Here is a 142,547-nt window from a genome sequence, read left to right on the forward strand (position 1 = left end):
ACATCCGTACAGTGCAGCGCAGCATCGTGCCATGTGGCCTTAGGAGATAAAGCCTCTATGTGTTTAGGGTTTCTGTGGTATGCTGTATTTTGCCATGCAGACATAGCCTGCCTTTCTTCAGGTCTAGTAGAACTCCCGTATCTTACCCTCATATATCACAGCGTATTACCATTTGGGCAGCATTTTAAACTGTGTTTCCTAAAGCACTTTGCAAACAAGGGTGTGTCAGAGTTCCTACAACGCAGATGGAGGAGCAGAAGTCAAAAGATTTACCCAAGCTCACCCAGCAGGCTGGTGGCAGAGACTAAAAGACTGCTTAGCACCCCTGACCCTCAGCACAGCACCCTGTTCAGTAGGCCAGACTGATTATGAATGCACCTTGCACTTAATTTGCAGGTAATTGCTTCACAAATTGTAATGCTTGAATCCAGATAATATCAGATTCCTTCTTCCCATATACTCCAGAGCTCTTTCTGTAAATGCCCTCAACTTGTAAAGCCAGAAATTCCTTGGCCAGTTAAAGTATGTATTTATTGTCACAGTAATTTTTGGCAATCATTTTCTTTCTATTTATGAAATGAGAAGCCTGTGGCACCTTTGTCCTTGGCTTAAGTTCACATAGACAAGAGTGCTGCCCTGAGTGACCTCATCTAACCTTAAAGTTAGCCCTGCTATGAACAAGAGGTTGGACTAGAGAATTCAAGAGGTCCCTTCTTCCCCATTTATTTGAATTCTTTATTTTTATTGTTGTTGTTGTTGGTTGTGGTGGTGTTGTTGCTGTTGTTATTATTATTTTCCCTCTGGACGTTTACAAGAACACAGACTGAGACATAGCCAGCAACAGTCCAGCAGGTTCATTTTGTATTTTGGGGCTCTCCAGCCCTTACTTAATACACGTTTTTTCATTCCAGTTTAGGGAACAAGTGAGAGTGCAATGAACACTTCATTCCACTAAACTTCCAGTGCTCTCTAGTGTTGTTTCTTTACAACTGCAAGTATGTGGCACTTTTTTTTTTTTTTTTTTTTTCCCAAGGAGGCAGAAATACAGTTGTGAATAAATTATTATTGAGTATAAAATTTTAAGATTCAAAGGCTAATTCTTTCAGTTACAGCTCTGTAGAGCATCCTGGGACCAGCTTACAAGAAGCCAAAGGTTTCATTCACAGCTTCTGTTTGAGTAATTCTGCGGAAACTAGACACTATGCTTTAGTCTTTCCAGATTTTTTATATAAGGACTAGCTAGGAATCCATTAAGAAGACCATTCCTGTAATATTTTTCATAATATACTGTAGAAGTTTTAATCAAATATATTTTTATCCAACAGAAGGAAACAGATCTAAATCCAGAATAGAGTTGGTGATCAAAATACCTCAAAGAAGAGGAATAAAATATATGACCTTACCTCCTGCAATACTAGGTAGTGGTCCAGTTATCAGTCTAAAAGGGAGTCAATGTTAGCAAAATCATAGCACACTGCGTGGGATGGCACAGGACAGAGAGGAGAAGCTGAGCTCAGCCCGTGGAGAAGCTTCAGCAGTAAAGCCTGGATCTTGGTTGGTTTTCTACACAAGGCCAACTCCCTACAAAAGCACCATGTAAAGCTTTGCAGAGAAACAAACCTTGCAAGCTAACAGGCTAGCAGTTCACTATGAACGAGAAGGCTGACTGAGTGGTTTCTAGAGCTAGAAACTGATGACCAGAGTTAAAGCATGTGATTTTTTTCCACAGGTAAGTGCAACTCATAGTGACTACCTAGAGAATCAGAACTCCTTAGCCTGCTTTCATGGTTTCAGCATAAAACTGTAGTGGTCAGAGGGATCTCCAGTTACCTCACATGTATGAGAAATCTGTTTTGTATTCTTTTGGTTTACTTAGCACCCCAAATGGATGGCATTTCTGTTTAAAAAGCTGTGAGTGTAATTTGATCAAAAGCCTATAATAGGAATAAAACAGATCCTGCTTGGATAATCTTTCATTTCTCAGTTGTTTAGCTTATTTTGCATCTTTTATAGTAATACTTGGTTGGCTATATTGAATTTTCTTTTATTAAGCAATGTAGTATTACCTTCTGGTTGCAGCATACTCATTCAGCATGTTTCATTGTACATCTGTGTGCCTACTGGATTCCAGAGAAATTTACACAGCAGTTAAAGCACGTAGCCTACTAAGCTATCCAGGCTTGGCTGGATATCCAAATACAACTATTTTTCACTTTGCAAGTATGCTAGCTGGATGACATCTAACTTACAGAAACTGATGCATTTCTATTTCACAGAAAAACTTGAATGATGTTCAAAAGGTTAAAGCACTCAATGTAGAAATAGCAAAATAACCATTCAGGTGAATAAATGGCAGTATACAATTCTCTATGTGTTGTTGGGATTGATATCCACATAATATTCAGAGTATATCCACAGGAAATGACCGTTCACTGTTCTGCAGAAAGTCAGTGAGATAACATGGAAAATAACAATAAGACAGCCTTATAACTTAGTAAATGTGATTTTCCCATTACTAGTAAAAAGTGATAGGCTTCTCTCTAATCTCGCAGGATTTGTCTGTACTTGCCTTGGCCAGAGCTGACTTTAGCTTGTTTTAGAAGTGACAGCAGTTGTCTAGCAGTCAGATTGCCTAACAGTAGCCTAATTGTTTTGAGTTAACTCTGTGAACATCGCATATAGAATCAGAGATTATCCTGAGTTGGAAGGGTCCCACAAGGATTGAGCCCAACTCCACACAGGAATACCCAAAAATCAAAGCATATGTTTGACCATGTTGTCCAAATGCTTCCTGAACTCCACCAGGCTTGATGTCATGGCCAATTCCCTAGGGAGCCTGTTCTAGTGTAGAAGACCTTCACTGGTATTGAGTAACAATATTAACCTCACAGACTGGAGTTAAGCCAGTCTGTAGATGGCAGTCTCCAGTGATCACACAACACCATGAATGCAGTTAATGCGTGACCCTGTGGTCCTGGCAAATATCTTGCTTATACTCCAGCCCATTTTATAAGAACTGTAGGAGCCGGGGAATGGGATTACTCAAGCTCTCACAACCCGTTTTTATAAAACCACCTCAGATGTTGGCAAAGAGTTTGCAAAATGTAAAGCATTAATACCCAAACCTTCCTGTAAAGAGATCACATGAGCCAGCATATAGGCAATGCGGTCAGTGACACATAGGCTAAATCAGGAAATTCAGGCTTTAAAGGCAAAAGCAAGAAACTAAAATCTGAATTAGGAGCCTGTTCAGTTAAAACACGGAACGTAAAACTAGAGAAGGGCTGAATCTTAAAAACAACTTAGAATAAAGACTGGTTATGAGTGAAGATCATGGAATTAAAAGAAAAACTAAATATAAGTACAAAATGTGAACTCTAGAAAAAATACAAGCCCTTAAAAGAGAAGGGTGAGGGCCTCTAAGCCTGTGAGGCTCTTACCAAACATCCTGTCATGATGAAGCTGATTTTGGTCCAGAAAGTGATCCTTCCCCAAAGCAGTGTAAGGCTAAAAGTCCACGTCCCTGATGCTAAGGTACTGCCAGTATTCAAAGTGAATCAATGTGAATCAAAGTTGTATTGTGCCAGTTGTTTTAGCTGGTTTTGCTTTCTTTTTGGTGTTGCTTATGTATATATGAAAGGAAAAAGGCATAATACTCTTTTTGTTTTAAATCAATTCCCATGAAGTTAAAAACAACAACAACAACAACAACAACAACAAAAAACACAAATCAATTACAGGTGTTCCCATCTCTAATCAGGAGAAAACCCATTTTTCTCAGTGAAGATAGACATGCCTCTCATTCATAATAGTGATCATGGTCTTTCCAGGTCTCTCACCCTGGGCTGTTCTATGACTAAGATTCTATGTTTGCACATGTAACATATATATACATAGATGTGCTGGTGTGTACTTGTAAAACTCAAAATGTTGAGTGCTATATAAAACAAATCTTAATCAATTATAGAAGTGTTAGAAGTATATAAGTGTAAGAAGTGTATAAGTATACAAGAAGTATATAAGTGTTATAGAAATGTAGAAATGTTGTCAGGGCCTGCAGGGATGTGACAAGGAAGGCTAAAGCCCAGCTAGAGATGAGGCTTGCAAAAGAGATAAAGGATAATAAGAAGGGTTTTTTTTAAGTATGTAAACAGTAAAAGGAAGACAAGGGATAATGTGGGTCCCTTGCTGAATGAGGAGGGTGTCTTGGTAACAGGAGACACTGAGAAGGTGGAGATACTGAATGCTTTCTCTGCTTCAGTCTTTGCTTCAAGGACTCCCCCCCGGGACTCCTCAACCCTGGAGGGATGAGAAAGAGTCTGGGAAGTGTAGATCTCCCCCCTTGTTGACAAGAGCATCTGAGAGGGCTCAACGCACACAGATCCATGGGTCCTGATGGGGTGCTTCCACGTGTGCTAAGGGAGTTGGCAGAGGTGATTGCTGAACCACTCTCTATCATCTTTGAAAGGTCCTGGAGAACAGGAGAGGTGCCTGAAGACTGGAGGATAGCCAATGTCACTCCAGTCTTCAAGAAGGGCAAGGAGGATCCAGGAAACTACAGGACAGTCAGTCTCACCTCTGTCCCTGGAAAGGTGTTGGAACAGCTTGTTCTGGATGCCATCTCCAAGCAATTGGAAGAGAAGAAGGTTATGAGGAGTAGTCAGCATGGATTCACCAAGGGGAAGTCGTTCTCGACCAACCTCATTGCCTTCTATGATGGCATCACCAGCTGGGTAGATGAGGGGAGAGCAGTGAATATCATCTACCTTGACTTTAACAAGGCTTTTGATACTGTCTCCCATGATATCCTGATAGCAAAGCTGAGAAAGTATGGGATAGAGGAGTGGACAGTAAGGTGGGTTGAGAACTGGCTGACTGGCCAAGCTCAGAGGGTGGTGATCAGCGGCACAGAGTCCGGCTGGAGACCTGTGACTAGTGGTGTTTCCCAGGGGTCAGTGCTAGGTCTGGCCTCGTTCAACATCTTCATCGATGACCTTGATGAGGGAATCATCAAGGGCAGATGATCAACAAGTACATGCTGCCCTCAGCAAGTATGCTGATGACACAAAGCTGGGAGGAGTGGCTGACATGCCAGAAGGCTGTGCTGCCATTCAGTGAGACTTGGACAGGCTGGAGAGGTGGGTAGGAATGTTAAACCAAATGAGGTTTAACAAGAACAAGTGTAGAGTCCTGCACCTGGGCAGGAACAACCGCATGTATCAGTACAGGCTGGAGGACGACCTGCTGGAGAGGAGCTCTGAGGAGAAGGACCTGGGGGTGCTGGTGGACGACAGGTTGACCATGAGCCAGCACTGTGCCCTGATGGCCAAGAAGGCCAATGGGATCCTGCCGTGCATTAAAAGGAGTTTGGCCAGCAGGTCAAGGGAGGTGATCCTCCCCCTCTACTCTGCCCTGGTCAGGCCTCACCTGGAGTACTCTGTCCAGTTCTGGGCTCCCCGGTACAAAAAAGACAGGGATCTCCTGGAAAGCGTCCAGCGGAGGGCCACAAAGATGATACGGGGTCTGGAGCATCTTCCTATGAGGAAAGGCTGAGACATCTGGGTCTGTTCATCCTGGAGAAAAGCAGACTGAGAGGGGATCTCATCAGTGTGTATAAATACCAGAGGTGTGGGAGACAGAGGGATTTGGCCAACCTCTTTTCAGTGGTTTGCGGGGACAGGACAAGGAGTAATGGTTACAAGACAGAGCACAGGAAGTTCTGCACCACCATGTGAAAGAACTTCTTCAGGGTGAGGGTGACAGAGCACTGGAACAGGCTGCCCAGGGAGGTTGTGGAGTCTCCTCTGGAAATATTCAAGGCCTGTCTGGACGCCTACCTGGGCAGCCAGCTCTAAGAAACCTGCTTTGGCAGGGGGGCTGGACCTGATGATCTTTCGAGATCCCTTCCAATCCCTTCAGTTCTGTGATTCTGTGATTCTGTGATTCTGTGAATTACATTTAGAAATAGTAATAATATTAATAATATTGCTGACCATATGTGTCTTTGTGGCCAAGAAGGACAATGGTAGGTGTCCTGGGGTGCACTTGGAAGAGTGTTGCCAGCAGGTCAAGGGAGATGATCCTCCCCCTCTACTCAAGTCTTGGTTAGGCCACACTTGGAGTACTGTGTCCAGTTCTGGGCTCCCCATTACAGGAGGGACATGGAGGTACTGCCGTGAGTTCAGTGTAGGGCTACTAAGATGATGAGGAGACTGGAGCATCTCTCCTATTAGGAAAGCCTGAGGGAGCTGGGCCTATTTAGCTTGGAGAATAGAAGGCTGAGAGGAGATCTTATCAACGTGTATAAATATCTGAAGGGAGGGTGCCAAAAGGATGGAGACAGACTCTCTTCAGTGGTGCTCAGTGACAGGACGAGGCAAATGGGCACAAAGTGAAACACAGGAAGTACCATCTGAATGTGTAAAAACATTACTTTACTGTGAGGGTGACAGAGCACTGGAACAGGCTGCCCAGAGAGACCATGCAGTCTCCTCTGGAGACACTCAAAACCTGTCCAGATGTGACCCTGTGCAATGTGCTCTAGGTGACCCTGCTTGGCAGGGGGGTTGGACTAGATGATCTTCAGAGGTCCCTTCCAACATCGGCCATTCTGTGATTCTGTAATAATTATAAAATACATTTTAAAAAGAATGCATGTTATTAAGTATACATTTGCAACACTGGGAATGGGAAGATTGCTAATTTGTGAAGTGTTATATAATGTCAGAGATAAAAGACATATATGTAAAAGCGTATGCTTCTGGGCTGGATAGAAAACCGGTCATAGTGGTAACCAAGAGTTCCTCTATTACAGAGATTTCAAAAAACTAAGTGAGTAGTATACTACCATGTTCCAATATTACAAATAAGTTTTTTTGTTGTTGTTGTGAAGGAGTTAGCCAGATAGTTTCAGGTATGTATAACAATATTGTGTACAGCACGTGTACACAAATTGTTGTATATAATCTGTGTATAATTTATCTGATAATAGATGTGTATGTAAAGTAACACCGGTAAAGGATGTGGTTTTATTTACATCATACCCACAGAAGAAATACCCAGCTCACAGAAATCATTGCAATTGTATGCTGTTAGGCTCAATACATTTAGGCATTGCTAAGCAATTTTCAACGATTTTCAAATAATTGCCAGAAATGTTACAGAATCCTACTCTTACACCTAAAGCCTGACATGTTGCTCAAAAGCCATAAAGGGAGAGGTTACTGGATATTTAGTAAACAACCAAAGAACCCACATTGCTACTGGAATCCAAAATGCAGCATTGCTGGTGGAAGAGCCTCTTAGAGTGATCTCCCACAACTACAGCAATTTGGAACTTGGCTTTACATGTTAGAGTCATCATTTTAATCATTACACTGATTTCTCCTGGCTACTAAACTGCTTAGTATGTTATACTAACAATGAAGAACTACAGGTTACTCTCAGACCTGTACAAGTTATCTTAAGGTTAGAGCAGAGAGAAAAGAGCAAATTTCTCTGAGATCCACTGCCCCATCATGATCAGTAGCCTTGAGATGTAGGAGGGTTGCAAAATTAAACAAACAAACAAACAAAAATCTGATTTGTAAAAATTGTCTGTCAGTGGACTATCAATAGATTACAGCCCTGTAGCCCCATAAATGTGATTTTGCCATTTCTAGTGCACTAGTAGAACAAAGACAGACAACTGAATCTCACATCCAAATTCAAGAGGTATTTATGGTATTTTTAAGTTTCAAATTCTGCAGCACTGAATGAAGTACATGAAACCATTTTTTTGAAAATATACAAGATTTTGGCTTGCTCTTTCACAGAGTCATGCTGACTTCCTATGTTGGTCCTCCAGAGGTAAGATATGCAGGCACATTTAAGTGCATAGTACTAATTATAATCTCTTCATCTAAAATAAGAAGCAGTAGCAACTTTGGGTCTGCTGTATGATCTATTTGCCAGGCTGGTACAAAACCCTCATTTTACCTATGGTTTATACAACTCTTAGTCTTCTTAAACTCCTTAAACTTAAAGTTGGTAGGCTACTTGTTTTTGTAGCTCTAAGGGGCCATGCATCAGTGTGCACAAAGACATAGATTTTATACCTTCATCTGGAAAAGAAGAGAGAAACAAGCCTGAAATCTTCCTGGATTTTAATCACAAATAGAATAACAGAATTCAGGTCAATAATTTCCCCTTAATTTTACATCAGATATCCTACCCACTGTAAAATGCTATAAATCTTAAAAGAACCTACTCTCTCACTTTAAAACATCTTAGACCTGCAGAAACACTGCATTCTTTCTGCAAATCCACCTGTATAGGGAGTGGCAGTTATCAGCATGCATTTTTGTCAGCTTATAGGCAGCACATTTTTCTTCTTTCTTCCTTCCTTTTATTGTAAAACTGCAAGAACAAAACAAAAAACAGACATAAGTATCTCGGAATTTGTGTTATGGGAAAAAAAAAAAGAATAGATAAATAGTGAAACCACAAAGACTGGATTTTTGTTGTTGTTTTTATGCTGTCATTCTTTTGATTCTCTGACAAAGCAGACAGGTTTTGCTTGTTTAATAAGCTTCATCCTTTCTGTTTCCCTACTTGAAATATAGCTGGAAGAAAAAAGCTTATGCAGCATTCTCACCTCCTAATAAATTCAGTTTCTTTTCTGAAATCTGCCAACAAATTTCGCTTTTCATCTGCATGTTTTGATCAGAATTCTGTATAGAGAAAAATCAGGATAGGCTGAGATGCCTGACTGGAGCATGGCACCTGACATCATTTTCTTACTTTTTTCTGACATCATATTCTCACTTTCTCATGGTAATGGCTGAATAGCTTCAGCATAGCAAGTAGAAAATACATTGTAAAGACAACACTGATTGATTCCAGAATGAACCTACCTGTGCCCTAGATGTTTGGGATCATTGAGCCATAACCATTTTCCTTCGTCTTCATTGAAACTTAATCCAGTCCAGACAAAGCCAATGTCTTTATCCTTCAGTTTATTTAAGAAATCCTGAAGAAATGTATATGCCTTTGAATTCTCATAATAATGGCACTTCACAAAACTCCAGCACCAGTAACATACAGTGATAACTAACATTTTAAAAACAGCAAGGGTTGCATGCCCAAAAACTCCAGAGAATGTTTCCAAGAAATTGAAGGAAAAACAGCATATAAATTAGTTCAGATTCTCAATTATACCCTTGTGCTGTGGCTAAGTGGAGCAACCAAGGAGCTAATTTTGGCTCCTTGCCTGGGTTCATTCCATAAGCACATTTTAGATGAGAATCAGGCTGATCTGAAATATAGCAGCTGAAGGTACCTGTTTTTTTCTCCTTACAGGGAAGGAAGTGATCATTTTGCCAGCTCAGCCTAATATTGACATTTTAAAATGTATAAAGTACAGAGGAATAGATCCATTCCCAGAAGAAAGGCAACAGCCTTTGTATCAACTTAGCTCTGAACGGGTTTGATTTGGAATATAACATGCAAGAATCCTTCAATTAAATTCCATCTGATTCTTGCTGGAGATAAAGTATAAGCATATCATTGCATCTATTTAAATGAAATCTGGACTACTGGTCTTTTTGACACAAACATTTCTTAACATGCAGAGATCAATCATCAGTGCATTTACCACTGACAATGCCTTTTATGAGCATGTATGGATTAGACATGTCTTCTAATTATACACGGAAAGCTTTGCTGTGATATTTGGATTCTCAAGGTATAAGTAAAAATAGTATTTGAACCACAGATTGCCTTACAAGCTTACCATTTCAGTCTCATTTTCTATAATCAGGAGCTCAGATTTTCTTCCTAGGCAATACTTTCTACTATTCTCCCAGGTGTCACTTCTTTCTGAGTAGTAATAACATCTCCCATAATGCAGCTTCCAACCAATGGGGCAGAGCTCACATCTGGAGTCTGTGAAGAGTTTGGGGTGAATGGATTTTGACACTTTCTTATTTACAACTGATACTAGTAATATTGACTCACACTTTTCTGAGGCTTCTGAATATGAAATTAAAGAAGCTTTAAGGCAGGAGTGGGGCAGAAACTGTGATGGTACACTTCATTTTAAGAAAGCACATTGTTTCTGCTTTACAGTGGCAATAAGGATAGTCATTAGGGATCACTGTGCATTTAAATATTTCAGAACTCTAGATAATTGTGCTAAATAGTTTACATAAAAACTGGGATAGAAGCCACAGATAAAATTTCCATTCTGCTGAAATCCCTGGGAGTAGTACAATTGGTTTCCATGGAACCCACAGAGAAGTCACAAAGACCTTCAGTATCACTACTCCACTTGAATTTCTTTCTTAAACTAACATTTCCAAGAATGGAACTCTGAAGTAGATCACTTTATACATCTTTAACAATATAAACATTATCATTCTGTAATCTGAAGGTCGGTTACTTCATCAGGTGTTTATTTTTTATATTAATCTTTTCTAGAGATTCAAACCATTTATGGTACTATGAACGAGATTTTATTTCCTTACCATTTGTATTCATGCATAAACTCTCCTTTAATGCAGTCAGTAAGTTGTTTTCATGGAGATCTTCCCCTGAGATATTGCCACTTTCAGAAATATTTTCTCTGGACTTCCACACATTACTTGATGGCAAGTCACCTGGACAAGAATCTTCAACATTTTAATGAACTGTAAAGAACTTCCATAGACAGCACAGATTGTGTCATCAACTTGTTTTTAAAAACATGGTATATAACAACCTAATAACATGGCTGTGCCATTGATTTTCTAGTGCCTGAACTCTGTATTCAGCTAATTTCAGAAAAGAATGGGTTGATGTGTGAGTGCAGGCCTCAAATCCAGAGAAAGGGAGAATGGCTGCCATTAACAATGTAGTCATATCCAGAAGTGCTTCTGAATTTTTATTTTCTCCCAGATTCTCAGGTGATTTTGATGTGCAAAGTGATTTTTATGTCCGGAAGCAGGCTGGACATTGGGGTTATCAGGCTGAGATTTTCTGAAGGAGAAAACTAAAATTAGACTCCTTGGTAAGTATTTAGATGCTTGTTGATGACCACCTTGTTCAACTTGCTTTTCCAGGGCAACTGCAGCCACTTCTTTCTGATGCCAAAGTTTAAATGTCCAGGGATAATGGCATACATTTGTGCTAGATTTTTAAGCTCTGCGATCAGTACTGGCAGTGAGCCAGTGCTTAAGCACACATTTTGTGGACAGTGGAAAGACCACATTTATACATTTATAGGCACACATTTTTATTTCTGTTTAAAGCAGTATATTTCATCTACATGTAACATCTTCCAGCTTCCTATCTCAACCATCCCTGAAGTACAGCTCACATTTCCTGTTGTGCAGGTCTGGTAGGAGTGGCTGAAACTTAAGGCACACAAAGATGGGCATCAGGAGGTGAAGACTGGCTGTGAGGATGAGAGGAAGAGGAGGTAGCAGGGGTTCCAGTTACACCACATATCCAGACTGAACTCTGTTTCCTTAATAAAAGTGCTTTTACAAACTGAAAAATTAATTCTTTGGCTAGAAATCTGGGTTATTTGTTCAGTTTTGGAAAAGAAAAGAGGGACTGTCAGGCTGAGGGACTGAAAAATGAGAGACTCCAGATCTGTTCATAAACTCCAAACATGCAACTGCCCTCCGAAAGCCACTGATCTTCTGCAGATCCACAGCCTCAAAATACCAATAACTCCCTCTAACCTTCATTAGAAACCCAGTAGTAGAAAGCATTGAGTGATCTTGTCACCATATCAAAACAGTCTGTTTGGAAAAATTGTTTAAATCGAAGATTAACACCTGCCAATTGCACAGGAATTAAAGCAAAATATTTCACCTGGTCACTCACATTGCTGAAATAATGCAATCACAGCTCCCAGAAATATAAGATTCAGAAATCCTGAGAGTGCAGCAAGATACCGCAAGGCTGAAGAATTGGAGGAAAATTCTGCAAGAAATAAGATGGTTTTATAAACATGGCATATGATATTACCCAGGACATAAATCTGTGTTTCTCTAGACATCATTCAGACGGAATATCCTTCACTGTCACATTGCTATGTGCTTTGTGATTGTTCTCTTTTCCCTTCTGGTTGCCTCATGCATATCAAGTGGTTATTGTTTCTAACAAATTCATTTATGAAAAGTTTTTTTGGGTTTGAATTTGTTGAATCTGTTTTCACTGTTTACCCATCCATTTGAGGTTATAAGTGGAACAGCTACCGCTTTCTGCTTCTTCATATCAGGGGGATATCACTCTGGCAAGTAACATGACTGTTACATGTTACAGCAAGCATTTAACAAACATTACTAAACAAAACCTCACAAACAGTAAAAAGATATAAGGAAGAATTGAAGTTCCTAACAGTTGCAAAGAAAAAGACAAATATGTAATGTGCAAATAAAAAAGAAGTTCTCGGGCTATGAATACCCACACTGTCAATCAACAAAGGACCAGTAGACCTTTGGGCTAAATTCTTTAGCACCAGGACTCACTAATTAATCACCTGTACACTGGATGCCAAGTCAAAGGCCTTTAGAAAAGTCTGTGTTATAATTTGGAGATTTTTTTCATGGAAACATAGAATATCCTGAGTTGGAAAGGACCCACAAAGACCAGCTCCGGGCTCCACACAGGGCCATCCAAAAATCAGACCAGATGTCTGAGATCATTGACCAAACACTTACTGAACTCTGACTGGCTTGGTGCCATGAACTTCCCTGGGGGCCCTCTTCCAGAGTACAACCACCCCCTCACTGAAGAACCTTTTCCTAATGTCCAGCTGAATCTCCCCAGCCCCTGCCCCATGCCGTTCCCTCGGGTCCTGTTGCTGTCCCCAGAGAGCAGAGCTCAGCGCCTGCCCCTCTGCTCCCCTCATGAGGGAGCTGCAGGCCGCCATGAGGCCTCCTCTCAGTCTCCTCTTCTCTAGGATGAACAAACCAGGTAACCAGCCACTCCTCACATGTCTTGCCTCTAGATCCTTTCACCGTCTTCATAGCCCTCCTTTGCATGCTCTCTAGCGGTTTTATGTCCTTATATTGTGGGGCCCCAAACTGCACATGGTATTCAAGGTGAGGCTGCACCAGCACAGGGTAGAGTGGGACAGTCACTTTCGTCAACTGGCTAGCAATGCCATGCCTGATGAACTCAAGGATACAGTTCAACCTTCTGGCTGCCAGGGCACACTGTTGAATTTGCCCTTCCATTTGCCATCAAGCCCCAGATCCCTTTCCGTGGGGCTGATCTCTAGCCTCTTGTCCCCCAGTCTGTATGTATAACCAGGGTTACCCCATCCCAGGTGCTGAATCTGGCACTTCCTTTTGTTCAGCTTCATGCAGTTGGTGATTGCCCAGCCCTCTGTTTTGTCAAGATCTCTACGCCATGCCTCTCTACCCTAGAGAGAGTCAACAGTTCCTCCCAATTTAGTGTCATCTGCAAACTTAATAGACCCTCAAGTCCTGCATCCAAGTCATTTATGAAAACATTAAAGAGAACTGGCCCTAATACTGAGCCCCAGGGAATCCTACTAGTGACCGGCTACCAGCCTGATGTAACCCCATTTATTGTAATACTTTGAGCCTAACCCATCAGCCAATTGCTTGCCCATCACATTATGTATTCATCTACCTGTATGCTGGTAATTTTGTTCAGAAAGATATGGTGAGAAACACTGTTTCAGCTTTGCTTACATACAAAAAGATTACATCAACTTCTTCCTTTGGTCAACTAGGTGGGTGACCTTGTCATGAAAAGAAATTAAATTTGTTAAGCAGGACCTTCACCTCATCAGCCCAAGCTGGCTCTTACCAATGACCACATTGTCCTTCAGCTGAATTTCAGTAATTCCCAGAATAATTTTCTCCATAATTTTACCAGGCACTGAACTGAGACTGACAGGCCTGTAATTTCCAGGGCCTTTTTTCTTGCCCTTCTTGAAAGCAGTAACTTTTGCCAGCTTCCAGTCAAACAGGACCTCTCCAGATTCCCAAGACCATTGAAAAGTAAGGGAGAGAGGTCTTGTGATGACATCAGTCAGCTCTTTGAATACCCTGGGAAGAATCCTTTCACATTCCATAGACTTATATGCATCCAGGTGGAGCAGCAAATCCTCCACAAGCTCAGGGTTGGCTGGAAGTTCATGGTTACTGCAGTCATGTCCCTCCAACTCAGAGCCCACCATCGGTGTTGAAGACAGAGGCGAAGAAGGCATTAAGCATCTTTGCTTTGTCTACGTCCCTATTTGTGAGCTGACCATCCTCATCAAGTAATGGACCAATGTTTTCTCTGGTCCTCCTTTTGCTGTTAGCATATTTTTTAAAGCCCTTTAAAAGAGCCCCCACAATACTGGCCAACTTCAACTCTAATTGAGGCCACACAAATTTTCTCCCTACAATAGTGAACGGCATCTCTATGGTCCTCCCATATCACCCAAGCTCACTTCCAGTGGACACACACTTTCTTTTTCTGCCAAAGGTCTACAAGACTCTGCTCAGCCAAGCCAACCTTCTGTCCTGCTTGCTTGACTTCCAACATTTTGGAATTTCCTGTTCCTGTGCTCATAAGAGGTGGTACTTAAAACTGAGTAGCACTGATGGGCACCAATGTCTTCAGAAAAATGTCTTCCAAAAAAAAAGATCCTGGGGGACTTTGCTCATCAGTTCCCTGAGCAGCTCCATATGGAAATCTGCTTGCTTTCCCCATATACAGGGTTGAAGTTCTGGTGGCAGTTCTCCTCACCGAAAATTTTACATTTGATTCCTTATTTCACAGCCAAGATGACCACCAATCGCCACTCCACCCATGAGATCATCTCTATTCACAAGAAACAGATCTAGGAGGGCACCTTTCCTAGCCAGCTCCCTTAGTACCTGTACTTAAATCTTGAAGTTATCATCAAGATTTTTTAGGAATCTCCTGGACCTGTTTGCATCAGCAGTGGGGTATTCCCAGTTCACATCTGGCAAGCTGAAGTCACCAAAAAGTACAAGGGTGGCTGATCTAGGGTATCTCTTCGCTCCTTAAAGAACAATTCATAGGTGTCATCATCTTGGCTGGGTGGCCTATAGTAGACTCCCACAATGACATCTGTTAATTTGTTTGTCCCTTAATCCTTACTCAGAGGCTCTCTACCATGTCATCACCAACTACAAGCTCCATGTAGTCCAGCCCCTCCATTACATACAGTGCCAGTCCTTACTCTCATTTGCCCTGAGTTGGGGTCATGGAATAAAGTCAAAGAACAACAGAAGAATGACTTTCCATTTCATGGAAATTAACCTTCTCAGAAGAGAAAATGGTGTAGGAAAATATTTTACCTCATGAAGATCTTGTTTTGCATCTAGTAAATTACATCAGTAAGTATCTTTTGTAAATATCCTTTAATAACTATTACATTTCAAATACTGGTGATCTAAATCAGATGTGAATCAGCTGTTTGAAAAGTTCTATGCTGCAACACTATTATTTCAAAAATGTAATGCATGGAGCTGCATTTCAGATCATGAAAAGACTGTTGAACTTTATGCAACATGATAAATTCATTTTCTCTAACACTTCCACTTCATGACTGGTTTCTAGCTGTCATTTTTGCACAGAGGTCAAACATTTTTTTCCTCATTTGTCCGTGCAATCATACTTACTTCGGAAATTCTGTATATGTGACTAGTTGTCTTTAAATATTCAAATTAATCCCCACTGTTTTTATATTCCTACCCTATTTAGACAGCACATATTCTGTAAATAGAATACAGTTCTTTTCACTGACTATGCAACATATATTATGGTTATGCATGTGTGTGCATTCTCCTTCCTTGGGTACTGTGTAGTGATTTTGACAACAAAAAGGCAACTAGGTTATCTAATCTTATCTCTGCCATGATTTGCACAATGGCTGGACTGCAGGCAAAACAGTAACAAGTGACTTGTGTAAATACTCAGATTATTGCACAAATACCCAGAATGAGCTCTGGTAGTGGTGATATCACAGTGCTGACAGTGAAGCACAAGCTAACAGCTCAGTGTTTGCCCAGCTTCTCAGGACACCTCTGCAGCTTTCACCACTGGCAAGATCGGATGTGACTGCAGGAAGGAAGGGGAGCTCTGCATTGTGGTCTTTCTTCTGTGCTACAAGAACTGGTGTCAATATTGCATTGGATTATGCCAACAGGGCATTGCAACCACTACTAACCACTCCAGCAAATTCACCTCCGAGATAAAACCATGCTACAGTGACTAGTCTGTGTCTAGTCTAAATCTAGCTCACACACTGTATATTGAGTTTATGTGGCAGTATTTTGGCAGGAGGGGAACTGCAAGGGTGGGGTGTGTGAGAAAAGCCCAGAAGCTATAACAAGTCAGATAAGAGCCAGTAGGCAATGCCGGTTGCACCTCTGTGTGTATTTAAGAAAGGGGGAAGAAATCTGTGGTACAACAGCAGCTGGGAGAGCAGACTTAGAAAATGTACAGAGAAACAGCCCTGCAGACACAGGTCAGTGAAGAAGGAAGTGGAGGTGCTTCTGCTCCAGAAGTGGAGTAGAAGCACAAGTGGAGGAACTTCTGCTCCAGACACCAGAGTGGAAGTTCCCCTGCAGCCCATGAAGGAGCCCACAGTGGAGCAGGTGGATGTGGCCTGAAGGACGCTTAAAGGAACAACGGTTCCTGTAAGCTGCTTGCCTGAAGTCTTCCTGTTCTGCCTGTTTGCTCCTGCAGTGGTCTTTTGGGACCCAGTCATGGAGGGAGATGATGAGCATTTTAAAACTGACTTAGTCAATACATACTCTGTGTGTTTATGGTCACATACTATTATGTACATTTGGTCACATACGCTTTGCCTAACTCTCTGCTTCTTTTAAATGAAAATGTTCAACCTACTCCATTACAGCAACATATTTTTGCATTTTGGTAAGTTTGACAACTTAAAATTCTTAGTTAAATAAATATTAGGTTTTATTATCAGCTTTCCATTTATTTTTCTCTCACTTTTGCTGGTTTTGTACTTTTATTAACTTTCAGTATAAGTTTTAATAATAGCAAAACTGGCATAATTGATGTTAATAAAGTTGCACAAAATTAGTCCTACTATGCTGAGTAACTTAAGTTGGCTTTCACTTTTTCACTGATAAAAATTCTTGTTATGTAAGAGTACAGCCAGAATTTCTCAGGAACCTATCATCATAGCTAATTAACTGTTTGGAACCTGGAAGTCTAATTGCTCTGAGAACTTAATATTCGTGGTCTGAGTTCTCCCGTGCATCACATTATAGAAGTAGATATTAGCAAAAGTAACCTTGAAAGCCTTCTAGCATTTATCTTTGTATTTTCTCCCCTGCTGCTCCTGACAAAGCCCTCCAAAAGTTGTTGAAAAAGCTTATTGGACAGTAAGTTACTGTCTTACGGTTTTCATTTAAATTATTCTTAAATTCTCCTTGGATGATTTTTGGAGGGAAAAAAAAAAATTACCGGACAAAACATAAATAGCTGATGAGCTGAGACAACTGCAAACTTGCTGACAATTACTGCTTCATGCTTTCCTCCCATACCTCCATTTTCTAATCTCCATCCTGTACTGGGACTGTCAACACACACTCCAAGCCTGGTGGTATTTTTACCTACTGTTCATCATGTTTCTCAATATATAGCCATATACCATTTGCTTTTTAGCAACACCAACTAAAATTTTGGCAGATTTGTGGTGGTTTTTGTTTGTTTGTTTGTTTAATTGTTTTATGGTAACTCAAATATGTCTGAATATAGAAGGAGAAATGTGTATGCTTATATGCTTACCTGCATTGGAGTTTTTCTTCCTTGCTTTGAAATTCAGTTCTGCGTAACCCTCTTCATTCTCCATCTCAAGGTCACTTCTTCCTATTGATTGCAAATGATGGTTAGTGTCAAACTCAGTTACGGAAAATGTTTCAAACAAGTGTTATAAACAGGAAGGGGACAGTGGATGGTCATTTGTGCTTTTAACTGAAGTCATGAAGTCACGGGACCATGAAAAGGAATGTAACAGTTAAAAGAGAATAACTGAATTAACAAGTGAACTTTTTTTCTTTTATTTTTTTTGCAGTTCTCCATCTATCTCTGAAAACTTTAGAACCTTCTCAGATATTTCTAACCTGCCCACCCACTGGGATCTCCTGCACTCAGGACCCTACATCAGACTCTGGAGCCATCAGCCCCTGCCCCAACGAAACTCCAGCAGGGCCATCTCCCCACCACCATGCTCTACCCAACCAGGCCAACCCATGGGCCCATAAACAGGCCTTACCCTGGCCCCATCCCAGGAATGTGCCTGATGTCAAGGCTGGGGCTGTCCTGGTGCCTCCAGGTGCCTTCTCCTGGTGGGGCAGATGGACAGGCCCTGTCTGACAAGCCTTGCTCTGATGCTCCTGGCCCCTTGCCCCTTTGTAGCACCTTGACGCAAAGGATATTCTGCTGGCAACAGCTTTTTATTTTGAAGGGTCATACTTGTTCATCATTGTGTTGGGAGTAGGTGTCAAGGCATGTGTAACAGGGGGGCTGCAGAGGTGGCCTCTTTGGGAAGAGGCCAGGGATTGCGCGGTGCCAGACAAAGCCAGCTCCAATGGAAGCACTGCAAGACACAGCAAAGTCCATCAGCCAAGCTGGTGGTTACCTTGGGAAAACACATTTAAAGAAGTTTAAAATCCATTCATGGCAGTGTGAGGAGTGAGGGGTTAAAAGCCCTGTGAAGACCAATGTGAGAGCATGAGCGGGAGGTGCTCCAGGCAGTAGAGCACAGATTCCCTAGCAGCCTGAGGAGAAGACCCACCATGGAGCAGGGGAAGAGTGTGAGGAGGAAGGAGTGGCAGAGAGGAGCTGTCATTGGCTGGCCAGAATCCCCCATCCTCAACCTTCCTTGCATCTCTTTGGGGGTGGGTGCAGGGGATATTGGAATTGGGAATGAAGGTGTGAAGTTGAGCCTGGGAAAAGAGAGCGGGAGGAAGGTGTTTTAATATTTTTGTTTCTCACTATACAACTTTATTTTAATTTACAGTAAATTAAATTAATTTTCCCCAACTTGAGTCTGTCTTGCTTGTGAAAGTAACTAATAAGTGCTTTCTCTGTCTTTACCTTAAATCCATGAGTCTTTTCACCTTATTTTCTCACCTATCCTGTAGAGTAGTGGGAGTGAGAGAGTGAAGAAGTGTCTGGGTGGGCATCTGACATCTGGCTAAGCTCAGCCTACCACAATCATCTTACAATAGTCTGTATAATTTTTCTTTTTTTCTTTCCCCCCCCCCCCCCCCCCTTTTTTTTTTCTAAGCTATACAAACTTCTAGTAAATCAAAATGAGTAGATGGATAAATCTTGGAGTTGTCTCAAAAAGCTCTTAAAAAGATTAAGAAAAGACCACCTGTGGGAATAATGTCAGAAATGGATTCTTAGGTGGATTCTCCTCCTGCATAGGAACAGACCAGTTTTTAAAACTCATGTGTCTGATAAATACATTGCTCAAATACTACAGTCTCTCATTTCATTTGTACTAAATCCCCTTTACACTCTTAGACCAGTTTTGAAAAGTGGAAGTGAGAGTATGTTCCTGTATCTACATATAAAGTTTGAAGAAAACCCACCCAATTAAAGGGCAAACAGTCTTCCAGACTTAGAAGAATTACCACGCTGCCAAAAATTAACCAAGCCATTGATGCATACAAGCAGTACACATACAATAAGGATACAGTCAACTAACATGTATGTCAAATCCCATGTAGCAGCAAAACATCAACCTTTCAGCAGCCTTACTTGTTACAGAGTTTTCAGGGATCTGGGTTTTTTACATCATTCTGCCAAAGATGGCATTATTATTATTATTTCTCTACTGCAGTAAAGCAGTTCTGGAACAGAGTGAGTACAGAATGAATACTGTACAATGTATGACAACTTGGTGAGTCTACCCTGTCAAACCTTATCAGCTACTTCTCTAAAAATAAATAAATAAACAATAAAATTAAAAAAAAATATGCCAAATAGGTGGATACAGTAAGAAAATGGAGGAGCACATGGACAAAAGAAAGGTAAACCACTGATGCTGTGAATGATGGGTGCTGATCTCATAGCAGCATATGCTAATCTATTACTGAGGTGTTAGTTATATACTAGCAGAGGATAACTTTGGGAAAATACCAAAGGAAAGTCAAGGAGTAAGACATTTATAGGTAGTGTCTTCCAGCTGTGGCATAGGCTGGGTTAAAAAACACAGAATTGTTTATTAAATAAGTTAGCAAGTTAAATTAAGCTCAAGGTTGCTCTCAGGTTGGCAGTAGAACCAACCAAAGTTGCAGGGAGGTAAGTGACAGTCAAGAGCCTTGAAAATATAGATCACCTTCTCAACAGAGGGATGGAGCATGCAACTTGGTTCCAAACATCAAGACAGAAGAACAATACAGGAAAATGTAGGCATGCAGACATTTCAATGAGAGTGTCTCCATGGCATTCTTTAAGTGTGTGCTTAGACTTGATGTGCATAGTATTTTATATCACAACCTAGTTCTTATTTTTGCATGCTCAGAAAACTGGCTTTTTATTTTTATATATATATTTTTTCTATTCTGGTTCTTGTTTCTCAAACAGACTTTGCATTTCACATTTTATTTCAGCAGAAAGAAAACTTCAAAGCTGCAAAAATATGCTATATAATTTTATTTTATTATGTGAAGTCCAACATGTGCAGTGGATGTGTTACATGTGTTTGCTACAGAGGAACTTGGTGAGGTTTCTGTACTTAAATTTTCTTCACAGGACACATATGTGAGGGTGTGCCTCAGTTCAGAAGGTCAATGTTACAGGTTATTCAATAAACAGGAAAATTAATACACCCAAAGGGACACGGTCAGATGCTATCCATCCAAGACGTGTAAAGAAACCCAGCAAGCAGACAACCAAGCCACTAATACTGCTATACAACTTGCTTAGAAATATCCATGTCAGAAAACTGGAAAGTGGCTCTAATTTTTAAGGGTCTCAAATGAGATCTAGAGAACTATCATTTAGATTTAGAGGGAAATCATGCCTCACCCATTGTGGCAGTATACTACCCTTGCCTGTCCCCCAGCCTGACTCTTCACCCGTAACCCTGCTTGAGTGATAACCATCAGTGGCAACTGTGAAAAATGTATCTGTATCCACCTGAACTGGATTCAGTGTGGACTCAGGAGACACATATCCAAGGAATTTCTTGCACAGGTATTCTGAAATCCAAAAGTTCAATCTCTTTCTCTCAGCAAAGGAAAATTTCCATAGCATGAGTTTTTATTCTTTCAATTATCTAAAATAGCTTCACTATTGAAACGGACAGTAAATCAACTTTCAGTTTTCTTTTTTATTCTCTCCATTAGCAAAAATTTCAGACAAACACTGCATACCCAGTCTTCTAAAATGAGAAGCTGTAGACCTAGAAGTTGTAGACTGTAAAAGTATTTTAGCTTGCATCTGGAAAATGGTAAAAGAATCTCCCAGTCTGGACCTTTGGAGTGACAATTATGGTTTTTGTCCTGATCTATTTTGGTTTTCATGTATGTTATCAAAGGTATTGTTTTTCTGTATGGTGTCCATAAGCCCACCACGCTTTAATACAAGAACTTTCCCTAATGAAAGCAAACAATTATTATTTAAACATTGTCCATGTTCCTTTTTCCCTAACCTCCAATACTTGCAAAAAATAATCTGATTTTAAAACCCTCCTCTTATGAGGGGAAATTACACATTAAAACTTGAACTGAATACCATTTGTCAGGGCACATTATTTATTTGAGTTATCTTTCTAAATAAAGAGTTGATTAAATCAGTTTGCATGACATTAAAGCTGTCTAATTACATTACAATAATTATATTAATCATATCAATTATGCTAATTAGAATCAACAGCAGATGGTGTAGCAGTTCCATCTTGTTCCATTTATCACACAGTGATTGTTTTTTTAATCAAGAAAAAATTATGGTAAAACGTGCAGCTGTGGCAAGAGCTCTGATTTTTTTGCTCAAATTATCTGCAGTCATAGGACCTTCAGAAAGACCAATAGCTGACTGACAATTTGGGTGACGACTCTGAAACTGGAGAGATAAAGACTAAAAATCGGAAATGATCAGAAAGTAAATATTAACTAGGTTTTAATGCTTAGGATCAGAGAAACTCACAGTTTCTACTTACTATGACCGATAGAGTATTTCTGTGTTATAAGCCAATGGTTGGTTGCACCTCTGTTAAATCATATTTAAGAAAAACTGATGTGCAACAGCAGCTGGGAGAGAGGAGTGAGAAAATGTATGGAGAGAACCAGCCCTGCAGCCCCCAAGGTCAGTGCTGAAGGAGGGCAGGAGATGCTCCAGGAACAGAGCACAAATTCCCCTGCAGCCTGTGGAGACATCCCTGGTGGAGCAGGTGTAGTGGGTTTATAATGGCAAGGTTTTGGTAGCAGGGGGCCATAGGGGTGGCTTCGGTGAGAAGAATCTAGAAGCTGCCCCATGTAAGGTAAGGGCCTCACTGCTGGCCAGAGCCAAGCCAATAAGTGATGATGTTTGCACCTCTTTGAAACCATATTTAGGAAAGGGAAAAACAAACAAACAAATAAACAAACAAAGACTCCGCCACAGAGCAGCTGGGAGAGTGAGAGGAGTGAGGAACAGCCTTGCAGGATGCACCAAGGTCAGTGAAGAAGAAGAGGGAAAGGTGCTCCAGGAACCGGAGCAGAAGTCCCCTGCGGCCTGTGGTGAGGACCATGGTGAAGCAGGCTGTCCCCCTGCAGCCCATGGAGTACCACGGTGGAGCAGGGTTCCACGCTGCAGCCCGTGGAGGAGACCACGGTGGAGCAGGTGGACCTGCATCGATGGAGGCTGCAGCCTGTGGAGGACCCCTGCCGGAGCAGATTCCAGGCCAGACCTGTAGCCCGTGGAGAGGAGCCCATGCAGGAGCAGGTGACCTGGCAGGAGCTGCTGCCTGTGGGGCACCCCAGGCTGGAGGAGTTTGCTCCTGATGGATGGACCCTGTGGTATGGACCCATATCTGGAGCAGTTCTGGAAGAGCTGCAGCCTGTGGGAAGCCCATGCTGGATCAGTTCATCAAGGACGGCATCCCGTGGGTGGGACCCCACAGCACAGGGGATGAGAGTGGCTGAAGAGAGGCGGAGAAGAAGCGCTAAAGACTGATCACAACCCCCATTCCCCTGTTCCCCTGCACCGCTCGGGCGGAGGAGGTAGAAGAAGGTGGATGGGGAGAAGGTGCTTTTGGTTTCTTTACTTTGTTTCTCACTTCTCTAGCTTGTTAGTAATAGGCAATAAATCTTATTGTCTCCCTATGCTGAGTCTGTTTTGCCTGTCACGATAATTGTTGAATGATTTCCCTGTTCTTATCTCAACCCTTGAGTCCTTTCCATTGTATTTTCTCCCCCTTTCCCTCTGAAGAAGGGGAGTGAGAGAGTGGTTTTGGTGGAGCTTGGCCACCCATCTGAGTAAAACCACCACCGCAGGCTGTCCCCCTGCAGCCCATGGGTCCCACATGGAGCAGATCTTCATGCTGCAGCCCGTGGAGGAGCTCCCAGTGGAGCAGGTGGATTTGGCCTGGAGGAGGCTGCGGCCCATGGAGAGTCCCCGCAGGAGCTGGCCCCGGGCTGGAGCTGCAGCCTGTGGAGACCCCAGAGTGAAGCAAGAGGTCTGGCAGGAGCTGCTGCCTATGGGGGACCCATGCTGGAGCAGTTTGCTTCTGAACGATGGGCCCTGTGTTACAGACCAATGTGGGAGCAGTTCTTTAAGAACTGCAGCCTGTGGGAAGCCCACGCAGGATCAGTTCAGGAAGAACTGCATCCCATGGGAGGGACCCCATTCTGGAGCAGGGGCAGAGAGAAAAGATGAAGGAGCAGCAGAGATGAAGTGTTATGGACAAACTGAAAACCCCATTTCCCATCTCCCTGTGCCACTTGGGAAAGGGGAAGGGGTAGAGTCAGGAGTCAGAAGTGAAGTTGAGCTTAAAAAGAAGAGAAGATAGGGGTAGTGCACTTTCAGGTTTTGTGGTGTTTTTTTTTTTGTTGTTTTTTTTTTTGTTTGTTTGTTTGTTTTGTTTGTTTGTTTTTGGTTTTTTTTTTTTGGTTCTCACTGCCTTACTCTGTTATTAATTGCCAATAAATTATATTAATCTTCCCTAAGTCAAGTCTGTTTTGTCTGAGATGGTAATTGGTGAAAAATCTCAATCCCCTATCTTTATCTCAACCCATGATTTTTTTCATTCTATTTTCTCCCCCTGTCCTGTTAAGGAGGGAAGTGAGAGAGATGCTTGGTGGGGACCTGGTGGCCAGCCAAGTCAACCCACCACCAGTGATCATTCATTTGTTAAAAAAAAATTATCACTAATGGCAAAATAGAAATGCTTATGTTCAATCAATTATATTTTATCACACACTGAAATGTTGCTATTACATATTGACAGTTCACGGAAAAAAGAATCTTCCCAGCACAAAAATTCTCAGCACACCTAAGGTTGCTGCTAAACAAGTTTGCTGCATGACACACTTAGCATACAATACAAAAGTATTCATAAATATGGCTAATAGACCTGGCTGTGAAATAGATTTTTTATAAAGGGAGCTTTCCAGGAACATTTACAAAATTGCCTTTTTCCCTTCTAATTCAATTTGCTTTGGTAGTTAGATGAACTCTCAAACAAGTGTGTTGTCTTTTCATATTATTTCCACCACCATAAACACAAATAAGTTCCCCAGCTTGTGTGTTGATCTGGTTAACATGTAGAATAAAGCTTCACATAGGAAACCACAAATTGTCTGCTGAGATTTTTCAACCATTTTCCTTTATAAATGTAAAACGTGCTTTTGTTCATGGGCTTCTAATGTTTCCATCTAGTCTTTGAAATTCAGCAAGGTAAAATAAATACCTATTCTTTTACCTGAAGGCAGACTACTGAGTGCTTCTAGGTTTCACTGATTTGACTAAAGAAAATTTAAAATTAAAATTAAAATTAAAATTAAAATTAAAAGGATATTTTAAATAATAATTCTGTTTGTTTGTTTGTTTCCTTGTTTTTTTTTTTCTTCACAGCACTGCACTCTTGGTGGCATGCATAAGTTGCCAGTTCTCCAAACATACTGTGTGTACTATATTCATACCTCATTTTAATTGCTCTTGATGGACTCAAACTTGAGTCAGGCCTACTGTTAGACAAAGCCAGTCTCAGTATCACTGTTTTGAGGCCATTTTCTGACAATGCAGATTTCTTTGAAGAGTAAGATGTTTCTTCTGATTTTGGCAATATTTAAAGTAACATGAAAATGTGCTGTTCTTGTGTTTACAGAGGTCTGAAGCATCAGATCAGTGTCAAGACATGACTTCCCCTAAGCTATGTCCATTCCTCCCCTAGATACTGCATACTTTTAAACCTCTGTGTTTTTCTTTTTGTCAGCCAGGGAGCTGTCTCTCTGCTTTTGATGTATTTAAATGGAGGAATCCTTGCACATTGTGTGTATTTTGTACAGCTGAGCAGCCTACAGTGAGAAGAAGCCTTGGCTCTCAAATACAGCTTCTTCAGGTCTAGCTTTGGCCAAAACTCAGGCAAGATCATAGAATCACAGAATGGTTTAGGTTGGAAGGGGCCTCTGGACATCCTCTGCTCCAGTCCTTTAATCATAGAATCATTACAGAATCACAGAATCATCTAGGTTGGAAGAGACCTCCAAGATCACCGAGTCCAACCTCTGACCTGACACTAACAAGTCCTCCACTAAACCATATCACTAAGCTCTACATCTAAACATCTTTTAAAGACCTCCAGGGATGGTGACTGAACCACTTCCCTGGGCAGCCCATTCCAATGCCTAACAACCCTTTCAGTAAATAAGTTCTTCCTAATATCCAATGTAAATCTCCCCTGGCACAACTTTAGCCCATTCCCCCTCATCCTGTTACCAGGCATGTGGCAGAATAGACCAACCCCCACCTCACTACAGCCTCTTTTAAGTTACCTGTAGAGAGCGATAAGGTCACCCCAAGTCTCCTCCAGGCTGAACAATCCCAGCTCCCTCAGCTGCTCCTTGTAAGGCTTGTTCTCCAGACCCCTCACCATCTCTACCACTGTGCTCACAGTGGTGGCCTTCTCCAACTGTCACTCAGATCATTAGGAACCATAGATGTTTAGTAACATGGGGAAGAGCTAAGAAAAACTGATCACAAGATCCATTGTTTCTTTGAGTAAATTCTCCTGTCAGATTTCTAGATGCTGTAGAATTCTGTTCCTTCAGTGATGCCTCCCATAAACTATAAGAATGCTATATAAGTACTGAAATACAAGAATGCAGAGTTTCTGGTTACACAAGTGGTGAAGTTTTGCAGTGTTTGGGCGTTATGTCTGAGAAATCTCTTCACATGTCTGAAAACTACTTTTTCTAGCAGATCTAAGTAATCTGCTATCACTCAAATAAGCTGGGAAACTAAGCTCTTTTAACTCTGGAACTTAATGTATTTTTGTAAAGATTTTAATGATATTGTGAACATTTTTAGAGAAAAACTTGGAGCAAAATGAGGTTTCTCAAAAACATGTTTCATATAAACTAAGTTCAGAATTCCTGTAAGAGGCACTGACATTGTACAAAGAAGCAGGAAGCTACCTAGACATTTTATCATACAGATCAAAGGACAATATGGGTGCTTTAATAGAATGTAGATGTTCTTATACAATCAAAAGAAAAACAAAAGCAAACAAAGTTTTCAAATGTTTCAGATGACTAGTTTGATGACTAGATGAGCAGTTCTTATTGATTTACAGATGCTTCTGTGGCCTTGTGTCCACAAATCCAAAACCACTCTTGTCTGCTAGCACTATGATTACAAGCAGATCTCATTGTGTTATAAGCAGGAGGCTGACACCCTTTTTTTTTTCATAAAGGCCCTTACTCTTCTTATGTATTATGTCTGCAACTTGTATTGGTTGATAGCTGGTTAAATGTGATCCAGCAGTGTGCTCAGGTGGCCAAGAAAACCAACAGCATCCTGGCTTGTATCAGAAATAGTGTGGCCGCCAGAACTGGGGCCAAGTGATTGTCCCTCTGTACTTGTCTTTGGTGAGGCCGCACCTTGAGTACTGTGTTCAGTTTTGGGTCCCTCACTACAGAAGAAGGACATAGAGGTGCTCAAGCAAGTCCAGAGAAGGGCAATGAAGCTGGTGAGGGGTCTGGAGAACAAGTCTTACGAGGAACGGCTAAGGACATTGGGGTTATTTAGCCTAGAAAAAGGGTGGCTCAGGGGAGACCCTATTGCTCTCTACAACTATTTCAAAGGAGGCTGTATCTGGGCAGGGGTCAGTCTCTTCTCCCAGGGAATAAGCAACAGAACATGGGGAAAGGGCCTCAGGTTGCACCAGGGGAAGTTTAGGTTGGATATTAGCTACCAGCAGACTGTTGCAGTTCTCATGTCCCAGACTGCCAGTGCTACGTGCTCAGAGGATTTTTTTCTGCACTTTGTGTTCCAGAAATGTGCAGTAGGAAACATTTTATTAGCAGGATTTCCTCTGATAAGAAATGAACTTCCTCTTTCTGCAGTCACAGGAATTGTTTTCTACAGTTATGGCCACAGACTGTTCATAATGCAGAGTTAGTGTATTGGTTTATTTAAAAGGCAATAAGCAGAAAAATGCAATGCTCACAAGTTAGGACAGAAAATAAAAGGAGGTAAGAGGGTCAAAATGCTTGGGTCAGGGTGAGGCCAGAAGGTTGGCAGATGGGGAAATGGTGTACTAACATAGTGAGTAAGCACTGTAAAAACATCAGTTTTTGGAGAATGTGAATAGCCCCGATTTAGTGCTTCTGCAGCTGTGCCAGCTGGTTAGTATCTCTGGCTGGTGGGCATCCCCAAAACCATGAGCTGAGACAAAGAAGAACACTAAAGAGATCATTATGCAGCAGAAGACTATCAGGAATCCCACTGCACCTTCACCTTCAGCAGCCAGCACAAGTAGCACCCATTGTAGAGGATCTGCATAGGACCAAGAATATTCCTCTTCTGTCCTAGGACAGGAGAGCTGGTGTGTTATGGAGAGCACATTTCTGGAAGCTGGTGTGGAGCCTTCTTCTCTCTGATTTAGGCTTTCAGGTGGTACAAAAGTCTGTGGCCATGTCAGGACTGCCATTTATCCAAAGTGATTGTACAATAGACAAAAACATCTTAACTATCAAGATCCCAAGAAGATCTGAGTTATTACTTTAGGGATAATAGGTACAGATCCAGCGCCTGGGCAAAGAGCAAGCCGATGTAGAGACAGTGAAGGAGTGCAAGTAGGCACACTCAGAATGATTCTGTATCTGAAACCTGAAAAAATACAGGAAGGAAAAAGATTAATAAATAATTTGTTCTACTACAGAGCCAAATGTTTCAGCCTGCTGTAAAACAAACTTCCACTGAAGTAGTTTCCAGTTGACTTTTGTCCCCTGGGACATGCTAGTTTCAGCTGCTCAAAATAAGGTGAGCAACAAATCTTGTTAGAAAAGCCCATTCAGCTCATGCACTGCTGCATAAATCCCCATTTTTGTGAACAGACACCACACGGTAACAGGAGGAAAAACAAAAGACAGCTTATGATATCCACAGCCTATAATTACTGATGCCAAAAATGTTCAGGAGAAAAGGGTAGGGGGGAGCTTGTTAGGCCTGATGCAGAGCTGTTTTATCCCTCACATTTTCTAATATAAACAGTGGCAGAATCTGGGATGTCTGCAGCTTATGACAAATTCACAAAAGCCGTCTGATTTTCTTATGAAGATGCTTAATCCATCTGAAGATGATCTGAAGAACTTGAACTTCTGAACTTGACTAGAACTTGAACTTGACTAGGGATGAAAAAATGTCAAGAAGTTTTTCTTCAAGTACATAGTACAAAATCCCCAGATCTCTTTCCATATGGCTGATCTCCAGCCTATTGTCCCCCAGTCTGTAAATATAGCCAGCATTTCCTCTTCCCAAGTGTGGAGTCTGGCACTTGATAAACTTCATAGAGATGACGATTGCCCAGCTCTCTAATTTGTCAGAATCTCTCTGCAAGGCCTTTCTACCCTCAACACAGACAACAGCTCCTCCCAATTTAGTGTCATCCGCAAACTTACTTAATACAACTTTAAGTCCTGTATCGAAGTCATTTATGAAAACATTAAAGAGAACTGGCCCTGAAATGGAGCTCTGAAGAATCCCACTGGAGACTGGACACCAGCCTGAAATAACCTCATTTACTGTAATACTTTGAGCTTAACCCAACAGCCAATTGTTCACCCATCATATTATGTTTTTATTTAGATGTATCTTGGATATTTGGTTCAGAAGGATACTGTAAGTCATATTTTTAAATGCCCTTTAAAAGAGCCCCCACAATACTGGCCAACTTCATCCCTAATTGAGGCCACACAAATTTTCTCCCTACAATGGTGAACGGCATCTCTATGGTCCTCCCATATCACCCAAGCTCACTTCCAGTGGACACACACTTTCTTTTTCTGCCAAAGGTCTACAAGACTCTGCTCAGCCAAGCCAACCTTCTGTCCTGCTTGCTTGACTTCCAACATTTTGGAATTTCCTGTTCCTGTGCTCATAAGAGGTGGTTCTTAAAACTGAGTAGCACTGATGGGCACCAATGTCTTCAGAAAAATGTCTTCCAAAAAAAAAGATCCTGGGGGACTTTGCTCATCAGTTCCCTGAGCAGCTCCATACGGATATCTGCTTGCTTTCCCCATATACAGGGTTGAAGTTCTGGTGGCAGTTCTCCTCCTCTCACCGAAAATTTTACATTTGATTCCTTATTTCACAGTCACTATGGCCAAAATGCCCACCAATCTCCACTTCACCCATGAGATCCTCTCTATTCACAAGTAATAGATCTAGGAGGGCACCTTTCCTAGCTGGTTCCTCTAGTACCTGTACCTAGAATTAGTACCTCCCTTAGTACTTGTAATTTCCATGGTCTTCTTTCTTGCCTTTCTTAAAAACTGAAAAAATATTTGCCAGCTTCCTGTCAACTGGGACCTCCCTATGATATCCTTATCCCTAAATTGGAGGGACATGGATTTGAGGGATGGACCACTTGGTGGGGAAGGAATTGATTGGATGGTTGCACTCAAAGAGTTGTGGTCACTTACTGAATGTTCAGGTGGAGGCAAGTGATGAGTGGTATATCTCAGGGCAGGTATTGGGACTGGTATTAATTAACATCTTTGTTGGTGACATGGACTGTGGGATTGAGTGCACCCTCAGCAAGTTTGCCAGTGACACGAAGCTGTGTGGTGCAGTTGACATGCTGTAGGGAAGTGATGCCATTGAGAGGGACCCAGAGTGGTGGGCACATGCAAACCTATGAAGTTCAAAAAAGCCAAGCACAAGGTCCTGCCTCTGGTCTGGGGCAATCCTAAGCACAAATACAGGCTGGATGGGGAATGGATTGAGAACAGCTCTGAGGAGAAGGGCCTGGAGGTGTTGGTGGTTAAAAACTCAACATGAGTTGGCAATGTGCGTTTGCAGTGCAGAAAGCCAACAGTATCCAGGGCTGTATCAAAAGAAGTGTGGCCAGCAGGTTGAGGGAGGTGATTCTCCCCCTATATTCTGCTCTCATGAACCCCCACTTGGTGTACTCCATTTAGCTCTGGGCCCCCCCACACGAGAAAGACATAGACCTGTTGGATAGGGTCCAGAGGAGAGCAACGAAGATGATCAGAGGGCTGGAGCGCTCCCCCTATGAAGACAGGCTGAGAGAGATGGAGTTGTTCAGCCTGCAGAAGAGAAGACTCCAGGGAAACTTTATAGTGGCCTTCCATTATCTAAAGGAAGTCTACAGAAAAGATGGTGAGGGACTCAGTATTGAGGGACTCAATACTGATAGAACAAGGCGTAATGGCTTTAAACTAAAAAACGGTAGATTTAGATTAGATATTAGGAAGAAACTCTTTCCTATGACGGTGGTGAAGAACCGGAACAGGTTGCCCATAGAAGCAGTGGATGCCCCCTGTTAAGTGTTCAAGGCCAGGTTGGATGGGGTTTTGAGCAGACTGGTCTAGTGGGAGGTGTTCTTGCCCATGGCAGGGGAGTTGGAAGTAAATGATCTTTAAGGTCCCTTCCAAACCAAACCATTCTATGATTCTATGATTCCTTCCTACCTGTCACTTCATTCTCTCTGATTCCTAAAAAAAAAAAATAATGTGAGTGTAACAGGTGACCTGCTAAAACTACCGATATACAGACAATATATCTGAAGAAATCATACTGGGACCTGTACTGAATAAGAAAACCTTGACAGTGGTGATGATGGGTCTGGCCAAAGTCCCATCTCCCCTAAAATTTGGATTCCAACAATAGACAGAACAGTCTAGGCAAAAATAGAAGAACAGGTTAAACTGTTTACTGATGGCACTGAATAATGTCAATAATCTTGACAGGTATAAATTGAAAGTGAAAAAGTGACTCCCAGGAGAAATTCCAATCACAAGTATTTTTCTTCAAAATTCCTAAGAAAGGCAAGGTGCTAGGGAGGGTGGAAGTTTAGAAAAAGATGTCTGTGAGTTCATGGCACCTCCACCACTGTTTAAAAATACTCTCTGAAAAATGACAGCAATGTAAAGGAAATGAGAAACTGAGGGAAATAAATAACAACTAGTCTATGAAATATTTTTAGAACTGCACCAATAGAATTGGTCATAGGTTGGAATACTGCTGAGAAAGAAGGAAATGGTGATTGCAAATGAAACATCTTTAGAACACATCATGACAGATCATGCTTTGGTATGATGCAACAAAAAGTTATTTTAAATTATTTATAGATGGAAAAAATCTTGGCAGAGGTCTAAAAGAGAGCAAAGAGGCAAAGAGAGGGCTGCAGGAGACCTACAACAGCAAAAATTGTATCTGACAGAAGTTCAAGACAGTTGAAATAGATCCATTCAGACACAGGTTTAATTGCTATCTCCTGATAGCTAACAAAAATGAATGCCTCAACTACAACTACATAAGACAACACCATCATAAGCCATACTGAAACAGCTTTTGCTAGATATTGTGCATTTCAGGAAGATGAGAACAAAGGATCACACTAGAAACCAAGAACTTTAAAGATCTGGAAGCTGAAATGTCTACACTAGGTACTGAAAAACATATAGACATTAAAGTAAGTAGGGATGATCAATAACATCTTACTGTGCTGAGCTAACAAAACATCTTTTTTGAATCAGACTTCTCTCCATTCATTGGCACTTTTGGATTTAGATCAGTAATAACTGCAAAGAGTTTCTTTTCAAAGTCATGGTTGTAAGTCCCATCGGAAAAAAAAATGCTGACAGAAATTATATTGTGCTACAAACCCCAGTTCTTTATTTGCTTAAGCACTTGATGGTATTCTCAGTATGTTGGTATGTGTTATTCAATGACAAGGAACTTACAAGTTCATGTTCAAAGCAGTGCCGTTCTCCCAGTAGAAACGTTCACCTTTCTTGCACAATCCAATCCAAGATTCATCTATTTTCAATAGCTTAACTAAAGAATACTGAAAAAAAAAAAAAAGTATTTTATCAAAATGAGTTCTCACAACAAGAAGCAAATCCCTCCTGTGACTTCAGCGGATGACTAGTTCATCTTTCTGTCATCTAGAAGGTTTTCATTAAGTATTTCATTGACAGTTATGAATTTACTCTTTTTTTCTTGGCCCTAATTAAGCCTATGAATTGATTGTTTTAGTATCATAACCTTCAGTTAAACTATTCAATTCTATACCCCTAAGGGTTATTACCATTCACTGCACCCAAAAATACCTAAACACCAAGTATTGTTTATATACATGTATGCCTATATGTGTTTATCAATCTCCACATATGCAGCTTGGTATAAATGGGATGGAACAAACAGGTATGTTTAAACTGCAGTTCAAATGGGCATATGGGAGCTCCTCCCCTTCACAGTTCTTATTTAAAGCCTTGTGGGTATCTAGATAAAAAGAGTAAAAGACAGTTCACTATCTCATAAGTTTATAACAACCTATATCAAACACAGCAAAGGCTGATGGAAAACAGCAGAAGCAGTACTTGCAATAGGTTAATACTATAGAACTCCCTGCAACAAGCTGTCATTCGACTCAGTGAAATTAGAAATTATATGCATATTAACTGTCAGCATGGACTTAATAATTGACATGAAAATAATGTAGCCTTCTACTTCTCTACTCTTCCCTAGCAATTTCAGATCAATACTGTTCAGAAGAAACTGTCTTGATACGGTTCCAATGACATTTCTGCAGTTGTTGATGGACCTTCTTCTGGTGTGGCTAACGCTACCCAGTGATGGAGACCAGACACCTCATGACACAGAGCATGAGGCTGACCCAGTAGGCCCATGTCAGTGTACCTGTGCTTCACTTTTATAAGGTGTGTTCATAGTTTGTACGTATGAGGTTTTTAAGCAGTAGCTTAAATAACACCAGTTTCTACCTAGCCAATTATCAGCTGAACATCGCAAGCACTGAATTAAAAGTGGGACTTTCAGATAAGTAAGGAAGAGAAGCATTAACAAATCAGTCAAGTGATGTCCCACTCACAGAGCAACAATGCAGAAGGGGCTTGGAGAGGGGACAAGTTGGCAAATATGTTGACAAAGAAAGGAGTCTGATTATAGGATAAAATCAGAGACCACATCCAGCAAGGGACTCATACTGAAGTGAGAATTATGTTCTGCATCTTTGTCATTGTTGAAATACTTGTCACTGTGAAAATACTTATTAGCTCAAGACAAATTTAGATATGATTAAACCATGTAATTTCACTGAGGTTTCCTCTATTTCAAGAGCTGCTACACCACCAACATGTAGCAGCCAGCCAGAAAAGCAGACTTTTGACCTCTGTTTAAAAATCACAGTAACAAAGCTCAAATGTCAACTTATTTAAAAACTATCTTTCTGATGAAACTACTTTCTCATTGACATTACTCAATAGGCAGCAAGTCTGTAAAAGCAAATTGCAGTTTTAGTAACATGCAGTAAGTAGCAAGATGTCACTAACATTCAACTCAATGCAACTGGACCATAATATAGGCAAATTAAAGTGTCTTAACAAAATTATTAGAATGAGAAATGTCCAAACCAGCTTCCGTGGAAGTATATTCCCACCATTGATATAAGCATGAATCTCTAAGAGGCATTAAGGGATATCTAAAACCAGATACAAGTAGATAAAATGGATGATTTTCCATTATGCTGGTTTCAAAGGTTTGGTTTCTTTTAGAAAACAAAGGATATATTCATTTGTCTATACTGAGAGTTCAATAGATTCATACTTGCTTTGAAGATGAACATACATAGGTCAGAAAAGGAAAACTATGTAAACTATTTGATTCATTAAAAAAGAGCTTTTCAAAGTCCTTCAAGTCAAATCCAGGCACAAACGCAGTATGGGAAAGCTTTTAGTGCTGTTGCATCTGCTACCGTGAGACAGTTACTTAAATTGATCAAATAGGTACTTTTCACTATCTGAATTCACACAGCCTGTTTATTTTACAAAGATTTACAAGATAAGAAAAAGAGAGCTATGTAGATAACAGTCAAGAAAAGAGAGAGATACAGAAGTTGTATTAGTTTGTTTTATGTTCCATTACCATTTCATCCTTATTTTCAAAAACGGCAAGCAAAGACTCATTCTTAATGCAGAAGGCCTGACTAGATGTCCAGTTTTTTTCCTCTTCTGATATGAAGTAACATTTCTTTCTGTAACCTATCCACTCACTGGGACACTGCTCAGAATGAAGGTTCCCACGCTGACATATCTGAAGCACTAGAACTACAAAGGAAAAGGGAGAACAAAATTTCTACCTGGTAAAATCATAGCATTCATCAGCATAACAACCTAAAGTGCAGATTTTTTGAAAGCCAATGCCACACCAGATGCCAGAAGAGAAGCCAAAAGAAGGTCAATGGTCCTGACCTTCCATGACTTTCAGAAAATATCTTCAGCTGAGAAATGTGTGAGTTGAGGACAGCAGCCTGATTACTAAAATTAATATAAAATAAATAGGTCTGGAAAACATGTGTTTTAGAGAATTAGAGGCATTGACACATTTTTTAATCCAGTAATAGGGTAATAAACATAATATTATATGAATTTATCGATAATATTTACTTCAAGTAATGAAGTTGCTTCAATATCAAGACAATTTGCTTTGATTTTGTATCAAACCTTTTAAGTGTTTGAGAAACATGTGTGAAGGTAAGTAAATTAGATATTGATATGATGAGAATGAAATCTGTTAATGAAGAGGTAAAATTATCATTATTTGGAGATAATGGTCTGGAGAATGGTTGTTGAAAGTTATTCCCCAGCATGTTTTGATGTCCCCCTTCATCTTCTTTCTGTCACAGTAGCTCTATGAGGGTGAGAAGACTCACTGGTATATTTTGCTTTAGCACTTACTTTAATTTCTTGTGTTAAAGAGAATTCATGTGCATTTACTTCAGTTACTGAAAAGTTACAGTGACCTTTTGGGTGCAGCATTTTGTCTTTTTTAACAATTGCAGGTTCAACCTGCGTACAAAGTATATTTCCTGGGTTATTCTGCTGGGATTGAATCCAGACCTTCCTCACCCAAAGCACATTTATCCACTGTTTGTGCTTGGTGATGGCTATCCTTGAAGTGACAGTAACTGACCGTTATATGAGTATGGCAGCTTGCAGAAGGAGAACTGATTTCCCAAACTCTGCTGCCTGCTGTTGCCACACTTTGGTCTCTTTTTTCCTTTCCAGTCAGCTATTCCATTCACAATAACTGCAGGCCCTTTAGCAAGTTCCACTGAGCACTGCCCTCCATGCCTTCAAAAAACTGTGACTATTTCTATTGAAATAAAAGTCTAATAAAGGAAAGGAAAATTAACAGAGACAGATGTGACTATTGTCTTCCATTTGTTTCCATGCATGTGCAGAGGACATCAATAAAATATCACATGTTGTTACAAGGGGCAGAGAGAAGGCAGATTTAATCTAGGGGTTCAAGAGCTCCCTCTGCAGACTTGAGCAGCACAGCCTCCATTGAGACTCATGCATCCAGTGACTTGGGTACCTCAAATAATAAAGCAGGCAGCACAGCCTGTACTCCTATTGATGAGCTCTGCATCGGACAGCAGATGCACATCTCACTTCCCTTGTGGCAGTGCCAGGTAAGGCTGACTTTTTCTTAAAAATACAGCATGCAACACAAACTGGTTTAAAAAAAAAAAAAAAAGGCAGAATGACACATAAAGACCATTTGTAAGAAAGATAATCTAGCTGTATGATGTAGTTGTCTTCCAGATGTGATAATAAAAAAGCAATCAAAACCAGATATAGGAGCAGACAACAAGCTTGGAGTCTGTGCCTGGAGATGTGATGCTGAGAGAACACCAGCTGGTATAATCAGAAAGGTTACTGGTGTAAGCATCAACAGGACATCCATATGCCACATGAATGGCCAGGCAAGAGACTATGCTCTGAAGAGTAGCAAAGACTCAACAAACAAAAAAAGAAAAAAAAGCAATTTTACAGCTAAATCATCTGAATTTTATTCGTAGGGAAAATTCTCCCTCATTTTAAACGCTGCCTGGATGTTATTCAACCTTATACCAACATCAAAACTGAAATAGTGGCAGAAGTCCCAGGTGTTGTGACTCTGCAAGCAGTACCATGTTGATCTGTTTGATTGCTGTGATCCTGAAGCCCAGTAGTCAGAGGAAACATATCTCAAATGGAAAATCTTTCAAAGGCTTACCAACAAATAAAATGATCATCACCAGCAGAAATGCTGTACGTAGAAAGTTGCCTGTGAAAAAGAAGATCATTAATGGTGTTGTATATATGAGCACTTAGGATCAGACTGTAGTTGTGTATAAATGAAACAGCAGCAGAATAGCATTTAAGTTAAAGTTTAATAATGTAAATACAAAGCACTACTGAAGTCAAAAAAGGTAGTCTGAATTGATATGATTCTATGATATTTACGTAACTTGACAGCTTAACAAAATGGCAATCATTGTCTAATTGGCATTGTTTTGAACCATAAATATACAAAAGTTTTCAATAGATGTACAAATTGCAGTGTAGCAAATTTAAACCTTCCAGTCTCCTTCACCGTGTTTTAGAGACCTCTTAGTGCTAACCTCTGAAGTCTGAAAATCTGTAGGTCAACACTGACCAGTCAAACTACATGCAAGTTTGAGAATGCACACGGGAGAATGTTCTCACACAATTCAACCATTGAAGGACGAGGTTCGGATTCAGCATATGGCTGCAACCCTGAATCAGACCTATTTTCCCTTTTGTGAGAAACAAAATTTTGTTTTTGCAGTAGAACGTGTTTTTGCAGTGGGAAATCCCACTAACCTTGCATATTCAAAAGTGGTTGTGCAGGCATAACAGTGGGATAATGGTGGAGAGTAAGTTAAGCAGGTAAGGGGAAGGTCCCACTGTCCCAAAGTAAGGATAGCTAAGAAGAACAAGATGAGCAGTGCAAAATCAAAAAAAAAAAAAAAAAAAAAAAATCACAGGCTTTCTAGTCAGAAAAGAAGAAGAAGAAAAAAAAAGGAAAAGGAGAAATTAAAGGTTGGTCAAATGTAATTGCAAAAAATGGTATAGTAATAAGTGTCAAGTAGTTTGTGAACCTGTAGCACTCAGCCAATGAGGAAATGGGAGGAATCAAGCGTCGGGTTATAGGGAATACTTAATACTCTTCCACTGTGCGCTCCTCCTTGCAGGATGCCTGCCATTGCAATCACGAACAAAAATGCTGCTTCACTGAGATCCTCTCCTGAGCCTGTGTTATTGACAGTAGATTGTTTCTTACACTTTGCCACAAGCTCTTCTTTCACAGACATATTTCAACGCAGGTGAAAGGCAGGTGTTCATCTGTTGCAAAGGCACAGACTATTTTCTCTATTGAGGTTTGCCTTCACTTCCTACATATTAACCAACAGTATATCATACAGATAAGCTATCATATGGTAAAATGCTTGTTTTAACACATACACATATACACACACACAAAAACAAAACAAACACACACACACAAAAAAAAAAAAAAAAAAAAAAACACTTGGAGTAAAGACAAATAGGTATCTTAAATTGCGTATCTACAGCTTTGCCCCAAATTAAATTATCATCTCTTTATCTTGTCCAAGCCAAGCGACCCGGATTTCAAGCTAGACTTCAGACACCCTGCAGGAAGATGTCTTAAATAACAACATAAAAATCTTACATTTTGTGCAGCACTTTCTTCTCTGCGAACAAACCACTGACTCTTGTTCGACAACCTGTGAGGTGTTTGAAGGGCACATTGCATATAATACATGGAGTCTATGTCCTCAGCAATTGCTTCGTCAGTCTCTGCTCATCTTCAAGTCCCATCTACAGCTGGGAAAATAGCAAAGAAGCAATACTACGTTTATTCTAGGCTGCAAGACACCTGCAGATGAACTGCCAGGCTGTCCCGGGCCTTTTGCTGCTTCTTCCCTTCTTTTGCCCTTCCCCAACCTGCTTTAGGTGAACGCTCGGAATGCTGCTGAGGAGAGCTAACGGAAGGAAGCGCTCCAAGGAAGGAAAGCAATCAAGCCCATCGGAAGAGGGGGAGCCAGCACCGCGTCAGAAACTGAAAGGGGCTGCTCCAGCTACCGGCCCCTGCTTCACCTCTCCTGCTGGAGCACGGCGACGAGCGGCGGCGGCGGCGGCTCTTCCCAGACACTCGTCGTCCTTGCTTCCTACTCGCCCGGTGCCGGGAGAAGCATCCCCACGGCCACCCGGGTGCAGATGTGCCTGGAGACGGGACAGCCGACACGAGGAGCGTCGTGGGGTGAGACAGGGGAGGGGCCGGTGGCAGCCGTGCCCAGAGTCTGGAACAGACTTGTCTCTCTTCTGAGACCTCTCTTCTCTCTTCCCATGGGGAGTAAGCGCACGGGGAATGGTTTTCTGAAAGCATCTCTCTGGGATTTGGCGGCTTAATGCTTTTGGAAACCCGGTCTATAGTTAGAGGGGCTGAAGATGGGTAATATGCAGTCGTTCCAGTGGTGGTTGCAGGTGTTTGGTACTTTGAAAATCGTAATGAGCTTGAGTTCTTTGCATGTGTCCTGGTCTTTGACATGCATTGATTGATTTATTTATTTATTTATTTTCTCCTTAGGTGTGTGTTCTCATCTTTCTTTCTGGAAAAGAGTTGCTGGAATTGTCTTCTGTCTTGTTGTGATTTTCATCTTAATAGGGGTTATCTTATGTGAGTGCATTTATTAAAAAAACTAGCCTGGGAAAGAGAGATTCAGTATTTCTGCCTTTCATTTTGCTGTTTGTGCATTGCTGGTGGGTAAGAGGCATTTCCATTGGCATTCACTCCTCCCACTCACCATGGCTGCAGGAAAAGAAGGATTATCTGAAAAAAGAAACTAAATTGTTGCCTAGGTTGTCCATAATTGTTTCCTCTGGCATTGAACTGACTTTATTATTTAACATTCTGCAAGGTTTTATCAACTGCAGCTTAGCAAAATGCTGAGGAATGGCACTAGAGCCATAAGCAGAGTTAATAAGGCAATACTTGAATGCTTGATTTGACTTGTTTCTGACATGGAGAGGTGTTTTTGTTTGGTTGGTTGGTTTTTGTTGTTTTGTTTTGTTTTGTTTGTGATGAAGTGCCTTAAACCAGAACCTGTTTAAGTATAAATTTTGGCTGCTTCATGATAGATGTCGTATCTGCAGAGACAGTCTCTCTGTTCTATCCTGATGGTCTTATATATTGTGTCTCCAGTGCCAAGGGAGCACCTGCACATGCAGGATTCCATTGCTGACACATGCCTAGCCAATCAGGCATTCCTGAAAATACCACAGCTGATAGAACTGGAAGAACTAACACAGAACACTATAATTTTATTGTTTGCCTATGTCTTTCTTGATTCAGTGCAAGTCTCAGAGATTTTTAAGTTGGAGGACATGGGTCCAGAATTTGCAAATGTGTATACAACTCTATTTTTAAAAATGTAATGCTAAGCAAGTCATGTTCTCTTTATTTGAACAAAAGATTCACCTGCATTACTAGACCTGGAGCCATGCCCTGATGACTGGCTGTATTACAAGAGGAAATGTTACTATCATTCAGGATCTGTGGCAGACTGGAATTCTAGTCAGAAGTTCTGCTCTGACTTTGGAGCTTCCCTTGCAGTAATTGACCACCCCCAAGATCTGGTAAGGTTTCTGGTGGCTTGAGTTTACTGTTATGTCTGCTGCTGGAACGGTTTCTGTAACTCCGTCACTTGTTTCCTTGTATATCTGGAATTTGATAGAGACACAGTTTAGCTGGCATTCAAGGAATTGCAGTGACATAACAGTCAAGACAGTGCTGAGTCAGGCATTCTATGACACAGTGTATATATGCACAGTTTTTTTATAAAAAGCTATGAAATCATAATCATTTCTTAAAAATATAATCACACCCATACGTTCTTTTATTCTGTGTTTTGCCTAGGAATTTATAGTATATCGAATGCGCACTATAGACTTCTGGATTGGACTACAAAAGACAGAAAATAAATTCTTCTGGGTGAATGGAGAGTCACTTAACACAAACCTGTGAGCTTTCTTTCAAATACGCTATGCAAGAGGAGAATCCATAGCTTTTTTGTCCATGTGGAAAAGTTATTCTGTATTAGCTATTCCACTGTAGCTAAACTGCCACGTTTTCTCAAACGAGGGTTGTCATATGACTATAGAAGTGCCAATGCTGATCTAGTTTTGTCCCAGTAGAAGTGGAGAAGGGGCAAAGAATAAGCTGGAACTGTCATAGAGTCCCTTTATTCTTGTGCATTTGAATCCACACTCGAAGAAATGAGTAGTGTATAAAATGTGTATCACTGTGGGGAATATCTGTCCCTATACAAACTCCATGCTCAGATGGGAATTCTGCCAATATCTGTCGGAAAAAATAAAGCTGTCTTGCCAGGGAGTGATCTGTGCCTTTTATGTCCACATCATACTGTAAATTGTGAAGTACAAGCACACATGGTATGTCCCTGTGGAGATCAAAGCAACTTACATTAATAGAAGGCTCATCAGAGCATTACCACGGACAATGCATTTAGAATTCTTATCATCCCCATAAGAAAGAGATTCATTTTAAATTATTCTCTCTTTTTTTTTTTTTTTGGGGGGTGTGTTTGTTGTTTTGTTTGTTTGTTTGTTTCTCTCTGCAGTTTGTAGGAGCCAATTTTAGACAGAATAAGAAATAGATCTTGTAAATTTTGGCCAAAGTTCTGCTCTAATTCTTGTATTTCTCTTGGCTTTTTAGGTTTCATGTCAATATATCAGATGATGGAGATTGTGTCCACATAAATTCAGCATTTGTCTCTACCAAAAAGTGCTCTTCACAGAGGAACTGGCTTTGCACCCTTGGTCAGTTTGATCCAAAGACAATCTCTTAATAGGGAACAGCTGGCTGTGCAAATACAGAGACTCAGCAGGTTGCTGAGGTAGGCTCCAGAAGGGCCTTGAATATCTCCAGAGGAGACTCCACAACCTCCCTGGGCAGCCTGTTCCAGTGCTCTGTCACCCTCACCGTGAAGAAGTTCTTTCACATGGTGGTGCAGAACTTCCTGTGCTCTGTCTTGTAACCATTACTCCTTGTCCTGTCCCCGCAAACCACTGAAAAGAGGTTGGCCAAATCCCTCTGTCTCCCACACCTCTGGTATTTATACACACTGATGAGATCCCCTCTCAGTCTGCTTTTCTCCAGGATGAACAGACCCAGGTGTCTCAGCCTTTCCTCATAGGAAGATGCTCCAGACCCCGTGTCATCTTTGTGGCCCTCCGCTGGACTCTTTCCAGGAGATCCCTGTCTTTTTTGTACCGGGGAGCCCAGAACTGGACAGAGTACTCCAGGTGAGGCCTGACCAGGGCAGAGTAGAGGGGGAGGATCACTTCCCTTGACCTGCTGGCCAAGCTCCTTTTAATGCACGGCAGGATCCCATTGGCCTTCTTGGCCACCAGGGCACACTGCTGGCTCATGGTCGACCTGTCGTCCACCAGGACCCCCAGGTCCTTCTCCTCAGAGCTCCTCTCCAGCAGGTTGTCCCCCAGCCTGTACTGATACATGCGGTTGTTCCTTCCCAGGTGCAGGACTCTACACTTGTTCTTGTTAAACTTCATTTGGTTTCTTCCTACCCACCTCTCCAGCCTGTCCAAGTCTCACTGAATGGCAGCACAGCCTTCTGGCATCTCAGCCACTCCTCCCAGCTTTGTGTCATCAGCGTTCTTGCTGAAGGCAGACACTATTCCCTCATCAAGGTCGTTGATGAAGATGTTGAACAAGGCCAGACCTAGCACTGACCCCTGGGGAACACCATTAGTCACAGGTCTCCAGCTGGACTCTGTGCCGCCGATCACCACCCTCTGAGCTTGGCCAGTCAGCCAGTTCTCAACCCACCTTACTGTCCACTCCTCTATCCCATACTTTCTCAGCTTAGCTATCAGGATATCATGGGAGACAGTATCAAAAGCTGAAGTCAAGGTAGATGACATCCACTGCTCTCCCCTCATCTACCCAGCTGGTGATGCCACCACAAAAGGCAATGAGGTTGGTCGAGCACGATCTCCCCTTGGTGAGTCCATGCTGACTACTCCTCATAACCTTCTTCTCTTCCAATTGCTTGGAGATGGCATCCAGAACAAGCTGTTCCAACACCTTTCCAGGGACAGAGGTGAGACTGACTGTCCTGTAGTTTCCTGGATCCTCCTTCTTGAAGCAATAAAGTAAACTATAGTGACACTCCAAAATGATGTTATTGGTTAAAAGTTGGCAGGACCAACAAGAAAATGATGATAGAGTGTCTGTTACAAAGAAGAAAAGTTATTTCTTAGGAATGCAGTTTCATGACTAAAACTGCTGAAGGGCATTGCAATGGATATGTTCCTTGAGAACTCTGATGATAAGCTTCAGAACTGCAAGTCATGATTTTTTTTTTTTTGTGCAGCTGAAAACACTGTGGGACAGACATGAATGTCATACTGGAAATGCAACTCATAGTGACCCCAGTGATGTGACTCTTCCTGCTCTTTATGGAGTTCAGTAATTCTTTGACTACAAACTTTCAAATTGTCTGTCCAGAATGTAAGATACCATAAGGTATTTTGATTTCCTTCTTCTTTTTCCATGGGGTGTTCAAATCTGTCCTGGTTTAGGCTAGGATAGAGTTAATTTTCCTCCTAGTAGCTGGTATGGTGTTGTGTTTGGGATTTAGGATGAGAATAATGTTGATATCATGCTTATGTTTTAATTGTTGCAGAGCAGTGCTTACACCAAGCCAAGGACGTTTCAGCTTCTCCCTCTGTCCTGCCAGTGGGCAGGCTGGGGGTGCAGCAAGAGCTGGGAGGGGACAGACCCAGGACAGCTGACCCCAACTGGCCAAAGGGGTATTCCATACCATCTGACGTCATGCTGAACAATTAATATAGGGGGGCTGGCAGAGGTGGGGGGACCAGCTGGTCAGGGATAGGCTGGGCATCTGTCAGTGAGTGGTGAGCAATTGCAATGTGCATCACTTGTTTCATACTCACCATTATTAGTAGTACTATTATCATAATTATTAGTATTATTATTATTATTCTTTCTTTTCTGTCCTAATAAACTCTTTATCTCAACCCACAGGCTTCATTTTTTTTCTGATTCTCTCCCCCATACCAGAGAGGGAGGGGGGAGGGTGAGCAAACGGTTGTGTGGTGCTTAGCGGCCAGCTGGGTTAAGCTACAACAAAATGTGATTGGTATGTAATGTCCATTGAAGTAAATGGGACCTTGGTAAACCAGGAAGGTAGTTAGTGACTAGTAAAGTTGATTCAAGCTAGGAACATAGCAACAGAGTCATACAAAAAGTGATTTTGCAATTCATTGGAGCAGGTGAATTACTTAATGCAATTCAATTTTAAGTTTTCAAGCAGAGTAACAACCCACAAAAGCAGGCCGTTAAAAAGATACTTGGATAAATATAATTGCTGTGTAACTTTCCTGTATTTATCCACTGTGGTTAAAATTGAAATGGACTGGATGGGTACTTTAGTAATGCAGTTGGCTATAAGTAATACTACTGGTTGTTGTTGCTTTTTTGAAAAAAAAAATGAATCCTAAGAAGAAAAAACTGATATGAAAACCCCCATGAAAATCAGGTAGAGTAAGAAACTTTCTTAGCAGGATTTCCTCTGATAAGAAATGAAATTCCTCTTTCTGCAGTCACAGGAATTGTTTTCTACAGTTATGGCCACAGACTGTTCATAATGCAGAGTTAGTGTATTGGTTTATTTAAAAGGCAATAAGCAGAAAAAATGCAATGCACACAAGTTAGGACAGAAAATAAAAGGAGGTAAGAGGGTCAAAATGCTTGGGTCTGAGGGTGAGGCCAGAAGGTTGGTAGATGGGGAAATGGTGTACTAACACAGTGAGTAAGCACAACCCAGGGAAATTCAACAAAGAGCACAAGGCATTTCTGCAACGAGAGCACCCCTCTGTTGTGGGATTACAGCCTTGGTGGATAGTGAAAGAGCAACTCACATCATCTACCTGGACTTGTGGAAAGCATGACAGTGTCATGCTCCATAAGATGGAACTGCTACACCATCTGCAGTTGATTCAAATTAACATAATTAATACGATTAATATAATTATTATTGAACTTGCTCTGGGTGTTCCCTACAAATTCAGTTCATGTTCAGTGGAATAATCTGGGGTTTGGAGATCAGCCCCTGTTTGAGTCAAAGAGCACATTCACCTTTTAATATATGTATTTTTTCCTTCCCTGAAAGAGTATTTGCTCTGTGCAAAACTCCCTCCCACTACTGGAAAGGAAGCATGATATTTCCTGAACACAAAGTTCAGGAAAAAAGTCCTCTGAGCATGCAACACTGTCCGTTTGGGACATGAGAACTTCAACAGTCTGCTGGTATCTAATATCCAACCTAAACCTCCCTCAGTGCAACTTGAGGCCATTTCTCCATGGCCTCAATTGCTGGTGAAGACAGGCAAAAAAGTCATTGAATACCTCAGCCTTCTCCATATCCCATGTGAAAATGTGTCCCTCTTCTTTCCCGAGAGGGCCCACAGTTTTTCTGTCTTTCCTTTTATAATTGACATACCAGAGAAGCCTTTCTTGTTGACCTTGATGTCCCTGACCAATCTTAATACAAATAGGACTTTAGCTTTCCTAACCTTATCCCTGGCTGCTCAGACAATTTCCCTGTATTCTTAGCAGGCTATCTGTCCTTTCTTCCACTCTGTAGGCCTCCTTTTTCTGATTGAGTTTGTCATGGATTATCCATGCATACCTCCTGGCATTTTTGCCTAATTTCATCTTTGTTGGGATGCACTGCTCCTGAGTCAGAGGAGGTGATCCTTGAATATTAAACAATTTTCTTGGCCCTTCTTCCCTCCAGGGCTTTGTCCCATGGTATTCTACCAAGCAGATCCCCGAAGATGCCAAAGCCTGCTGCCCTGAAGTCTAGAGTCAGCTCATTCACATAGAGGGCAATGACCCTCCTCACCTCTCCTGCCTGTCCTTTCTGAAGAGCCTGTATCCTTCCATTCCAACACTCCAGTCATGGGAGCCATCCCACCACATCTCTGTCATGCCAATGAGGTCATAGCCCTGCAGGTGTGCATACATCTCTAACTCTTCCTGTTTATTCCCCCTGTTACATGTGTTAGCACAGAGACATTTGAGTTGGGCCCCTGATGAAGCTGCCTTACTGGCTGGAGAGGCTGGAATTTCTTTGTGCTGCTCTTCAGGTGCTCTCCTTCTGACTGTGACCCTTCTCCATGCTCTGGGCATCTATCACTGACACTGGCATCAACTGGGAGGAGTGGGATGGATTGAGGTTCCCCTCCCTCGGCAACACTAGCTTAAAGCCATCTTCACCAGCTTGGCAAGCCTCTGACTGCGGATGCTCTTACCCTTCTCTGACAGGTGGACCCCATCAGCCCCCAGCAGACCAGGTTTCTCAGATTGAGTTCCATGGTCTAAGTAGTCAAACTTCTGTCTGCGACACCAGTCCTATAACCATCTGTTGACTTGTCAGATTCTACTGACTCTTTCAGTCCCCTTCCCTTTGACCAGGAGGACTGATGAAAAAACTACCTGCACTCCTGAGATCCCTACTGCTGCTCCCAGGGCTCTGTAATCCTTCTTCATACTCCTCAGAATTCTCCTGGCTGTATCACTGGTGCCCATGTGAAACAACAGCAGTGGCTGTAATGAGGCTGGGTAGTCTCTGATGTATCATCCAGTACTCGTCATTCACTGTGAAAAGGGAAGGGACCATTGCATTTGGAAACTAGTGACCCTCAATAATCCTTCCATCTGTCTATGGCCACTCAGGCCAATGTCAGGCAATTCAAAGCTGGAGGTGCCATGGGCTGGTGGATACTCTGTCAGCAGTGGATACCCTGGTTGAATTGAAAACTCCTGAATATCCAGCAATTAATCTATGTGGATAAACTTGTAGAAGAGCTGCTCTGCTATTCTAGCTGGTGTTGGTCAGATTAGTATAGGGAGCATAACCCTTCTTCTGTCTCATTACTGTGCTGCCCTGACCATGAACCCATACACGTGGATCCTGACAGTCCCTTCATATGGTTCAACTAACCCTGTGCAGTTGCAGAAAGTTACACAGTATGACTTTGCCTGTCTGAAATCTGGACACTGATGACCAGCTATGGTTTGCATAGCATGTGCTGTGTGTGTCCTTGTCTCCTTTATCAGGAGATGAGGGTAACATAATGGGCTATCTAATACAGAAGGGCAAACTTGCTGTGTCCATTTTAACAGCTGAAGCAGAATAAAAGTATAATTCAGTCAGATGAAGCTGCCTGGCCTCTGTGACTTGGGCTCCTTAAAGAAAAGAAGTCAGAGGAAAGAAAGTGGTTGCTTGGTTGGTTCATTGCCTTTAACTTTCTATGCTCTTTTTTTTTTTTTTTTTCCAGACACCACAGGAAAATAACTGTATTGTCCAGCATTAGAAGAGGAATGAAATTATGTGGAAAGGTGGACTACCTGTCTTTCTCATCAAATTCACTTTTAGTGTTTTCTGGCATTTATGGAATACCTATTGTCCTTGTCTAAGTGCTTCTTTCTAAGCTATTTGAACAGTTCAGTATTTAGCTGATTGAAACAAAAAGACAGAACCCTCTGAAACAATTAGGGGTTGTATTCATTGCACAATTATAATTCATATCTTTTTAGTATCTAAATTTTTATATAACATGTGTTCCAAATTATACAATCAAAAATAAGTTATCCAACCTTGCAAATGATAGTTTAAATAAGCAGAGCAAAGGACGGATCTGAACTCAAAACTTAGGCTCTTTCAAACCTTTATTCAAAATAAGAGAGCACTTTTGAATAAGGTGAAGGATATCAGCAATAAATTGCTTTAAGAATAACACAATAGTAATAAAGCTTTCACTTTGCCTATTTAAAATAAAATTCATTTGTGTAAGGATTCTGTCTGAAGAGACATTGCTTCTAGTGGTGTTTCTCTACATTTCTGATATTTTTAGTGCATTATAAAACCTTTAAAATAAAAGTTGTTTTTTGTTTGTTTGTTTGTTTTTGGTTTCATTTTTTAAACATTATGTATAAAATACTTCATTGTTTTTGGCAGAAGACAGCAAATTACTAATTGCAACCCAGTCTCATGTCCTTGATGTTAGTACCTTTTAAGATATACACTTTGAGACACATACAGATTGCTCTACTGAGATTTACAAAGATCTTCAAATATTTTAGATCACGTCAACACAAGTAGTCTTGCCTGAAGTTTTCTGATAATTACAGAAGGAAGCAGTTTAGCGTCTCTAATCTCTCAAGCAGACTGGAACCCACTCATAAGATACTTCCCAAACCAGGGCTTTACTAAAAATCGACAGGAGTTGGTTAGGCACTAAATGGAGAAAGGTCCACATGCCAACACTTCCCTTGCCTCTGATTATTATAAGAATAATTACTTTTAGCTGAGCATATTGCAATCCAGAATCATACTTAGTCTAAGCCTTTTCAGTAAGTGTATGTGTGATACAAAAGTCAAACTGCAGACAGTTTAATATGTCTGATTTTCCAGCCACATGTTCTTCCATGGCTTAGCTGTGTCAGATGAGGAGAAAAAGGTTTAGCTATTCTTCATATTTTTATTAGTCTGTATGTTTCAGTGAAATCAAATATACAGGTACACATACAAATACTTTTGAATGCAGTCTTAAGAGATGCATTGGTCAGAAGTAATAATAAAAATATTTCCCTATACCCTATATAGGAATACACATAATTCTTATGGGAAATGGTGGCTATTTTTTTATGAAATATCAGGGCCTCCACCCCCTGAAGATGTAGGCTTTATTTCCCAGGAATGCTATCTACTACCTCACAGATGGCGGGAAGGGAAAGGAAGGGAAGGGAAGGGAAGGGAAGGGAAGGGAAGGGAAGGGAAGGGAAGGGAAGGGAAGGGAAGGGAAGGGAAGGGAAGGGAAGGGAAGGGAAGGGAAGGGAAGGGAAGGGAAGGGAAGGGAAGGGAAGGGAAGGGAAGGGAAGGGAAGGGAAGGGAAGGAAGGGAAGGGAAGGGAAGGGAAGGGAAGGGAAGGGAAGGGAAGGGAAGGGGAGGTTATGTTTTAATCATTGTCAGTGGCTGTTATTTTGCCTGTTCAGTTCCAGTCAGTTCATCAGCTTATGCTCAAAAGAAGACTTAAAGTGATACAATAGTTTATGCCCATGGATATTTATGTACATAAATCATTCACTTGTTTTGGATATAAATTATATGAATATATTCTTCACAGTGCAGAATATGAAATAGTGAAAAAAATTGTTTAAAAACATGAAATGAGGAGACTGTGAAAGGGCTTTCATAGGTAGTCCAGTCCCTGCTCTGCTCCCGTGCACTAATTATAGCCCTTCCGTTTAAGAAAGAAAGAGAGAGAAAGTAAGAAAGAGAGAAAGGAGAGGCAGAGAGGCAGAGAAAGAGAGAGAGAGAGAGAGAGAGAGAGAGAGAGAGAGAGAGAGAGAGAGAGAGAGAGAGAGAAAGAAAGAAAGAAAGAAAGAAAGAAAGAAAAGAAAGAAAGAAAGAAAGAAAGAAAGAAAAGAAAGAAGCATATAAGCATATAAAAATCTTAGTTTAGGTATAATTTGATACTTTTTATGGTGCAGGTGAGACATCTAGTGTCTATTTCATGTTATTAAAATACAAAGACCTCTTCCAAATCCTTTAAATGTCCTGTTAGTGACTTATACATCTTTACATCTGCTTCACAAATCCACTGACAAAATAATTTTGCCAGTTCTGTGCAACTAGTAATGCATGGTCTTGAAAACAAGGATCAAACGTCAGTGGCTTCTGTGTGTACAGAATCTTTTTTCTCCTTTCCCAGATATCTTCACAGGCCTTAGACTCGTCAATAAATAAATCCAGAAGAATGCTAGTAAAGCCAATCTAGGTTTACAACGTTGACACTAAGAGCACATTTTAGTGCCTAAGTACCAATCCAAATCTCTTCCTCCTGCTGTTCTTCTCATGTAAAGAATCTGCCTTGGAACATCTTGTCTGTGAAGTCAGGCAACAAGTGTTATCTTCAATTGAATCTTTCTTGCCAGAAACCACCTCTCTGCAGTGGAAGACTGTCCTGAAACACAAACATGAATTAGGCTGTTGTGATGGGCCAGAGCTACAAAAGATGCCCTTTGCAAAAGAGTTCCCCATTCCCTACAGGCTGTTCAAGCACAGCACAAGGTCAAACGCAAACTCATCTTCAACCCTGCTATTTCATGACCCAAATCTCACAACTGTCCTAGGCAGTGATGTGCTGTTGCATAGCCTGAGCAAGAGCAGATGCTACATTCTTGCTGTGAGTGTCAAGCAGAATTTGTGGGTTGTGCAGTGCCTGCATCCAGACAAGGAGCATGGCAGCACAGCAATGTCTGTGCATGGCATAGGTGAGTTGTTAGTGTGGTACATGCTGGAGAAGCCTCTGGATTACAAGTCACAGAGTGTAAACAGTTACACCAACTAATGCACAACGTCAGTACATCCAGGCCTATCCAGAGCAGCACTCCTGAATAGTGTAGAAGTGCCTGTAGAGCTGTGAACTATCTGGAAGCTTAGCCCAGAGGTGATGAATCTTTCTCTCACACAGCTGATAAAGACTTTATAAATTTAACTTTATGTTACCCTGGCTGTAAATAGCAACATGTGCTTAATGTACACATGTATTGAATAGTTTCTTAAAGATCCTTCAAACAAAAAGTAGCGGTATTGCTTCACAATTTTCTTCTAGCCTAGCACAGATGTGTCTCATTTAGGGATGTTCAAGTTACTTCTTCTTTTTTTTTTTTTTTCTTTGAAAAGGATATTTTTCTGATTCCCTTCCCTCTCCTCCCCTCCCCTCCCCTCCCCTCCCCTCCCCTCCCCTCCCCTCCCCTCCCCTCCCCTCCCTTCCCCTCCTCCTGGGAAATCTCTATGGTTATTGCTTTTTCCAGTTTCAACATGGCAGTTTTCAGTTAGTCTTCTAGTATGGCTGTGTAGTCTTACTTTCATGGCTGGTCCCAAGAGGGCAAAATAGTGAACTTCTTGACTTTCCACCATGATATCTCCCTTGACTTCATCTTGAACAAACACCTCTACTAAAGTGAGAAAACAAAGCAGTATGCCACCAGTCTTTAATGCAAATGTTTGGTGACCAACAGGGAGAACATTCACAGGTCAGACTCAGTCAGGATTTAATTCTGAGTTTAATGATGCCTCTGGGTTATAAATATTAGCAGGTAATCTAGATCTGGTTGAAGAACAGAAATTTCTCTGGGAGAAGAATTAAAAAAAAAAAGGCAACATACTAAGTTACAGTAAAAACAAACAAACAAACAAAAACAAAAACAAAACAAAACACAAATTTATCTGTGGAGGTAAATCTGAAGAAAAAAGTAGTTGGCCTAACAAGAGCACTTTGTTTCAAATCCAACTTCAAAAATTATTTTTTTTCATTATGGAATAAGGAAGAAAAAATCAATATACAACCCTCCCCTCTCCCCTCCCCCAATTCAAGAGTATTGAAATGAGATATTTTAGTGATGTTTCATACTTCCCCTATTCCTACCCTCATCATTGCTTTCTGATTTCAACCCTAAATTAACAAATTTTAGGGGGAGGTGATCTGACAGTCACAAACTGTTTTTGTTGTTGTTGTTGTTGCTGAAAAATATTTTAGTGTCCAGTTGCTTTGAACAGGATACGATCATACTCCTTTTTGGTAGGTCATGTTCCAGATGAAAACTATCAGTGTGCAAGGTGTGCATTTACTTTTTTTTACTTTTTTTTTAAAAAAAAAAAAAGAAAATAAAAAAGTATCTAGTTTCCTTCCGTTTTACAGACATCTGAACATTTCTTTTGACCTAACGTGGTGTGATAGGTGGGAGGAGGCCAGAAAGGATGTCATACAGGGTACTTACTCCTTCAATGAGTCCATTTTGATTGCAGATCTGAAGACGTTTCTTCAAAATGGCAAGTGAGGTGATTTATGCAGAGGTATCATCTGAGGAAAGAATGCGTTTTACTTCACAAAATTCAGACGCAGGTAACAAATGGTCATCTTAATATTATTTACTTTTTCTTTGTTCAGTGACACATTCTTAAATCTTTCATTTTTCTTTGAATGGAAACATTTGTAAGAAACTGAAGTCTTGTTAAAAGCATTTTTAAGAATATTAGTATCTATCTGTCTATTACATATCCATTCACTTGGAAACTTTTTTCTCATTAGTAGAAGAAAAGTTGAATTCTAGCAAAAGTAAAGACTGACCTCTAAAATCCCACTCTGGATTTCAATAGAATAGCTAAAAAGTGCTGTTTCTGAAATGCATTAACAATTAGAAATTCAAGATATTAATAGAAGTTATTGAAAACTCATTGGCAGTTACAGTGCAGTGATGACACTGACATTTTCTCTCCCGCAGTATATTTACATTTTATATTTTACATTGATTAATTTTGTTAGACACCAGAAATAATTTTAAATTGTAAAACAATAGGTCTTTCTTCCTCATTTTTGTTTCATTCTTTCTTTCTCTCTGTCTCTGTCTTTCTCTTCTGCAAGTTAGATGTTGAGAAAAACAGAAGTCAATAATCAATAGAAGTTTCTATAATTTTCAAAATTTAGTCATGTGTATGACCTATTGATGTCTGCTACTATAAAACTACATTACTTTAAAAATATATTTACAAGAAATAAAGTGCCAAAGATATCCATTAATGGACATAGCTCATGTTTTTAAAACAAAAATATCAAGCTTTGTTGTTGTTGTTGTTAATTTCTGATCAAAAAACAGATCTTTGCTGGTTAAAAGATAGTTAAGTATGGACACATTATTTAATATTATATTTAGAGATCATAGTACGAAAGGCAAATGTATACTGAATAAGCTAGCAAAGCAACTTCTATCCTATAAAAATAAGTTTTGTAGATTCACTTCTTGGTACACGGTTCTAAAAGCATCTGTATCAGTGTAACATCTTCATCTTTCATATGTTAACTCAGTTTGTCTCAGACTATATGGTCACAACCAGTTCACTGCAAAAGAGCTGAACTGCCAGGATAATTCCCAGTGCAGAATTACCCTATAAGTACTTATTGGAGATGTACTCACATATCCAGTACAACTATCTATACAAAACGTGTCAAAAATTGAGAGCATAAAAGTCTGTTACATCTTTTTTTTGTTTGTTTCATCATCTAATATTATCCTTTAAAATTCGTTATATTTTAGTTTTTATTATTGTTGTAATTTTACTGCTTTCACACAGTTTTTAATATACTTCAGAAAATATACTTTAAAATTGCTCTTTTATATATATCCTGAGAACCCTATAATGCAATAAAATAATTCTGAAATTTGCCAGTATTAGGTTATTGGACAGGCAGAACCTATTTTTTTTTTACCTAAAAGAAAAAAAAAAAAAGCCAATTATGAGACCAACTAAGTAATCAAATTTCAGGCAAAATGTTTTTGCCTACCCTTTAGAGTATGATGGCATGACATTTACCCTTTCATAATATTTTTGAAAAATCTTGCTGTTGTAACACCAATATCCTTGTTGCTTATGTGAATGTTGCATCCCTTTTGGTCTCCTAATAAATTATTTACTTTAATAACTTCCTAAAACAATTACTTCTACAGGCTGATTCTAATATCTTACCTTAAGAAATACTTTAAATCAGTCTTGAATTTGCCTCCTATTGTTAGTGTGTCCTAGTGCGACAAAGTGAAAAAAACCATCCAATCTGTTTAACTAAGATTTTTCTTTCGTGTTATAATGGGAATGTACATAACATACACACCCATTACACATTCTTCCCATTTTCCATCTATACATGTGCTCAATTGCTTTCACCAATTAGAACACCAGTGCAGGAAACTGTGGTCCTCATTTTGCCAGGTGCTGTGAGCTGTTCTGATTCTTTGTCTTTTGTGTGAGAAAGACGGTGAATTTAATACGAGAGGTATTTGATAATGCTTGGTACTAACATGCTTTAGATTCAATATTTTTCATAAGCCTAAGGCAGATCTGGCACACTGAGGAGGTTGTTTTTCTTTAGTCAAAAGTTTGGTATTTGCCATGCTACAGTGAGTTCAGAGCAGTTGAGTTCACTCTCAGCCACCTGCCTGACAATGTGCAAAGGAAGCAGCTGCTGTCCTACTCCATGCATATTTTACTTTAGATCATTAATACATCAAGACCTGGAAAAGGCCAAAGTTGTTCCTCCAAGACTGGAATGATAGTTTAGACCTGCAAAGAAAAGGGGTTTCATACTGCCCTGCCTCTGAGCATTTTTTGACTTACATACTTCACAGTTCATGCTGTCTTATCTGATTACAGAACTGTAAGTCCGGCCTACTTTCCTGTGGCCACTATGCACGTCTCCTGTGAGTCTGCACCCTTCTTCTCCTCTCCCTCCCCTCAGCCCCTTCATCACCTGCACTGCTGCCTTGAGTTTTTGCATGTGCTGGCAAGTGTTTTTAATCTTCACTTTGCTGGACTCGTCCTACATTTTGTCCTGCTTACATTTGAATTTGATCTTTTTCCCCATGGCACTTCAATGAAAAATCTGTTTGATTTCTCTCTTGAGAAAAAGATAAATAGATAAATTTCAGCAAGCATTGGACTTACAGAGCTCATGGGAAATAAGGCAAAAGATGCAAAGCAGGCAATCTACAAGGTGGTGTGTTGAAACAAACAAACAAAACAAAACAAAACAAAACAAAAAGAACAACAACAAAAAGCTCCTTCCTTCCTTCCTTCCTTCCTTCCTTCCTTCCTTCCTTCCTTCCTTCCTTCCTTCCTTCCTTCCTTCCTTCCTTCCTTCCTTCCTTCCTTCCTTCCTTCCTTCCTTCCTTCCTTCCTTCCTTCCTTCCACTGCCCCATCTACAGAAAACTGCTGGGGTCTACCAAGCATGTCCCACCACCCTCCATTTTCCCTCTCCCTCTTACTCTGATTTTACGGTCTTGCTTATTTGGGACAATGGGCCTGTGGAGACTTTGGGCAGTGAGATGTCTTCTGGGTGTTTCTCTAACAGCACTGTGAATATGATGCAGCTAGAGGACATGGCAGAAGTAGACATCAAGACTGCCTTGAGCAATGTCTAGCACCTGTCTCTGAATTTCTAATTGCTGAAGGATGCTCTGCTTTTACAGTGATAGTGGAAAAGATCTCTTCTGTTATGCAGATGCCAGCTTAAGCATCCATAGATAATTACAGTCAAGTGTAGATAAAGCATCCAAAGATAAGAAGAGCAATGATTTTTCTCTTGGTATTAAGGCACAGCAATCTGAGAAAATGACCTTCTTTCTTAGGAAAATGAATGTCTGCTGTTGAAAATCATGCCAAGTCCTTTTCCAGCCCAACTTGCATAATTGTTAGCAAATTTACCCAGGTTATCAAACATTCTTGATAATACAGCAGATGGGTATTTTTCACTGTTGAGGCTGAGAGGCCATAAATGAAAGAAGGGACTGTGCAGTTTGTCAGACAATCCCATGCCTTTGGATAAACCCACCCTGACAACATTTTATTAGTCCCATGGGTCTTAAAAATCTTGAAACACATTTTTTTAATTTTTGCTACCATGAGTGTCACAATCGTGCTAGTGGTTACCAGAGCAACTGAGGGTTTGCTACTGACTCACCACCAGATACAGAACAGGAAGACTTCCCTCCACCATGTCGTTTTTGAAAACCTAGCGTCACACAGTGCCATAGCAAATGCTGGAGTATTTACCACAGGATCCATGCATAACAAGAGGCAATCCTTCTGTGTATGGAAAAGATGTCTCTCAATAACAGAAAAGCCATGGCTTATTTTGCTCAAATGTTCTCTGTCTCGAGGCAGTTCTTTCGGTGCAGCCAATACCTCCAAGCAGTCTGGAGATGCTAAGTGGTTTTCAGAAGGAATGGGTGCATGCTCTGAGGCACAAGGACAAGAAAGACTTCTTCTTGATATGCAAACACAATCTGATCAAGTGGAAGGATGGAGGAGTTTTTTTACAAAATAATTCCTAAGAATAGATTTCTTAGAACAAGGATAGTCTGGGAAGTTCTTTATCTGATGATCAGCTGAGCAGATTAAAAAAAAATCATGGAGGAAAATCAGTTGTTCCCTGTGGTTTCTAAACTTCACTACAACAAATAAGACAAACATTCACAATGATAGAAAGACCTGTTCAATTGCCTTTGTTTGTGGAATGGTGACTTCTAAGCCAAGAGGAAGGGATGTCTCAACTAAGTGGAAACTGCCTGCAAAGTGAGTGGCCATGCCAGTTCTGCAGCAATTATGGAAAGCTTCCCTTGTAAGTAACTATTAGTCAAGAAAAGCAAATGCCAAGGGCACCTATGTAAGAGAAGAGAGGGCCTCCTCTCTTCTCAAGTGAGAATAGTCATAAATTAGCAAAGTAATAAAGATTCAGATAAGTCTATTGTTAATTCTTCTTCCTCAGGTTTCTGTCTGCTGTGACTAAGAAAGAGAGAAAGAGAGAAAGAAAGAGAGAAAGAGAGAAAGAGAGAGAGAAAGAGAGAAAGAGAGAAAGAGAGAGAGAGAGAGAGAGAGAAAGAAAGGAAGGAAGGAAGGAAGGAAGGAAGGAAGGAAGGAAGGAAGGAAGGAAGGAAGGAAGGAAGGAAGGAAGGAAGGAAGGAAGGAAGGAAGGAAGGAAGGAAAAGAAAAGAAAGTTAGTTGCTTTTGGACTATTCTGGATGAGAATTAACTGCAGCCAGGCTTCCCTTTCATGTTTTTGAAGAAAAAGTTGAATTCATGGTTTGTACTGAAAAATCTGTGCTCTGTCTGCCATGGTGCCTACCAGCAATTAATTAAAACCTCATTTAAATACTTGAAAGAATTAACCTGAGGAAGAAAAATCTGTGGATGAAAAAAAATAGTATAAAATAATAAGCTTATATTTTACATGATGAATTGTTAGAAATTATGTTTAATCCATAAGGGACTGTAAAATAGCTTGTCTCTATGCACATGCAGTACAGCACAGCTTTGTTTCCCTAGGAACTGTGCTTCTCTGTGTGAAAGAAGAAGCTGTAGAGAACGGGCATGCTTCATATCCATGTGCAAGATCTGAATTCACCAGGAAGAAGAAGTTTATTGAGAAATACAGAAAAGAATAATAATTTAGCCAAAAGGCAAACAAACAAAACCAAACAAACTTGCCTTTGATTAGTTTTTACTTAAAGACTGTCAGAAAGTATACATGTGTGGATAGCATATGGAATAAAAAGAAAAAAAAAAAAAAGAATTAATAATAGAGTACTTCAGCATGTGGTAACAGCTACTTCAGTTCCTTTTTAATTTTTCTGAAATTTAATAACTGAATAACATCTAGATTTTTTGGAAAACTGTACAACAGGACAATAAATTGCAATAGTTCTTCTGTTACTTTCTTTTTCACAAATTCATTCAGTGACACACACAAAAAGAATGAAAATAACCTCTAGTGTGTGCTTTTGCTCTTACCATTTTCTCCATGCAGGTCTAATGCCTGGGTGCTGGATCCAATGAGAACTGTGAGATCTGGCCTCAGGCAGTTCCCCTAAGTGCAGCACTTTTTTTTTTTTTTTTTGTATTTGCAGGTGATCAGATCACCTATGCTGAGGTGAAAGTGAAACGGAAATCTGACAACACCAACAGTACATCCAAGTCTACACATACAAGTATGGCAATACAGCAGGAAATTTAAATCTTTCTCATTAAATGGTATCCTCTTTGTATACTCTTTATTATTAATTATGTATTACAGGTAATGGAAGAGATACTTGGTGCTAGGTTTCCAGAGAGGTAGGTATGACTTAGGCAAATTTAAAAACTGTCAAAGATTTTCCCTGTTGCTGGTTACCACTGCCTGGAGGCTGCCTGTGAGTGTTTACAAAGTTAGCACGTGCAGCCACGGATTCCCATCCCAGGTTTTGTTTGGGCTAAGCTTCTTGTCACTCTGCCACAGCTAAGTCTATAAGGATTTATGGCACCCCTAACCCTTGCATTAGGGTGCCTCTGCGACTCAGTCCAGCAAATCTTTTTCTTGTATCAGTGCTTTACTGGGTGGATCACACCAGGGAGCAAGTGGTGGTCTGAGGGCATGGTAGTACAGACATATGTGTGTCCCTGCTGCTCACTGCAAGCAGCTGTGGAGCACACTGGCTGCATCTGCACAGCAGAATGCCTGGCCTCCTCTCTCCCTTAGGCCCCATGAGATCTTTTTTGTTGTGATGTTGGTGGATATGCCTGAATTTAAAAGTCTGTACTGCACATTGCCAAAGTATGTTGGTTTTGTTTTGTTTTGTTTTTCTGTTCTTTTTTTTTTTTTTTTTCCTGTGGTTAGGTGTATTTTGTTTTTTTTTTTTTATTTTTCAGGGGGAGGGGGGGAGCCTCTTGATTTTGTTGCTGTTGTTGTTTGTTGGGTTAGGTTGTTTTTTGTTTGTTTGTTTTACTGTAGGGCTCAGAACACATTTCAGCACGTTGCTGGGAACATAATGAAGGTTCTCACATAGACCATAACATCCGCTGGGGATTCTGCTAGAGATCAGTTCTGGGGAGAGGAAGTAAAGTTTGGCACTGTCCATGTCTGCACCATTGAATGTTCTGTGAAATATGCCCAGGTTTCTTCCAAGAAGGAAACAGTTTTTTTCATCCTAGGAGGATCCCAGAAGGAAATGTATATGTACCTTGCAGGCAAGGTGACCCACTGGAGGACGAGTATCTGATGCAGAATGGCTAGCAGAATAATTGCCTTCCCGTGCCTCTAGCAAGTAGATACACAAATAACATAGCAACTCCCCACCCTATCAGCAGACAAATAGCCCGCTTTTCCAGGGTATGGGACAGTATTACTTTCCATCTTTTCTGCAGATGATTTTAATCCTGAGGGGTTGCTCAGAACATGTGGTTAAAATTATTTTGCAATGGCAAGCTCTATGTTCTTATTAGCAACAATTTCTGTGTATGTTTTTTCATTTCCAAATGCATTTAGAGAGAATAAACAAGTCAGCAATATCATTTAAATTGGAGAAATTGAGTTATTTTTAGAAAGTGATAGCTAATTAGATCTTGAACAGTTATTTAATATGTTCAGATAACTTGTGTCTGATCTTTTCTGAAGTGAAAATTTTATGATACATTAAAATACTTTTTTTCAAGCAGTGTGACCAGCCCTAAAACAAAATTTGGCTTTGCAAAGCAAAATAATATAGGAGTTTTAAGTCACATGTATTTGTATGCGGTTTAAATAAATAAGAGAAGGAAAGAAAATATTGCATTCATGCAATGCAGAAGAACATTAAGATATTTATAGAAAAAATGTTAGCTGCAGAAAATGCTAAGTGAGAACAAATGTTTCCATTGCTGGTTTAATTTTGCCTTACCGCAGGGAAAAAGAAACTGACAGTTTTAGAAGGTGTTTCTGATTAACGGTTCCAGTCAGGCAGAAAAGAGAGTGGACCAAATGCAGATTCAGTCCTGCTGATACAAAGGCAAAACCAATTTACTGGCTTACTTTAAATTCCCTCTGATTTTTTTTTTTTTAATATTTATTTATTTATTTATTTGGTCACAGAAATTGGGATTGGATTGCAGCATTAAAAGTATTGTAAGTGATGCAGTGTATGGTTTTGATACATCATCATCTTCTGTTTGCTGACTGCCAGTCCTCGCTTTTTTTCTCCCCTTCTCTGATTCTGCCTAGTTTACCCATACTCCCAAGTTTGTACAATTTGGTTCTAGAACTATCAAAATCCAGGCAAAATGCTGTAGGTGACCTCTGTGCCTTCACATTTTTCACTGAAACCTCTTTAAAAGTCACAGAAATCAGGTGTTTCTTCTAATTCTCATTCTCATTCTCATTATTATTATTATTATTATTATTATTATTATTATTATTATTATAATACAGATTGGTCTGGGAAGAGGGAAGGGATAAGAAATGGAAGAACACAGGCACAGAGATCCTGGACAGGGTTACAGTGGTAGCAGAAAATAATGGATGGCAGGGATTTAACAACTAATTAAACATGTATTTCTTTGTAGTGCTTAAAAAGGATTATAAGAGCCTACCTGGAAAAAGCAGCCTGCAAATTTCCAAATTACCTGTGAAAACTTTTTCCAAAAGCTGCAATGGAATGTCATGATTTCCTTCTGGGTCTTCAGTTGTGTAACCTCAGAATAATAACCCCATGCTAATACTAACATTATGAGTCATTCTCCCAGGGAAACTCCGGGACAGAACATCCGGATATACTGCAGAGCAAGAAGCACTGTCAGAGCTGTGCAACAGCAGCAGATAAACTGCATGGCAAGGCAAGCAGTGCTGGCAAAGCTGTGCATGGTTTCAGAAAGTGAGACGTCACATTTTCAGGCATCTTCTTAAGAGCTATCATGATCAAAACTAGAACTGACCAGGTTCTTCTGACACTGAAAATGTGAATTCATATATAAACATACACAAAGAAGGCTTTATTTTCACTTAATAACTAAAATTACAACTAAAACCAATAATAACATTTTCTAGAACAAGAATTAGCTAATACAAATATATTTACCTGGAAAACAACAAACAAACAAACGAACAAAACAACAATGACAACAACAACACTTTCAATTGCATGTATTGCATCTGCAGCACAGACTGATGGTATGCTCCAACATTTCCTGTTGGAGGCTTAGCCAAAGTGATTTTGTATGCTAGCTAACTGACTTATTTTTTTCTTTCTGGGAAAAAAACTTAACTTGAAACAAAACTTCAGTTGCTTCTGGCTGTTGTGAGATCCTTCTTTCTTTTCCCTTCAGCAGTGGACTGCCATGAGAGCAAACACTGGTGTTACATTGCCATCATCCTGTACTTTGTTGCAGTGATTCTGCTCATCTGTGTGATCCTTTTAGCTGTGAAATGTAATAATCCCTGAGGCAGATGGTGCAGTCCAGTTGACAAACAGAGTAAGACATTTTTATCCTTATTTGTATTTTCATACAATATGTTCACATTTATCAGAAGAGGTGCAAGGAAGCATTCTACCCATATGATAAAGTCTCTGCCACACATTCAGCCAGCCATCAATTCACAATCACACTAGATAAAATCTAGCTTCTTGCTGCTGATGCACAGTGCACTTAACTGGGCATATTTTAATACCCAAGAGCTCTGGAGGGAAATAACCCCACCAGCAGGCCACGAAGTGGAAAAAAATTTAAAAATAATAATATAAAAAAAAGAAAACATGGCTGGTGCAGCTAGAGGCGATTGCCACAACTACTGTCCAGGTGGACATTAATAGGGATCTAGTGAAGCGGCGTGAGACAAACAAGCCGTGTTTATCAGTCTGGGGTTTGAAAGAAGACAGAAGAACACTCGTCCAATTCAGACTAGGAATGGCAGGGAACAGCCCTCCAGAGAAAATCCTCCCATTCATATCCAGTGCCCCTAGAGCCCTCTGTGGGCAGCTTTGAAAAGGCAATGCCTCCTCTGGGACAGGGTGGCTGACGTGGTACACGTGAAGGGAAAGGTACAAACATTGTAAGCATCTGTGCCTGTCTCATGTTAGAGCTTTTGGGGGATCTTTTGGGAAATCTTTTAGTAAAAGTACACTGCATGGAAAACAGACTCCGTATTAAGACACAGATTCATTTCTTGTAGAGCTATGAAGTGTTCAATCGCTCCTCCAGATCACTCCCCTTGGCAGTTGTCACCATCTCAGAAGCTAAGCCAGCAGCAGTGTCCCTGTCACTGAGCAATGATCCCCTCACTGTGTCTGCCTAGTCCTACCACACCTCCATCCCAAGGCATGGCACATTTATCCATCATCCCCATGATGCCCAGGTGCCCTCCCTTTACTCATGAGGACACTCACAGCAGGTTGAACTTCACTAAGATATTCTATTGTCTTTTTATTTCCAGGTAAGTCAGAACAGGAAGGCTCTGCTTCTTCAACAAAACAAGACATGAAGTTTGTTTATTTTTACATTACCTTCTCTGAACAGACTTCTATGAAAGAAGACATGCTGCCAGACTGATCACTCTTCAGTTACTTCTTCCGTGATTTTCATTAAATGCCTCCATATGTGGACAAAATATATTATATATTATTAATATAATAATGCCAGCAAGCCTCTCATTATATCAGTGCATGTAACAAGGCACAGGCTCAAGCTGCTGCATCAAATGTTGGATCTGGGTCTTCTATAGACAACGCAAATGACCAGGTAGACCCATTTGGAACATCACTTCTATTTCACACCTGACTTGATTTCGCCATAATTTGCATGTTGATAAGCTTTTAGATTTCTATATGCTGAAGTGCAAAAATGCATGGATAAAACAAGGAATGCGAACAGTTGCACTAAACTTTTTTTTTTTTTTTTTTTCTAAGTCTAGACCTACATGTAATTTTTCTTCCTCTGAAAGCCTTCTGGTGGGATTTATTAAAGGTGCAAGGAACTTAAATGTTTAACAGAGAAGTCTCAGCCTCATTCCCCTACTGGCTTGAGTAAAATTATTCTGTTCTGCTTGTCCAGAGGAGTATCTCATTGATTTACAATATGTTATTTCTGTCTTGGAGCAGCAGTTCATTTTTGTTTTGTTTTGATTTTTTTTCCCCAAATGCTGTAGCTTCAGTTAAAGCAGAACCCTCCAATGGAACTAAACCACTTCAGGTTTAAATGTTTGTTTGTAATTATTATTTAGATGTCTGTTTTTACATTATTTTGAATTTTCATTGGTTATAATTCCTCTGAACAGGCTGATAGTAATGATTTGAAATCCCTGAGTAGGAGGGACTATATAGTGTATCAAATACTTGTAAATTGTTCCCTGTGTCTAAGCTTATCTGTACTGAGGCCATGTTGTTGCTGTTGATAAGGCACCACATTTTTATAATATATTTACCAGAAATCAATAAAGATTTAGTAAAGCACTTGGCATGCCAGCATTTGTTCTTATGTTAGTCATACATTTATTAATGGTATGATTATAACACTTCTGAGCTGTTGTCAGGAAGCGGGGTGCTGATCTAATAAGTACTTTCTAAAGACAGAAGTAGAGCATCAAGTGAATAGTAGAAGAAAATGGTTATGTTTTTCTTGAGATCATTTTGCTTGCCAGGCTGTGGGATAAAACCAGGTCTTTAAATACTAGTGGAGGAAGAAAACTTTAAAAAACAGAGATAATAAAAGAAGAGGTGGCAGGAGACATTTGGACCTGAAATGGAACTGCATTTTGTTGTCCTTCACTAGACTGATCTGATTTTAGCCTGAAGGTTCACATAAGACTATCAAATAAACCCTGCGACCAAATTAAATTGTCAACCTAAATAAATTAGCTCCAGCTTTCTTTAGAAGCAAGAAAAATTCCAGTCTTTGAAGCTAAAGTAATGTAGTTTTGCATATATAAAACTTGTTCAATAATTGCAGATACACAGCAGCAGGAGTCATAGTTCCTGGCAATACAAGCTCTACCACGGAGAAGGTCATCATTTCAGAATGAGCCAGCTTCACAAGGAACTAAGCGCACATCCACCCAGATGCTGCATATGCAAACAGAGCAAAGGGAAATGCACTTCAGAACCAATTAGAAACTGTCACCGATTATAAGACCAACAGGGACTCATTCAGATAACCAGGTCTTCAGCCGCTACAAGCAGATCTCTGGGAATGTAAGTGGCAAGTCCTACCATCCGGAAGGTAACCGCATATACAGCATAGACAACTGAGTAAGAAGCATGCATGTACTGCTCTGTATGCTGCTTGGTAGCCGAAGGAGGGAAGTTACTTTGATTAAAATGAGAAGTTGTTAACTTCTAAAAATTGAAGTGACTGTTTTGGCTGTTTACTAAGAATTTGGCACACTTTGCGTTTTTGTGGGTTTGACAATGAGCCCACTATAGTGTTCAAGGCAATTTTAAGAAACTTTAGCCTGATTTTCACTCTCACAAGGCAGAGTCTATAATTGTGTTCACTGAATTTGGGGGAGTTTCTCAATGTTTACGGTCTATTTAATGTTTTTGAAATGTTGACATGAAGTGTGCTCCTGCTGATGGCTCTTGGCAGACAGAAATATACAGATGATGGTTGGGCAGGTGTGTAGCAGGTTCTTGCGGTTCCGTGATGAGCTCTAGTTACTTATTACCTGTTGGAGCCATGCCAGCTGATCACTCTTCTGAGCCTCATCTGCCTGGTTGCTCTCAGGGACAGCTTGCAATGGTTTCTCATCCTTACAATACTAAGGGTATGTATATGGGTGAGAAAGGAAGTACCCTTCTCCTTGCATTTGTTTCATGCTCACACACACCAGCTCTCAAACATGAAGGCAAAATCCTTGTTAGATACAACTTGAGGGGGAAATGGACTATCTGTCACTGAACTGTTAAAACAAGGCTGCCTAGTCATTGATTATGTATATAATATTACATGCCTTATGCATGACATCTAAAAATTACATCTGACTGTAAATCTGGCTCAAGGGAGCTGTCTTTCTCCTTTGTTTTTGGTCCCTTTCCTTTTCCTTGGAGCTTATGTGATTCCTTTTATTGCATTCTCTCTCCCTCTGGCTTCAGGCACATCCTGGAGCTACGAGTGACATTCATTCCTGCTGTTCTGGCTTGGCCTATTTTTCTGGCTTTTCACCCATTCAAGTCAACCCTTGCTGATAAGCACCACCCCTTTTGTTCATGGACACAATAATGCATATGTGAAGACTGAAGGAGATAATTAAAAGAATGCAAACAAGTCACTAAAAGGATGTCCTTGATAAACCATCACAGAACAAACATTTTAGGATATCCTTGAAGGCAAATATAATAAACGTTAGAAGACCAACTAAAATCCTAATATAGGGCTAATTTCAAACCTTTTTCTTTGGAAATTCAACACTCTCTTTGTAAAAGCTGAAGGGTGGGAACAGAAGGGACAGGAGTTCATCAGAAGAGAGAGGTACTACAGTTCATCTTTTCAACCCTGTACATCTTTTTCCCTAGACAGCCAAATTATGAGCTAGCAGAATATTCAGGCTTTACCTAGCAATTCTTTTCAATACATCAGTTCCTGAGAGGAACTGTAACAGTATGTCTCTGGAAAGCAACAGAATGCTAGCAGGCATAATAACTGGCATCAAGTCAACAATGTGAGACATGAGAATTTAATTAGAAAAAAACGCTTTACCTGCCTGTGTAGGAAATCATCCCAAAACAGTGTCATCTCTACAGGCAGGAGAACTTCAAGGGGGAAAATATCTGTCCTGCTTCCATGCAGACAGAAAGGAGGAGATAGCTATGTATCCTCCCCTTGGCTGCTTGGGCGTCAAGGGAACCACAGTGTACCCCAGTAGGTCTTCCGGTAGAGTTGCTTGGAAGACCAAGGACCTGAACCATGAACATGAAGGAACTTTTGTGAGCTTTACTAGTTCATTTTCTATCTTCTCACAGGATGTGCTTAACTGCACAAGGGTATTTAGTGTGCATTTCCTGGAGATGCAAGTGCGCAGTTTATTGAGGAACTACCTTCTATTCTGTAATACAGAATCGGATGTGGATGTTTATTGCACAAAGGTAAGGTTCATTTCAGCTATCAAGAATAGCCTGGTAAGGGTGAATCCCTGAATGGCTTTGGTCTCCCACTGGTATTAAAGATGTGGCAGCCAACTATGTATCACAAACTTGGGTGAGAGGTCTGAGCTCCAAGTGTCAAGTGAAAGTTCCCTGGCATTTCACAGCCAGCGTTGTTGTTTCCATCTAGCCTCAATGTCTTGTCACCTTCCCCATGAAGTATGTCAACCTGTACTCACTGAGGGTGGTCTAAATACAAACAGTGGCACAGATTCATTCAGAGGGTGAGACACAAGCTAAAGGTATCTATACCAGTTTGACGAGAGGGCTGACTCTTTCAGATGGTGCAACACAGATACCTGTCTTATTTTTGCAATCAAGTATATATCACATTTGCCATTTGACAGTAAGCCAAAGACTTCATCACTTCTCGGACTTGAAAATGTAAAACTCATACAGCTCCTCCTAAATGACAGGATATACTGTGGCCCACTGTCTGAGATGAATCAGCTAACCACCTATTTGCATAGCTGGACTCCCCAGTCCATAAATGCAACCTTCCTGTGAGGCAGTGGACTTGAGTTGTTCATTCTCAGATTTCTTTTTCGTTATAGTAAGGTTCACTAAGGATAAGGATTTTCTTCAAACACAGACAGAGCTCTTCCTCTATTCCCTGTCTGCCACAGGGGCTTCATTCAAGATAGCAATAATGCTGGAAAAAAAATGGTGATACTGCTGGTTTTGGTTATGAATTCTCTAATAAAACAAAAGGCACCCTACGTTAGCTTTGCTGTGTTTCTTGCCAGTTCTGGTTAGTCTAAGTTACCCTCTGCCTGTGTTGAACAGAAAATCAACTTTGACCCCTGAGGTCAGTCTTAGTCCCTGAACTCAAAGGAAATTTTATCAGCTGTATAAACTCACTATTACAGTTCTGGTCCATTCAGATGATCTTCTTTTGTTTTTACCGAGGGCTGTAGTGGTTTTACTGTGCTAGACAGCTAACACCACAACCACTCTCTCACTCCCCCTCCTTAGATGAGGAGGGGAAGAAATAAAGCAAAGAACTACTCACTGGTTGAGATAAGGATAATTTAATTAAAGGGAAATAATAATAATAATAATAATAATAATAATAATAATAATAATAATAATAATAATAATAATAATGGAAAAATTATTATGAACTAAACAATTTAACTAAAGGGGAAAAAAAAAGGGAAAGGGGAAAAGGGAGGGGGAAACGGAAAAAAGGAAGGAAAACAAATAAAACAAATAAAGGCTATGTGGAAGTGCAGAGGAAAGAAATTACTCTCTACTTCCCACAAATGAGCGATGCTTGACCACGTCCTTGAAGCAGGGCCTCAATGCACATAGCCGGTGTTCGGGAGGAGGACCGACATTTTCACAACAAGAGCCCACCCCTCCGCTCTTCTTCCTGTTTCCACCTTTTATTGCTGAGTGTGACATCATATGGTATGGAATATTCCTTTGGTTGGTTTAGGTCAGCTGCCCTGGTGATGTTTCTCTTCTCACTTTTTGCCCACCCCCTAGGAGCGTTAGAGACAGTACCGATGCTGTGCCCACACTGCTCAGCAGCAGACACAACACTGGTGTGATACCACTGCTGTTCCAGCTACAAGTGCAGAGCACAGCACTGTATGGGCTGCTGCAGGGAAAGTTAACATCCCAGACAGACCCAGTACAAGGGCTATCTGGGTATGTGTTCTGTGGGTGCATATGCCCTTCAGCAGTCTGTTTGATTTTTTCCTTTCTGACAAGCCTAATTGCAGTAAACCAGTCCAATATCTGGGGGTGCAAGTTCAAGAGGTATCTCATTTGCCAAGGAAAATTCACATGGTCTTCTGTTACTATACTCCCCAGGGAATGGGAGGGTAAGCGGAGTACAAAACCTCTTAGTTCTTTCAGAACTAATATTTCCAAATGTGATTATTGAGCTGTTACTGAGCACTAACTCTTAGACTCTTAAGAATTATTGCAGTTGCAATAGGAACTGTATTAGTCCTTACCTGCTTGCCACCCTCCTTCTGTGCTTAGGTGTGGTAGTGTTTAGAGTTTTCTCAGACTCAGCTATACAGGAGAGATGATTCAAAGACAGTTGGAACTTTAAGAACAAATTTCTATAATTCAACAAAATCCACACACTTAAAAAATCAGCCTTGAAGCACCACCTTTTACATGATTTTCTCCTTGAATCCAAATCCTTATACATATTCAGTTTAATAAAATATATTTCTAAGCTGATTTCAATACATGGTTTAATTATGAACTCTTAGTTCTTTTCTTGTAACAGTGGTCATTTTTTTCTTGTAATGGTCAATGCTCAAAACCAGCCTTTTACCCAGACCCCATTTAACTCAAAAGCAAAGTGCTGACTTCTTTTGCAGGATCAGGCCTTATGCTCATTCTATTGTTATTGCATGGCAAGTCAGATAGCAAACAGCAAATAAAAAAACATGAGACCTAAAACGGAAATGATGAAACACCTCAACAACCACCCTGAGATGGTAAGAAATGCAACTGAGGCAGAATGGCAGCCACAAGTCCTTGATAATTTACAGATTTCAGCCCTGAAGAGTAGCACATCTGGCTGCATGTTGTCTCCTTTCCATTTTTAGTAAATTAATATGCCTTAATGTACAGAAATACAAACAGAAGCACAAGCTTTGTCCTGAGATCCCAGGGCACTTCATAGTCCACTGGCCTGAGAGTTGGAGTCCACACAGCACTCTTCATTTGCTCTTACTTCATACTTAAAATCTCAGTGGCAATTTGGGTTCAGATTCTCATGCAGCACCAAGAAAGATAAAAGCCTGCATAACTGTGTACAATGTGTTGTGGTTAAGAATGGAGTTGAAAAAAGCATGTCCAGCATGTCTACCACAATGCAAAAAAATGAATGCTAAAATGAAACACTTCCTCTTGCAGCTCAGAAATGTGACTGATGTTTTCCAAACTAACAACTTGTAAACACGGGTCCTATTGTATTTGTAGCATGTACCAGAAAGGCATGAAATAGGTGAGGAGTCCGTACTTGACAAATCACCTGATGTAATCTACAGGACTAATGCAATCCCTTTAATTTGCCAGGTTTTGTGGAGAAGCCAGTTTGTGCCATGACTGTTTTACAGATCTTGCTACTTATCCTCCTTTTTCAGACTTAGCCTAGCTCTCCCCTCTTCAGGATAACAATACAGCCTATAAATCCAAAAATCAGTCCAAGGCACAGGCAAAAGCATGAAACTGGACATTTAGCAAGTAGAAGATGAAAGAGTGGGAGTATTAGAAGGGTAGAAGAAGAAAGTGGAAGGATAACATGAAACAATTCATAAGATATGAAAACCACAGGAGAACAAGGACATGAGGTTACTGGTAAGGAATAATGTCAAGAAAGTTGATAGTTAATTGACAAAGAAGAGAGCAAGACAGTCACCCAATAAGTGATTTCAGTAAGGAAGGACAATTGGGGTTAATAAAGACGCATTTCCACCAGTGTTTAATTCTCTCTTCATATTTGTATCTCTGTTTTCCCTCAAATAAATTCCTTTATTTTTTTCACTGCTTTCTCCCTGGGGTGCATTAACAGGACTGCATCAGTTACATAACAGAAAATCTGGGGGGCCAAGGAGAACATTAGTTCACAGTCTCATTGAGAAACTGGATTGCTCATCTTTTAATTCTCCTCAGCACTCACAGAAACTCATGTCCCCTCTCACACAGGCTATGCTAAGTGCTCTGTGGTAGAAAAGGAGTTTGCACAGGGTTCATCAGATTCAAGTCTGAAGCCATATTCTTTGCAGATACTGCTGTCTTTTAGTGTCTCCTTATTTTAGATTTTCATTAAATCTCTTCAGAATTTTGTGTGGCTAATCCAGCTTCTGGATTTGGGAGTTTTGTTTCTTTCCCCAAGTTGAGCAAAGACATCTTGTGGCCTGTTACAGAGCAAGAGGAAGAGACACCTTCTGGTTAGCAATGAAACTGAGACTAGGCTTTGATATCACAGTAAATCTGTCTGGAAGTTTTCTAGAACCACTGCAAAATATCCCTACCTTCTGCTGTTTGAAATCTCTTTAAAATACTGGAGGCTCAACTTTGTACCGCTAGACTTGATGCCAGGTCCATCGTTATCGAACCTTCCATGGCTAGCATAAAATCACCAGCTTCAATCCTGTCCCAGGTTGATACACCAGAATATGACCTTACTCACTTCTGTACTGCTCCTCCTCAGCCCTGCAGGGCCCAGGTCTGCTGTTAATGCAGCTACCACCTCATCCTGGCTAGACCAGGAAATGCTGCATTCTAAACAAGAGGGAGCCTGTAATTGATGTTAATCACCACCTAATGTCTCATGTAGACAAAGTCTGCCGTCTTTTAAAGCATGACATGCTGTTAATTAAGATAAGTCACTTAATTTCTAACAGTTGATTTTACTTATGCAGACAGCCAGCTCCTTCCTGATGAGGAGGATTAAAATGCAAGTCTCTGGAGGCCATTATATGGATTCATGGATGCTTGACACGGGCCTCATCACGCTAGAGCAGGTGCCTCCAAGCCTTTTGCAGCTCGGGAAGGCAGTCCTTGCAATCCTTAAGAGCAGTGGGAGCTGGCCATAAAAATAAGGGCAGAAGGATCAAATCAAGTTGATCTTGCAGCATGCAAAAAAACACCCATCCTTTCAGGGCTCTAGCCCCTCTGCAGGCTGGCGCCAGCGGGCAGGCGCCAGCTCCCCTCACTGGGCAGGGGCAGGACAGAGGAGGGCAGGCAGGAGTTGATCACTGCCCTCGGGCTGCACTTTTTGTGCATTTTGATGGTGAAAGGCAGGAATTTCCACTTCTCATAAAATGCAGGAATGTGTTTCTCGGCTCCCCACTGCACCCAGCCTGGGCCCCGGGGCACCATTTTAGGAGGCCGTCACAGGGCAAGGCGGCCCCACCAGTGCCCGGGGCTCCTGGGAGACCCTTAAATGGTGGCCACCGGGCTCCTGGAAGGGGTAGGTCGCTGACAACCATGCCGAGGGAAGCCCTGCTTCTGCTGGTCTCACTGGCCCTGCTGCTGACCCTCCCGGCCCCGCTGCTGGCCTTCCCCAGTGCAGCGCCAGGTAACAGCCCCAGCTGCTGTGGGTGGGAAGGGGGAGCATTGCCAGTCAGAACTCTGAGGGGTGGTACACTGTTTGGGGGTACATTATTTGGGTATAAGCTGAAGGGAGCAGTCTTGCTTGTGTCCAGCATCCTCACCACTAGGTGTGCAGGCAGCAGGATACTGGCCGTCCAGCACAATGGGTCTGGTTTGTGTAGGACAGCTTTCCCCAGCCCCTTGTGTGTGGGGATCTCACAGCCTTAAAGCGTATTTGTGCCAGAACCTCTTCCCCAGCAGCTCCATCTTCACAGGTTCAGTGGCAGGACCCTGCAGGACCTTATTGGGCTCAAGCATGAAACCATGGTGGCCCTGGAAGTGAGTAAATTTGGGCATCTCAGGCTGTCTCTGGAGCCTGTCTGCAGTCTCCCTTCTGAGGCTTGATGGGCTGGAGAAGCCAGCAGGACTGTGAATTTCCCGTGTCCCAAACAAATACAGCTGTATAAGCAAAATGATAATGTGCATCTCCACCTCCCCTCCAGATGAGATGTGTGTTGCAATAGCTGAAGCCTTGCTAAGATCAGACCTGTGGAGGAGCTTTTTCTAGCTAGTGTACCAGGTGCTGTAAGCAGCTCTGGGCAAAGAACATTGGAAACACAGTGCAAAGACCCACGGTGCTGTTGGGAAGCACTGATGGAAAATTCTACTGTCCTTATTACTGTGTATGCCTGAGACCTCTAGAGATCAAACAAGTGCTTACTGACCCATAGCAAAAGACAATGGAGTGCTGGGTTACTCAGGTATATGCTATTTGCTGTGGAGATGAAAGCTTCCAGGAAGTATTTAATGTCTTCCGGGCATACAAGAGATATTTAATTATTTCTAATATTTGTTCCCAGATGTCACAGCTTCCTACCCGAAGGACACAACCACAGAAGTTACTGGTGAGTTTCTTTTCCCAGTAACCCACAACAGCTACAGAGGGAATGGACACACAGACCACGACTCCCAAGAGATCCATGCAGGGGGTGGTTTACATATGGCTTTGCATGCTGGCTCATGTAACACTGCATGGAAACGCATTTTAAGTAGTGTAAACTTTCAACTGTGAGAATCAACCATAAAAATGGGGTCAACTGATAACTGGAATGTTTTCTAGGACATGTAAGCCCCTTTGAACCATGGCCTCTCAACTGTGCTAAAGGCTTAAAGATCCATGTCCCTACTGTTACATATCTTAAATTGCATCCATTTCAATGAGTTTGAATAGATATTATTGACAGCAATTTCAAAAGTGTATCATAGCAGAAGAAAAATGTTCTTCAAAAATGGGATGCAGATTCTTCTCTGAGCCCTGTTTGCTTTTAATCCAAGACATTTACATGCCCACCACTATCATACAATTTTTAACAAATTCATCAACTTTTTTTTGCAGATGGGTACTGACAAATACAAAGGTCTTGCCCAAAATCACACAGGAATTCAATAATAAAATAGGCATTGGAACAGAAATACCGGTGATACAGCAGACCATCTCTTACATCATATTTTTCTGGTAGCCTAGATGTTTGGCCTTGCTGCATGGGCGCATAGGCACAGCAGATGGCCACATGTATTTAAGCATTTGTAGGTGTTGGACAGCAGAGCTAGCAGGGCACGTCTGACCTAAGTATGCTCTATTGTACTCACCATTGTTGCTGCAGGTGAAGTGACCATCAGCGAAAGCAGAGGCCGGAGGAGTGAATACAGTAAGTTAGTCTTGCACTTTCTGTTATTTCTGAAGTGCCTAACTCTTGTTACTGTGATACATGTGCATGCCATAACTACATGAAAGACTGTAGCTCCCACTGTATGAGAGGTTGCAGAGGCCAGAGACACAAAGACCCAGACTATTAAAGGTGTGTAGATTTTGCTTTAGTGACATTTCAGGCCTTTGGGACCCAAAGCCCTGATTTAATATCAGAAAACAGTGGGAAGGTGAGCTTAAACTCAAGTCATAAATTAATGTTCTTCAGATTCCTTTCCCTCTTTACCACCAGAGTTCTCCCATACTAATTTTGAAGGCCTTATTCCTATTAAATCTTCTTCCTGCAATAATATGGCCAGTATTCTGCCAGTCTTGAACTACGTTCCTTCTGCTGTTCCAGGTCTGTCCTCCCCCACACACCTCCCTCAGTTCCTCATGCTCTGGTGCCTTGATGCAGTATCCTGTGCCTCTGATTATCATCTCGCTTTTCAACATTTGATTAAAGAAGCACCCCAACTTGGCAAATTGCCACACCAACAAAAAGAGCTCTGAATTCAGCTTTTCCATGACCTTGCGCATGGCTATTCTTCTGCTTCATAGAATCTCTTTTCATGCAGTCTGCATGCTCATCTAGCCTCTAACTGTGTCTCTCCTTCCCTTTCTCTTGTATCCCTGCTTGTGCAGCACAGATACACAAGTTCTTTTGTGGCTTGGATCGCTAAGTATAGTTCACAGTTGGTCAGTGTGCTTACCGACTGCAGTTCATTCCTGGGGACTGTGGTGTAGCACAGATGTGGGAAGTGAGTACCTTCTGCTGGGATGTGTGCCCAGAGGAGTCTGGCTGAAGTGTAGCTTTGTCACGTGGCTTTTGTGCACTGGGCCTAAAACACTGAGGTATCTGAGGGTTTTGGCTTCTACCAGCAACATTACTTTTCAGTCTGCTTGGTAGCAACTAAAATATTTAACACTGTTTTCCTGATAGTATGGTTTTCCTGATAGTATGGTTTTCAAGAGGGTTTGTGGTGATGGGAGGAGGAAGTGGGCAGGTCAACATACCATTGTCTTCCTCTCTGTCTTCTACATTTGACTTGATTTGTTCTTCCACAGAATGAAACTTGAACCTCAGTTTGTTTCTTATGGGCTGAAGTTTCCTGTGATGTCTTAAAAAACTTTGCCTTTTAAAATACGTTAGTATTTTTTTATTAACTATAATAATATTCTTTTTTAATAGTTGAATACGACTCTATCACAGAGGAAGACTACTTGACTGGTAAGTTCAGTGAGTTCTGCTTCTTTAACCCTTCTATATGCAAATATCTTCTGCCAACAGTCACACATAACACTCTCACGCACTTTTCAGATTTCTACTATGGCATACAAGCCTACTATGTAGAGAGAAGAAGGAGAATTTTATAGTCATTGCTTGCTTACTGGCTTCTTAGCCTATTCCTTTGTGAAGTATAATGAGAGGCAGAAGAACTGAAGGTTTTTATTGTTTCTTCCCCCCCCCCCTTTTTTTTTTGTAAAAGGCAATAAAATATTTCTTTTTCTTAAAATAAATATTTTATTTCTTAAAAATATTGAAAATATGAAGTCTGGTCTGCTAGTTTAGTAGGAAAATTTCTTGGAATATTTTTAGTATACTATATTATGCTGGAAATGGGAGAAATAATGAAGTTTTTATCCATTTCCTTTCTCCAGCTGTAAGTATACCATAAAAATTAAATAATTAAATTAAATGTAAACAGAAGCCCAAACATTGTTTAACAGTATCCAAATATCCTGATTTTTCACAGTGTTCTTTGTTGTATTTCCAGGATTTTATTAATTTTCATTCTTGTCACGGATTATTTAAGCCTGCAGCATATACAAGTTATGTACATAAATCATAAGCAGAGGCAAGAGTTATCTGTGGGCAATTATTTTGAGAGGGTAAAAATAGCACACTCAGTTTTTTCTTATAGTTGATATATGTGATAAATAGCAAGCTTTGCATGAAAAACTCTGCTACCTGTTATTGGTATTACTGGGAGAGGACGCCGGAAATTCAGCTAGCTTGCCACTTCTGCTTCTTTTGCATAGTGCAGCCAACCCTACAGTACCCTGTTGTGGCAAATTGCAAACAGGTTTGATGAAAAGGATCCAAACCATACATTTCCTAGAGTTCTGATTTTTCTTTTCTGTAGGTGAGCCCAGCAGTATCTCCACTGAGCAATACATGATGAACAGAACACGTAAGAAGTTTTCTCTCTACTTTTATTTTATTTATAAAAAGTGATGTTGGTGTCTCTTTACAATATGTAAGGAAAATATTTTCTGGTACTTTTCCAAAGAAATAGAAATATGAAAATGCTGGAGAGGGAACTTGTGCCATGGAAACTTTTTTAAATCGACTGATTTATTTTTTTTTACAGTGAGATAGAAGCAAACAGAAGGTTTTACATTAATAAGTTAATAAAGATATGCACAAAGCCTGTAACTCTTGTTTTAGGAAAACATGGCAAAGATAAGTATCTTTGCTGTGATATTAAACTACAGAAAATAATAAAATATTCCCATGGTTCATAATGAGGGTATCCACATATACTGGTAATATAAATAATAAGCATTTATCTTCATATCATATATGGAGGCCTCCTGGCTACACTAAGATTTTGATCTAAATTCATGACGAAGCAAATGATCCATGAAGTATAGAAAACTAATGTGAGTCAGCTCCAGAGAAGAACTGCATGTTCCAAAGGATGCAGGCAATGCACGGCAGTCCCAGGATTCCTGATCTTTCCATTACTGGGCATCATAAGCACATCTTGCTGCTTCGCTGCAAAGTCAACATAGTAACAGAGGCATCAGGTCCTGCATGCAAGCGCCAGGTGGTCCATATATTGGGTCAGTTACAAGTGGTACTTGGTTTCTGGATAACCTTTTGAGTAACTCATATCCAACTGACAAGGAAGACCAACTGTTACAAAGAAACGACTTTATTGGTTTGGGGTTTTGTTTGTCCATTGTTTTTAGGACCTTTTCCTCATGCCAGCAGTTGAGCACAACATCAGTTTGAATGAGCAATGTGTGGCTGGGGGTCTCCATGAGTTTTCATTTCTACTCTTTTTTTTCCTGCTCCTCTATAGCAAAAATCCTACTCTTTTTATGCGGAAATTACATACTTTGTATGAATTCTTCAGGGTCTTAGTCAATTTGGAGATCTCAGATCTTCATGATCTGGACACAGTGCTCTGTTGCGTGATCATGCCAAAAGTGTCTTTCTCACTTCTAGAAGATTATGAATTTGTGTCTACATGAACAAGGGCAGAAGTTGTTACCCCAAGTAGGTAACTAGGTTCAGTCTCCCACATCTGAGTGGACATATCCAGATATGGAACTGGATCTAAATCTTCATTTTAAAATGAAGGGTTATGTCTGCCTTTGAGGGTGATCTGTTTTGATGGGAAAAAAAAAAAAAAAAAGATGAGGTGGATTAAAATTATCTAGGAGTGCTTGTTGCACAGTTGCTTTTTTTTTTTTTTTTTTTTCCCCTTTGGTAATAAGCATTTTTAGATAAAAAGGAGGGCCTGAACTTTTCAGATTATTATATTTCTACACGTCCCCTTCAGTGTTTTCTTGTGACTATCCCAATCTGTACAAGCGTCCTTGGCCATTACTGTGACCTTCTTGGCAGATCAAGGCTTTGGGCTGTATTGTTTTCTTTGCTGGGGGTGTGGGGGGGTATCATCTAGCAGTGTGACCATTCTGATGTCTTGTTACAGAAGAATTCATGTATGTCAAGGAAAATGCAGGAGGAAGATATCAGCCTTGTAAGTGAACACTTGTTATCCAGTTATTGTCCGAATACCTTTTTTCTTCTGACAGATGTGATCCTTCCATTTCCCATGTTGTCTGATATAAGGAAAACAAATAGATTTCACTCTGATATTATAGTGCCCTAAGTTCTAGGATTCTGACATGATCAAACGTCTCTTAGGAAAGATGGCATTTCTGCCCTTCTGTAAGATTAAGATGAAACTCGACAAAATTGTTAGGGAAATGTAGACAGACAAACTAAGACAAGCATGCATTGTATCTGCACTTTTTTTTAAAGAATGTTTGTTATGAAATAATAAGAAAGAGGAGATTATCAGATAGCCATACTGTGTCCCAAAATATGGATCAATGTCTTAGTGTTACCTCATACTTTATACTGGGACAGTTGTGAGCTAATAAATTCAATATCTAACACTTTTCATCTCTTCCCATGTAGAATGTGGCACACAGACTGAAGAAACGCGGTCATGAACTGGCAATTTCAGCTCTGTTGAAGGAACATTTGATTCTTAAAATTACAGAATTTGTCTTGTAGGTTAGGAACACTTTTGTAAAATTTGGTTTGAATCTTCATTGTGTTTTCTATTATTAGAATCTGGGTTGCAATAAATCAATATCAATTTTCCTTGCCCTGCTGTAGTGCTGTAATTTTTTTCTTTAGAAAGAGGACCAATCAATACAGAACCATAGCTGCTCAGCTGGGCTTAGAAGTCAAGTTCCCTGAAAGCAAGAAGAGATGGTCTGTTCACAACTTTGTTATCACTGTGTGATTACAGTGTGATGTGGGCTGGAAATATTTCTGCTGATTCTTAAAGAGCAAGTAAATGGATGGCTCAGAGCCTCAAATATGGAATAAAACAAAATAACAAAAATGAAAGCAAAAAGCACTTCTGAAAGCACTATGCAAATCCTTCAAAAAACACTTCATTTTCGAGTCTATTTGATATTTCTTTTCCTGGCCTGGTTGGCCAGTCAAATGAGGATGGAAATTATCCTCTTGTATACCACCAAAACAGTGATCACTTCAGCTCCTCATACACAGATCAAATACATTGGGACTCCGAAGGGTGTTGCCTAATCTGTCATCTTCAGTGCCTTCATCTAACTTGGCTTTCTAGTATGGCTTACTTCTCTTTGCTGACAGTTTGTAGCTACCATCACAGACTGAAACCTATGTGAGGAGGAACAAGATTGTGTTTCTAGATTGATTCTGTTGGCATTGTTTTAATATGTGCCAGTCACCAAAAACGACTCCTGAATCTGTGATGCAAGCATTTCTAACACTCAGGTTTTCACTTGCTCTGAGTCTGTCTGTCTGTAAAATGGGGGACAAACTCACAAATTCAATGTCAGCCACTTGGGTAGGATTTAATTAAATGTTAAAAAAAATCTCTTTTGGATGGGGCTTCTTTCTAAGCTGGTGTTGCCCTTCTAATTTAAGGCTACATTATCACTCAACTGGTCCATATCTATTGGCAATAATGTATTTTTGCTATACAGCAAGCTCTGTATGAGGGCATGTTGCCTTTGTACACCTACCTACCCCATGGGTATGCTTTCTTTTGGGTGGCCAAATGCAGAGGGAAGAAGATAAGGAAATTCTGCAGTGAGACTACCTCTCCTCCCAACAGCAATCTGTTAATTAATGGCTTTCCATATCAAGATTTGCATATTAGCATCTACTAGACCTCCATGGAGTACCAGGTATTTAATTATGTACTATAAATGTAAATCTTGGGCTTGTACAGCATCCTCTAACTATGTGTTTGACAATATATTCTAATAACACAAAAAAAAGTTACTGCTGTTGTTTACTTTGGCCCTGCCATCTGATGAATTGATATAAGCCAGAACTGCCAATTGGGAATGTCCTGAACTGTCCCTGTAAGGCAAGTATGGTTAGACCAGTATCTTTTCCATTTGGCCACAGCTAGTTCACAGCCAATCAGTCTTTATGTGTATGATTGTTTTTCATGTGCATCTCTGCATTTTTCAACAATGAATGAGTTGTCATGTACTGTTTCATTGTCTAGTTACTTAGTATATTGCAATTCTTAATAGTCTGATTTTGTTTTTATGGTCCTAAACAATTCAGTGTCAGTAGGTTTTGCACACTCCTCTACCCATTTTTCAGGATCATTCACATGTATATACAGACTATATACAACAGACTATTGCAAAGTTCCTTTTCAGACATAAAAGCTTTCCTTCATCCTTTGTGAAAGTGAGCAATTTATTTCTCCTCTTCAATTCTACTCTTAACTAGACAATAAAACAATAATACCTTGCCAGTTTTGGGGGTGGGTGGGCATTCTTCTTTTCTGGGGTGACATTTCGAGGTATTTCCTTTTAAATATTTAAAACCATCCAAATTCAAATTTGGCATTTGAACTGTAAGACCACTAAAGACTATTTGGTACTGGTAGTAAAGACTTTTTTAGAAGTTTAGAAAGTCTTTCAGGTCTTGGTTTTCAGTTTCCATCTGGAATGGAATGGGAGTGCCTAGTTGTTCCTTTTGGCTGTGAAGTAGTAAGCACTTTTGCTGTTGATAGGCATCTAAGCTGCAGAATAAAACCACTGCCTGCTCTGTCTTTGCTTGTTGAAAAACAAAGCAATGAAAAATGGGTCAAATTCACCTCAGCCTCCGGGAGGAGTGGTTGAGTAGCACACAGTTCTACAATCGTTTGGGCAGAAGAGAATTTCTAGGGCTACAAAGCTGGTATTTTATTGCCAGCATTGTGCGAGTGCATTCACATTATGTAAACACAACTTGGAAAATGTTCTTTAAATTATTTTTTAATAAATTGTTTTTTTTCCTCACTACATCTTTATTGTAGGTTAACATATTAGTCCTCTGTGAAGTTTAAGAGGACAAACTGATCTCCAGAGCATTTTTATATAGCTACTTTTGGATTGTGTAGCTATGCACTGAAAGGTTTCACATGCTGCCTATTGGGCATTTGCACAACACTTGCATTCATTCACAGTCTGTCATTTCCATGTGACGTAGTTGAACATTTAAGATAGAAAGGAGGAGGACTGGGGAAGAAGCAGGTGTGGAAAGGTGGGTGCTGGTCCTCCCCAGTGCTGAAGACAGAATCCTCAGGTGAGAAGCTATTCAGATGTCACATGTAGTTTTGTCACATAGAGGGATTCATTTGGGCCTCTGAGGAAAGTGATCACAAGGTGAAAGATGTCATGAAATGCTGGCGACCTGGATTGAACCTCTTTAACCAGTAATTAATGTTTCTGCTTTCAAAAAGATTATTATTTCAGAGCTTTCAGAATAAGGGTAAATGAAGGAAAACAGATGCTTGCCATTTGGTTTTACATCCTTTCTTCTATGTTGTATTTGTCTTAGGAAAGAAAGCACATGTGATGCAGAAAACATCTGATTTTTTAGAGTTTAAGTAGACTATTTGTAGCTGTGCTGAACAGTGAAATGTCTGGATGGCCTCTCAGTGAGAAGTATAGTTTCATCCACTGAGTCTTTTCATTTCCAGGAGGAAAATAAATAAATATAAATATAAGTATAAATATAAATATATATATATATATATATATATATATATATATATATATATAGTAGACAGTCATTCCCAAGGAGATGACTTCTAATGTGACCATTTCTTATGAGCCTTTGAAGCCAGGAATAGAATGGGGGCTTGCTTAATTGCATTAATGATTTCTAAATAAAACGATTATTAAAGCCAGGAATGGAAGAATGGGGGCTTACTTTATTGCATTAAAATAGATACTGCTGAGTGCCTTTGCTTACTACTGTGCAAATTAACTGAAACAAAGAGTCTTGGGGCCCCTCACAGAGGATGTTTCCTGACAAAATGGGGAACCTGCCTCAAAAACCAGCTGAGACCGACCTTGTGGTTTGGACAAGAGCCAAGGAGCAGCAGAGTCTGTACAAAGGCAGGGGGTCAACTAGTGGTGATGAAGAAGAGTTATCAGCCTTCATCCCCACGGCCACCACCAGAAGGCACTGCACAGGCGCAGATGGAAGGAGTTTATGGAAATTACTTCTTGGAGCTAATTTTAATACAAAGCTGGGATAGGTTATGAATATGTATGGCATATTGGGAAACTTCATGCATATGTAATTCTTTACTGCATATAACCAAAGCAAGCTGCTGTGTTAGGGTGCACATGCCTTTGGGAGCTATCCTGCATGCGCCCGGTGCCAAAATAAACCACATACCTACTTTATAACTCATTTGCTTTGAGTTGCAGAGTTCTTCCACGAATTACCTTGTTATTTCAATTCCTAATTCTTATTTGGACCGCCAGGTGGAACTGAGACTTGTCATTCTTCTGTCTGAAAACATCATTTTACAAGGTATGTCTGGACCTGCTTAAGCCATTGGTACTTCTGCAAATGAAGAATGCAGCATGTGAAATGAAAGGATGGTAAGCAGGATGTAATGTTTGCTACTTGTTCTGATCCTAACTCTGGTTTCTACATTTCTCATAGATTCTAAGTGGGAGTCATTGGAGATAAAAGAAACAAGCTGAACAGTAATAGATTAGGGGAAAAAACAGAATTGAAATGGACTTACAGATTGCATTTAATTCTTCAGTTGTCACAGTGATGTACTCAATGACCTTTAAATACAACAAACATGGTGAGTCATGAGAAAAACTGATACATCTGGGAATAAGGTTTTACTGAACCCATAATTAAATTTATTGGGTTACTTTCAACCCTTACAGGAACCAAGTACTAATCTCATTGGTTCATCTCAGAAGTATTCCCAGATGAAGAGTTTATGAACTAAGATTGAAGCATATATGTATGAGAAAACTTTCAAAAGACTCACAAGACTCATCCAAGACCTGAAACTTGGATGGACTAGATTGTAGGATATGGTACATACTACATAGTAGTCAATAAAGTTAATCTAGGAAGTGGTAGGACTGGTGGCTCAGTCAAGAGGATCAGTAGGATAAGTCTAGAAGTCATTCCTCTTCTTCTGTGTGCCTCATTTAACATATCCCAGACTCTCATCGTCTTCATTTCACCCCTTGCTGTCACTCAGGAATATCAGGATGGGCAATTTACAGTGTGTGGGCTGCAGTAGCAAGCCTACTATTGGTGTCCTTTTTAAATGAGACTGACTCAGGCCCAGGGAGGAGCAATTCTGTACTGACAGATCTGCTACAGGGAGAAATGTTGAATAAGATTTTACTGAATGTGAGATATTGCCAAATCCTTTTGCCAAATCACTTTCAGGCCCTGTGAGATATTCGCTATTTCCTCTCAGTCCAATTGCTGTTTCTAACACTAAGGTACAGCTAGAGTATACTATCAGATACATGAACCTGAAGTTACTGTTGTGACCTGTTGTTGCTGAGCTCTGGTTTAGAGCCATACTGTGGTATGGAAGTCCAGCTATTCTAGATTATAAAAATGTAACTCACACTGACTGCAATTTTAAGAACATTTGAAAATATCATAATTACCTGAAGAGCTGGTGGATCATACCACTGTGCTGTGACAACAGGGTACATGGCATGTCATTGGTCTTGTTAAAAAGAAAGTTTTTGCTCCTTTCATGTTCTGAAGCACTGCTGCATTATAGGAAGGCAAGCGGTAGATTTAAAACTACAGCATGAGTATGGGTGGATATTTTGCCTGTGGGTTCATAGGTATGTGTCAGAAGCTGAGTACTGGGATGAGTCAGTTCAGAAGTGTCATCAGATAAATATAGCTCTAGGGTACAGCAGGGTTTAGTAGCTACCAAAACAGATGAGAGCATGGCACTCGCGTGGAGGGGAGTTCTTCTAACACTCCTACTCTCCCCTTACCCTTCTTCATTGCCAGCCTTCACATTTTCCCTTTAGCTCCTATCTGCCTGGATCACCAAGAGCTTACTTGGTTTACCTCAGGTACAATGGACTGGGTCATCGCTGCAGCAAAGGGTCAGATAGCACAGAAGAGTTAGTGGGGTTCCTATAGATGCCTGAAGTGTGGAGCAATAAACATCCAGGCACAGAGCCCAGCCTTCACCCCTCTTGGTGGCCATTTTGGCTTTGGCTACCCAGTGGTGGCAGAGAGAAGCAGTCAATGGTCAGGTGGCTGGATGCAATGTACTGCCTGATTGAGGCCAGGCAGAGGCTAGAAGCAGTGACAGTGCTGAGCACAAAGCCCTCTAGGACTGAATTACTACAGAATTGTTAATGTCTAAAGCAAACATATTCCTGAAGACATTCTCCTGAAGGAATGGGAAAGTCACAAAATATAGAGAGTTTACAAATGGGATGCCTAAACAAGAGCATCTAGAGTCACCTTATATAACCTAGGTGTCCCTTCTGGCCTCCAGCTGCCTCCCCAGAAGGGAGAAGGCCTCCTATAGATCCCTGTGTCTTCTGAAAGAGAAATATTTGAAACTACTTTCTCTAGATAACGCATGTTCTAAGTATTTTCTTGATGAAAGTATTGTGATGTAGGAAATTCATATGGAGAATTGCAGCCCCAGGGGAGCAACAACCTTAACAAAAATGCTTCTGATTGATGTTTTCTGAAGGAGAGCCATGGAGCCTCTGTCTAATGCTGGTCATTGAAGTCTCCCAACATCCTGTTCCACCAGCTCTCACCCTGAGCTTGCTGAAGAAACAGCCTTGCTACCCATTAATATTGCACTGGGAGATGGTCCTGTACCCCTGTGTAGAGATTCCCTCACCTTAGGAATGTGATGCCTTGGTGTTTGCCAGCCACTCTGAAACCATCCCTAAGAGCAGACAATAACTAAATTAGAAATGAGGAAGTGGAGCATTTACTACATGCAGATGCTGACAACACGTTTAATGTGTGCACAGGAACAGTCCTAGTCTCCAGTAAAGTAGTTGGACATCAGAGGGAGCAAGCCTCCGGGAGCAGCGTGGGAAGACCAGGTTTGCTGCTGCTTTCTATGAGGGAGGGTTTGGGAGCTGCTGCTGGAAGGATTGTATCCTGCTGCACTCTCTCCCCTGCTTTTCTCTTCCAGCTCTGCCCCTTTCCCTCCCCGTTCCCCTTCCAAAGTCAAGAAGTCCGGTTCATGCACAATATTTTAGGACAACAGCACAGGCTTTGCCGGCAGAGTTTAGAAGACTTGAATTGGTTCTTTGTACACAGAAAACGAAGAATTATGTTCATTCAGTTTACATATAAATGTAGATTAGCTCCAGAAGGTTTCTCTTTCAGTGCACTGTCAAGATACCCCCAAGCAGAATTTTTTCAAATGCAAACTTCGTAGCCCAACCCTATAAAGGTTCTCCCGTGACTCATACCTTAATCTGGTATTCAGCTTTAACACTCCTTCAGAGGACTACTGACCCCGAAATTTAACTGCAGAAAATACCGGGCAAGGCAAAGCCAACCTCCCTACCAGACAGTGAGAAGAACTTGGTAACAGCTGTCATGGCATTAAAAAATATACAAGTCACTACTATCACGTAGGATGTGTCTAGGTATGTCAGTGCATTACTGCTTTATACACCCTAACTTGTGTTTTATATATGCCTGATGCAAACTGATGGTTGTACTTTATACAAAACAGGAGCAGGAATCACATGTGCAGTTTATACTGGTTCGTTGCAGAGATTGTAACAAGAACAAGTAATTTTTTATTAATAACGGTGTGTCAGTGAATGCCTTCAGCTCTGCCTTAGAGAAATGCCATGACAAAGAATTTCCTTGTCATTCAATGAACCTTTCAGTTGTCCTATTTACAGTATTTTATTAGATTTCTCAGCTCTACAAGAAAATATGAGCAACCTGATCGAACACTGAAGTTAGCCACACTCTAAGCAGGGAGCTGGACTAGGTGACCTTCTTCCCAAATAATTTTTTTGTGATTTTAAAATGGTGACAGTTGTGAAATGGAGAGGAAAAGGAACAACAGTACATTTCAAGGAGAAATTAATACAAATTGGGACTTACCAAAGTGTCTTGTTGAAGTGTCTTCAGTGAACATACATTCCTCTGGGGTATCAGGCAGAAGCCATTAAATTAAGTTCAGCTTCCCACAATGTGTGTAAGGTAGATTTAATCTAAACCCTTGTAGGGTCATGACATAAGAGATCTTTCACTCTCAGCAGAGGCAGGACTAGAGCAGGAGTCTTTATGGTAGCTGGTGACTCAGCTTAAGGATGCTCTTTCTTCTAAGTGTTACATATAGCTTGTGATTAAATGGCTTTCCCCTGAGAAAACCTGGAATTAATGCTTCTATTTTCATTGAAAAACTTTCTATGAAAAGTTTTACCTGCCAAAAAAGTTGCAATTTTGAAAAACTTTGAAGTAATTTTCACTTGTCAGAAGACATTTTCTGTGAAAAATTTCAACCTGCTTTCAATCTGAACTGCACATTTTATTATTTAGATTTAGATTTTTAATGTATTGTAATGACATTAATTATATTAATTCTATATTTTCTATATTATATAATCATAATTGTGTTATGTTCATTACAGTTTATATAATTATATGTCATAGCTTTAGCAGATTGTAGCATATAAGTATGTATGGAATACTACAGGTGATAATTAGAGGGCATTTATGAGGGGGAGGAGGGGGGGAACAAACTGGTTTGGGGATGGAGCGTAATAAATCTCCTAAAGATGTGATGTGGTGAGCATGGCTGCAAAGTCAGGGTAAAACATCTGTGTCCCAGGGTTCCCTCCAGATTTATACTCTCACGTTTCACCCCTCTTGCTGTGACAAAAGCCAGTCACGTCCCATAATGCCCAGGTGCTCATCTATTGCAGAGTGACATTGTAACTACAATGCCCAGCCTTTCATTCAGCTCACACAATGCATGCCTATGCAGTATTCTGCTGCACAAGGCTTTGCTTTGTGCAAAATGCACAGCCTGGGCTTTGACCACTGCACTTGTTCAACGTCCTGGGATTATTTTTCTTTGCCATATTCAATTTGCTAATCCAAGTGCTGACCAAACATTACTGTGGACAAATGGGCTCCCAGTTGCTTCCACTGGGTATATCTGTACGTCAGCTGGCCGTACTCTTCACTTTCTCTATGAGCTGTTTTTTAGTTGCTGGACCATACTTATTAGTAACTGATAAGGGAAACCTGAGTTTCAGCAGTTTGTGGGAGATCCTACCTATAAATTGGCCATTGTGCTTGCAACATTTATTTAGGAAATCTTAATCGCGGGATTAAATTGTGAAAACAAAGATTTGTTGTACAGAAACATTGACGTTCTTGTGCATCCAAATAACCTAAGGAGAAAGACACAAGTCATAAGAAAAAAAAAAAAAAAGCTCTCCAAGAAACTATGCAATGCAGCCTTTCTAATCCAACTGTAAACAATGTGTGGCACCAGGACACAGTAAAGTCTCTGAATAGCAATGAGAACCCGCAAGCCGTTTCTAAATTGCAGGTTTAACCTTCATTATTCCCCATCTTTTACTGCCATCTACTGGCTATGACTGAATATACTCATCGTTGTCTCAGATAAACATGTTTTCTCCTTCACTCTGTTTATTTAAGAGCTACAAGTTTTGGTTAAAATCTTTTTTCTACTGGCCTTGGAAAGTTTGTCTTCCTTTCCTGCTTAAATCACTTTGATTCACTGTTAGCTTTTCAGCACAGCTATTGAGTTACTCGTGGAGAAAAAAAAAAGAAAAAAAAAAAGAAAAAAAAAAAGAGTAATTTTGGCAACTAGAAATTACTGTGAAATGTTTCTTTATTTTCAAAATATGAACAAAACCTTTTAAATTACACAAAAATAACAAAACCAATACAGTTTTCCAGAATCTCAAAGTTCTTGGTGTTTATTCCAAATACTCTTGCTAAGAGCCCTTTCCTTCAACACACTGGCAAGACTCTTCCCTCCCCTTTGACCTCCTCTCCACGTGCCCTGTCACCAAGCTCCCAACACAAAGATCCAGTTGGAGACAGTAAAGAGTTGCATGGTTTTGGAGTTCACATCCAGGGACTGGGCCAGGAAGAACAGGCTGTCTGGGAAGCTTTAGTTTTAGGTAATGAAAAGTGCTAAGAGAGTAGACAAAAAAGCCACTTCTCTGTTAGGACTCACTGGTGCAGCAGGAGTAAAATGTCAGAGAACTGGGAAATAATTCAGGTAGCAGAAAAAAATATATATAACAAAAGCAGTAAAAAATCCAGCTTAAAAGGGGACAGGAGGTAAAGGAAATGTAGCAACCTTTCTGCATGTGGTGTGAGTTCAGCAATTCCAAAGGAGTGCTATATGGAGTAGGGGAATAGGATCAGCTTTAACAGGACCTGACTTTTTATTATCTCAGACAATACTGAATGTTATGTTTTCAGAGGAAAGTAAATTCCATCACCACCTCAAATCTTTATTCAGTGGTGGGGTAGAGTAAAGCAGAACATCCCTCATATTCATGAGGATGGCTGGCATTCGCACACAAACACACGCCCATACACAATTTTATAATCACAAAACATCAGAGAGAGAGGCTAGGACAGGAGAAGTGAATTGCTTCTGTCAGCAGGGTTCCTAGTGTGACCCGTATCACTTCGTGGAATACATTTCTCCCGAAAAACAGTGTACCAATAAGGAAACCGCAAAGAGGATTTTTGGAATGAATTAACTTGCGGGAGTGTGGCCATGGGGGTCGACAAGCCCCATGTTTGGTGATAACATCGGACTCTTAACGATGAGGCCATCAGGAATGTAAAGAGTTTAGAGGGAACAAAGAAGGGTGATTCAGGAGACGCCTTGCTGTCTTGGGTTCCTTGTTCTCCAGCCGTAAAGGCGTGGAAGTTGCCGGGTGTTTGCTGTTGCCGGGCAAAGTTGTTGACCAATGAATAGTGGAAAAGTACTGCTGTGGGGTAAATGGTACAAGAAGGGAGCCTGTCCTCGATAAGGAGACGAAGTTATGCCCTCAATAAGAGAGAGTTGAAGTTATGTCATTAGTAGCAGTTACTGATCCTAAAAGAACCCTGGTGTCCGTGTCATCATTACACCACATTAACTGAGATGTAATGCTTGTGTAATGGCAACCTTGGGCTGTATCTGAAGAGAAATTATGATTAAAGAAGACAAGATATATTTTTTTTAATTTTAAGGCAAGCTTTTTATTGTTACAAAAAATAAATACACAAAATGTCCCAAAGTTCAATTTAAAACAGGCCTTTATCAAAGGTGCTGAAATCCACCTTGAGAATGTATCTCAAAAGCATCACAGGTTTTGTGGCCTAATCAGCAACCAGGATCAGCAAAATGGCTTCAAGGACCTTCAGGCTCCCTCAGGTGAAGGAAAGCAACTTGCTCTTTGAACATCAACATCCTGCTGCACACCAGACAATAACAACATTTAGGTATTGGTTGATTTCATTGCTTCAGGAAACTGTCCCTGCTCTACTGCCCCAGTTAGTGTTGTAGCTTTAATTAGTCTCCTGTAAACAATCAGACAGACATTATAAGGTAGAAATTGTTTGGAAAAGGTCAATGCTTTCATGTTTGCTGTTGACAATAGGAAACAGGACAGGATGGATTTTAATTACAGGTGGCCTTTGATAGATTTCTTCTCTCCTACAAGCAAGCATTAGATAAGCCCACCTGAACACACCAGAGCTCCCTGTGCCAGAACAGAACAGCAGGTTCCAAATCCACAACTTTCCCTACTGGTGCAACACAACCTCCGAGAAAAGCCGTCTTGCTATTTTGGCCTCTCATTCCACTGGGAACTGCTGTGAGTCTAACAGGGTTTAGCTCATGTTGCATCTTAGGAGGAATTTCTAGAACATATGCATTTCATAAGGTCTTATAAATGTCTAATGAAAAGGTACTGTATTAGATCACACCCTGGACACTTTTCTTATGTGGCAGAGCAGGATTTTTCTCTGCAATCTGTTATTTGTGACTCTGATATGCTTTTATGCAATTTAGCTTTAAAGTAAATGGGATTTTTGCCACCCCCACAGAGACTGAGACTGTTTTTTTTGTTTGTTTGTTTGTTTGTTTGTTTGTTTGTTTGTTTGTTTTTATGAAAAACGTACTGAATGACTTAGCTATAGGCATGTCTCCTTCTGCCAGGTAGAGTTGCTACCTGCCTGCAGATACTTGCCCCACAAAGATAATTCTTTACTTCAGTGCTTTTCTTTAGTAATCATAATCATAAACCTTTTACACTGCTTCAGACAACTCCCCTCTACGCTTGCCACTTGTAACCTTTAAGATATCTTTAATGACTTGCCATAAAACTTTGAATCCAGTAGGTTCAATCTCCCTACCCATTCTCCCTGTAGGCAAGTGCAGCCATTAGGTACATTACAGTTACTGGGACCTGGCTCAGAGAAACCAGAGAAAAGCTGTCTCCGACAAGCAGGCTCCAGACTAGAAGAGAATCACAGAGCCCGTGCCTGCTTTGACACATCCTTCCTCTGCAAAACTCCCTGAGGACAAGAAAACAAGCCAATGACATTCTCAGAACTGGAATTTATTAACTCTGTGGTCTTCAGTCACTGTGACAGGCAAAAGCAGAATCCTGTATCGCAGACAGGTGCTCTTTTAAACTTAATCTAGTACTTACATATAATACACTTTCTACAAAGTGCATGTGTAGACGATACTCATGGGTAAAGGAGTGTGTTATTTACTCAGTGACAGAGGACAGTTTATATTCCTTTCATACTTCCACTCAAATACCCCAGATACTTACTGTCATTGTATTTGCCACAGTGATATGAAAAATAACACTTTGGAAAAGACTGAAAAAGCAGTCGATTTTCATGACATCAAAAATAGTCATGAAATGCAAGGGAAAGACCACTTCAGAGAGACGTTAGAGGACACAGTAAGATGTTCCTATACCACCTAAGGAGCATTGTGTGTTCTACATTTCTCCATTACTTTCTCAACCTCAACTTTTCTCACTGCTGTACTGAGCTGAGCTTCTTATGCTGTGCCCTTGCTTGAGATTTGACCTTCAGCTCCCTGTCTTAGCCCAATCAAGGTTCCACATAGATCTGTGGTGTTCACTGTCAGTTCACTCTCATCTTTCCCAACCAAGCAGGAAGAGTGATCAGAGTTTCTGCCAACCCGAGTTTTTGTTTTCTAACACAGGCAAATGCAAGTTCATCTGTAACCTAAGAAAGGATGTGTTGGGATAGTTCTCTGTGTGTGTGGTCTCTGTGTTTTTTATGCAGTCAGATTTGTGAATGTGTGGTTTGTGGTATATGTATGTGGCTGAGGAATGGTTTTCTGATTTGAAATATAGGTACATTGTACTCTACTTGTTTGTCACTGTAACACAAATTATAGCTTCCAAAGTTCATTGTAAATGTAGACATCTTGTTCCTTTGCCTTTTCACATGGAGCCAACAGCTGGCTTTCATCCAGTCTTCTTAAAATGGTAAATAAACAAAGATACGGAAGCAAGGCAGTGTGACTGTCACTACACAATTCAGTGCTTGAGTGAGCAGATTCCTTTTCTTGATAAGGTCCTTCCAGATACTCGATTAGAAAAACACCTCCTATTGTGCATTCACTTTATGTCACATTAACCCATAAGATGCTGCAGGAAGCCTTGGCTGGAGCAATGATACACAGGAGCATCCAGAGAAAGGAATGGAGAATGAAGCCAAAGCAGATATTTTGGATAGGGAAAAAGAAAATGATGGGTTCTGTGGCAAGGACCAGAGGTAAGAATAGCTAACAAGTAGGGGAATAGGCTTCCCCTCTGTTAGCTGCTATTTAATAGATTAGAAAGGAGCCAAAGGCAGATGGGAAGATTCAGTGTCTGGGTGTGTGCACAAAGGTTTGTTTATAAGTGCTACTGCTGGAAAGTTAGCTCAGCGGCTTTATCAGTCTGTGGACACTAATGCTTGCACCTTTTTTAACATGGTTAGAAAATGGAAGGTCTGATGTAGAGAATGGTGTGATTTATCCAGGAAGATAAAACTCTCCATTAAGCTGAGCCCATTTCTGCTGTATGATGTGTGGCAGGGAAGCTAAGCTAGGGCAGTGGGCAGCAGAGACTCACCAGGTACCAAGTGAGCTCAAGAACAGCTCCAGCAAACTTGTGCTAAATTTCTTCTTCAGTTTCTTCATGAAAAGGCATATTTGCATTGCAGTACAGTACTATATTTTAGCCTTGCCAACTACCCAGCTTTTGACACACTCAGGAGCTGATCAAAACTTTTTAGATGTCAATCTGTCAATAGAAATTTTTCCATGGCCTTCACTGACTATTGGTCAGGTCCTTGATTTCTTAGCAAAGAAATTCTCATTTTCCATCATCATCAGCTTTTTCCCAAGTTTATCCCAATCTTTTTCCCAAGTACTTCCCAAATAATTAAAATTATTTTGTTTATAGGTTTTTCTGCATTTTGCAACACAAAAATCCTGAAGGAAAACACTGACAATCCTTTTAAGTTCTTCCACCTAGAAGGATCCAAAAATTCTTTATTGACAATAATTTTCAGTTACTTCAACCAAATTTGAAACATATCTTCTGCCTGGTAGAACACAGAAGGCTTCAGAGTGCATTTGATCCAACACTTCCCAGAACAGTGCCAAGCTGAGTGTTAAATTGGGATGGGTTGGTCTTCACTTGCCATGCTGAAGCAGGTGTACTGTATGACTACCTACACATTCATTTAGTATATTCAACTGAATTCTTTAACAATTTTTAAGTACTTCATTGATTTTATTTTGGCAAAAGTTATTGATGAATGTGATCTAATTTCATTGCAATCTCTGATAAATTGTCCACCAGAAAATAGAAATAACAATAATAATAATAATACCAGATTCAGTATCATTTTTCTCACTGTCTACTGGGAGTATCTTGCAGGATAACATGAAGATCAAGGGACAATGACTTCTGAAGTCTGTTACCTTTCCACCACAGTAACTATATTATTTTTTCCAAGACAACCTTCCACAGCTTTAATGAAGAAGATATTCTTTACTTCTCTCTTATGCCATTACTGTAAAGTATTCTTGATACAGGTTAGGGGAGCAGCTTTTTGCATTTGACTACTGTACCCTGCAGATATTCAATTTATGAACAGTTTTGAATCACTCTAGATTAAAGGATTTACAAGATTATCAATACTTGACATTAAAGTCAGTGTAAGGTGTTTTTTCATAGTAGAAGTCTTCAAAAACAAGCAAAAAACCAAACAAAGAAGGAATGACAACAAGAAAAAAAAAGTCTAGATTCTGTAAAATGTCAGCAAACTGGCTTCAAAACAATATTAAGGATGTTATTTGAGAAGTATCTGTTGATGTTATAAGATGTAATGTAAAGGTAATTAAGATCAATCAATCCTCTACATTTTAGATCCAACCATACACTTCAATCACAAGCCCATTTTTCCACTGACTCAGTGGATCAAGTCTTGCATTTTTTAATTTATTATCTTCTCCTTTGAAAACTTTTCTATCTTTTGATAAATGCCATAACTTTAATTTTTCAATAAGGAAGGTAAAGTGGAAAGTTTAAATAACCTGCTTGTGGTAGATCACTGTACTTCCAGTTTTAGGACATCAACATATGTACCAGCTGCAGTGAATATAAGATCCCAATTATGCCAGCATGCGTGTAAAAGCACACTGTAGGACAGCTTCTATTTTGAAGAATTTGTGGTTTAAATTCATGCTTAAAGCCCAGACAGTCTTTTACTTTTCCAAATAGATCTGAGACGATATGGGTTTTCCGATTTAAAGGCAGTTCTGTAGCTTCAAATATCTTTCTTTTCCAAAATGTAAAGGAAAACATTCATTTCTAAATTTCTGTATTTTATAAAATATATCCCCAGAAAAATACTGTTTACTATTAAAAAAATATTTTTTGTTTTACGTAATAAAAATAATTTGGAAATTCTATATTGTAATGTTACTTTCTGCAATTGCTGAAGCAAAACCTTCCCCTTTATTGAATGTTATCACATTTTTTTCCATGAAATACCTTACAAAAGTTGATTTTTATCAAAGTGTTTGCACATATTTCAGCTTCAGTTAACAGTACATTTTCTAATTACAAAACTTGTTAGCTCAATCTGCTGTTTGAACTAATCTACTGCATGAATGTGTTCTGTTTTAGAAAGATGGATACAGATACCCTGCACATCTCACATTGTGCAAAATCTTCAGAGGTCCCATTTTCTCCTTAAATTTCTCAGTAGAGCCCAAGGCCCCCAAGGAGCTACTTTATAAGTAGAAAATGTTATTCATCACTACAAATCCTCAAACAGACTCCACCCATCTGATCTAGAATTCTTATAGCATACCATTGTCATTTCCCAGCACTCAAAATACATGGGGGTTTGTTTAAAATCATGAATTTTTTAGAATAATGATGAATTTTAGCACTTCCAATCTGTCTTTTTGTATCCAAGCCTAAAGCAGTACATGTGAAGAGTTATTCCATAGCCAGCATGGAGTATGTTAGCTCTGTACAAGGGAATGCAAACACAGATTTTCAGGTTAACACGGAACTTCGGAGGCAAGGATTATGAAAGAGAGCCCTGTGGATAAATGTCATATTTGTTATAAAAATCACAAAGTATTTGATTTTTAGGAGCTGCACTATCTAATGCAGGTACCTGGGGAATTCCAAAGACGGAGCTGGGTTCCCTGGGCTGCCCACACAGACCATGGGAGGAATCAGTAACCTAAGGAGAGAAACTCACAGGACACAACGAATGACAACCTATGCACACCAGTGAAAAAGAGTGAGAGAAAAGGTGGGGTTCAAACCCCACCCCTCCAAGAAGGCCAGGCTCCCAGCCTAATGCAGCAGCAAGACATCTACCGTTCAGGATCTGCAAGAGCAACCTCCACTGGACTCAGGTCATAAAACAACCTTTCCTTGCAGTACCCAGGATCTTCCTAGCCACCTCTCAGCCTGTGTGCTCCCATGCACAGCTAAAGCTGATGGAAGCTCTGCTTGTGTACACAATATACATAATTCAGTGTGTAATGACACTGGGTGCTTTAGGGTATCTCACCTGACCTCTATCTGCAGGTATGAATCTCCCATGTTCCTGTGCCATGTGTCCTAGCCTCATGCAGGTGTCTCATGTCCCACCCAGCGTACAAAAAGAGCAAGTTCCCTGGAAAAGAAACACATGTATTATTCAAGCAGCTACCCAGAATAAGCAGATACTTGAAAACAGTAGCATTGATCTCTTTTTGACTCAGTTCCCCATCCCTGGAATGTGATAATAACCTCAGCTGTTTGCAAGTGCTGCTGGATAAAATGCATCTATTAATGCTTATGAACCATGGATATATAGCAGTACAAGCCCCACAGGATAAAAATAAAATAAAATAAAAAAAAAAAAAGAAGAAAGAAAGAAAGAAAGAAAAAAAAGGGGAATGAATAATTCTGCATCTAGTCTAAGTGTTATATAATATGCATTAAGAAATAGCTTGAGCTGCACATTGAGTGAGGATGAAAGGGACTACTGAAAGACAGCTCATTTGCTGAAAAAGGAAGGATCCTGTGGGAAGAGGAATATGTGATCATCTAATTAAGAAATGTATAATTATCTCTACAAATCAGGAGGCTGAACTTCAAGCTTACAAGTAGCATCAATTCCAGTATTTCTTTACTTTTCCTTGCTTAACTTTTCTGTTTCAGTGTCTTTGTAAAATGTGTTTCAGTTCTCTTCCAATAGTAAAACCCTAACAGCAATAGAGCTCATGCTGAGGAATAGGGCAGTTGTCACAAACACACACTGACCAAGCTGCATGGGAAACAGGGTCTGGCTCTCCAGGGCTTCAGGTCAGACACCTTCCAACTGGGGAGCTGGAGCAACAGCAGGCAAAGCATATGGAGCATGAAATACTCGTGGCTTGTGGGCTGCTCCTGGAAGGAAGCTGAATTGCAGAGTCCCAGGCTCCTGTCAGGAGGGTGCTCCTTCATTCTCCCTGGCCTGTTCATTATCATCTACTCTCCTTCACACCTTTTTATGCTTACTTAGTGTCTTCATTTCTTTTTGTTTGCTGCCAGACCTTAGTCTCTGCTCTCTCAGCCACTGTTTTCTCTTGGCTGCTGTGCTGGTATTTCATCCCCTGCTGACAACATGTTCATCCTGGATGCTTCAGTCCCTGGCAAACCCTGGTCTTGTGTTCCCTGAAGCCCGTGCTCCCTAGCCATCTACTGCTTCCTGTCTTCATTGTAACTTGGGCACCAGGAAATGCATGGAAAAGCACTGAAGGGATAGTCTTCTTGCTCCAAATATTGGTGACTGGTGCCACAGTGACAAACAAGAATTGCAATAGCGAAGATGGTTGGCCAGTCAGAGGGTCCTATGGTGCTCATGCGGGAATGACAGACACAGAATTCAAGCAGCAGGCGTGAGCTGGAGCATGCTCAGTGCACCTCCAGACAGCACCTTCAGATAATTTCCAGTTCAACTCCAGAAGTCATTCCTAACTGTGTAATGAAAATATATTTTCAGAATGCAATTACCTGGAAAAATTTGATTGCTAATATTTGGAGGAGTGACTTTGTTCTCCCCTCACTTAGAAACTATAAAACACATACCACACCTAGATTTTGACTTTCCATTCAAAAGCATGGAATCACTGCAATTTATGAAGCCAAGACCTAAAATAAATTCAAATGAGCAAAAGCAAAGAATTTTTATCTCACCTCATTTTCAGAACTAAGTGTCTTCTGCTGAATTCTTCAAACAAAAAGTACAAATTTCAGTCCAAGCTATCACAGTTTGTCCAATTTACAAGCAACTCAAGCTTGATATTTCCACCATTTGCAGTGTTAATTCTAGGGTGATAGTCAAGGGCATGGGGGCCCAGGTGGTGTTCTCCTCCATCCTACCAGAAAGGGGAAGAGGTGTGAAAAGGAGGAGGAGAAGGGGTAAGTGTGTGTCCTGGTTTCAGATAGGACAGAGTTAATTTTCTTCCTAGTAGCTGGTAGGGTTCTGTGTTTTGGATTAGGATGAGAAGAGTGCTGATAACACCCCGATGTTTTAATTGTTGCAGAGCAGTGCTTACAACAAGCCAAGGACGTCTCAGCTTCTCGCTCTGTCCTGCCAGCGGGCAGGCTGGGGGTGCAGCAGGAGCTGGGAGGGGACAGACCCAGGACAGGTGACCCAAACTGGCCAAAGGGGTATTCCATACCATCTGAGGTCATGCTACACAATATATAGGGGTAGCTAGCCAGGGTGGGGAGGCTGGCAGCTCGGGGTTAGGCTGGGCATCGGTCAGCAGGTGGTGAGCAATTGCATTGTGCATCTTGTTTTGTACACATTATTATTAGTAGTACTATAATCATCATCATCATCATTATTATTATTATTCTGTCTTAATAAGCTGTCTTTATCTCAGCTCACAGGCTTCACTTTCCCATTTCTCTCCCCCATCCCAGAGAGGGAGGAGAGAGGGTGAGCGAATGGCTGTGTGGTGTTTAGCTGCTAGCTGGGTTAAACCACAACAGCGTGTCAACAACTGTTTGCAGAGCCAGTGTCTGCAACAGGGTTTTGTTTCTTCTACTCTGTTGGAGGATCAAAACAAAACAAAACAAAACACAATAAAACAAAATAAAACAATAATAGATCCTTTCTAGGAAATCAGGGTGCCACTCTGAAGTGCCTGCACACTAATGCATGTAGCATGGGGAATAAGCATGAGGAACTAGAGATGCGTGTGCAATTGCAGGGCTAAAGTCTCACAGGGATCACAGATGTGTGGTGGGCCGGCTCATATGACTGGAGTGTTGCAATGGAGGGATTCGGGCTGTTTAGGAGGACAGGCTGGGATGACGAGGAAGTAGAGTTGCCATTTATGTGAGAAATTGCCTGGAGTGCCTGGAGCTCTGCCTGGGGATGGATGAGGAGCCAACATAAGGATGTGAGCAACACAAGAATTTAAGAGCACACCAGTATGGGTGACATTGTAGTGGGTGTCTCCTGTAGGCCAACTGATCAGAAAAGAACAAGTGGATGTGGCCTTCTTCAGCCTCACACTTGCAAGCCCTGGTGATTGTGGAGGATTTTAACCATGCCCCATACCTACTGGAGGGGCAACACAGCAGGGCAAAAGCAATTCAGAAGGTTGACAGAGAACACTTATGACAACTTTTTAACGGAAGTGATACAGGACACAATGAGGACAGGTACTCTGCTGTATCTCATACTTAAAAAACAAAGAGGGGCTCACTGGGGATGTGGAGGCTGAGGGTAGACTTCACTGTAGTCACCATGAAATAGTGGAGTTCCTGAGAGGAGACAACCCTCAGCTTTGGGAGAGCGGACTTGGAGGGAAGAGGGGTCCAAAATACCTGGTTGATATTCATCAGTCACCTCCTCCAAATTTAAGAGAGGTCTGTCCTAGTGTGCAGGAAAGAACAAAAATGCTGGGAGGCCTGCATGGATGAACTAGGTCACACTCAAACACAGAAGGAAAGCAGACAGAGGGTAGAAGCATGGATGGGTAACTTGTGAAGAATACTACAGAGACAGTGAGCATCCAGGGATGAGGTTAGGAAAGCAAAAGATCATCTGGAACTCGGTCTGACCCAGGATGTCAAAGACAACAATAGAGGTTTCTGTAAGTTCATACGTGACCAAATGTAGACTGGGAGAAGGAGACACTGCTGAAGGAGACAGTGGGCCTGGTTATACAGGTGATGGAAATGGCTGATGTACTGAATGTCTTCTTTGTCTCAGTCTTTACTAGTAAGACTGGCCTTCAGGAATCCCAGGTCCTAGAGTACAGGGGAAAAGGCTGGAGCAAGGAAGATGTATCCTTGGTGGGAAAGGATAAGCTTATTGGATAATAGTTAAGCACATTGGACATACATAAAGGGCCCTGATGGGATGCAGGATGTCATTGTGAGGCCACTCTGAATAAACCTTGATCAATAATGATGACTGGTTGAAGTGTCTGAAGACTGGAGGAAAGTAAACATCACTCCTGACTTCAAGAAGGGCAAGAAGGAGGCCCCTGGGAACTACATGTCAATCACACTCAATTCAGTTCTTGGAAAACCACTGGAATAGGTAATCCTGGAAACCATTTTCAGGCATATGAAGGACAAGATCAGTAGTGGTAATCAGGAGTAGCCAAGGGGAAATCATGCTTGACCAGCCTGACAGCTTTATATATAAGTTTGCTGATGACACAAAACAGAGAGGAGTAGTGGATACACCAGAGGGTCATGCTGTCATCCAGAGGGACCTCCACAGGCTGGAGAAATGGGCTGACAGGGATCTCATGAAACTTAATAAGACATGCAAAGTCCTGCACCTGGGGAGGAACAACCCCAGGCACCAGTACATGCTGGGGGTCATCCAGCTGGAAAACAGCTTGGCAGAAATGGTTCTGGGGTCCCGGTGGACATCAAGTTCAACATGAGCCAGCAATGTGCCCTTGTAGCCTTAGGCAAAGTATTGCCAGCAGGCTGAGGGAAGTCAACCCTCCCTTCTCTTCAGTCCTACTGAAGGCACACCTGGAGTGCTGTGTCCAGTTCTGGACTCCCCAGTACAAGAGAGACATGGACATACTGGAAAAAGTCCAACAGAAGGCTTCAAAGATGATTAAAGAAATGGAGCAGCTCTCTTATGAGGAGAGGCTGAGAGGGCTGGGACTGTTCAGCCTGGAGAAGAGGCTCAGCAAAGTCTAATCAGTGTATATAAATACCAGAAGGGAGGGTGCAAAGAGGATGGAGCCAGGTTCTTTTCAGTGGTGCCCAGTGCCAGGACAAGAGACAGGCAATGTGTGCAAACTGAAAAACAGGAACTTCCATCTGAATATTAGGAAACACTTATTTATGTTTGTGTTACTGAGCAATGGAAGAGGCTGTGGAGTCTCCCTCCTTGGAGATCTTCGAAGGCTGCCTGGACATGGTCCTGGACAACCTGCTCCAGGTGTCCCTTGCTTGATCAGGGAGGCTGGATCAGATGAACTCCAGAGGCCCTCTCCAACCTCAACCATTCTGTGATTCTGCACTGTTCTAAACTTTATAAAATACTTGCAAAACTGTTCAGGAAGCATAGAGATGCAGAAATTAGTCTCAACATATGATAGTTATAATTATTATCCAAGTTGGCAGATTAATTTCTTCTTACGTAACTTTTGAAAAGGGATGGAGTACCAAAGCAAAGGAAATGTGTTAACAACTGTCAGCAAGGGAAGGAAAAATGAGACTACCCTGTAATTCTTAAATTTTCTAATTATTGAAGTAAATTAAAACATAGAGGAAAACATTGCTAAATGTCTAAAAAAGAATATAATAAAGTACAGTACATTTCAATGGCTTGAATGTTGTAATTTTTTTTTCTAATAGTAGCATGAGAAAAAAATATAATTATCAACTGCATTGAAAATAAATTTAATGCCAGTGTCTGAATTTTGATAAAGCATTTCATAAAATTTAAGCATAATAAGATTTCCTTTAAAAATTGATTCAGATAAGCATCCTCCAGAATTTTGTGCCTTGAAAATTGTAAAAGGTCACAAAGTTCACAAAGTGACATAAACATAAAGTAAGAAAATAAATAAAGAGTGGAGGATTCAAAATTGTGGGACAAATTATCTTTTTCTTTCTTATGTGTATAGTGGGGTGCAATGAGGAGAACTGCAATAATAATTTTCATACAGGATTTGGAAAGTGGAGTAAGTAATTGAATTGGGAGCATTGATGCCTGTGTGGGTGGAAGTGCCTTGAATGCTCTGATGGCATTTTGAATTTCAAAACAGCTCACTGGTTCAATTTTGGTCTCTGGGGTAGCTAAGGCTTTGCCTGCTTGCAGTTGTGGGAGGGTCTGCATGACAGAATTTTTTTCTTTTTTTTTTGATATCCGTCAAATGCAGGTTCACAGGTCATGAAGAAGTAGGTGATGCCTCATGCAGTCCAAGGGCATCCTGGCCTGAATCAGGAATAGTGCAGCCAGCAGGACCAGGGAAGTGATTGTCCCCCTGTACTCTGTTCAGGTGAGACCACACCTCGAGTGCTGTGTTCAGTTTTGGGCCCCTTGCTACAAGAAGGACATTGAGGTGCTCGAAAGAGTCCAGAGAAGGGCGACGAAGCTGGTGAGGGGTCTGGAGAACAAGTCCTGTGATGAGCAGCTGAGGGAACTGGGGGTGTTTAGACTGGGGAAGAGGAGGCTCAGGGGAGACCTCATTGCTCTCTGCAGCTACCTGAAAGGAAGGTGTGGGGAGCTGGGGGTTGGCCTCTTCTCGCAGGTAACCAGTGATAGGACCAGAGGGAATGGCCTCAAGTTGTGCCAGGGGAGGTTCAGGTTGGCAGCGAGGAGACATTTCTGCTCAGGAAGAGCAGTCAGGCATTGGGACGGGTTGCCCAGGGAGGTGGTGGAGTCACCGTCCCTGGGGGTGTTCAGGGAAAGGTTGGACGTGGTGCTGGGGGACATGGTTCAGCGGGTGACAGTGGTGGTAGGGGGTGTTTGGAGCAGGTGATCTCGGCGGCCTTGTCCAGTCTTAACGGCTCCATGAGAGCGCGCTCAGCCCCAGCCTCCTTCGCAGCCGGCGCGGGCGGGGCCAGCGGGGCCGCGTCCCCTTTAAATGCAAACGAGGCGGCGGCGCCGGCCCCCGCGGCCTGCCTTAAAAGTTCGGCGGGGCCATTTTGGGGCAGTAAGACCCAGCGCCGGCCCCGGGACGCCCGCCGAGCGCCGCGCACCCGCCCCGACCCGCCCTGCCGCCATGAGCCAGGCGGCGGAGAACAGCGCTGCGGCCACGGCGCCCACCGACACCAACACCACCACCACCACCACCGCGGCGGCGGCGCCTGACGGAGCCCCGCCGGCACCGCCCGCAGCCGCCCCGGACGCCAAGCCCAAGAGCCCCGGCGCCGCCGCCACCACCACCACGACCACCACCACCACCGAGGCGCCCGGCGCTGCCGCCGCCGCTGCCCCCGCCACCACCAGCGGGGCGGCGGAGACGGAGAAGAAAGTGCTGGGTGAGTGCAGGGGCTGCACGTGGCCGGGACGGGCGGCGCCGCTGCTGTCCTCATCCCCGGCCCCCCCCCCCCCCCCTCCCCGCCGCCTCCGCTCGGTGAGTCAGGAGCGGAGCGGGGCTGGGCTCCCCGCCCGTTCCCCCCCCTTGGGGCTGCCCGGTCGCCTTCCCCGTGCCCCAGCGCTGGGCTCCCCGAGGACGGCATCGCCTCCTCTCCGGAGAGGGGCTGAGGGCGCGGTGTGGCAGGTACAGAGCCGGGGTGGGGGGGAGGGGGCTGTCAGGGCAGCTGCAGGTACAGCCTGCGTGGTTGTTCCCCTCTCCTGTTATCAGATCTGTGAGTAAGCGGCTGAGGCGCGCTGGTATCGCTTACATCTGGCTGCTTCTGGCCTGAACTGCGCTCTTTGGGAGGTTTTCAACTAGTGCACCTCTCTCTGTTGCTTCGTGGGGGAGAGGAGGAACAAGTGCCTGTGTAGGTCTAGCAGGGAATGTAACCCACCACAGCACCCCTTTAGCAAATTGGTCCTACTGCTAGGCAAGCTCTTCAGCAGATGTGAGACAACGACGATTGATGCCCGTTCACAATGGGCTTGAACACCTGCCTACCTCGAGTGTCCCTGCTAACGGTCTTGTAAATACGTTCACTGAAGTCTCCTCCTAAAAAGATCCCATTAGAAGCAAGGTCTGAGATGTCAGACAGTCAGTGTACTTCTGGGTGTAAGGGCGAAGATTAATCAGCTTTCTCTTCTACTTTTCTGAAACATGTTTTCATTAATTCAGTAATTTGGGCATGGGTAGGAGTAGTTGTTGATTGTTTCCTCTGATAGGTGTATCGTGTCCTGTAGAAATATGTGGACTTCTGCTCCCTAGTGGGGTAGGACTCACTGCACCAACTATTTTTGAATTGTTAGTAAAACTGGTTATGGTTTCCTCTGGGCTTGTCCTTCTTCCTGCCTGATCTCTCCACTATGACAGCTCGGGCTTAACAATGTCTGTGCCATGGTCACGTGGACACAGGGTAAAATACTGCTGTCTGATGTTCTTCCCCTAATAGTAATGCTTGGGGGGACTGCATGACTAGTGCAGATGGGGAATATTTTCCCAGTATGCTATCCTACAGACTGAGGGAAGTCTTCAGGATGTTCTTGACAACTTGTGCAAAGTGATGTTGTTCTAGCCAGCTCTGAGACAGTGTGTGGACTTCCATTTGTCAGCAGCCAGCTGGCTACACAGAGTTTCGACTACTGCTTCTCTGAGGGTTTCTGTCAGACTTCTAGGCTTCTCTTCCTAATCTGATTGAAATAGGCCAACAGATTCAATGGCTATTTTGAGGGGGAGGAAAAGGATGATCATAAGGGAATCAGTGGCATTAGCCTTGTTTATTACAGCAGGCTAAAACCTGCGTGCACAACTGGCTCCTGTGCTTGTTCCCCACCCCCTTCACTTTTCCCCTCTTGACTTGTGCAGCGAGCTCTTGTACGTATCCAGTGTCTTCATGTTAGCAGTAAGTGTCTGTACCCAGTGGTGTCCCCATGAAACTAAACCTAAAAGCACATCTATAAATGCTGATGCCAAAGATAGTTATTGTTACACAGTCAGTGCTAGGCAGTGAAACTCTTATTTTTCTCTCCTTGAAAATAAGGAGAAATCTGGGAATAGATGCTGTATTAGGTAGTCTTTTCCCTAATAACAGTCTCACTCTTAAATTGGTTTTGTTTGTTCTAAATAAGAATATCTGCCAAAACCTTCACTTCTTAAAAGTAAATAGTAATGGTATGGTAAATAGTCTGTCCACTATTTTCAGTTGACCACAGCAACAGTACAACAGTGGACTGCTACCAGCAAACATTGCTTCCGTAACTGTGTATTGAGAGGAGGAGGTGGTCACTCTTCTTGTCTCTCAGGTATATGAGAATCCCAAGACTGTATGGGACTGAAAGTCTGTCTAGCTGTGTAATTGCCTAGTGAATCTTCATAGAGAAGAATGCAGGTGTAAAGCAAACGAACTTAATTGTTTGCAGTATGTTCTTCTTGCCTTTAGCGGACTGGCTTGGACTTCTGAACTGGAGACTGTCTCTAGACTTTTTCCCTTTAATTGATGCTTATTTTTTCCTGAACATATGTTAGGCTCTTAGCAAGTAGGCATTTGCCTGATGAGACCACTTTCAGGTATCTGCTGTATAAATTATAGGATGACTGTGGTACAGTACATTACACAGCATAACTGTGTGGTTATGCTCTGTAGTAAATAACATCTATTAAAGAACAGAGCCCAAAATTCTCTTTCCTACAGGTTTGGAAAGGACAAGTTTTGTCCCCACCCAGTTGCTGACAGGGAAGGAGAGGCTGAACTTCTTCCATCACTCTTGAGTTCCTCCCACATGTACCTATATGTTGGAGGAACAGGTTTCACCAGATCCTATAAAACACTGCAGTGTGACTTCTACATAAGATGCAAATTTGGTATTATATGAGACAGGAGCTTGTCTTCTTCCTAGAAGCCTCAGGACATGTAGTCGGTCAGTTTATAGCTGATACTTCATAGAAGGCTTCCAGAAGTAGGAATAAACAAAAAATAAATGTTGGGCTCTTTTGGTTAGAGTGAGGTTAATGGGAGGAAGAGCTCGTCCAAAACAAAGATGTGCTGCCTTTGAATGAGAGTTGTGTGGTATTTGTGATACTGCTTCTTTAGCCAGTTCTGGTTTCTAGTGAAGAAAGAAAGGGTGACACTGAGTGAAAGAGGGGACTTCTAAATCAGCTTCAGCTAGATGCGAAACATATCTACAAAACTAAAGAGAACTGGTGAATGGCAGGTTTACAGCTTCATTCTCTGTTTCTGGGATAAGAAATAGAGAAGGGATGAATGGCCAATTCTGAAAATAGAGCTGGGCTTCATTTTTAGATGCTGCATGCTAACTTCTTAATGACAAACAGTAAGTTAAGGCACTACTGCCTGCTACCACATTAGTATAAACTGAAATAGAGAAATGTACGCCTTAACCATTAAGGGAGCAGAATCAGTGTAGTCTGACTTCATGGGCAGGTATAAAAGTGTTTTTGTAATACTAATCACAGAATCACTTCTATACTTCTGTTCTAAAGCAATTTTAATTTTTCTTTCCAGCCACAAAAGTTCTTGGCACCGTCAAGTGGTTCAACGTGAGAAATGGATATGGCTTTATCAACAGGTATGTTTAAACTATTTTGTATGCACAGTGTACAAGACTTTCGGTACAGATAATATGCCATACATTAGTATTACAGGCTCATGCAGTTAATGGCCATGGTTGGCCAGGCATTTAGTAAACTTGGATGCCCTCTCTGGGCCTCTTTCTACCACATACCTACCCTTCATAGAAAGTGGTGTGGGGGGGAAGGTCAACACAAGAAGGGGAGGGTCAAACTCTGTACAAATGTAGTCTGAGTAAAAAATACCTCACTTCTAATGAGCTGTATGGTCTTTCATGGCTACCTGGATTTTTGTGAAGATGTGAGGAAGGCTGGAGGATGGGGGAGGGGAAAATATTTTTGGATAAAAATCAAGTGTGTTTAGAGACTAGTCAAAACACCCATTCAAAATGCACTTTGAGCTTCTCTCGTATGAGCAGATATGCTAGGCCTGGGTTCACAGAACTTCATTCTCTGAGTATAAATGAATATCTGAATGGCACCAATAATAGCTGAGCTGTAAGTCAGGTTCATCACATTCCAACCTTACATAAGGTTGAGATCAATACTTCCAAGTTACTGGAGGGAATTCTGGCTTTTAAGGCTGGAATATCTGTGGTGTTGAGGAGCTTAAATATCTTCTTTCATAAGAGAAAAGAAGCCCCTTCATGGAACAGTTGTCTTGCAAAAGGCATACCTGGCACTTCATTTTTTGTCCTGCAAGTTCTTAATCTATTACACAACAGGTGGACTTGGTGAAGTTGGACACTGTAGAATGAGATAGTCCTGTTTCATGGGTCTGAAGCCAGTTCCAGTACAGGAAATACTGGAATTACTATTCCCGTATCTGTTGACTACTATCTGGTGCTATGTAAAAAGAAAAGCTTGAATTAGGAAATATTCTTAGTATCTTGTAGCACTTGAAAGTGGGAACCTTCAGCTGGGTATTGTGAGACAGTTAACAAGTTGCTACACCATGCTGAAGTCAGTCAGACCAAGCACAGGAGAGTTAGGATGACATATTCACACTCTTTGTGAGGGACCCACCCATCCCCTCTGTGGAGAATCGAATGACCAGACTGTAAGGCCTAGGCTGTTTCTGCAGTATGGGAATACAGAATCAAGGTCTCTGACATCTTCACGTTTTGCTTGCAGGAGTCTGAACTAGCTGGTGTAATCTAGACAATCTAATGACTTCTTTTCTGGTTCCCCTGCCAGTGGATGCTCCTAGTACTTCTTGTGTGGAGTTTCTCTGAAAGAAGAGCTCTGCTAACAGCTGTGACCAGTCCTGTTGATAGTCTTACTTGACCTCTAGGATAGCAGCTCAGGTTGCAGGCCATGTAGAAGATGATGGGGGGGAGGGAGGGGGAGTAGTGAAAGGCAAGTCTAGTCATTACTCTGTCCTGTGTTGAAACAAAATACTGAATGTTACCCTGCAGATTACAGGGAACCTCCCTGCTGTCCCCCCCCCCCTCCATTCTTTAGAGCTGGGGGGTATCCTTTCTGCTCTTAAACATATGACTGGAAATTCAGAGGAAGGTCTTGATAGTACAGCCTTATACAGAATGTGTGGAATTCAGGGGATGTACAGCAGCCTGGGGGAAGGGAGGTTTTTTACTTGTAAAGTCAGGGATTTCTATCTAAGTATGTTAGTGTGAAGTTTTACGATTTATCACTTTCTTTTCACAGAAATGATACCAAAGAAGATGTGTTTGTTCATCAGGTAAGAGAGCAGTAATCACACTTGCAGATGTGTATTATCCTTGGCCTGTGGTAGGCTTCTTGTGTAGCTTCTGGAATAGCTGGGTGGCTGAGGTCAGCTTATCTTTGCTACTCCTTAGAATATTTACTCCAAATATCCCATCTTGGCATGCATGCATCCCAGGGAGGAATAGGAGGGTATGTTTTCTTTCTCTCTGAATTCATAATTGATGGAGTAGGTATTATAAACCTTTATGCTGTTTTTTGTCTGCTCTGATTTGAACACTAAACTTCTACCCCACCCTCAGGGAGATTTCCTATGTTTTGTAAATAATTTGCTGTTTGTCCTTCTTCCCCTCCCCCACTTTATCAGGCTCCTCCTGTGTCTTCTGTTTCTTCCCACCCTTTTTTTCACTTGCAGGTCTGTTCTGTCTGCCCTCCCTGGTATTGGAGAGAAAGTGATCTAGCCTGGCTCCTGACCAGGCTGGGTTGCCATCAGCTGTTGCTGCATGAGGCAGCTGTTCTTGGGAAGAAGGGGAGGAAGGCTGTGTGCCAAGTGTGCCCAAGTAGGGAGAGATTGCCAAGCAGCCTGCCATTGGCTAACCTTCCTTGAACTGTCAGTAGGCTGTTCTAAGTTTATATCGTGAGCCTTGGGTCACAGACAGCTAATGGGAAGGCAGAGGATGCTGCTTCCACACTGATGCCAACCGATTGGCTGGCATAGGTCTGGTTTTGCATCATCTGAGACTTCACCAGCAAATGAAATACTATCCTTGGAGCTTTTCCCTGTGAAAGGTCTGCAGGCCACGTGAGCCTTAAAAGCAGAGCTTTCTTCATGGTGTGACAGTATTTCCATGAAATGTAGCTGGTGAGCTTGCACTCAGAGTTGGTTACAGATGGAGAGGGTATGTGCATATGTAGTTAAACATCTTTGGTAAACATCAAGGGTCAGTTCAGCTCATGAATAGTGTATACTAGTGAATACTGTAGCTTCATGAATAAATACCCCAGGGTAACTGGTTCTCTAGGTCAAGGGTTTAGACCCCTTATCCCTAAAATGGGTGGAACCAGGAGGGAGTAAGACTGGTGCTTGTAGCAAGTGGAAGATACCAGGAAGAGTTCTCAGTATACATTCCCAGTTCAGTTAGCAGGCTGGGAGCAAGTGCTCTCAATGTGTATACAAACTTCTCAAGAGGTCTTAATTCATATACAAATGGTAACAGTTAACCTCCTTCCTTAATAAACACGTGTTGTGTGCACACTGACATACTCCCTTCTAGCTGCTGGTACAGCAGCTGTGTGTGGAGGAAGATGGGAAGAGTTCTCATGACTGAAAGGTGTTTTGAATAGGCAGTGCTGTAAAACTGTCTTGAAGGCAAAACAAGGTCTCCCTGAGACCTGTGTGAAGATAACCAGCTGTCCTACTGATGACAAACATGACACAGATCAGTATTTTTCTTTAAGACTGCCTGTGAAGATTCAAAACAATGAAGGCCCAGGGCAGGATGCTATTATCTGCTGTTTTGTCTCACTTGTGGAGATGATTATTTACCTGCATGTAAACTGTTGGTGGCAAGAACTTGATTTTCAGCTGTGGAAGATGAGATGCTCTAGGCAGGAGCACTGAGCAAAACTGGCTTGGTGTCTCAGAAATCCCACATCACATGCGAGTTTGCATCTGATTAAACCTGTTTGGGGGCTCTGTATGGCAGTGTAGATTCCTCCAGATGCAGCCTATGTCAGACGTGATCAAATGTTCCTAAACTTTTCCATCCCAAGCTGTTCCGGGACATGGACAATGGCAGGAAGCGGGGGTGTGAAGGAGTGATGGGTCTGCTCTCCACTTAGTGGTGCAGTGGGGGGAGGTCCTTGCTTGGGGTGTTCTTGCTGGGGCTCCTGCCCTGGTGCTCCTGTGTGGTGCTGGGGAGCTGCTGCGGGGCAGGGAGGGGTGTGAGGAAGGCAAATCTGCAAGGAAAGTGATTCAAACATGGCTAAGCAAACATCCTGCGAGCAGCTCCCTGGCTGTTCTGTGTTAGTGCCTGTGCAGCTCCTCCTCCCCTTCCCCCACGCCCTGCCCGGGGAGGGACTGGATTATACATCTAATCCCTTTAGAATAAGGTTGACCTAGTTGAACAGATACACCCTCCTCCTGCCCCCCTGGCACGCACACAGTGGGGAGGGAACAGCCCGGTCTCATGATCAGAATGGGGGTTAACTCTCAGTGTGTGTCTATTGGATGCTATTTATAAATGAGCACAGATTAAAATGCTTTTCTCTTTAGGGCATGCATGGCTTGCTTTGAATTAACCCTTTGTCTTGTGGGGGACCCGATCAGTGGTGTGGGGAAGGGCAAGACTTGCTTGGCTTTGTCTTGCTTGTTGTCCTTGTGCAGTTTGCTCCTGTGAGGTGCTGCTGAGGGCACTGTGTTAGTCAGGTGCAGTGCGAGCAGCAGGCATTCTGTGTCCTCACAAAGGAGTGTGAGAGGGAAGGAGGAGGGGTTCTGCAGCTTAACACCGTTAAAAGTGTAGGTAGCTAGAGAAGTCTGACTTGCTTTAAGCTTGAATCAAGCAGCAAGGGGAAGCTTGTGCAGCAGAAGAGATTGATATCTTTTTCTCCACTTAACCAGACTGTATCTTCATGCACAGTGTTTATAGTGCAACCTGGTATAGATGTACCAGTAACTGATGTGACAAATTTTGGCTGTCACTGTGACAATGCTGGATGTGCACATGATGTGGTGATATCATGAGGGTACAGAAAGAACTCTTCCAAACAAAGTACTGAACTAGCTCTGAAGTTTATCATAGCTGTCTGTTCATCAGTGTTCCCTTGGGAAATGAAAGGCTTTGTGTTAATTGTTCAGTGCTGCCTGTGTTAACACAAAGCTGCTTGAGCCTGCAGAATGGTGGTGAACAGTAACAGGGAGAATAGTGCTCTCTCCTCTCTGGATATGCAGAGTAAAAGTCTTTTCTCTAAGCTTGGAGCTTAGGCTTGTTAGCAGATTATTCCTTCAGTGTTTACCTACAGCTGAGGTAGTAGTAAAGCCATCCACTTAATGCTAAGTTTTGAGAGACTATCGAAATTCTTTGTGTATGCTTTTATGAAATAACTCCACAGACAGCCTACCATGTGGCAGCCTCTGTCACCTATTTACAGATCATTCAATTGCAAATCTGAATCCTGAAGCTTTTGTCCATGAGTCTGAAACAGTATATGTGAGATCATGTTGATTTCATCTTCCATTATTTTTCTTGGAGGTTTGAATAGGTTGATTAATCTTAAGTATACCCTCTCCTGGAAGGATGTCTAGTAGTCCTCTTTCCTCGGCCCTTACAATGAAGGGGAGGAGTTCAAAATGCAGCTTGTTGACATCCATCATGTGCAAAGTGTGAAACTTCAGAGTCATGTCAGTTGTCTCAGCACAGAGGTAGTGAAATAATTAAACCCTTAATCTACAGTGAAGGTAACAATCTTAATGTTAGTATTTAGCATTTATGGAAAAACAAGGACTTCCAGGTGGTTTCAGTAATGCGGCAGTTACTAAAAGTTCGGCAAGAAAGTAAGCAAAGCTGTCCTGGCTGAAGGTGGGAGTCTCTGCTTGTTGTGGTGGTTCCCAAAAGAATGTGCTTGAGCAGCTTGTTCTCTTCGTCTTCCCTATCTCTTCTCTTCCTATTTATTTTCTTCTTTCCTATCAGAAAAATTCCTGGATTGTTTTTTGCTTTGGTAGCAATACTATCTACACTTCCATGGTCTAAGGCTTAACAGCCATTCAGGGACACTGCAGCATACAGAAAAACTGGATAGATGTAGGGCTATAGGGCTACAAGGACAAGCTGGCCTGTTGCCTGAAACAAAGGGGATTGTTTTCAGCAACAAATGAAAATACTTTTCCTAAACTGGTCAAGCTCAACTTTAAACTGACTAGAATTTTTCTTTCAGTACTTCAGTGGGAAATGTTTTGGGGCTAGTGTTGACTGAACGACTATAGTTGCCATGTGCTGGTAATAATTTCTCTGATCTTCATTCTGCTTGCCTTTCTTTGACTGCAGACAGATGCTACAATTCTCTTATATTTTACTCTGTAAATGTATTTTACTAACGCAGGATTTGTGCATTTCTGTGTACTGTCCCCTTCATGCTAACAAGACAGCCATATCAGGAGACTTCAAGTCCTTAATTGAAGAGGACTTCACTAAAAAGCTGGTTCCCTAGATTGTCTTGTACAATGTATATGTGCTTAATGTCTTCTGATCTCTTTCAGTTTGTGATTCTTTACTTAATGGCACTTTACTTAACTGGCAGTAGCCTTGCCTTGTTATAAATGCCTCTTTGAAATCCTAGAAATAATCTACTAACTGAAAGGCATCTGTGGCTGAAAATCAGTCTAGGATGTTTGGGTGTTCTTGGGAGTCTGGGGTTAGAGGATGGGATGATGTCAGCTGGTTCTGATTCCAAGCAATGTTAATAGTATTTCAGGGATTTTTGTCTGGAAAAGATGATTCTGTTCTAGTAACATTACCCTGTATTCAACAGGGACTTGCCTAACTTTCTGGGGTCTCCCTTACTTAGAGTGCTTAGGTAAAATGCATATTTTTGGTACTCTGTAGTTTGTAATTCTTTAGTTACGAAGAGTTGTCATGATACATTTATAGTTAATGCCACCTCCTACAAAATACTCACAATCTTAACATCTTTATACATGGTTAACCAGTCTCCAGATTGTAAAGGAATGGGTCACAGTTGTTGCTGAAGGTACTTTGGTATGGCTTCCAGGAGACCAAACACTCCACTTGAGTGTATGGAAATACAGAAAGATTTTAATACTTAGTGGGCTTGAAAAGGGGAGTCTTGGGGCAGCAGTGACTTGTAAGCTCATGAGTGTTGAGAAAGGAGTAAACCCTGACTAAGGGAGTAAGGAGGCCCTGTAGAAAAGTGGAGGGAGGGGATCAATATTTTTGAAGTATTTTGGTGTGGTGACTGATCTGGTATGCAGAGTTGGGACTGTAACAGGAAAATGATTCTTCCCTCATCTACAGTGCTATGAAGGAGTAAGATAATAGTAAGATTAACTAATGTATTTTTTTCATCTAAAGACGGCAATAAAGAAAAACAATCCACGGAAGTATTTGCGCAGTGTTGGTGATGGAGAGACTGTAGAATTTGATGTGGTCGAGGGAGAGAAGGTAAGACTATAGAGGTGTAATACAGAGTTCACAACACTCTCATGGGAAGTAACACAGAGCACTGTCTGTACATGTAGTGTTTTTTTGTCTAATGTGTTGATCCCTGGGGTGGGTGGCACTCATAGCTTCTATGTGGAAGATCAGGGTTTTTTAAGGCTTTATTGAGGTGTATTTAAGTTTTGAGAGATCCAGAAACACATCTTACTGCTCCTAGAATTTTTAACTTTTACTTGATAGAACAGTTAATGCTTATTTGGAAGTCTGCAGGCCTCAACTGATATTTATATATTCCCCTGGATAATTTGTTTTGGAGTCAGGTAACTTAATGACTATAAAGAGCTTGGAGGTTCTTAAGCTTCTACTTTCTCGATTGCAGATATTTTGAGTTCTCTGAGCTTTCAGGGTCTTTACTTTAACCAGTGATTTCTTCCTGTTTTTTCCTACCCTCTGAGCTTAGTCTGGCTGGTAGGATCTCAACTCATTAGCTTACACAGTCATAACTCCCATGTTGCAGGGTGAGAATAACAGACTTGCTTTTGCACTACAGGAGGAAGGGATCTATGTAGCTGGGAACTGATGTTATACTCATGCAAGCAAGTTTCTCCTTGTTTCTTCCTTCTTCTGCCTTGGATTCTTTTCTCTCAGAACTGTGGCTTAACTTTTTTTGGCCTTTTAGGGTGCAGAAGCAGCTAATGTCACTGGTCCAGATGGAGTCCCTGTAGAAGGCAGTCGCTATGCTGCAGACCGGCGCCGCTATCGACGTGGCTATTTTGGCCGACGCCGTGGACCACCTCGAAGTGTAAGTTTGACTACTTCTTAGTGATTGTCCTACCTCAGCTGTCTTCCATTCTTCTCAGGCGATGGAACAACAGGTTCAACACTGGCATGTGCTGAGCTGTTAATGCTTAAGTTGTTCGTGTTCTTCAGTAATATTCTTGAATATTTTCACTTTGTCCAGCATATCGTTGATGTTAATACTGATGATCTTGGGTGTCCTGCAGGCTTTTTCTTAGCATCTTTCTGAATGGTGTTAAAGCATCTTTTTGGGTGATAAGCTATCTTGTTAAGGAGCAAACAGGAGTAAAACACCTAGGTGGTTCACCGTGCCCTTAACCTGAAGGAAGGGAAAATATTTACACTGCCCAAAGTAATATAGCCATCAACCATCATTTGGGAAGGTTGCTCAGAAAAACTAACTTGTAAATAAGTTCACTGTTTTTTGCATGGCATGGTAGTAGCTTGACTAGTTGAAATGTTAATGTATCTTCCCTTCATAGCCCCCTGTCTGCAGCAGTATGATGGAAAACATTCTTTTCTTTAAACCAGCTATACACCACCCTTCATCAGATTTGCAAGCCTTCCTAAACAGCTTTCCAGCAAAATTTTGCAGGGGACTAATTATGTGGTACATATATAGTTCTAGCAGTTACTATTATGTTTTGTGCTTATGCTGCATTGGTACCTGGAACATAGTGCAGGCTTGACAGTGTCTGTTTTTCTAACCATTGAATCTGTGATCACTGTCACACAGGAGTGTGCAAATAACTCCAGGACTTTTATATTGGATAAGTCTCTAAGCAACATTACTCTTCTGACCTTGTTCTACAAAGTTGGCAGCATGGAGGCAAACAGAAGCCTTTCCTTACAGTCTAGCTGTTTATATTATTTATCTCAAGGTCTCTTCTTTAGTACCATTAGACACCACATACTTAAATACATGAGAGGTGTTCTTTGAGGTACTGCAGTGTACTGGAAGTTGATGATGGTAATTGATGCCTTGTTACTGAATGTCATTGTTTTTGTGGAGATGGAATGAAAGCTAAAGCTGCAAACTATGTGGTAGAGATCTAGGACACTTGGTTTTGATCAGCTTTTTGATGAGTTAACAAATAAGCTAACAAATAAGACTGGGAAACATCATCTACCTGTGTTCCAGTATTGTTTCCTTTTACTCTCCTAAAACTAAAATCTTCCTCAACTGGCTTAGTTGAATGGCTTAGTTGATAGTATTGGTTTTATCTTGGAGCTGCTTCAAATTTTAAATGAGCAGACATATCAAGGCTTTGACACCCCTGTGTACTCTGAGTATGGAAAGCAGCTGTTTCCTTCTGCCTGAGGAGTGATAATGTGAGACCTGTCTTGGACATGGGGAACATTCAGTCTCAGGGTTCTTGCAGTGGAACTCCTGAATGTCTAATGGAAGGTTATGCAGCTAAAACTCTGGCTTGCGTGTGACACTAATGTGTTTGGATCCCAGCAGTTGAAAGTATACACAAAGGGGACAAATTGTGATATACTGTGTTTTCCTTAATCTTGTTTATGTCCAAGTTCCCATGTTAGTGTTGGGGTGGGCAGTACTAGGCCTTAACTGCTTTGTGACCTGGTGCTTGATATGAGGCCCCTATTGAAAACTGAAAACGTACTGGTCTTCCTCTGGTAACACTTCTAGAAGAATTACAGCCTTCAAAACTTGCAAATGCTCACTTAAAGATGTTAACCTGGGTGCTTATTGCTTACAAGGCTTTGTCCTTCATTTAGCTTGTTGAGATTCCTTTGAATATCAATCCTGCTCACCAAAGCATTGATATGCCTTCCAGATCTGGTTTAATCTGTAAACTGACAGCAGAACAGAACTTCTGTGGTTTTGGACACAACATAGTACCACCCCATTAACATACCATTCTTTATCAAGTAACTAGGTAGACTGTGACTGCAGTGACTTCTCAAAAATGATAGTGGCCAGGCAGTGACACTGCCCAGCATCTTCAGTACTCCTAAATGTATCCTATCTAGTGTGATAGACCTGGATGTGTAAAATTATCAGAAGTGACACTTTCTCATGACCTTAGTTATCAGTTCTCCAAGAATGTCAGCTTTGGATGCAGCTACGCCTGCTAAACTCCTCATGTATTGTAGTGGAATGTTCTTACGTTCTGAGCTAGCTGACCAGTTCTGATGGGCCTTCTTTACTGGCTTACTGATTAATTAGTTGCCTGAAGGAGTAAAAGCTCCATTCTGAGTGTCCTAGTGGAGTGAATCCTCTTCTGAAGCACTTTCTTCTGGGGAATTTTTTCTTGTATCAATTAACATATTCTTCATGTTGCAACTGCAAATCTACTGCATTTCAGGAGGCTTCTTTCAAATATCCTTTTTTCTTCAACAAGGCCTCTGCTTTACCCTTGTGTTCAGACTTGCAAGGGGAAAGGAAGGTAGCAATGTCTGAGCCATAGCATTATGTGAACAGTACCACAGAAATAGTGTATACAGCTGAACTAAAGGTGTTGCTGCTTGACTTGAGGAGGTGTTTCCATCTAGGTATTTTTTCAGAGCTCTTCTGAAACTTGTTGAGTATTCATAATATCCTCTTCAGTGTCTTGAGGAAGTTAATTGCTTATAAGCAACTGCTGTTGCACATCTGAAGAAATTTCAGTGTACCTAGGCCTGATCTACTAGACTGCAGAGGTGACTTTCCAGAGCTCAGTTCCATGTCACTTCTGCTTTCTTTAGTAAAAAGCGAAGGGTTCAAAAAAGTGTTATAGCTCAAAGTTCTATAGCTTATGAATGGCAGTAATATTCAGCTTTAGTGCAGTGGTCTTTCAGGTTTTAGGAACTTCTATATTTGCTAAGTGAAGTCAACTATTTCAACCTTGTAGCCCAGCAAGAGAGAACTTATCCTTGTTTACTCATGTTTTTGGCAAGCCTTTTGATGCTATTCATTCTTTGCCATGCTAGCTCAAATGTGCCTGTACTCTGGACATAACTTACTGGGCCTGTTTCTGAACACCTGTAACTTTTCTCAAGAATGAGAAGAACCTTCAAGAATAATTTTTTAACCAGTTGCAATGGGTACTTGTCTGGATTGCTTGGAGGTTTCTGTGGAGAGCAGAGATGCTTCTTAACTGCATTCACTGAAGAAAAGAGGCCATGGTCTTCCACAAACTGTGGTAAGACATGGCATGGAGCTGTAGTCAGAATGTTAATACAAGCAATGAATCATGAATAACCTTGAACTGATGATGTCATCTAAATACTGTGAACAAATGAGTCAGAGATGGGCAAAATTGTTTGGGAAACATTTTAAAGACTGACATTTCTTGTGCAGATGTGGAAATACAAATGGCTCATTCTGTAGTGTTTGGACAGTACTGAAATGGAAGAACATGAATAAATTGGAGGAAGCGGATGAGTAAAAAGCACCTTGCAGTTGCAGCTAATGCTTAAAAATACACTTATTTATGGAGAGAATAAAGCTTCATATCTTTGTGGGAAGTAACTGTATGCTGGCCTATTTTGTAGGAGGAAAAATGTGGAGTGAAGCTGGCCAGCTTCTTGTATTCATCTTTTAGGATGACCTAATGTATTAACAGGTATCTTTTATTAGAAGCTTTCAGTGGAATATGCTGGATGAGCAGGACTGTGTGCTAGAAATGTAGTGATAATTTAACCATACAAATGAAGTCTTCCCAGTCAATGAATCTAATAAATTTACTAGTAGTGTAATAAAACAGGATCTAAAGGCTCAAGTTCTGGCTTCTGGTTACACAGTGTGTCAGTTAGTGAAACAGTGTAACAGCTTTATTCTGGAAGCATACTTCACCTCTGGCCAGCAAACCCAGGTAACTTTCAGTTAAATGAATGTATTTTTGTGATACTATAGGGGATGCAGGAAACTACTGATACTTGTAGGCTAAGCAGTTCAATACTTTCAACTAGCTGTGCAACCCAAGCACATTTAAAATAGTGAAGCATCAAAATTCAGTTCAAGGTGAATAGGAAAAGTGTCTGCATTGTTTTCTAGTAATGCTTCAAGTTCAGTCATTCCTTTTTTGTCATTGTCACTATAGGAAATGCTGTTCTTCATTTGAGATTTCAATGCAGGCTTCTATATGGAGGAGTGGACCTAGGCTGTGCCATTAAAAGGCAATATTGAATTTGTGTCTTTAAAGAGCAGTGAATATGATGCTGATTGTAAAGTCCTATAGGAGAGATATAGGAGAGATTTTGGCTGAAAGCAGTTTTTTGCACTCCTCCTTACTGTTAGCTTTGATGCTCTAACTTCTGACACGCTGTCCTTTCAAGAAGACCTTCTAGGCCTTCATGATTTCTAATTTCTGGTACTACATCTTAGAACTGATCGAAATTCCAACTGTCAGCTCATGTTGGAGGAGAGAAGTTGTAATTATGCTGGAATATGCACAGGAGGGAGGGAGATGTGAAGGAGAGTCTTCTTTAACAGAGCCAGAACAGAAGTGGTCAGAAGCAACTTTCAGCATGATGACTTTCAGTTCACCATCCCAATTCAGAAGTGTCCACATCAATGGCTACCTTTCCATAATCCATTTACCTCTTGCAGTTCAGTGACATTTGTTTTGAAATGCACTTTTGTATGTGTTAGAACTGTTGGCTTCTCTCTCTTTCCCTAGAGAGAGGGAGATGGTATCAGCAGGTGACTTCTTGTTCCTCCTAATAGCAGATAAAGAGCATCTGTTAACTCTTGTTCTGCCCCCATGGTTACTTTGCTAAAATGAAAGCCTTATGGTATCTATGCTTTGAATCTAATGTGTTGGGATGCTTGTACAGGTTTACTATCTGAACTGGTATTCAAATCATTGGGCTATATAGTCAACATATACCTGTGAAGAGATAACACTTCATCTTTGTCTTGGTCTTTTGATTTGCTTTGCAGGGTGTTGAGGGAGAAATCAAAGATGGGATCACAGAAGGAGGACAACTTAATCAGCAAGTCCATAGGAATCCTACGTATCGTCCCCGCTACCGCAGGTTTGTGTTATTTTCTCTGCTTGTCATTGCAAATAAATGTGGTCTATAAAAAGCTTAGAGTAGGAAGCTGTATTCCCTGACATTCATGTACATGTGAATGGTAGGGAGAGGTGAGAAGCCTCTGAATTATTAGAAGAAAGGTGTAATTATTAGGAGTAAGAAGGTAACTGTAGAAGTAGTTTAATATGACTATGTTATTCAGGGTCAGGAATAGGTCAAGAAAGGGCAAAGTTCTGTATTGTTACTTCTCACAACTGATCAACATATTGAAGTGAGTTGTAAGCTCTTGTCCCAGCTGAACTCTTATACTTCCTTGTACAATGGTGAATCTAGATTCCACTTGATCTGGGACAGGTAGGTCCAGCATCTGCAGGGGCAATTTGTTCTAATACTTCACATGGACTACATCCACATGTAGCGTAGTAGTTTGCAGGTCATTGCTGGACTACTGGTTTATCTGTATCTAGCACAGTCCTGTGTGTCACTTAGGCTTATTTCCAAGTGCTGGCGTCTCTTGTAGGTGTAGAAAAAAGGCTACTGTTCAGGAAAAACTTAAGTCACGCACTACCTCTTAGAGGCTATTACATTATATGGTAGCATTTCAGTTAACTTGTAGTAACCTGTGCTGGTGAAGGGATCCATGTAGGGATCCATAAAACTGGGCTAGATAGTTGTTTGAAGACTAAATAGGCTATTCTTGGGTTAAGTCGAAGTTCAGACTGTACATGAGTGTACATGAGTACTCATGCTTTCCAATGGGGTATGCAGCATAACTTGCTGAGTGACATGTTAGTCATCCCTTCACTTGGCCAGCATAGGATTTTTTTTCTTTATTTTTCAGTCTTAATTCTGACATGGCCACTCTTTCCATGTTTTTGCACTGAGGAAGCAACTCCATAACTGAGTAATTCAGTGTAGCTCAAAATATCAGTATATGAAATACCCAGCCTCTGACTGTTAAACATTTTGAGATGTTGCCCAACTTTTTTTTTTTTAACTTTAAGTAGAGAAGTTTATTCAGATTCCTGACTTCTTGTTATGTTTGTTTTCTCTTGGAGGATGAGTGACAAATAAGGTAACTGCTGGATTGTGTTTGCTGGTATCTTTCATAATTGCTTATAGAGACTACTCCTAAGGAGCTGAATTGTGTTAGTATGCCATTCAGCAGACCTCACTTGCTCCTCTAAATCTTGTCCTTGTTTTATGTAGTCAAGAGGGGTAACATTGTATTGGTTATTTCAGAGGGGATATCCAGAAGTGCTTCATGGGTGTAATAGGAATTCCTAGGAATTAAACCATTCAATTGCAAATAAGCCTGGGCTAGTCCAAGGCTGACTTGGCAGAGTTATGTGGCCACTGCTGGCTTGTTTCTTCTCTTAGCCAGCAGCTCAGATGGCGTAACTACCTCTTTATTATAAGACAAGCAGCAGAACATGCTGATGTAGTTTCAGCAGTGAAGAGACACCCAGGCTGCTTGTCTATTCCAATGAAACAAGTCTTTCCCTTAAACTACATGACAGTCAAACTGCAAAGGGATTGTTTGCTTGCATTTGAAACCATGAAGATGGTGTTTGGTTAGAGAGGTCTTTTGCAGGGCTGAGGTTAAGGTAGTTTAACCTTCTCAGGATTCCCTTGTCCTTGATACATATTTCCCTGCCTCTTCAGAGGCCCCCCACGTCCACGCCCTGCCCCAGTGGCAGGAGAGGCCGAAAACAAGGAGAACCAGCATGAAGCCAATGCTATGAGTCAGCAGCCAATTCGCCGTGGGTATAGGCGCCCGTACAACTACCGGCGTCGACCTCGTCCACCCAATGCGTCAGCTCAGGATGGGAAAGAGGTAAGCATGCTCCTGGCAATGCAGCAGGAACTGAGTTCTGATGGTATGAATATTCACAAGCCTCTGTTCTGCTGGGAGGGTTTACCAGGTGTATTGGTGTGTTGGAGGTTACTGATGGCTGACTCCAAGATGCTGACAGTAAAGGCAGCTGGTTTCATTGCTTGTTCCTTATGAACTTCTTTGAGCAGCTTACCTTAAATGGAACCAGCAGTAGGATAGGAATTGCTTCTGGATAATTCTTGGAGTCACTGTAACACTCTCTTTTGAAGTAGAGAGAAACGTTTTGAGCTTTCTCAAATATCCTCAAACCACCTCTTTCTAGGATAAGAGAGCTTTGAAAGCTTTGGATCAATTTTCTGAGCTGCTTGAAGTAGTTGAATCCAGGTTGTAAACAGACTTTACCTAGTGAGCAAATTTCTTATTCTATATCTGCCTGAAGTAGTCTCCTCCATGTCAGAGCTGTATTGAAAAAAGTGGGTCAAAAACAATTTGTGTAATGCTTTAACTATAAGAAATATGCTAAAATTTTCTGAAGATTCATCTTCCTTGCTTCTACTAAAAACCTGAGTTATATTGGTGCTGACACTGAACAGAGAAGAGATTTCTTTTTAGTCTTTGTTTCTAACAAGGCTTATTGTGTCTCAGACAAAGGTGACTGAAACACCTGCTGAAAATCCTGCTCCGGTGACTGAGCAAAGTGGTGCCGAGTAATGTCCACCTTCCCCAGGCACCTTTACCATCTCTCAGGTAAGGAATATGGATAGTCCAACTGAAGCAGGATTATGTATATTTTTAGTACTTTAGGTTGTGCTGTGTCCCCGTATGTCTGGCCATCTGGTAAGTTACATGTAACTTCTGAGAGCCTTGTGTAGGTGAATCAAGGAACTGTCTACTGTTCTTTCTTTCTGTGAGAAAACAAGTTTTGCTTTATCTGTATCTTTAGCAATAGCGTCTGTTAATGAACTGGTGCTGTTTTGCTGTAGGAAGGTGCTGTATTTTCAGTTTATAGATAGGATATGCCAGTCATGCTTAATTTGTTAATCATAACACTCACCCTTCTGACATCCCACCTTTTCTTCAGTGAAGTGAAATTATGTTTTCTGTAATATATTTTTAATCTGTCTTTTCAACAGGTGTCCTACAACTCAAAAGTAACACCAAAGAAATGTTCAAGCAATAAATAGTCAACAATGATGAAAGCAAAGATTTGAAACATCGGAACTTAAAAATAATACCAGCAGCAGAGATCCAGGGAACGCCTGCAAGACAGATGCATGAAGAGAGCGAGATTCAGAAAGAGCAACCTCCCCAGTTTCAACAGCAACTGTGGGTTTTTTCTTTATTAGAATTTCAATATTTTGCTAGTATTGAATTTTTTCAGTTTTTCTTTTGGTATCAAACTGAAAAGAAAAGGGAAAAATACCCAACCAAAGAACTGAAATTGAAATCAAATGCTTTTTTTATTGGATGCTGGTGCTAAGCCTCCCAAGTGTGTTGAGTTTTCATTTTTCTGTGCCAGTCCTGTTCACTGCAGGACGTGGGGAGGAGAAATTTCAGCTTTCCTTGGTAAGATCTATTTGAAACTGTGCAGCATGGGTGACGTTCCTCACAAATAAAAGTGATTTCAAGCACCAAAAAAGCAAATCTGTTGAAGTTTGTTCATGTTTTCCTTTAAAATAATGAATGACTATCTTACTGCTTCAGCATTTGTGTGAAAATGAAGGCTACATCATTGAATGTATAAAGATGTGTCTTGTCTCCAGCTGTGCTGGATGACATGAGCAAAGATGTGGCAATGTTAAGTAGGGCTACTTGAATGCAAAACAACTTCTACAAAAAATATACCAGGCAGCTATAACTTACAATGCCTTCTGATTTTGTGACTCAAATAGCTAGGTTTTTCTGTTACTGTCCTCCAGTAGGAGTTTGGAGGATTGGGAAAACTATCCTGCTAATTCATTCCAAATCTGTTTTGCAAGGCTCTTGTGTTCTGTAAACAGTAGAATGCAGGGTTCTCTTTGAGATTCCTATCTGCCCCAAAAGACAGCTAACATAACTGCCACTTCAGTCTGTTCCAGGATAGTGGCATTAAAATTTATTAGCCTCCCTAAAACTTTTTTTATTGGAAAAATAAAGTATTGTATCTCTTCTGTGCTGAAGAGCAGAGTTCTTAAAGTTCTTAACTGTCCTATGAATGCATGTTTGTGTTCCTTCATGAAGTTTGGATATCTTGCAAGTGTTATCAGTCTCCTTCCAGCTGCTGAATATGGGTGTGTTCATTCAGATATCTTGTTGCATGCTTCATTCTCCAACATGTCCAACACTTATGTTTCTGTCCTACAGTTGCTGTTACTCAAAGTTTGGGTAGTGTATTTGTATCCTTAAAACACCTCTTCCTGAACTTAGCTAGACAATGCTCACATAGCCTTTAATAAATAGCACTTCAGATAAACCCTATTGGTACAGATCAACACTGTATATGTGTATGACAAAAGGAGTAGAGATCCCTGGCAGGTGAGTTCTGTCCTCATCTATTCTAGTTTCCATGTTTAGGAAAAAGGCAAGGATTTGGACTGAGATTTCTAAATAACTGTCAACATGTGAAACAGCCCAAATTTGTAGAACAAATCTAAAACATGGACTTGCCTTCTAAACCTTTGTAAGATAACCTGAATTGAGTTTATAATAACTGTGAAGCAGAAGTGGTAAGCACCAGTACTGGAGGAAATAGCCCAGGCTTTGTTTAGAATGTTAATGTTCTGATGAGGATTGATAAGCTGAAACTTCCATTTGAAATGCAGAGTCCCTGTCCCCCCTTGGGCAGGCCTTCTCAATTCTATTTTTACAGTGTATCATTACAGCCTTTCTGTATCAGACAACATCTGACTTGGTTTGCTGGTTCTTGGATACTTGTAGGCATCCAACTCTTTCCCTGCAGACAGGTTTACGTATGTAACAATGGATTGTAGATTTTGTTGTGATGAGCACTGTAAAAAGGTGGCAGTGCTAAACAGAGTGCTTACTGCCCTTAACAAGTGTTTAAAGATCAACTCTGTGCCCTTCTTGCTAAGGTTCACACTTATCAGCTGTGGAATTAGATTTGATCTTTCTATTCATGCAAAATGAAGCAGAGCAAACAGATTCCACTGTCCAGGTCTCAGCATTAATGATAACTTAAAAACAAAACAAAAGTTTTTAACTGATTCATGATGTGCTTAGTAAGTGTTACCATAAGTGGATAAGGGAAGAATAATTAAGAACTAATGAAACAGAATTGTTACTGCTATATTTGAGGTTATAGAGTGGCAGTATACCAGTGCCCCCTTCTCTTACTTTTGTGGCTGTTTAAGGGAAAGCACGTGCTTTTTCAAAATACAGTGTAGGAATCACCTAGGAATAACTGTTGCACAGGCTGAAGTAACATAAGTGGAGTTCAATGAGAGTGAGCATAAAGCTAAACTGCTACTTATACTTCTCATTACAAAAATCTTCCATAGTGGGTGATTAGAAGATTTCAACCTAGCAATCATGATTATTGTTACAGTTGTGAACACTAGATGGAGATGTTGATCCATATCCTTTCTACTTCTGTAAACAAAACTTGTATTGTCCACTCCTGTCACAGAAAAATCCGTACTTTGATGTGGCTTCTGTGGCAAGTCTTAAGTATCCAGCTGGGCTAGAATGTGGTAGATGTAGACAAAGAAACTGTCAATCTCCACAAGATGATTATCAATTTAAAAAAGTTAGTGTTACAAGTAAAAAGTAGAGTCATTTATACATTTCATTGTATTTCAAGCAGTATGCGCTGTTCCTGTTCTGGTGGATATCCCTGACTGTCTTCCATTTATTGTGTACTTGGGAAGAAAAGCTTGGGGAGAAGGTAGGGCAGCAGTCCCAGTCTACTTAGCCAGCCAGATTCTCCAAGCTATATTCCCATATACAGATTTGCTATGTGCTATAGTCCCTGCTTGCAACCTTTTTGGTTCTCTTCCTAATTTTTGTCCCTACCACTCATAGTTAAGCATTTGTTGGGCATGTGGTTACAAGTTTAAGAACTTTCAAGAGTAAGAAAAAGGATAGCACAGACGACACATTTTCACAGGTATTCACAATACCTGCCCCTTCCCTCAGTTCATTCACAGAGGGATTCATATTGTGCTAAGTACATCAGCATGAGCATCTGTCCTTGAGACTGCAGTGGTGTGCTATAATTTATCTGCTTCATGGTGAGAAGAAGTTTAAGGTGTACTTCATGACTTCATGCTTTCTGTTGCTATAATACCTACCTCCATGGTTATATAGAAAAAATAAAATCCAAGATTGGTCAAGTTGTAAAATAAGACTTCAGGGCTAGGAAAAAAATATTGCATAACAATAGGTCAGGAGAGGGCTACAGGTATATCATCACTGAACGTCATAGAGGACTTTCTAATGAATAAAAGCCATGCTTTGTTTTTTGTTTCAGAAGTGTTGGTTTTGAGCACCATTCTCTCAATAGGACTGCTGGATTTTTAAAAAAAAAATTTAATTGCTTTTGGTTTTGCTTTTTGTTTTCTTTTAAACACTGGTCACTTAAGTGAAAATGAAAATTGAGCTTTCTGGAACCTTATAGTCAATCTACACTTCGCACTTGATAGCCAAAAGGTCACACAAAAATTGGTAAGTTTCTACACAAATTGTTAAAGACAATGCCTCTTGAAAAAATTCTTTAATGCAGCATTAAAGAACAAAGACAATACTGTCAGAGGTACCAAAGTGACAACATGCCATGAAAAGTTCCAGGGATTAATCAAATCACAAGATTCATCATGCTGTTATGCCATTTTGCCCTACCTTGGCAGGAATTAAGACCTATCTGCTGGAGCAAAAGTCAAGAATATAGTTCTAATTTCATATTCTTTACTGTTTATGCCTCTAGAAATGCCAGCTAGCATTGCTAAACTGCATTTTAATGAAAGAGGAACTACTTCTCAAAGCTTACACTGACTTCCAGCTCAGGTAAGATGCTCATTTACGCAGTAACTAGAAGCCACAAGGTGATGCTCTTAATCCACACCTCGACAAGAAGATAAATTTCTTTCTTTTTCTATTCCTTTTTAATATCCCACAGTAGGAACATATGGAGAAAAGCATGTTTTGTAATAATGTCAATTTGGTGTTTGCAGCAACCTCACACACAAACTACGGTCTATAATTATAAACAATTTTTTCTGAAATAAGACATGTTACCTTCAGAAAGTTTGAAAGAAACGATCTTTCTGGGATAACCAGTCCAAACAAATGGTTAAAAATCCAAGGAAACAAAATGAAAACACTACAGGTGAGCTATCTAATAATAAAATTCTGTCACTGAACACCTAGTAGGCAATTCTACGTCAAACTAATTCTTCAGTTTTCCTTGATAGGCACATGCTGGTGCAATGCAGTTGTCCATTGTGCACACACTCTTGCCCCAACACATTTGTTCAGAGGTAAAACTATTCCATGTGTACATATTTACTATGAAGTGAGAGTGGTCTTCCAGGAAGTTGTATATGCACACACGCACTACAAGGATGGCTGATGAATGCAATAAAAATAGACACCTTGTTACCTTGTATATTCAACAATATTAATACATGTATGTATACTCATCAAAATATTTCCATAAATGTACACATATAAGTATTTCTTAGTAAAATGAATGGCAATCCATTTTCCATGGTGTTTGTGAAACCTCCACGGCTGGAAAACAAAAAGACTGGAGAGATTTTCCAAGGGATGTAGCTCTGACAGCATGACTAATTTATTCCTTTTTTTGCTCTTCACCTTTAGATTCCATTAGCACTTCTTGCCATTTTTTCTCCATCTCTTTTTTGCAATTCAGGAAGGCATCTTCCAGACGCCTCATGGAATTGGTCAGGTCTGGGTTGGTACGCATTACTACCATGTCATATGCCATCCAGGTTGCCTGCACTTTAAACCAAAAGATATTACCAAGACAGGAATTTAAAAAAAATAAATAAAAAAATGCAGTGGCTGATTCAATAAAAGAATAAAGGATGTTGATTATTATTAGATCAGACCTTATGTCAGAGAAGGCCTATAATAAAATAGCAGAAACTGCTCACAGTAATGCTCAAAATTAAAAAATATATATATGTTTGGTGTTACTTTTTTATAAATGTCTCAAAATACTTCAGAATGGAAGCATACAGATGTAAAGTACAAAAAGGAAATGGACACTTTTACCTGATGTTTACAACAAAATGGGTAATTAAAAAAGGTGTAATGGACTTTTTTAAAATGAATGAATGAAACCCAAGAATTCTAGCTCCAGACCAGTAACAGGAGGCTTATGTTAGGTGAGGAAAAGAAAAGCCAAAGATCACAGCACGGAGATGGAAAAACAATTAAGAACAACCTGACTAATGAGATCAGTTCTTAAATTTCATTCTTTCCTTTTTGTTTTACTGTAGTTTTTTCAACAACATTCCTAAATCATCATTAATTACATATAATCTAATTATCAATTTCCATCCACTTGTGTTAGTTGTACAGTTTCTGATAGAATTGTTGCAGAATATGAAGAGGAATATGTAGTCTTCTCCATACATAAAATTAAATTTGTAAAGAGTCATCCAACAGGATCATTGTCATGGACTGACTGAAGAGTTACTGTGTACTCCACCATTTTTCAAAATTAAATTTTCATTTTATGTTTTTATTTATGTTTTAATCTTTGTAAATTAAATGCCTTAATATTATTTCTGCTTTCAGCCACCACTCTGAACTAAGCATCATCTTAGTGTTAATGCCCAATTAGATTATTTGCACTCTTTTTCTCTCAATTAAGAACATTAGGGCATTTGCTGATGGCAATTTCTTTCCAACTAGATTTCTATCACATGAGGAAGTTCACAGCAATAAATTTAAATAATTAATAAATCTCCAGTGTCTTCGCTCTACTAGACAAATCCACACTGTTCTTACTACAGACCTTTACCTGTCATTTTTTCCATTTCCTCCACAAGCTTCTCTAAGTCTCTGTTCAGGTCCTCTACCATCTTTACCACATTATCGTAATTCCTGTCCTGAGGTTCTGATCTGGCCATCTGCAAGGAAAGCAAGTATTTCATACTTTATTTTACTTTGAGGTGAGTTGATTTTAACAGCTGAGGGGAGACGATATTGGAATACAGATTAATAATACAAAATGTGTGAGTTTCTCCGTTTACACGTTAAGCCATTAAGAACCTGACCTGGAAGTTACTGGTTACCAACTGTATGTCGCATGCTTCCTTCAATCCATTTCAAAAGCAGCTTAAGCAGAAAGAATTACGCTGAAATGTGCTGTATTTGCGTGAGGTAAATATTTTGGTATCTGTAATGACAATGATTACCGTGTCAAAGGGATCGTTAGAAAACGTTGTCTATTTTCCTGTTACGCTCGCGGCGTTTTAACGGCACGCCCGGCCTCACGGGGACGCTGAGGGCTCTCAGCGCACCCCCGCCTTTACCAGCTGCCCAAAATCCCGCGGTTTGTCCCCAAACCGCCCCGTGCCGTGCCACCCTGCAGCCACGGCCCCGTCCCACGGCTCGGGGCCCGCCGCAGCCCCTCACGGAGCCGCCGGCCCCGCCCCGCCCTCACCCTCCCCGCTCCCCGCCGCCAGCGGGGCCCGCGCGCCACAGGGGCGGGCGGCAACGGGACACGAGAAAATGCCGTGCCGTCCTCCCCGCCCGCCCGCGGGCTGAGCCACCCCGGTAAATGTTGTGGTTCGCGGAAGCGAGCGCTGCGGCGGCGGCGAGGTAGGCGGCCGAGGGAAGGGGCGGGGAAGGACACGGCTCTTTTTTGGGGGGTGGGCGGCTGTCGCGGGGCGTCCCGGCCGCCTGCCCCTCCTGCCACAGCGGACGCCAAACGTAGTTGGCCTTCCCCGGAGGCCGGAAGGCAGGAGGTAACCCCCCCTTCCCTGCTGCCGCGGCGTTTCGGTGTTGGGGAACCTCAGCTCCCGGGGGCTGTGCTGCCTCCGGCTGGGCACCCGTGTGTTTGTCTGGCGCTGCCTTCCCGTGTACTGCTTCCTCGCTCCATGAAAATCTGGGCAGCAAGCATCCTCTGCTTGTAGAATAATTAATGTGCGCACGCAACTCCAGTAGCTTAGTAATAGTACCTTGCTAGTGCATAATGCTAAACGGGCTGAAATCCATTTCCAGGGGCACTGGCAGACGGGAACAGCATGTTTTCAACGTGCCTTGGTTTATTTGTCTTCTTGCCAGTCCTTTAGGACGCGGAGATGTGGTAGAGGGTGAATTACAGGTCAAAAATGTGTTGTTACATGGAAACAAGCATACTTTTATGTAACAGTGTTACATTAGGTGAACTTTTGTGATACACATACTCTTAAGTGCTTGTGAGGTCTCTGTTGGCATCCTTGCCAGGGAAGAGCTGGCTTCACTGCTTCTTTTTGTGTGAAGCGATGCAATTTATTCAATACTTAGACTGGGTGTTTAGGCAATTGTACTTCTGTTCAACAGCTTCCAAGTTTTGCCAAGAGGAGCTGTTGTGTTCTCACTTGGAAATGTGAACAATGTAAAAACGCAGTGGCAAAAAAAATGAACTTAGGAGGAAAATGTGTCTATTTAGCAGAAAGAACATAAGAAGCTGAAAGAGAAAAGGTAAAAGTAACTGAAGAATGTGCATTGCATGCCTATTGTGCTCAGGGTGTTAGTTGCTAAGGTCAGGAGCAACAAGAAACCACACAAAGCTGAAGGGAATGCAAATGGTATGTGCTGCACCTAACTTCCAGTCTAACAGTTCGTCAATTGATGACTACTGATTTGGGGAACCCAGTGAGCTCTCGCTCTGGGAAATTCTTTATTTGAAGAAGAAAACAAGAGATTCTAGCTCAGACGCATGTTATCTAACTTCTGTCATTTGACAAAGATGTGAATTAGGAGCTGGGCTACCCTTTATACCTGTCATGTAGGGAGAGAGGGTTTTAGTGCTTGAACTGCTTACAGAAGTGCCTATGACCTTGTGCTAACTATAACAGAGAGTCTGTGGCAGTCATACTCCTAACTTTGTTTTTCATCTCTGTCAAATGAATCCAAGCCTCTGGGCCTGGAAAATCTGCCAAAGAAGCCAAAGGGGAAAACTCTACCATAACCTACTGAGCTTATGTACTTCGAGCATCTAACCATCCTTCAGGATCTTTCCTGAGCATCTGGTTTGAGTAGGGAGGGCTGACCACCAAGGCAGAGACTGTAAAACTGCAAAGGAAATTTCCATTTAGATTCAGGAATAGAGTTGGGAAAGGTACAGTCTAGTTTGGCTGGAAAGTGGGTGGAAAAGATTACTATTAGTTGTGCCTCACATTAAATAGTGGAAGTGCTGGCAAATTACTGGACCTTCAACTGGCTGATGAGAATTAATCTTTTGATCTTTTAGTTTTTGTATGGAAGAGCTCTTTTTTTCCTCCTCATTTCTCTTCATGTAATGCAGCTCCTCCTAGTCTTCATTCTTATGGAAATTTTTAATAACAAAAGCAGTAGGGATGAATTGAAAATCACAGTAGAGATACTATTTTCAAGAAAAATCGAGGCAAATGAATTGTTCTCAAGTCAGAATATCTTGTCATCATGAGAGGCAGAGCTCCTGAGGCAGAAGTGACTTGGGATAATGATGGGAATGTTTCTTTCACTTCTAGATCATCTCTTCTGATTCTTACCCTGCTCAGGGACAAATGGCTAGCTTGTGGAACCAAAGGAAGAGGTACTAAGCCTTTCAACCTCTGTGGGCTTTGTCTGACCAAAAGATCAGTCATGATCCATCATCTGTGGGCATGGTTTTCAAATCTTACAGTAGGATGTGAAAGTAAACATCAGAAAACTTACTGCCTCTAAATTACTGCAGAAAAAAGTGTGGATACAACAGCAAGATTAAACAAGAGGATCCCTTCATATGAAGCTTACTTTCTGGACCAGTGACAGTTTTTTGGAGTTTGCTGACTTTCTGGAAGTTAAACTAGAAAAGTAGCAGCCTGCTGAACAGTCTCATCACATAGGACAAAGACTGAATGGTTTGTGGCTGCATTGCCACTCAGTCTCAGAAGCATGTTGTTGAGGTTACTTAGCAGTTGTGTTTGGTTTGGATGGTTGCTGTGTGTGGTAAAGAGGATGTTTTTGTTAGCAAGACTGACAGTCCATCACCTTTCAGTGCGCCTAGTCATACATAAGGAAAAAATTGCATAAGGAAAAAAACATTAGGACATTTAAACAGGCAATGTTTTCTTTGTGGATGTGCACACAATAGAAGACTTGTAGCAGAAGTTTGCTTTTCACAGGACAATAAACGACTGCTGTCCCTTAACCAAACAGGGGGAGGGGGTTATGGATCTGTGAGGAAGACTATAGTTGAAGTCTGAACTCTGAACTGTTAAAACATCTTCTCCAACCAGTCTGACTGGCATCACAGCAGAAAGATTGACTGGGGAAACTAAAAGCAACAGGGGTTGCTACTTTTGCATATGCATACCTTGAATATTAACCCCATGCCTTTCCTACTCTTTATTTCTACAAGTTGGGGGCTGTAGAAATTGTGGAACAAGGATCAAAATGAGAAAGACTATCACTTATTATATTCTTAAACAGTATATTTGTTCCCCCAGCTGCCCTTAGGGAAAGTGCCTCTGGAAAGCAACATATTTCAGTAGAGAGGACATTTAAATGAGGTACTATTCTTTGCAATTTATCTGCTTCTTAATGAAGAGTGAGGTATAGATCCTCATATCTTTTACTTATTCAACTTATATGTACTGTTGACAGTCAATGCAGGGTAGCACCAGAACAGGAGGAAAATAGAATCATAGAATCATAGAATATCCTGAGTTGGAAGGGACCCTTAAGGATCATCAAGTCCAACGCTGTCAAGAGAGCCTTAGCCTATGGTCTGCAGCTGTAGTGATCTTTGTAACTCGAGAAAATTTTCAGTCTAGAGGATTTCTGCTGATTTCTCGGGGTACAGAAGTCCACATTATGTGACTATTTCACTAATATTATTTTGCTCGCTTCTGCCAGGCTCTGTAGAGATCAAGCCATAAAGAGATCCACTCCTGAGTTTAACCATTCTTTACACCTAGAAAGTAAATGCCAGGTGGAACGATAATCCCAGAGAGAAGTTTGAGAGGTACTGCTGTACAGATACATTGATATGCAATTGCTACTATGGATAAATTAACTACTGTGTTTCCCTATCTAAAGCTATTGCCTCTACCACAGCTAAAAACTTCCCAAAACTAATTTATACAGCACCAAAGTGTTAATAGGAATAAATCAGATCTGCTCAAACAGTTGTCAGAGATCATATGATTTTTACCTATCCAAAGCCACCAGTAGAGCGTCATGACTGTGCACTGAACTTTGTCTCTCAGTGGTAGGTCTCATGTTGCTTCCTCTTGTAATACAACTGCCTCCCACTAGTGTGAAGTAGGTAAGCAAATAATCTTCTACAGGCTCATATAATCAGGAGTCAGGAATCTGAAACACAAGATGTTTTGGTGAAACACAAGATGTTTCGGTGATAGCTGAGGGCAGTCTTTGAGCTGACAGGGGGAGCCTACAGCCCAGCAGCTGGGACTCAAATACACTGGTTGGTTGGGAAGGAAGTCCCCAGGGCAGAAACGCTAAAGAACTGAAACATAATGAAGAGTATACCCCATGGCTGCTCAGGACTGAGGGCACTGACAGAGCTGAACAGGGACTTCAGGGGCATGGTAACAAGATGAGATTGCAGGGTGTGTTCTAGAATATTAACAGGATTTATTGGGGAGGTTAGGATGGATTTTGAAGGGGCTTTGTAAGTGCAAGTCATTGTGGAGCTTCCCACACAGGGCTGTGTGGGAAGCTCCAAGCTGGGCTACTGAGAGGAAAGGGAAAGGGAAGAGCTGAACAGCAGAGATGGAAAATGCTGACAGAATGCACGGGCAGCCTGAGCAAGAGGGATACAAGAAGCAAGTCTGAATGTGAAAAAACCTTGCATTGCAACTATCTGTTTGGGTATTATTCATCTTTTCTCCCTTTGTTCAGTTGCATGTTCTCTACCGGGTTGTGTTCCTGATAGAAAGTTTTTTCAGCATCTGGAATTTTTTTTAGGGGGGTTGTCCAAATGTTGTGTTCTGAGAACCCATTTTATTTCTAAAGATGAACCATTAATCTGAAGTGTGCAGTTTCCGTTTGTTATGTTAGCCCGTCCCTCTTGATGGGCGCTTGCCTGCCTTTCCAATTATGCTCGAAGGTCCCGCCCAAGGAGTCTTTGCTTTGCCTGTGTCTGTCATCAGTGGGTGAGCAGCTGGTGTGTGCAAGCCAGGCAGACCCGTTTTACGAGTGTGTGCCTACCTGTCAGCTTGTGTGTTGGATTTAGGCTCCTGCGATACCCCTGGGGAGACAGCCGAGAAAACCTCGAGGAGTAAAGAACTGCAGCTGGGCAGGTCAGGGGCAGGCAAATCAGTGAGGAGGAACTTAGTCATAAGAATTACAACTGCACGAGGTAACCATCAGCATTATCAGGAGTGGCTTCAGACAAACAGGGAGCTGGCAGCAGGTGGGTTCCAGGAAAAGAGTACTGCAGGGCAAGAGAAGTGGTGTGATTGAGGTAAGTGAGAGAAAACGCTGCCAGAAGACTAGCTGATGAATATTTAAACATTTGAAAAGACTTCTATTAACATAAATGTGACCTGAACTAGGATATATCTGCACTGTAAAATTTATACATCTGTATGTGTGCTTACTGCTTGTACAGAAGTCACTTATACATCTCTGTGATAAAATCTTGTCATAATGGTATTGGGGTTTGAGAAAATAGGGAGATACCCTCTACACACAAGTTGATGAAATAATGAAATAACTTCTAGGCACATTTTAAACAGGGAAAAAATAAGAAAGGAAATAAGTACTGTTTAAAATTAGTTTCAATTCACTGAAATAATGCAAGGCAATGCAGTGCCCGTGAATGTAAATATGTTCAGTGCTCAGTTAAGTAATATGTGCCTAGGTGTGGATTCAGAATTGAGTAGCATTTGATTTGTCACTACTGCTTGATTGTAAGGAAACTAAATAATCCTACGTGGTGCGGGTATCTAGCTTTTTTCTGTGTATTTACCTGTTTCCATCTATGTGTGCGCACACATAAGCTACTTAAGCATAAAGACAATCTACATTAAATGCACCAACAGCCAAAAGTTAAGGACTTGTGAAACTAAAGTTATGTGCACAACTTCAGCTAAATTTCCATATGGCTGTGTGTCTATGAAAGCAGGTTCACATCGTTTCTTAAGCCATTATGCAGCAACATGACATGCAGTATTTTTATCAGGCAGTGTTTTTTTTTTTTTACAAGAACTACATGTGCATGTGATCCTTTGAAAAACTCTCAACTCTTCTAATGCCCTGGTATGGCTTTTTCTGTCACAATATTTCACAATATCTATATTATGTTTGTACTAGGGTTTGGGTACAGGCTTAGTGCTTGCAGCTACTACCAAAATCAGTGAAAAACATACAACATGGCTGGTGCTTTCAAAAGTAGCCTGTGATTTTGGAACTACAGAAAGGAAGGTCATGGGTAAATGTATGTTTGCGAACCTGGCCTCTAGGCGTTTCATATTCTTTCTCACTAATGGCTTCAGGTTAATGTATTTGTTACTTTTTTTTAATTATTATTATTATTATCTTATTTTATCTATTATTTTGCAGGCTACCTATGAGGAATATTTTTTGTGGCCTTAGTAAAGGGGAGTGTGATTAAAATGTATGTTAGTATTTCAGAAACTATATGAGGGCTTATCTGTATTAGAAAAAAATATTTTTGTCTTAATCACCATTTAGTTTCTGTACTGTTTCACACTTCTCTGCTCAGGAATTCCTCATGATGTACAAGTAAATTCATTTTTTTTGTGAGATGATCTGAGTTTAAGCAAAACTTAGCACCATAAGATCTTGCATATCTCCACTGACATGGTGCCAGTTTGGACTAATCTCCTTAGGATAAAAGCACAACAGTGCAGAGTCCTCTTCACTCATACTTTTCAGTGCAGTGGTGACTGCTGACTTCACCTGTTTTTTCTGCTCCCTTGAAAAGGAGCCAGGTTTGCCCTAAGTGATCCACCTGCCCAGGTAGTAGCATGAACCTCGTTACTTGCTTTTTTTTTTTTTTTTCCATGGTATATCTATTCAGAAGTAGTCATCCTGATTTTCTTTAACTCCTTAAAATACTTCAGTAGCAGCTAGCCTAGATTTGATGTTCAGGTATTGCTTCTAATTTTGGACTAAGAGAAAATTTTGAGTCACTGTATGGGATTTTTTGAAATACTTTGTTTTTTTATAGAGTGTTACAGCTGCCACCTGATGCAAAAGTGAGTTAGAATACCAATCTTTATAGCTGAGAAATTATGACAGCGAGTGCAGCAAGCCACAGGGCATTATCAGTAATCCCTGTTTGGGACAGAAGTGAGGTGGCTCTGGTATGTTATTACCTGTACTGACCAGTCAGAATTTCCCATTCTACACGGCAGGAGATGCTGCTCAGACTAAGTAGCTCAGAGGTGCCTTATGGTGAGATGGCTCAGTGGGTCAGGGAAGCCTTGCAAAAATGTCATGATCTGCCTGGCTGTTGGAAAAGTCACTAAAGTCTTCTGAAGGCAGAAGGGACAGGACATGCAGGCTAACAGGTGCATAGCTTTTTGTAGACATGAAAGGTATCATGTTGTTCAGTTTGAGACCCGTGGGAGCTGTTTTTTATTTGTTTTGGATACTGCTTTTGTGTAAAAGTGTGGACACTGCTGGGAAGAAGTCTCTATTTCTCTGCTTGCTTTTCTGTGGTATTTTTCTTCTCCCTCTCTCACATTCAGTGTGCACAGCTACCTGGCTATCTGGAGCCCAGACACTGTGCTTTCACTGCCATTTTGGTTCCTAGCAGCTCCCTTCCTTTCCAGCTGCATGACCTGAGTTGCGTGCTTGCACTCATAATGTCTGTCATAGCCTTGACCGGTAGCAATGTTCAAAGGTCATATCAAACAGAAAGAAAATAATAAAAGCAGTACAGAACTGGAAAAGCTTGTGTATAGATCTACTGCCGCAAGGAATAAAATAGGAGGCATTATGATTAAAGTTTTTTTTTTGTCATTTATCAGTCAGGCTATTTAGTATGCTAGATTGAGGAGAATAATTACTCATCTGTTCCTTACCTACCTGCAGTCATATTACAGTTGGTCCTAATGATGAGTGCAAGAAAAACATTTGGAAGCATATTCTGATAATAAAGTGGTGTGCAATTATGCAAGTCAGGAAGTCTGATGAAATGTTAACTTCCACATCAGCTCATAGCACAGTTTAAAAGGTTTAATGAAGATCTGAATTAATCTTAGCCTTTAATTTTATCATATTTAATTAATTTAATCACCTGTTCCTTTAGCCAGAATAGCTATACAGTACACATGGATTTGTTTCAACAATGGGAACTGATGTTGCAAGTCAGATACACAGTTTGCCAGTGAATGTACCACGAGTACATACAGCATCTTATTTTCCTGAATGTGTCAGCCAGTTTGTGTGCACAGTTCTCAAGCCAGTTATTCCCATATATTCCATTGACATGTAAGACTTTATGTTTCTGTTACTTCACAGTCTTCACAGCAATGTCTGTCTCTTAGGCTTCTTGACTTTCAGGTGCTGGCACTTAAATAAGCGTAAATTGAGCCTGATGAAAAATGCAAGAGATCATTTATTTTAGGGCAATCACCTGCTCAATTCATTCTACCACATTGCCCTGTAAATGCTTGTGCTAGCACTAGAGGGACAGCATGAACATGAACATGGGAATGAATGACAGGGAATGGAAAAATTTGTAGCAGGGCTTATGTTGACATACAGTGCCTGTGGCTTGGTGCTGACCCAGGGAATGGTGTCATGATACAGCTTTAGACAAAATAGCCATTCAATATTCTGGGTAGCGGAAGATCCCTGTTCCTGCTTCTGGATGTATGGTCTTGCCACTTCCTTGAGCCTGTGTTGGCACTTGTTAAATTGCTTGGTGAACTAGTACCACCCACAAAAATGGTAGTAAAGTACCGTGCCTAAGTCTAAGGGCAGCTACTTTTGCTATGTCTAGCTACCACAGTCTTGATTATATATTTATCTTGGATGTGGGGCTTTGGATTCAAGTATTGGCTGAAGAAAAGCTTGATTGTTGTTGTTAGGGTTCACATGGAGCCACGTTGTATCTGAATGTGGTTAGTAATACATTGAGCATTACTCTTACAGGCACTAGCAAAGCTGTATTTCCTTTTGCCACAGCAAAAGCTCCCATGTCTCATCAGATCTTTTCAGTGAAACTCCTGTCCCCTCTTTCTGAGCCCTTATCAGGGAAACAGGTGCCTTTTCAAAACTTGTTTACCGAGAACTTCACAGCCTCCTGTTGCTTCCATTCAGTTCCTTGAGTTGAGGAGCTTTGTTGAGAAAAGCTAATTTGCATTCTGGTCAATGTATGAAGGGGAAGGTGTCTTTCAGGAAGTCTTGAGAGCCTGAAACTGTACAGAAACATATCGCTGTTACCTTGATCTTTGGCATTCTGAAGGAAGAGTAGCCTAGTACTGTGGTTGTTACCTACCATGTTTTATTTTTATATTTCATTACCAATTAATTTTCTTGTATAAGGTGTACAAGCACAACGGCACATCAGATCTGGTGGAAAAAAATGCTTGTGGTAGGAAAAAAAAAGGAAATTCAAGGATTTGTGTAAAAAACAAAAATCATGAGTTTGTTGAAACAAGCAGAAGGAGAAGGAAATCAGAATAACCTGAAAGTCTAGATAGGCTCAGGCAAGGAGAAGCAAATGTATTTTTAGAAGTAAGCAATGAAGAGAAATGAAGATCCAAGAGTTCCAGGTAGTAGATTTTAGTATATGCAAAAGAGTACTTAAAAAAAAAAACAAACACAGTGGAATAACTAAACTGATATTTACTTGTGATTGCACAAGTTGTCCAATACAAATTCTAAATTGAAATAATACAGGATAAGTTTTCCAGGTGCTCATGATTGAAACAACATGGTCTTGGCACAACATAAGACAGACAAGGAAAAATACAGTTCCAATAAGGTATAGGTTTTGAACCTCTTAACATATTTTCGTTCCCTGTATCCTTGCTTTATGCTGGAAAACTGACTTCATATATTAAAGTAAATATTTAAGCACTGTCTGTATGCTTTCTGCTCTGTGGTGACAATGCACCTGTAAATTTAAAAATGTTGGTTCCACATAACCTCAATGGGTGCCTTACAGGTATGCTGTAAAAAATGTTTATTAAATATATAAGAAGATTAGATATGTGAGATGAGATCTGTGTATTTCTGAGTTAGCAGAACAGTCCACAAGAATGCTAACTCAGGATGGAAATGCAGGAACTGCAATGTTGTTAATGTTTGACCAGCAAGCCGCAGAGCTAAGTACAAGAATTCATTTGTTCTTGGCCTGGAAAGTAGCACTGAAAACCTTTTCAGAATTATATCACTAAGTGCAGCTTCTTTTTCTACTTCTCTGAGTTTTGGAAGAGGGTAGAGTGTGAATGGACTTGTCTACTCTGACTTTTACATTGGTAACACCAATGCGTCTCTGTAAGCAGTAGCAACCAGTGGGAGTGCCAGTGCAATTAATGCGCCAGTGATTTTATTTCTGGATTACATAGTTCTGCCTGGGTATGGTTAGAAAATGCATGTGCCGCCCACTGACATTGCTAATGGCAAGTACCTAAGGTAGGTAGGAACCTTTTTTACAGAAACGGGAGCAGTATATACGTGGTTGCTGCATCAAAGCTTTTTTTCGTGGATCTTCGTGACTGTATGAACATGTTTCTGCATAAGTAACAGCTGGTATACCTGTGCTTATGTGAGCCTGTGCATGCACCTTGTTTAAATATAAGCATGCATTTCTAATGAGCATCTGCACAAAGCAAAGCTATTGACTAGTGGTAAGATAGAGCTTGGACTGTTTGTGATTTAGATTATGCAACATGATTGCTTGCTAATTGTCCTAAAGTCAGTTGTCCTGTGATGCCATCATGTCTGTTCCTACTTGTCTTTTGTATCTGTGTATTTGTTTGAGAATGAAAGAAGCTAGGAATGTTCCTCTTAGGGTGATGCCTGTGTATTTGTGTGTAAGTATGTTCATGTGTTATAGCCGAGGTTGTTTGACTTTGTCTGCTTGTTTTCAGAGTTTACCTGAAAAGCTTGGAGTTATTTCTGTATCATTGATATTTTTGTAGCCACACCCTGAAAGCAGGTGGATTTGCTGACATATTAAGAATCAAAGGAAATAAAAAATGAAGTAGACTTTTTTCAATATCTTAAAAAGCAGATATACTCTGTTTTCCTCTTTCCATTGCATATTTTTTACAGCTGATAAAGCATAAATTCACCCCTTAATTTTAAGCATGAGAACAAGCTCTTTAATGTTTTATCTATCACCAAGTTCCATAAAGCCATGTTAGTATAAATAAGGATCCCATATTACTATTAGCATTTGTTGTTGCAAATAACTGCCTTAAACCCATAGCCAATAAATAAATAAATGCTTCCAGGAAAAAAAGTCCCAACGTCTATAAAACATTCTAGCTGATACTGTTTGTGAAGCTAAGTCTTAACATTTGGCAATAATATGAGTTGTGATAAGAACTCTAGTCAAGCATGGCAGACATTCTGTATTCATACTTCTGATTTGTTCATTTATTATGGACCAGAAGATAACCTAAGTAAATCTGGCATCTAAGAAGTGCTAGGCTCTTTAAATATGATTGAATTAGTGACTATGAATGTTTGTGCATATGACAACCTTTAGACCTATGGGTACCCAATTATTTGTGTAGCACTGCAGAAAAAAAATAATCTTAAATTCTCATTGATTGTGCAGTCTCCAGTTCATGGGATTTGATAGTGGATATTCCATGTCATTCTCTAAGCCTTGAAGTCCCTGTGCTGTTTCTTCACATTACTACTGAACTTAAGGGGTGGAAATCTCAATATTCTTTTCACTAATTGTTTCCTAAATCATCCTTCCTCCTAACAAATTTCATTAATATTCTTCATGTCAGTGCAGACGACAGAGGTTGGAGAATCGCTTGCTTGTGATTGAACATGGCAGGGGATGTGAAAAGATTCACACGCATGCTACTGGAATGCAACAGCAATGACAAGCTCTGTGGTAAGATTCACAGATTCCTTTAGCATCTTTCCTATGCTGAGCTTTGCTGGCCAGCTTTGCTAAAAGGGGACCAAGCTCTTTCCCCTCCTGCACTTGCATCCCAGCCCAAACAGAAGGATTTGACCGACCCTGGCAGCCAGGAGGGCCAACCGTGTCCTGGGGTGCATCAAGCCCGGCATCGCTAGTAGGTCAAGGGAGGTGATTGTCCCGCTCTACTCTGCGCTGGTGCGGCCTCACCTCGAGTACTGTGTGCAGTTCTGGGCACCACAGTATAAAAAGGACATGAAACTGTTGGAGAGTGTCCAGAGGAGGGCTACGAAGATGGTGAAAGGCCTGGAGGGGAAGACGTACGAGGAACGGCTGAGGGCACTGGGCCTGTTCAGCCTGGAGAAGAGGAGGCTGAGGGGAGACCTCATCGCAGTCTACAACTTCCTCGTAAGGGGGTGTCGAGAGGCAGGAGACCTTTTCTCCATTAACACCAGCGACAGGACCCGCGGGAACGGGGTTAAGCTGAGGCAGGGGAAATTTAGGCTTGACATCAGGTGGGGGTTCTTCACAGAGAGAGTGGTTGCACACTGGAACAGGCTCCCCAGGGAAGTGGTCACTGCACCGAGCCTGTCTGAATTTAAGAAGAGATTGGACTGTGCACTTAGTCACATGGTCTGAACATTTGTGTAGACCTGTGCGGTGTCAAGAGTTGGACTTGATGATCCTTAAGGGTCCCTTCCAACTCAGGATATTCTATGATTCTATGACCTTTCCCTGCATTGTCTCAAGGTGGAAACTTCTGTGGGGATTCCAGCCTTTATGGTGGGATTCATCTCACATAATTTTAGCTTAGAGTATTTCTGCGTTGAATGAATCATAAAGGTGAGATTAAAATGTCATGACATAGTCAATAGGATTCTCTGCTGTTTTTCTAAGGACCGATTTTGTGAGATTTTGATTTCATCACTTAATGTCATCTTTGGAAACTGAAATGGTGCCTTGCCCCAGTGCAAAAATAGCACCACCCCCAAATCAAGACAGTCAATTACCTGCAACATCCTTGTTAATTATAGTGTTTTTGGGTCAAATTCTAAACCAGATGATCCCACTCTTTTTTCTTTAAAATGCTCCCTATAGTTTTAATGGAAGTAGTTGAACCTGTATAGCACTGTTGTTTAGATTTGTGATAGCACAGCAATGTCCTGCCCTTCCTATATCCCTCCTATCCCTCTGCCAAGGCCAACTATGTTTCACTGGTGGGATACTTACACTCATGGTTACAGTTCCTCACCTCTATTAAGGCATCTAAATAAGTGACCTGAGGTGCAAGAGTCCCAATGGCTTCATGAGGTTTTAAATATTCAGCACCTTTGAGGAATAGAGTTGCAGCACTAAAAGTGTTCAGTTGTTATTCCAAGGAGCAGCGGGTGAACACCCACACACACCTTTAGGGTTGAAGTTTACTGAAATGATTCATTACTGCTATGTAATACATAATTTGTGCATATCAGGTAATGCTGCACACAGTCCTTTTCAAAACAGTGATGCTTATGCCTTGGCTTCCCATTTTCTTTGTCTGCTTGTAGTTGTGCGTGAATATCAGACCGAAGTGATTGTTGTCCCAGCTCTCCTTGTGGGTTTTTTTGTCATCCTGCTAACCGTGATCCTTTGGCTCCATTGTCGAGGCTTGCGAACAAAGCGGGAGGGATCTTCAGCATCTGAACAACAAGGTAACCATCATAGTTTTCAGAGAAAAGCATGTTGGTTTCAGTGGTCCATGTCAATCCATTTCCTCACTGCTTGAGCCATTAGGCAATACTATTTCTGAAGAGCCTGAGTGGTATCCAGCAATCTAGTGAACATAAAAGTTGGGGAACCCTCATTTACCCCACTTGAGGTAGCAATAATGGAATTTGTAGTGCAGATGGTTCTCAACAAACCTGAACCGACATACCATACTGTGGTAACATCATGTGAGATCTGCAAAGTGTGCTTACATAAGAGTCTTCATGGATGCTCATGCAAGGAGAGTTTCATAGAGGTATGACAGTCTTTTGGATGCAGATCACACCTAGTTAACTTGTTATATATATTGTCATTTAAGAAATTGCATTTCAAACTCCTGTATTCCACTTCTTATGGGGACGAAAAGAGAGAATGTGAGAAAAGGGTTGTCATTACCACAACCACATGCTGCTCCGTGGAAAGGAAAGTCCAGTTCTGAACTGTTCTTGTTTCTGCACAGGAAAAAAGCGTCTTCAGCCTATATTAAAGGAAATAACTGAAAACAAAGATAAGGTGTTTGTGGGAGCACCCTATGTGTGTCTCTCTCGTAACAAACAGTAGTTGGTAATAAAAGAAAAAACGGCTGTGGCTTCAGCACATGGGAATCAAATACAAATTGTGTCTTACCCAGAAAGTAAGTTTATACAGTTAAATACAGTACAGGTCTCCAGACTTGTTCTGCCTTTTCGTCAAGTCAAGTGGGAGATAAAAGATCTTGAACGCCTCAGGGGCTGGGATAAGTAAGATACACTAATATTTCTTTACTTCATCCTGATTTCCAAAAACAGTATGGAGCAAAAATCAAAAGAACATAAAAAAAAAAAAAAAAAGACAATAGGAGGGGCATTGCCACCTACTGCAAAAGTTCATCCCTTTGGTTTTATGCATCACATATATTTGTTTTTGTCAGTGAATGACAGGAACCAGCAAGAATCGAGCTTACCTAAGAACCAGTATATACAGATGAGTGAAACAACTGTGGAGAACCTGCTAAATTCTGCATCCCTGACTCTGAAAGAACTGGAGATACCACGAGAGAAACTCTTACCAGGCACCTTGCAGGTGATAAAACATGGTCGGTATGGGAGCATCTACAGAGCAGAACTGGAAACTGGAAACCCTGGGAAGACTACGACTGTCATATTGAAAGCCTTACAAGGTAAGGCACATGGCCAGAAAGCATTTTGTTACAGATCTGTGTATCAAAGACATGATGTTGGTCAGAACTTTGCAGTCATTACTAGGAGAGATAGAGCTGTGTTCAGTAATATAGCTAGTCATAGTAGCATTTTGATTGGACCAAAGAAAACTGCAGTCATGTTGATTTTTAAGTTACTTGCCCTTTTCTTTGCTGCCTCCACGTGGTGCTAGACTGGGATTTCTTTGATTCTTTCAGATCTGGCTGGTCTCCAGGAAGTAAAGGATTTCCTGGGAAGGATTAAATTCCATCAGAATCTTGGCCATCATGAGAACCTGGCTGAATTAGTTGGATGCTGTGTAGACCGGTTCCCACTTTATATGATCATGGAAGATGTGTCTCTTGGTGACCTGTTGACGTTTCTATGGACATGTCGGAAGGTGAGTCAAAAGAAGTGATGACAGCATATCTTCTTAAATTGCTTATGTGCATATCTATGTGTAAATCACGTAAGATTCTTTTCATCTCTCCATGCATCCAATCTATATCAATCTAAACTATTTTCATCCCCCAATGATGTTTTACAAAAGTCTGAGCTGGTCTATAAATAGTGTATTTCTGTATAGATGTGCTGTAGTTTGCAGAAGTTGGCATTTTGTAAGTAGAAGTCCTACTTTGCAGGCCATTGGAGTTCCTTGAAGAGTTAAACAGGCATTCGAAAAAAGAGTGAGAAGTGATACAGCTACTTGGATTTCCAAAAGTTTCAAATGAAGTCCCACTCCAAAAGCTTTTAAAGAAACAGAGTACTCATGACAATAGGGAGAAGGTGCTTGAATGATAACTAATTGATGAAAAGACAAGAAACAGAGGATAGGAGTGAAAAGTACTTACAGTGAAGAGGGGTCACCCATGAAGTTCTGCTGGGAAATGTGCTAGGACCTGGTGCTTTTCATTGTATGTGTCAATATCTTAGAAAATGGGTAGCGAATGAGAATGAGGTGGTGATGGTTGACAATGACAACAGTCAGTAAGGGCAGGGGCTGACCTTGAGCAATTGCAGAAGAACAACTGTCCAATAAAAAGAAACAGATGAAATTCAGCATAGACATAAATGAAATAATACAGAAGCACAAAAGCAATCTTGGCTTCACATACATACTGATGGGCCACTGCTGACAAGATGTGAAATCATGGGACCGATTCTATGAAAACATACACTCCCTTGAAAATATTACCACAAGCCAAAAAAAATAAGCTAAATATTAGGACATTTCTTGTCTAGACTTGCAATGCTCTGTGATTTCAATAGTGCAAGGGAGTTGCTGAGCACCCAGGCAATGCTTTGCAATGTCAGCACTTTCCCAGAGGCTGCTCTGGAGGTCCAGCTAGAATAAGACACTAAGCATGCTTTGTGAATGACAGAAATGGGAGATGTGCAACCCCTTGCTTCTGTGATTTGTTTCCTACGCTTTTATTTGATACTTCAGAAGTTTAGAAAGCAAGACAACAAAATCAATGGTGCTGTCTAAGTATTTTACATCACACCCCTCTTACAGTGCTGTTTCCGTAAAGGAAAGGTTTGATGTCTGGATGCAGGACTCAAATACATACTAAGGAACTTTACAGTTGGAGGAGATGCTGACTCCTTGAGGGTGGAGAGGCCTTGCAGAGAGATCCTGACAAATTAGAGGGCTGGGCAATCACCAACTGCATCAAGCTGAACAAGAGCAGGTGCCAGATTCTGCACCTGGGAAGGGGCAACCCTGGCTATACATGCAGACTGTGTGACGAGAGGCTGAAGAGCAGCCCCATGGAAAGGGATCTGGGGCTTCTGCTTGACAGCAAATTGAATATGAGTCAACAGTGTGCCTTGGCAGCCAAAAAGGCCAACTGTACCCTGAGGTGCGTCGAGCACAACATTGCTAGCTAATCAAGGGAAGTTACCTACAGTACTTTGCCTGGTGCAGCCTCACCTCGAGTACTGTGTGCAATTTTGGGTGCCACAATAAAACAAAGACATAAAATTGTTAGAGAGTGTCCAAAAGAGGGATAAGAAGATGATGAAGGTTCTAGAGGGTATTGCATTAAGGGGCGTAGCCGATTAACCATTATGGATCTGGTCAGATTCAAGGAACTGAACTATCATGGTCTGTCCTGGTTTCAGTTAGGACAGAGTTAATTTTCCTCCTAATAGCTGGTATGGTGCTATATTTTGGATTAGGATGGGAAGAGTGCTGATAACACACTAATGTTTTAATTGTTGCAGAGCAGTGCTTACACCAAGCCAAGGACATTTCAGCTTCTTGCTCTGTCCTGCCAGCGGGCAGGCTGGGGGTGCAGCAGGAGCTGGGAGGGAACAGACCCAAAACAGCTGAGCCAAACTGGCCAAAGGGGTATTCCATACCATCTAGGGTCATGCTAAACAACATATAGGGGTGGCTAGCTGGGGTGGGGAGGCCGGCTGCTTGGGGTTAGGCTGGGCATTGGTCAGTGGGTGGTGAGCAATTGCATTGTGCATCACTTGTTTCGTACACATTATTATTAGTAATACTATTATAATCATTATTGTTATTATTATTTTCCTGTCTTAATAAACTGTCTTTATCTCAGCTCACAGACTTCACTTTCCCATTTCTCTCCCCCATCCCAGAGAGGGAGGGGGAAGGGTGAGCGAACGGCTGTGTGGTGCTTAGCTACCAGCTGGGTTAAACCACAACACGGTCGCGGATTCACCAACAACATAGCACACCCTCACTCTAGCTGCATTCAATGAGAACTATCACTGCTAGGAACAATGCAATTAAGTGCAATTTATTACAGCAACAGCTACACAGGTTCTTTGGATTGCCGATGATAAATTCACCGTCTGCAAAAGCAATCTAACATGCATGAAATGCACAGGTGCACAGCCTGGCTATTAATGCATTAAAAGGCACAAAGACTCTAGAGATTTCTAAGTTTCTGCAGAGATACCTGGTATAACCAAGTCTTCAAATCTTACCCCATGGTGTCCCAGTGGAGGGGGGAAGAGAAGCTCAGCCCATTGACTGAAGTCAGAAGGTATCCTTCCTGATGGT

At 41.1% G+C, this 142,547-nt stretch overlaps 6 protein-coding genes and 1 long non-coding RNA gene across 22 annotated transcripts in view; 4 read left to right on the top strand and 3 right to left on the bottom strand.

The window, feature by feature from the left end:
• Positions 1 to 8,127: 8,127 nt before the first annotated feature.
• LOC101794413 (killer cell lectin-like receptor subfamily F member 1) lies at positions 8,128 to 32,528 on the bottom strand. The gene is made up of 7 exons (XM_021267630.4): positions 32,424 to 32,528; positions 17,785 to 17,865; positions 11,851 to 11,949; positions 10,506 to 10,637; positions 9,773 to 9,924; positions 8,895 to 9,010; positions 8,128 to 8,397 (listed from the first exon to the last, which is right to left on the bottom strand). The coding sequence occupies exons 2-7, from the start codon at positions 17,846 to 17,848 to the stop codon at positions 8,268 to 8,270; spliced, it is 693 nt and encodes a 230-aa protein (XP_021123305.1). The 5' UTR covers positions 17,849 to 17,865; positions 32,424 to 32,528; the 3' UTR covers positions 8,128 to 8,267.
• Positions 32,529 to 38,365: 5,837 nt separating this feature from the next.
• LOC101789892 (C-type lectin domain family 2 member L) lies at positions 38,366 to 48,397 on the top strand. Of its 7 annotated transcripts, none has more exons than XR_011811562.1 (6): positions 38,366 to 38,928; positions 39,163 to 39,252; positions 40,048 to 40,211; positions 40,492 to 40,595; positions 41,311 to 43,143; positions 46,986 to 48,397. XR_011811562.1 is itself a non-coding variant. In XM_038167394.2 (5 exons), exons 1-5 carry the CDS (start codon positions 38,793 to 38,795, stop codon positions 41,441 to 41,443), a joined length of 627 nt encoding a protein of 208 aa, XP_038023322.1. In that variant the 5' UTR covers positions 38,366 to 38,792; the 3' UTR covers positions 41,444 to 43,658. The 7 variants fall into 7 exon arrangements, 3 of the variants coding, with proteins under 3 accessions (XP_038023322.1, XP_027305699.1, XP_027305701.1); XR_011811559.1 differs by lacking the exon at positions 46,986 to 48,397 and adding an exon at positions 43,304 to 43,658; XR_011811561.1 differs by lacking the exon at positions 46,986 to 48,397 and having other exon boundaries at positions 41,311 to 41,900; positions 42,992 to 43,658.
• A 251-nt stretch (positions 48,398 to 48,648) lies between these two features.
• On the bottom strand, positions 48,649 to 59,771 carry LOC119715510 (uncharacterized). Its single transcript, XR_005262571.2, has 3 exons — positions 59,643 to 59,771; positions 51,493 to 51,575; positions 48,649 to 49,673 (listed from the first exon to the last, which is right to left on the bottom strand). It is a non-coding gene; the product is annotated as an uncharacterized lncRNA (long non-coding RNA).
• Positions 59,772 to 67,451: 7,680 nt separating this feature from the next.
• Positions 67,452 to 77,939, top strand: LOC140003247 (uncharacterized). 2 transcript variants are annotated; one of them, XM_072042774.1, is made up of 7 exons: positions 68,425 to 70,235; positions 71,110 to 71,154; positions 71,914 to 71,958; positions 73,189 to 73,227; positions 74,144 to 74,191; positions 75,725 to 75,772; positions 76,216 to 77,939. In XM_072042774.1, coding segments are annotated over exons 1-7 (672 nt in total). In that variant the 5' UTR covers positions 68,425 to 69,790; the 3' UTR covers positions 76,218 to 77,939. The 2 variants fall into 2 exon arrangements, with proteins under 2 accessions (XP_071898873.1, XP_071898875.1); XM_072042772.1 differs by lacking the exon at positions 76,216 to 77,939 and having other exon boundaries at positions 67,452 to 70,235; positions 75,725 to 76,207.
• Positions 77,940 to 99,316: 21,377 nt separating this feature from the next.
• Positions 99,317 to 118,978, top strand: YBX3 (Y-box binding protein 3). Its single transcript, XM_027449890.3, has 9 exons — positions 99,317 to 99,671; positions 102,789 to 102,852; positions 104,522 to 104,555; positions 109,627 to 109,716; positions 110,393 to 110,515; positions 115,403 to 115,497; positions 117,163 to 117,334; positions 117,980 to 118,081; positions 118,468 to 118,978. The coding sequence occupies exons 1-8, from the start codon at positions 99,413 to 99,415 to the stop codon at positions 118,043 to 118,045; spliced, it is 903 nt and encodes a 300-aa protein (XP_027305691.3). The 5' UTR covers positions 99,317 to 99,412; the 3' UTR covers positions 118,046 to 118,081; positions 118,468 to 118,978.
• Positions 118,979 to 122,028: 3,050 nt separating this feature from the next.
• Positions 122,029 to 124,993, bottom strand: SYCE3 (synaptonemal complex central element protein 3). Of its 2 annotated transcripts, none has more exons than XM_013093124.4 (3): positions 124,720 to 124,993; positions 124,323 to 124,431; positions 122,029 to 123,292 (listed from the first exon to the last, which is right to left on the bottom strand). In XM_013093124.4, exons 2-3 carry the CDS (start codon positions 124,429 to 124,431, stop codon positions 123,123 to 123,125), a joined length of 279 nt encoding a protein of 92 aa, XP_012948578.1. In that variant the 5' UTR covers positions 124,720 to 124,993; the 3' UTR covers positions 122,029 to 123,122. The 2 variants fall into 2 exon arrangements, with proteins under 2 accessions (XP_012948578.1, XP_027305693.1); XM_027449892.3 differs by lacking the exon at positions 124,720 to 124,993 and adding an exon at positions 124,579 to 124,719.
• The window catches only part of STYK1 (serine/threonine/tyrosine kinase 1), a 22,951-nt gene continuing 5,387 nt past the window's right edge, over positions 124,984 to 142,547 (top strand). The window contains exons 1-5 of one of the 8 annotated variants that reach the window (XM_027449889.3): positions 124,984 to 125,125; positions 136,455 to 136,559; positions 138,134 to 138,277; positions 139,243 to 139,491; positions 139,729 to 139,910. In XM_027449889.3, the coding sequence (XP_027305690.1) occupies positions 136,493 to 136,559; positions 138,134 to 138,277; positions 139,243 to 139,491; positions 139,729 to 139,910 (642 nt within the window). In that variant the 5' untranslated portion in view covers positions 124,984 to 125,125; positions 136,455 to 136,492. The other 7 variants (XM_027449888.2, XM_027449885.3, XM_027449887.3 and 4 more) reach the window with 7 other exon arrangements.

Source organism: Anas platyrhynchos, chromosome 1 (assembly GCF_047663525.1).
Source record: "Anas platyrhynchos isolate ZD024472 breed Pekin duck chromosome 1, IASCAAS_PekinDuck_T2T, whole genome shotgun sequence".
NCBI lineage: Eukaryota > Metazoa > Chordata > Aves > Anseriformes > Anatidae > Anas > Anas platyrhynchos.

What these genes read in the sequence shown, in the direction of transcription:
- LOC101794413 (XM_021267630.4), bottom strand. Translation starts at nt 17,848, where the DNA reads ATGGAGAATGAAGAGGGTTACGCAGAACTGAATTTCAAAGCAAGGAAG. An exon ending in GATTGCATTATTTCAGCAAT is followed by an intron (nt 10,638 to 11,850) that starts GTGAGTGACCAG and finishes ATTCTTGTCCAG; the next exon opens with GTGACTTGCCATCAAGTAAT. An exon ending in CCCAAACATCTAGGGCACAG is followed by an intron (nt 8,398 to 8,894) that starts GTAGGTTCATTC and finishes TTGTTCTTGCAG; the next exon opens with TTTTACAATAAAAGGAAGGA.
- LOC101789892 (XM_038167394.2), top strand. Translation starts at nt 38,793, where the DNA reads ATGTGCCTGGAGACGGGACAGCCGACACGAGGAGCGTCGTGGGGTGAG. An exon ending in CTTAATAGGGGTTATCTTAT is followed by an intron (nt 39,253 to 40,047) that starts GTGAGTGCATTT and finishes TTTGAACAAAAG; the next exon opens with ATTCACCTGCATTACTAGAC. An exon ending in GAGTCACTTAACACAAACCT is followed by an intron (nt 40,596 to 41,310) that starts GTGAGCTTTCTT and finishes TTGGCTTTTTAG; the next exon opens with GTTTCATGTCAATATATCAG.
- LOC140003247 (XM_072042772.1), top strand. Translation starts at nt 69,791, where the DNA reads ATGCAAAAAAACACCCATCCTTTCAGGGCTCTAGCCCCTCTGCAGGCT. An exon ending in CACAACCACAGAAGTTACTG is followed by an intron (nt 71,155 to 71,913) that starts GTGAGTTTCTTT and finishes TTGTTGCTGCAG; the next exon opens with GTGAAGTGACCATCAGCGAA. An exon ending in ATACATGATGAACAGAACAC is followed by an intron (nt 74,192 to 75,724) that starts GTAAGAAGTTTT and finishes GTCTTGTTACAG; the next exon opens with AAGAATTCATGTATGTCAAG.
- YBX3 (XM_027449890.3), top strand. Translation starts at nt 99,413, where the DNA reads ATGAGCCAGGCGGCGGAGAACAGCGCTGCGGCCACGGCGCCCACCGAC. An exon ending in AAGATGTGTTTGTTCATCAG is followed by an intron (nt 104,556 to 109,626) that starts GTAAGAGAGCAG and finishes TTTCATCTAAAG; the next exon opens with ACGGCAATAAAGAAAAACAA. An exon ending in TATCGTCCCCGCTACCGCAG is followed by an intron (nt 115,498 to 117,162) that starts GTTTGTGTTATT and finishes CTGCCTCTTCAG; the next exon opens with AGGCCCCCCACGTCCACGCC.
- SYCE3 (XM_013093124.4), bottom strand. Translation starts at nt 124,431, where the DNA reads ATGGCCAGATCAGAACCTCAGGACAGGAATTACGATAATGTGGTAAAG. An exon ending in GGAAATGGAAAAAATGACAG is followed by an intron (nt 123,293 to 124,322) that starts GTAAAGGTCTGT and finishes TTTGGTTTAAAG; the next exon opens with TGCAGGCAACCTGGATGGCA.